Source organism: Pelophylax lessonae, assembly GCF_965119305.1.
Source record: "Pelophylax lessonae genome assembly, chromosome: 9".
Classification (NCBI taxonomy): Eukaryota; Metazoa; Chordata; class Amphibia; order Anura; family Ranidae; genus Pelophylax; species Pelophylax lessonae.
The window spans coordinates 236,252,438-236,356,161 of NC_138776.1; the positions used below are offsets into that span (position 1 = coordinate 236,252,438).

At 44.8% G+C, this 103,724-nt stretch overlaps 4 protein-coding genes and 1 long non-coding RNA gene across 5 annotated transcripts in view; 3 read left to right on the forward strand and 2 right to left on the reverse strand.

Annotated features, from left to right (window-relative positions):
• Nucleotides 1–306: 306 nt before the first annotated feature.
• LOC309564523 (fructose-bisphosphate aldolase B-like) lies at nucleotides 307–39,758 on the forward strand. The gene is made up of 9 exons (XM_082269155.1): nucleotides 307–389; nucleotides 10,818–10,936; nucleotides 12,049–12,260; nucleotides 12,348–12,402; nucleotides 16,248–16,408; nucleotides 23,313–23,396; nucleotides 34,770–34,944; nucleotides 37,196–37,395; nucleotides 39,352–39,758. Exons 2-9 carry the CDS (start codon nucleotides 10,828–10,830, stop codon nucleotides 39,445–39,447), a joined length of 1,092 nt encoding a protein of 363 aa, XP_082125281.1. The 5' UTR covers nucleotides 307–389; nucleotides 10,818–10,827; the 3' UTR covers nucleotides 39,448–39,758.
• Nucleotides 39,759–41,092: 1,334 nt separating this feature from the next.
• Nucleotides 41,093–41,513, forward strand: LOC309564694. Its single transcript, XR_014225756.1, has 2 exons — nucleotides 41,093–41,204; nucleotides 41,235–41,513. It is a non-coding gene; the product is annotated as an uncharacterized lncRNA (long non-coding RNA).
• A 109-nt stretch (nucleotides 41,514–41,622) lies between these two features.
• Nucleotides 41,623–60,507, reverse strand: LOC309563335 (uncharacterized protein; the record flags this gene model as incomplete). The annotated part of the gene is made up of 2 exons (XM_082267730.1): nucleotides 41,623–41,692; nucleotides 59,561–60,507. The coding sequence occupies 2 exons, from the start codon at nucleotides 60,505–60,507 to the stop codon at nucleotides 41,623–41,625; spliced, it is 1,017 nt and encodes a 338-aa protein (XP_082123856.1).
• Nucleotides 60,508–70,219: 9,712 nt separating this feature from the next.
• Nucleotides 70,220–71,632, reverse strand: PGAP4 (post-GPI attachment to proteins GalNAc transferase 4). The gene has a single exon (XM_082269156.1). The coding sequence runs from the start codon at nucleotides 71,447–71,449 to the stop codon at nucleotides 70,235–70,237; it is 1,215 nt and encodes a 404-aa protein (XP_082125282.1). The 5' UTR covers nucleotides 71,450–71,632; the 3' UTR covers nucleotides 70,220–70,234.
• Nucleotides 71,633–89,899: 18,267 nt separating this feature from the next.
• The window catches only part of RNF20 (ring finger protein 20), a 61,966-nt gene continuing 48,141 nt past the window's right edge, over nucleotides 89,900–103,724 (forward strand). The window contains 6 exon segments of the mRNA XM_082269183.1: nucleotides 89,900–90,070; nucleotides 94,922–95,089; nucleotides 96,786–96,930; nucleotides 99,169–99,350; nucleotides 99,352–99,354; nucleotides 103,542–103,661. Of these exon segments, the coding sequence (XP_082125309.1) occupies nucleotides 89,945–90,070; nucleotides 94,922–95,089; nucleotides 96,786–96,930; nucleotides 99,169–99,350; nucleotides 99,352–99,354; nucleotides 103,542–103,661 (744 nt within the window). The 5' untranslated portion in view covers nucleotides 89,900–89,944.

Sequence of the window (103,724 nt, forward strand, 5' to 3'; positions counted from 1 at the left end):
CAGTTTTATTAGCATGTCCTACATGTGATGGGGCTGTTTTTCCAGCTTTAGGTACACTTTTGTACAGAGTAATGATGTGTCCCAGCTCTCCCCCCCCCCCCCCCCCCCAGGGCACAGGGAGGGGGAGGGTGAACTTTGCCCAGATAAAGGACTTCATTTCTTCCACCCAGTCCTGCCTATATTCCAGCTTGGCTGTCACTTACTGGCTGCCTTTGGAGGGGTGTGCTGATATAGTAGCCTATGGGTGATGGAAGAACATAGTCCACACCCACATCCTGGAAGTTTGAAGCACACACACATATATATATATATATATATATACAGTAATGTGATCACCTCTTCCCTGCCACTCACAGGATCCTGACTGCCAGCTCAGTGCCAACACACCAGTAAGTGCAATCTAAGGGGGTTCAAAGTTCTCTGCAGATCATTCATTGGGCGATTTTCCACCAGCAATCGGGGGCAACCCACACCAGTATTAAGAATTACAAACTTTGTATAGGCTTGGCCATACACGATACAATTTTCTGTACAATTGTCTTGAAACTGACCTTTAACTATGTAGTACAAAGGTCTGCCTAATTAGATACAAGTGAAAGTGTTGTTTAGCTTTGATCTCCTATTATGTGGTTTGTGGTAAATCTAACAAGAAAATTGTACAACAAAAATTGAACATGTATGGCTGGCCTTAGGAATTCAAAGTTTCCTTATGTTACCCAGCTGTCCTATGACCAGATCTGACCTGATACAGCAAAATGCCATCTGAGCTTTAGGAGAATGGAGGGTTTGTGAGGCTGCTGTGTGTTTGTATGACTTTAGATTGTAAGCTCCTTGGAGCAGGGATGGATGTGAATGTATCTGCATATGCAAAGCGCCAAAGACTTTGCCAGCACAATATAAATTAATGTTCTGCAGCATTTTGGAAGGCTGTATCAATGCATTACAGAGCTTTATGGGGCTGGAGCAATGCTCTGCACATTTCGTAAGGCTGCATAAATACATTACAGAGCTTTATGAGGCTGGAGCAATGCTCTGCACATTTTGGAAGGCTGTGTCAATGCATTACAGAGCTTTATGGGGCTGGAGCAATGTTCTGCACCTTTTGGGAGGTTGTATCAATGTACTACGGAGCTTTATGGGGCTGGAGCAATGCTCTGCATTATTTTGGAAGGCTGTATCAATGCATTACAGAGCTTTATGGGGCTGGAGCAATGCTCTGCACATTTCGTAAGGCTGTATCAATACATTACAGAGCTTTATGAGGCTGGAGCAATGCTCTGCAGTATTTCGTAAGGCTGTATCAATGCATTACAGAGCTTTATGAGGCTGGAGCAATGCTCTGCAGCATTTTGGAAGGCTGTGTCAATGCATTACAGAACTTTATGGGGCTGGAGCAATGTTCTGCACCTTTTGGGAGGTTGTATCAATGTACTACAGAGCTTTATGGGGCTGGAGCAATGCTCTGCAGTATTTTGGAAAGCTGTATCAATGCATTACAGAGCTTTATGGGGCTGGAGCAATGCTCTGCAGAATTTTGGAAGGCTGTATCAATGCATTACAGAGCTTTATGGGGCTGGAGCATAGTTCTGCACCTTTTGGGAGGATGTATCCATGCACTACTGAGCTTTAAGGGGCTGGAGCAATGTTCTGCAGCATTTTGCAAGGCTGTGTCAATGCTTTATGGGGCTGGAGCAATGCTCTGCACATGCATTACATTTCAGGGCTTTCCAACCTTTGCTGTTCTGAAATGTTGGCTTATTTGGGTCCAGGTTTGTTACACTTCAAACTACCAAATCTACATACATTAAGGAAAATGAGAGTGATGCTCTGCATCCTTTTCAGAGAAGACTGCAATCCTCTGCGCTGTATCTCTGTGGGCAATGCTCTGCAGCTGTTGGAAATCTGAGGAATGCTCTTTGAAGAAGGGAGTAGTACATGCTTATCTCATTGGCAGGCTGGAGAGATGCCCTGCAGCTGTTACAACCTGGAACCCGCTCTGCAGCTCTTTGGAATATCTGGGCAATGCCCTGTTGCTTTTAGAGATGAAAGGAATGCTCTGCAGACGTTGAAAACTTGGAACATTGCTCTGCAGCTAAAGGTTGCTGCTATCCTCCTTAGCTTATTGGTAGAAGGGACAGGGGAGCAATGCCCTGCAACAGATGCAGGTGAGAGTATTGTATTTGCATCTGTTCCAAGCTGTAGCATTGCTCTGAGTTCTATTGAAGGGTGCAATGGTCTGCAGATGTTAGTAGTGCTCCAAGTAAAGGAGTAGTGCCACTTTTTTTTTTTTTTTTTTTTTTTTTTAAGCAATGCTCTGCAGCTCTTTGGAAACAGCTCTGCAAACGCTGTATAATTTGCATCTGTCGGGGGGTGGTAGCAATGCTTTGCAGCTCATTGGAAGAAGGGTGCAATGATCTGCAGTACTTTGGAAGATAGCAGTGATTGTTTTACATTAGTTCTTCAGTTGTTTGCAACAAGGTTTGGAAGTTTTGCAGACATTGCTATGCAGAGCATTGTGTACAGTGCATGGTTGAGATGTTCTGCAGAGATCACACACTGGGATGGAGGGGGTGGGGGGGGGGGGGTGACACAGACCTGCTGATCAGAGGATGTACAGACCATTAAGTGGCAGTTATGGGCATTACTTCAGATGGTTATGTGATAGTATCCTGTTGTGAAATGGACTTATTCATGGAGTGTGGACTTGTCTTTGTCCAGGTATGCTGTAGGAAACATTCAGCATAAAGTCCACAAAGTACTTCTTCTTTTTCTATGCACAATATAAAAAAAAAAAATATATATATAATATATATATATATCACAAAAGTGAGTACACCCCTCACATTTGTGTAAATATTTTATTATATCTTTTCATGTGCTAACACTGAAGAAATGACACTTTGCTACAATGTAAAGTAGTGAGTGTACAGCTTGTATAACAGTGTAAATTTCCTGTCCCCTTAAAATAACTCAACACACAGCCATTAATGTCTAAACCGCTGGCAACAAAAGTGAGTACACCCCCTAAGTGGAAATGTCCAAATTGGGCCCAATTAGCCATTTTCCCTGCCCAGTGTCATGTGACTCGTTAGTTACAAGGTCTCAGGTCTGAATGGGGAGTCGTTGTGTTACGCTTGGTGTTATCGCTCTCACTCTCTCATACTGGTCACTGGAAGTTCAACATGGCAAAGAACTCTCTGAGGATCTGAAAAAAAGAATTGTTGCTCTACATAAAGATGGCCCAGGCTATAAGAAGATTGCCAATACCCTGAAACTGAGCTGCATCACTATGGCCAAGACCATACAGCGGTTTAACAGGACAGGTTCCACTTAGAACATAGTTACATAGTAGGTGAGGTTGAATAAAGACAATAGTCCATCCAGTTCAACCTGTGTAGGTGTGTGTGGCCGTAATCATCTCACATACCCCTGAATGTTCTGATCCTTGAGATGAATAGTCTTTTGAAAGCCACCATACTTCCCGCAGAAACCACCTCTTGTGGTAGAGAATTCCACAATCTTGTAACAGTAAAGAACCCCCCACGTTGCCTGAGGTTAAAACGCTTCTCCTCTAATCCCATTGTATGCCCTCGAGTCCTCCTGCAATCCCTTCGACTGAACCGCTTTTTTTCTATGCTGAGATCCCCATTGAGATATTTATAAATTGCTATCATGTCCCCTCTCAGGCGTCTCTTCTCCAGGGAGAATAAATCAAGCGATTGCAGACGCTCTTCATAATTAAGGTCCTCCAATCCCCTAATCAGTTTAGTTGCCCTTCTCTGGACTTTCTCCAGCTCCAACACATCCCACCTGAGGACTGGCGACCAGAACTGGACAGAATACTCCAGATGCGGTCGGACCAGAGTTTATGCATGCTAATATTCTGCTGGCTTTGGCAGCTGCCGCTTGACATTGCATGCTATTACCTAGTCTATCCTCAACCAAGACTCCCAGATCCTTCTCAAGAACAGACCTTGCCATGATCAACCAAAGAAGTTGAGTGCACGTACTCCGCGTCATATCCAGAGGTTGTCTTTGGGAAATAGATGTATGAGTGCTGCCAGAATTGCTGCAAAGGTTGAAGGTGTGGGGGGTCAGCCTGTCAGTGCTCAGACCATACGCCGCACACTGCATCAAATTGGCCTGCATGGCTGTCGTCCCAGAAGAAAGTCTCTTCCGAAGATGATGCACAAGAAAGCCTGCAAACAGTCTGCTGAAGACAAGCAGACTAAGGACATGAATTACTGGAACCATGTCCTGTGATCTGATGAGACCAAGATAAATGTATTTGGTTCAGATGATGTCAAGCGTGTGTGGCAGCAACCAGGTGAGGAGTACAAAGACAAGTGTGTCTTGCCTACAGTCAAGCATGGTGGTGGGGGTGTCATGGTCTGGGGCTGTATGAGTGCTGCCAGCACTGGGGAGCTACAGTTCATTGAGGGAACCATGAATGCCAACATGTACTGTGACATACTGAAGCAGAGCATCATCCCCTCCCTTCGGAGACTGGGCTGCAGGGCAGTATTCCAACATAACAACGCCAAACACACCTCCAAGATGATCACTGCCTTACTAAAGCAGCTGAGGGTAAAGGTGATGGACTGGCTAAGCATGTCTCCAGACCTAAACCCTATTGAGCATCTGTGGGGCATCCTCAAACAGAAGGTGGAGGAGGGCTCTAACATCCACCAGCTCTGTGATGTCATCATGGAGGAGTGGAAGAGGACTCCAGTGTCAACCTGTGAAGCTCTGGTGAACTCCATGACCAAGAGGGTTAAGGCAGTGCTGGAAAATAATGGTGGCCAGGGCCGCTGATAGGGCAGTACAACCGGCCCTATTGTACCGGGCCCGGCCCCCATCAGCTAAACAGTGGGGCCCGGCCACATGACAGTTCGTTACTGCATTATTAAAAAAAATTGCTTTCTAAACTCCTCTCCTGCTTCTTCTTGCCTATGGAGTGTGTTATATAATTTTCCTGGGCCCCATCAGGTCTTCAGAGGGGCCCAGGAGGTGAGCGCAGTGGAGGGACTATTTCTTTATTTTCGGGGCGCATGTACATCATGCCGCCCCACTATTCAATTAGTCCCGGCCGGCGGAGTGATACTACTGTTCTCCGTTCGGCTCTAGGCTGCTGTCCTGCCAAGATGTGAATAAGTTGAGCGGCTGACAGGGAGAAGCAGGAAGAGAGTGCAGCTGAAATGGACACATGGACACAGTGAGTGAAGAATAGTGCATAGAATCCTCACTGTGTCCTATTATATCACAGCATAGCAGGTTATCATTAGCAGCACAAAAAGCAGGGGCTCTATCCTGTCTCTGTGTCACACAGCTGTTGGGTGCTGACTTTGTCAACTTATGGCTGTACTGAGTTTTACAGACTGTAACAGAGCACAGCCATAACAAAGTCAGCACCTAACAGTCATGTGACACAGAGCCATGATAGAGCCCCTGCTTTTTGTGATGCCTGTGTGATTATCATAATGCTCATGATCATAGGACACAGTGAGATGCTACTTTACACTTCAGTTGGGGGAGCAGTAAACATGTGCAGTGGAGCTGCATTTTTACTGCCCCCCAAACCAATCCCCTTTAACTGCTTCCCTTCCAGCTACATACTGTACCAGTACGTCACTGGATTGGAAGGGTGATATCTTGGTCATTGCTACAGCAATGATCGACATATCATTTTTTTCAGCCTCAGTGATTCTGCACACAGTAAAATTAATCCTAGTGGCTAAGAAGTCACTGGATTAATTTTACAGGCAGTGACATCCCTGCCTTTACTGCCTTTAGGATGCAAATGGTAGCATCCAGTTCCTGAGACACAGTGAGAGTGTCATTCCTCCCACTGTGTGGCATCAGAAACCAGAAGCGATAAGGATTTTATCACTTCCAGTTACGGACTCATGTAGCCATTACCGGTTTGAACAAGCATCTGATCAAACTGATCTTGATTTGATCAGATGCTTTGGAGGCCAGAGGACAGATATGGGGTCTAAAAGACCCCGGATAGCTCCATAAAGAGGACCTGTCATGGCTCATGCTATCACAAGGGATGTTGTTCATCCCTTGTGAAAGCAAAAAATAAAGATACAGTGTATGATTTTTTTTCTTTGTAAATAAATTAATAAAAATACAATTTAAAATAAATTTAAAATGCCCCCACTACTTTATGCTTATGCGCAATTGCGAACGCACACGTTGGCTGCGCAAGCATTTATATAAACGGCAACAAACCTGCATTTTGTTTCAAGACGGGGTCAGGGGCGGGGCCATGGGTGTCATTAGCGGTTTGGTTAAAGGGGGCCCCGTCAGGTGGACTGTATGGGGCCCCATGATTTCTAACAGCGGCCCTGATGGTGGCCACTCAAAATATTGACATTTGGGACCCAATTTGGACATTTTGACTTAGGGGTGTACTCACTTTTGTTGCCAGTGGTTTAGACATTAATGGCTGTGTGTTGAGTTATTTTGAGGGGACAGCAAATTTACACCGTTAGAGCCAGTTCACATTATCGCGACTTGTCAGCCTGACAAGTCGCGCTCCCTCGCGGTCCATTGACTGCTACAGGACCCGTTCTAATAGGAGTGACACAAGACGCTCCGACTTAGAAAAAGGGTCCTGTACTATTTCGGGGCGACCTCGGAGCGACTTGCATAGACTTCCATTATGTGAAGTCTGTGCAAGTCGCTCCGAAGTCGTGGTGCAATGTAATGCACAAGTCTCCCCCGAAGTAGTCGTGTCGCCTCAGTGTGAACCGGCTCTTATACAAGCTGTACACTCACTACTTTACATTGTAGCAAAGTGTCATTTATCCAGTGTTGTCAGATGAAAAGATACAATAATCCACAACACATCCACTACTCAAAAACCCTGTAATCTATTATTTATTAACCAGTTACTGACCGCCAGCCGATACATATACTGTACATGTACTGCAAGTCGACTCTGTCCCACGAAACGACGTAACTGCACGTCAATTCACTGGACCGCTAGTGGGGGCTCACGCACACACCGATTGGCTGCAGGGAGAGCCAATCAGCAGGTCCGGCAGCCGCGATTGACGCCAGGCACCCATGATCGCTCTCCGTGGAGACAAAACGGCGGTCTGCTATTCTGTCAGTAATGAACACAGGGATCCTGTGTTCCTCCTTTTTTGGGACACAGGTCTGTGTTCATGCAGCAAGCCAATCCCCCCCCCCCCCCCTAGTTAGAAAGCACCCCCTAGGGCAGCGATGGCAAACCTTGGCACCCCAGATGTTTTAGAACTACATTTCCCATGATGCTCATGCAGTTTGCAGTGTATTTGAGCATTATGGGAAATGTAGTTCCAAAACATCTGGGGTGCCAAGGTTCGTCATTACTGCCCTAGGGACACATTTAACCCTTTGATCGCCCCTGGTGTTAAGCCCTTTCCTGCCAGTATCATTAGTACAGTAACAGTGCATATTTTTAGCACTGATTACTGTAGTAATGTCACTGGTCCCCCCAAAAGTGTCAAAAAATTTCAGTCGGGTGTCCGATCTGTCCGCTGCAATGTCGCAGTCCAACTAAAAATCGCAGATCGCTGCCATTACTAGTAAAAACATAAATAAATAAAAATGACCTAAATCTTTCCCCTAGTTTGTAGATGTGATAACTTTTGCGCAAACCAATCAATATACACTTATCCACCATGGATGTAAGAAAAGGAAATCACTAGCTATCCCCATCAACAAAGTTAAAGTGGATCTTTAGTGCATCTGAACACCACAAACCAAAAACGCTTTCTAATCCTAATGTAATATTCAAAACACAACCCCCCCCCCCCCCCCCCATGCTTTATTTATCTCCATGCTTTTATTTTGTTGAGAAATCACTTTGAAAAACATCCCCTAGCATTTCTGGTCATGGCCATCTTGAGTAAGGGCAGATGATTAATTTACTTCCTGGAATCTATCTGCCCTTAGCTCAAACATGCATGCAGGAGACTTGGCTTGGCTGAGAAAAATCCCTCCTCCTCTCCTCCCCTTCTGAAGACTCCTGGGATGTATGACATCATTTGCCTAGGCAAGAAACCAGAAAGTAACTGAGGAAATGTAAAAAAAAAAAAAGGTTTTAGACCAGTAAATATATCTTTTGCTATCTACCAATATATTTTGTTATCTACCAATGTTAGCAGCATGAGGATTAAAAATAATCAATGTTGATTGGGAGAGTGAAGTTCCACTTTAGGTGTTGATGGGGAAATGCCTCTCGCTGCGCTATTGTATTCTGCCAGCAGGGGGTGCAGGGAGCAGCCCTGGCGGCCCGAAATACAATGTAGAAAAATCCAACATGTCAGTTGTACCCAAATTGATCGATTGATTGACTAATCAGCCTGCAATGGTTCGAATCTCAGCCAGTCCCTGGGAAATCAGGCAAGGTTCAAACCATCCATGGCTGGCTTTATTCACATGGTGAAAGTGAGGGAAAACCTTAAGTCCCCCTTCACATTAGGTCGCTCCGACTTCGGGGGAGACCTGTGAAGTCGCGTGCACCGCGACTTTGGCGCGACTTGCACGGACTTCATCTAATGAATGTCTATGCAAGTTGCCTCCAGGTCGCCCCGAAGTAGTACAGGACCCTATTTCTAAGTCGGAGCGACTTGTGTCGCTCCTATTAGAACCGGTCCTGTACTACTCAATGGACCCGACGGTGCGCGACTTGCCAGGCTGACCAAGTCGTAATAGTGTGAACCGGCTCTTAAGATGGACATGCATGTTTCTCTAATCTGTGCCCAGGTCCAGTGCCAGATCTTTCCCTCCATGTGAAGCCGCCCACGCTCTGCCAATTAGACCTCGACTGCTTTCAGTCTGTGTACTCCTAGTGAGCTTTCAGAATTTCTGCACCCTGTGTTTCCAAAGATGCTCACCCCTGTGTTCCTATGATCGAATCACCCCAATGTTCCCAGAGACTCTCAGTCATGTGTTCCTGCAATCCCAGAGGTTTTAATTCCTATGTTCCTGTGATCTCAGGACCCCATTGCTGCCAGAGACTTTCTGCACTCTGTGACCATATTGATTTTTTTCTACTGTACTCTGCACTCCTAAAATATTAGTGCTTACCGTTTAAATGCTGCCTATTCAGCAAAGGCCATCACCCCTGGCTCAGTGCTCTGTCAAATAACAGGCAACTGCTTAGACTTCACTCTTCTTAGGGCTTTCACCTCCGCTGGGCACACAGGCACTCTGAGACAAGTTCCTAATGAATTCCTGGAGTATGTTGTCTTCCCAGTATCCATTGTCACTATTTTCACTTCACTTCAGCTTCTGCTATCACTTAGTGTCTCCACAAGTCCCCAGAGTCTTATCAGGTTTCCAGATGGTTGTCCACCACTCTGTGGCCTAAGCTTTCAGTGTCCCCTTGCTGCCCTTGGGATACTTCTCTTATCCAAGAGTCCCCAGTGTCTCATCGGATTTCCAGATTGTTGTCCACCACTCTGACCAAAGCTTCCAGTGTTCCTTGGCAGATCTCTCTTCCACAATAGTCCCTAGTGTCTCATCCGGTTTCAAGATTGTTGTCCACCACTCTATGACCAAAGCTTCCAGTGTTCCTTGGGAGACCTCTATTCTATAAGAGTTCCCAGTGTCTCATTGGGTTTCCAGATTGTTGTCCACCACTCTATGACCAAAGCTTCCAGTGTTCCTTGGGGTACCTCTCTTGTACAAGAGTCCCCAGTGTCTCATCAGGTTTCCAGATTGTTGTCCACCACTCTAACCAAAGCTTCCAGTATTCCTTGGGAGACCTCTCTTCTACAAGAATCCCTAGTGTCATCGGGTTTCCAGATTGCTGTCCACCACTCTATGACCAAAGCTTCCAGTGTTCCTTAGGAGACCTCTATTCTAGAAGAGTGCCCAGTGTCTCATTGGTTTCCAGATTGTTGTCCACCACTCTATGACCAAAACTTCCAGTGTTCCTTGGGGTACCTCTCTTCTACAAGAGTCCTCAGTGTCTCATCGGGTTTCCAGATTGTTGTCCACCACTCTATGACCAAAGCTTCCAGTGTTCCCTGGGAGACCTCTATTCTATAAAAGTGCTCAGTGTCTCATTGGGTTTCAAGATTGTTGTCCACCACTCTATGACCAAAACTTCCAGTGTTCCTTGGGGTACCTCTCTTCTACAAGAGTCCCTAGTGTCTCATCGGGTTTCCAGATTGTTGTCCACCACTCCATGACCCAAGCCTCCAGTGTCCCCTGGTGCCCTTGGCATAACTCTTGGTATCTCTTCTGAGCCCGGAGCCTTGCACTGTCCTGATTCCTCGTCGGCCCAGTTCTTTGCAGATATGCACTCCCTTCCATGACCCAAATAGCAATTTAATGATTTGACTAAACAAACCTTTGATTCCATTTTTTGTTGCAGTCACAAAGCAATCAAAAAAGTTGGTTTAGATCAAGTGCAGGGTGATAGGATATGAATTGTCTCAATTGTATCCAGCAGTAAAATCCAATCACTTTTCATAAAATTGCTGTTTTATTTTTCTGTTTTTGATAAACTATATTGAACCTGTCAATTTAATGCCCCCTTTCCAACTTTACAATTGATTGTAACAACTTACTTTAAACTTTTAATATTCTAACTAAAACAACCTAAAATAGGTTCTTATCTTTCCTAGTTTGGTCCAAAAATAGCAATAAATGTTCTGGCTGAATTTGGGCTTGTACGGCATAAAATAACCTGATGGGACGGTGTAGTCATACTGTATATTGGAGCACTGCAAAATTCCTATTGATTAACCTATTGGATGTAATTGCTAGAACTGCCTTTTTTAAATGTTTCTTTTTTTCTATTTACGTAGATCAGCCATAATGTCTCAATTCCCAGCACTCTCCACTGAACAGAAAAAGGAACTCGCAGAGATTGCCCAGCGTATAGTTAAAGATGGCAAGGGAATTCTGGCGGCAGATGAATCTGTGGGTAAGAACCTTTTTTAAAGAGAATGTTTAGTGTTGTGTACCATCTAGACCTGCTATGCTGAGGAAGATCCTGTTTACAGAACTCAGTAGCTGAAGCTCGGAATACACACAAAGTGAATAAGTCCTTTTCTTCCTTCTCTGTATAGCTGTGTACAGATTTTTATTAGCAAGTAACAGACTAATGCCTCGTACACACGCAATGATAGTTGGCCGTGAATTTTCGGCCAACGTCCGATCGGCCGATTTTCGGCTTGTTAGAATGATGCTTCCGACAACCGACTGCGACTTTTCGGCCAAACAAAATCTGGTGTGCAGGCTATAAAATTTTTGTTGGCCGTCAACAGAACGGCCGATTTTTCCGTCAGTTAGTACAGATTTTGGCAGACAAAAATGTGATGAGCAAGACTGGGCATGCTCAGAGAAGAAAAAACACACAAAAAGTAAACCAGCACATGACATCACTTCTGAAGTTGGTTTTTGTTGGCCGAGAAAATTTGTGTGCAGTCTACGCACATTTCAACCAACACAACAACACTGGACAAAAGACGGCCGATCGGTCGGCCGATAATCGTTGCGTGTGTACGAGGCATTAGTGTCCATACACACTACCTGACAAGTCGCGGTCCATTCTGTGCTACCGGAACCGTTCTAATAGGAGCGACTCAAGTCGCTCCGACTTAGAAAAAGGTTCCTGTACTACTTTGGGGCGACATTGGAGCGACTTGCATAGACATTCATTATATAAAATCTGTGCAAGTCGCGCCGAAGTCGCGGTGCACGCGACGTCACAGGTCGCCCCCCGAAGTCGTGCCGCGTTAGTGTGAACCGGCACTTAAAAGAATAAAAAAGTTGCTGATGTAGTAAAAAAACATAATGCTGTATGGAACGGATTGGTGTATACTGTATCAAATGTTTAATTTTCATATTAGTAATGGTAAAGTTAAGCATCACTGCGACAGACTTAAACTTAACCCAGATAATTGACTGCCAAAGGCCCGCCTTTGAGATTTCACCTGCTTAGTCCTGATACCCCTCATTCCTAAAGACTCCTATGTTATTGTGTTTTTATGGGAAACTATCGTAACCATTCTCTATCCAACCTTGCCATTTAAGGGACTATGGGGAGTCGCCTGAAACGCATTAATGTGGAGAACACAGAGGAGAACCGTCGCTTCTTCCGAAACCTTCTCTTCACATCCGATTCCAACCTCAACAAGAGCATAGGAGGGGTCATCCTTTTCCATGAGACCCTATATCAAAAGGGCAATGATGGCACCCCTTTCTCCAAAATCTTGAAGGATCAGGGAATCGTTGTAGGAATCAAGGTCTGGTCTTCTTCGATTTTAGTGGTGTCATTGTGTGATCAATAATGCACAGTCTTTTGAATATTAAATCGAGGCTTTCTTTTGCAGGTAGACAAAGGCACTGCTACCCTGGCAGGAACCGATGGAGAAACCACCACACAAGGTCAGATACTACTGGTAACAATGCCTACTTGACTTGTAATGCCAATACCTACCTGCTTCTCTAAAAGCCTAACCAGCCATTTTTTATATTTGAGGTGAGAAACGGGTTAACATTCCTGTCAGGTTTTTGTTCCTGTCTGTGATCCCATTGGGGATTAGGGAGATTTTGCCTCGCTGTCCCTGTAGCACCCATACAAAAAATGAGGAGTGTGGTCCTTACCAAAACAGATACCCATGGATAACAATTAAAACATTTTCAGAAGTTCTAAGCCTTTGCCACTCTATTAACCACTAAAGCCCCGGAGGATTTGGCTGCTAAACGACCAGGGGGTATTTTGCGATTCGGCACTGCGTGACTTTAACGGTCAATTGCGCGGTCGTGCGACGCTGTACCTAAACTAATTTGACGTCCTTTTTTTCCCACAAACAGAGCTTTCTTTTGGTGGTATTTGATCACCTGTGCGCTTTTTACTTTTTGCGCTATAAACAAAAAAAGAGCGTAAATTTTGCAAAAATAACAATATTTTTCAAATTTTTTTATATGAAATTCCTCAAAAAAAAATGTAAAAATCAAAATTTTTTAACATTTTCGGCCAATTTGTTTTATGCTACATATGTTTGGTAAAAAAAATCGCAAAAAGCGTATTTTGATTGGTTTGCGCAAAAGTTATCGCATTTACTAACAAAGGGAAAGATTTTTGTCATTTTTGTTGTTTTTTTTTTTTTTTTACGCGTAATGGCGGCGATCTGCGATTTTTTTTTTTTTTTTTTGCGGTACTGCGACATTGCGGCGGACAGATCGGACCCTTGACTGACATTTTTTACACTTTTGGGGTTACCAGTGACATTTCTACAGTAATCAGTGCTATACATATGCACTGTTACTGTAAAAATACACTGGTAGTGAAGGGGTTAACTTTATTTGGGAGGGAGGGGCTGTGTGTGTCCCTAGGGGCGTGCTTTCTACTGTGATTGGCTGTGGCTTGAGGTGTAAGGACACTGATCAACGGTTCTACATAGTAGATCCGTCTGATCAGTGTTTTTACACCGAGGAGAATGACAGGTGGCTTGTTTACACAAGCTTCCTGACTTTCTCCCTCTCCCCCGACGATCGCCGAGTGACCGGCGGACATTGGGTCCGCCAGTCACACGCGCGGGGGGGTCCGTGACCGCGTGGGAGCGCGCTCGCTCCCCAGACCCTCCCAGGCTAGTCGGCCTGGCCGGGGCTGACCGCCGCAGTAAATCTACTTGCGGCGGTCGGCAAGCGGTTAAAATGTGTTTGTCTGTTTCCATTAGAGAGAGTTGCAATCACTGTCTGAATAGGAAGTATCAGAAGTGTCCCTAATGAGAAAAACAGCACTAAAAACCTGACAGAGGGTCTCAACCCTTACCCACTCCATCCAACACAAGAATTTTTTTTTTTTTTTTCGTATTAAAAGGCTTAGTTGACCTTTACAAAAAAATAAAAAATGCCTGTGCAGATTATGGACTTTTATAGATAAAAACTAACTGTGCAGCTTTGACCAAAGCTAAATAATGCCTTTGCTGGAGGTGTAGACCACTTGCATACCTCCTGAAAAGTTCCCAGAGATAGCATCATCCCATCCTGCCTTGTTGCTAAAAAGTTCGGTTCGACCAGAACACCCGAATTTCCCAAAAGTTTGGTTTGGATTCCAGAACCCCATTGAAATCATTGGGACCCGAACTTCTGGAATCAATAAACCATTTTGAAGCCCTAAAACCCAATAAATGCCCCTAAAAAGTGCCTAGGGTTCTGGGTCATGCCCCAGGGACTGTGAATCAGGCAAAAAAAAAGTTCTTAAAAATTGTCGTTTTTGAGAGATATATATATGTATACCCCTAACCCAGAATCTGCATAGTGGGGTCACCCTGACATGGCAGAGTCAATTCACCCTGAACTACACTACGTTCACCCTGACACTTAAAGCTATCCCTACAAAAATTAGATTTTTTGAATCTAACTATAGTGGTATATAGTACCCTAACTACACTGCATATCCCTTTCCTCACACTAATAATTGCAAAATGACACTGGAGCAACACAAATGCTTCCACTCTCTTCCACAGCCCCTGTATTACAGTGCTAGAGTTTTGGCGGGGCTATGTTATATACTGGGGGGCATATTCACTCCTCATTGGGCTCTGGACCCCGTAGTCACTCCAATCACATTTTACTGATGTTTCTGGGCCAATCATGGGCTTTTAAAGCCCAGTTCCTGTCCCATTGCATTTTGGGCGGTTCTGGTGGCTGAATTCCGAACTTTTTTACCACAAAAAGTTCGGAATTCGGCCGAATTTCGAACACCCAATGTTTGGGTCGAACCGATGGTCGACCCGAACTGTTCGATCATCCCTAATTGCTAATCCCATCCTGCCTTGTTGCCAGAACATTGCTAAGACACTCCCAGCTTTTACTGTTCACTTCGACCAGTACATGAGTGTGAGCTCCTTCTCTCATTCAAACCCCCTCACATGTACTTTCTCTCCAATGATACTGTAGCTCTCAGCTTGGCATTTGAGAGCTCACTCCTGTGATGGTGGAGGTGAACAATAACAGCTGGGCGCGTCTTATCAATGTTCTAGCCACAAAGCCGGGTGGGATGATTTAGTTTCTAGGAGTTTTTCAGTTTCAGGAGGTACTTAAGTAGCTCACACCTATGGCAAGGGCATTATTCAACTTTGGTCAAAGCTGCACATCTACAGATGACCCTTACCTGCATTGGAAGTTTCTTGGTAAAGGTGGACTATGCCTTTCAAGCTGATAGAGTAGGTCTCCACATAACATATTTTTCAGAAGCTTAAAGGACATTGTCTAGAGATTCTAAAATCGAATTATTAATAAGTATGGCCAGCTTTAGAAGGTCAGTGTACCAAAAAATAAAAATTCAGAGCCAGTTGTTAGTGTGGTGTCCCTGGGAAGTTTTTGATGGCAGTGATAAATCCTTGAAAGTGAAGAAAAGGTCCCTGGGGCACGTTGGGGATTTTGGGAGGTTGTGCTAGAATGAGTGATTTGGAGGGTGGGATGTGTACTAGGAAAGTGGATTTTGGTTAGGAAGAGGTATTTGAGCGGGATTTGTGCTAGTAGGGGTGATGGAAGGGATTTGTTTTAGGAGGGTAAATTTGCGGGGGGAGAATTAGTGCTAGGAGAGGGGATTGGGGGGGGGGGGGGGGTTGTGCTGGGAGAGGGAGATTTGGAGGGGGAGGATTTATGCTCAGAGGGGAAATTTGAGGGGTAGAGGAATTGTGCTAGGAGGGGGGAGTTGGGGAGGGAGAGGATTTGAGCTGGGAGGAGGAATTTGTATTGTAAGAGGGGAATTTTTTTTTTTTTTTTTTTTGGGGGGGAGGGGGAGAAATTTGGCTTGCAAAGGGAATTTATGCTTAGGGTATTAGTGTGAAGATTAGTGCTTGAATTTTTTGGGGGAGGAGGGAGAGGTTTTTTGCTGACACATAATGCTTATATATTTTGAGTGGGTGGCATTTGGCCTCTTCGCCCTGAGCACTAGATGACCTTGTCCTGGCACTGGCTGCCCTCACTCACCCTAATATTTCTGTTTCTAAAGGGTAATCGCTTCATGTAGATATATGAAAGAGAATTTGGGGGGAAAAAAATGAAAGGGTGAACACAGAAGGAGCTTTACAGCTCTAACATAGAGTCCATGCAAAATAGGTTTAGTTATGTGTTAATTCTCGGCTTAATAATACATAAGTGACTGACAGGTTCACTTATCCAACAATGCAGCTGCTCCCATCAGCCATTTTGGCAACAGACCTTCTTGTTAAGCTCTCTACTTCTCCTTTGCAAACCTCTAACTGTTACAATTACAGGTCTGGACGGACTGTCTGAGCGTTGTGCTCAATACAAGAAGGACGGTGTTGACTTTGCCAAGTGGCGCTGTGTGCTAAAGATCTCAGACAACGCACCCTCAAGTCTTGCAATCTACGAAAATGCCAACGTGTTGGCGCGGTACGCCAGCATCTGCCAGCAGGTGACTTCATTTTTTTTATATAACATTCTGGGTAGACCTGATGGTACCAAAGTGCATCTAGTATAGCTTGTGAATGGAAATGTATGGAGAAACTGGACTGGCCTGCACAGAGTCCCGATAGAACTGCTTTGGAATGAATTAGAGAGGAAACTGGGAGCCAGGCCTTCTAGTCCAACATCAGTGCCTGACCTCTCAAATGCGCCTCTGGAAGAATGGTTAAACCTTCCCATAGGCACACTCCTAAACCTTGTGACAATGGCGGCCTGTCCATTAGGGGCGCAGGGACAACACCAGAGGCTCTAATAGGCTTCAAAAAAGGTTAGGCTCACCCAGTGGTATGACAATAGCAAATTATTATTCGCTATTGCCACGCTGATTCTCCTCTCGGGCAATCAGGAAGCGGTCCTGAGACCTGTTTCCCGATTGGCCAAAAGGAGAAGGCATGCTATTGGCCAAGAAGAGGGGAGGAGACGACCCCTGAGAAGGGACATGAAGGAGCCTGAGGGGAAAGCCACCGCCTGTCATTCCGGAGGAACAAGGTAAGTAAACTGGCGGGTGGGGGAGAGATGTGGTGGTGCAGGCTGGAGTGAATGGGGGGGCAGGTCCGTTTGCAGCCCCCCGACTGATGGAGCACCAGCCGCCACTGCCTTGTGGACAGCCTTCCCAGAAAAGTTGAAGCTGTTATAGCTGCAAAGGGTGGCCCAACTCAATATTGAACCCTACGGACTAAGACTGGGATGCCATGTAAGTTCCCGTGCATGTAAATGCAGGCGTCTCAATACTTTTGACATTATAAAGACCCTAGGTCATCATTGTTCAACTTTGCTCGTGACATATCCATAGGAACGAAAATGATTTCCCATATATACAGTCCTTTGTGTATTTTTCTTTTCTATGTTCCTGATTTCCGATCTTTAGATGTGACGTTATATGCTACTTTCTCTGGGGGGGAAAAAAAAATTAAGGATTTTATTTTGCTAAGCCTACAGTAGCTTCACCTAAAAGTAACCCTATTAATATGACCATTCTTCTTTCTTCTTTTCTTTTTCTTTGTCTTCTTTCTTCTTCTTCTTTTTTTTTCTTTCTTTTCTTTTTTTTCTTTTTCTTTCTTCTTTTCTTTTCTTTTCTTTTTTTTTTTCAGTAAATTTATAGATTTCTATTTGTGTAACTAAATTTGATTCCCAAGTTTAATTGCATGTTAGGCAAACAAAGGGAACCTGTCACGACAGAAATATGGGGCTGCCATTGCTTATCCAATCAGATGCAGCTACCGTTCAGGCACAATGGGAAATTCCTCCATCTGCAGGCTGAACAAAAAAATAACTATCAGTGTATGGCCAGCTTAATTCCTCCTCAATCTATTCCATACTAAAAAATAAAAAGAAAGTGTCTAGAGTTTTACTTCTAGAGACTTTTGAGGAGATTTACTAAAACGGGAGCAGTCAGAATCTGGTGCAGCTGCGCATGGTAGCCAATCAGCTTCTAACTTCAGCTTGTTCAATCCAGCTTTGACAATAGAACCTGGAAGCTGATTGGTTTCTATGCAGAGCTGCACCAGATTTTGCACTTTCCAGGTTTAGTAAATAACCCCCCCTCCCCCTGTTACTTTTCCCATTCACGAGTCTGTTGGAGCCCTTGGTAAATGCCAGCTTTTTACAGGTATAGGGGAGCATGTGAACTCTCCCAGGATGTAATTATTATGATTATATAGTATTTATTTAGCGCCGACAGTTTACGCAGCGCTTTACAACTTGAGGGTAGACGGTACAAATACGATACACTACAATACAGCAGGAATCAGAGGGCCCTGCTCGTTAGAGCTTACAATCTAAGAAAGAAATGTAATGCATTTAACATATTTTATACAGGTATACCCCACTTTTAAGTACACAATGGGACCAGAGTATGTATGTAAAACACAAATGTACTTAAAGTGATGCAATACCTTTTTTTTTTTTTTTTTTTTTTTCCAACCTCTCCATGCACGTAAATACACTAGCTCTATAGGAAATCTTGGTTGGCTTGACATGGCACTGCTCCTGAACCATAAGTGACAGGGACACCAAACTTAGGGAACACGTTAAGGGGGCCCAGGACTATGACATGGTAGATCACCTAGGCAAGCTGGTTGGCAACAAAATAGGATATGTTGTAGTCCTGGGTCCCCTCTTGGCCCTCCCATATGTTGGGTGTCCCTGTCACTTATGGTTCGGGAGCAGTGCCGTGTCAAGCCGACCAAGATTTCCCATAGATGCCAATGTTGCACAGGGAGCAGTGCCTTTCCAAGATTTCCCATAGACGCCAATGTTAAAACCAGCAGCAGTGCCATGTCAAGCTGACTAACATTTCCTATAGACGGCAATGTTAAAAACTGGGAGTAGTGCCATGCCAAGGTGACTAAGCTGTGCCCGTACTCGTGAGTAGTGATCGACCAATATCGTTTTTTTTTTTAAAACGGATACCCATATTTTGATCATCGGATATCGGTATCGGCCTATATTTTCGGACATGTAAAAAAATATATATATTTTTTTCTAAAGGTATTCCTGGAGGGATCTGGGGCTAAAAGACTCCAAGCCCCTCCTCGGCACTGAAAAGCATTCAAAATGCCAAGTTTGGCTGTTTTGAATGCTGTTTTTTTAATTCGGCGCTGAGTACCCGGAAGTGATGTCATGACATCACTTCTGGGTTCTTTACATGGAGACCGGTGCATGCGCACTTGCGGCAGGGATACTGTCTTTCACGGGGACACATCTTCATGCTAAAGCAGGTCTTCTCTTCGGCGGTGGAGGTAGGATGCCCGGGTCTCCCGGTGGGAAAGGAGACCCGGGTGAGCCGTGGAAGGCGGCGGGAGGGGGGGGGGGACGTCCTCTCCCGCTCCTTGTAATAACATCTGAGCGGCTTCTCGGCCGCATCGATTGTCATTACATGTCAGCCGACCGTCGGCTATGGACACCGGTACCAGGGTGATGCCTATAGCTGCCGGCATCACCCCAGGACATGCCCTTTCCCTAAATATCGGTAACCTCCGGGGCCGATTCCGATATATCGGGGAAAGTGCATATCGGCCATCGATATATCGGTGTTGCCGATAATCGGTCGCTCTCTACTCGTGAGTGTACGCAAAACGGGGTATGCCTGTACGTGTTATTTACCTGCAAAAGCCTCCCTTATGTAGACATCTAAGAGGCCTCGGATTGCTCCTGGGTGCTGCTATCTTGGATGTGAAGTCAGCAGGCTCACAGCTGTCACTCAAGTGACACTCAGTAGTATTCCCTTTTTCACCTGCCCCAGCAGCTACACCAAAGGTTATGGAGACAGTTGAGGGGAGGGGCAGAGGAGCTGGGTCAGCACAAACAGCAATTCAACACCTCCAGAAAAAAGAGCTGTGACATGCAGACAGAAGAGGGGACTCTTGACAGTGCTAGAGAGCTGACTCCTTATTCTTTATGTTGTCACATGTTCTAGGAAGTTCATAGGCACATTGCAAATAAATTAAAAAAACTATTTACGGAAAGGAAAAACACTGCAAAAAAGCATTTCAAATTCCTAATTTTTTTTATTTCTTTTTCTACCTGCCATTTTTTTTTTTAAGTTGGTGGCAGTCTCTTTAATTTTGGTTGTAGTGTTTTTCAGCACTGGGCTGGTGGTGTGATCTGTATTGTCCCTGGTGAGTTTTATGTCACTCCCTGCCTCTTTGACACACAAAGGTTCTGTACAGAACAAACAGAGCTGATTAAGCTGTTTTTCCATTGCTCTGTAGCTGCCATTAACCCCCATTAGGAATTCCAGTGAGAGCAACAACAGAGGGCTTATCAGAGCCTGGATCATGATATGGTGCAGCTCTGTGCACAGTGCAATGTCTAAAATTCAGCAATAAAGGGACTCTAATCTCACACTTTCTCCTGTTTACTTTTGTCTAGAGCAGTTTATTATAGCATGGGCTGCTTTTTCCAACCAACATTAGCCAGATATCCCCAAAGGGGCCTTGGTGTGAGGCCATTTCCTTCAATTACCCTCTTAAGGGGTAATAGCCTGAGTATATTATTATTATTATTATCAGGGCTTTTTTTCAGTAGGAACATGAGGGAACGCAGTTCCAGCACCTTCAGCACTGAATGTATGTAATGGCAAGGGGTGCTGGAAATCTTATGATGCTGGCTGCTGGGGGATCCATTTTTGCATGGGAGGGGTCTGTTGTGGCTAGGGGGTGTCTTATGTTGCTAAGGGGCCAATTGTTGCTGGGATGGATCTACTGTTGAGGGAGAGGTCTATAGTTGCTGGAGGATCTGTTGTTGCTGCCAGAGGGTCTATTGTTGTTGAGGTGGTATTTTGTAACAGGGGGCCCATTTTTGCTGGGGGTATAATGTTATGTGAGGAAACTATTGTGGGATCTTGTATTGATGGGGGATCTATTGTTTCTGAGTTGGAGTGTTTTGCTGCTAGCTGGATATATTGTTGCTGGGGGTCTATTATTGCTGGAGGGGTCTAATGTTGCTGTGATGGGGTCTGTTGTTGTTGGGGTGGGGTCTATTGTTCTTAAATGGATCTGTTATTGCTGGGGGGTCTAATGTTGCTGTGATGGGGGTCTAATGTTGCTTTGGTGGGGTCTATTGTTCCTAAATAGATCGTTATTGCTAGGGGGATCTAGTGTGGATGGGATGGGGTCTGTTGTTGCTGGGCTTCTATTGTTGCTGGCTGCAGAGGATCTATTTGACTGCTTTTTTTGTTATCAACAAAATGCATACAAATTATTTAAAGCAGAGTTCCACCCAAAAGTGGAACTTCCACTTTAAGGCCTCCTGACCCCCTGACATTCCACATTTGGCTTTTTTTTTTTTGGGGGGGAGCGGGTACCTAGATTTGACAGGTACTCACTTCCGCTCGGGCCACCTAGGTGGCTCGAGCGGAAGTTCTTCTCTCCCTGCAATCTTCTGGGACACATCACAGGTCCCAGAAAATTGCCCGTCCACACAGGACGCGCAGCGCGACTCGCGCATGCACAGTGCACACCCCACTGTGAAGCCGCAGGGTGCCCATACTAGAGATGCCGGCGCCGAAGGGAAGAAGAGGGAGAGAACCAAGGCTCCTGCCGGCCACATTGCTAGATCGTGGGACAGATGAGCGTGTGTTTTATTAAAAGTCAGAAGCTACACTGTTTGTAGCTGCTGACTTTTAATAAACACAAAAATGGGTGGAACTCCGCATAACACCACAAAATAATACTTGGTTCTGTATTCTCTAAGATAGGTGGTACTGGGAGGTGGGTAGGGGGGTGGAACAAAGGGATGGTACTCGGAGGTGGGTAGTGGGGAACCAAGGGATGGTACTCGGAGGTGGGTAGTGGGGAACCAAGGGATGGTACTCGGAGGTGGGTAGGGGGGAACCAAGGGATGGTACTCGGAGGTGGGTAGGGGGGAACCAAGGGATGGTACTCAGAGGTGTGTAGGGGGGTGGAACAAAGGGATGGTACTCGGAGGTGGGTAGTGGGGAACCAAGGGATGGTACTCGGAGGTGGGTAGGGGGGAACCAAGGGATGGTACTCGGAGGTGGGTAGGGGGGAACCAAGGGATGGTACTCGGAGGTGGGTAGGGGGGAACCAAGGGATGGTACTCGGAGGTGGGTAGGGGGGAACCAAGGGATGGTACTCGGAGGTGGGTAGGGGGTGGAACAAAGGGATGGTACTCGGAGGTGGGTAGGGGGTGGAACAAAGGGATGGTACTCGGAGGTGGGTAGGGGGGAACCAAGGGATGGTACTCGGAGGTGGGTAGGGGGGAACCAAGGGATGGTACTCGGAGGTGGGTAGGGGGGAACCAAGGGATGGTACTCGGAGGCAGGTAGATGCAGACCTGTCATCCACCCACTCTGCTCTGCTCAGTGGGGGATTAGCGCACAGATCCAATACTGACCAAATTGGATTCCACCCCATGTGAAAGGGGCCTTAGAGGGATTGTAAAGACAGAAGGTTTTTTTCTATCTTCATGCATTCTTTACATTAGGTTAAAAAACCTTCTGTGTGCCGCAGCTCCCCTAAAACTTACCTGAGCCCATCTCTATCCAGCGATGTTGCAGAAGTTTCTCAGCTGCCTGGGACTCCTCATTGGCTAAGACAGCAGCGAGACGGAATTGGCTCTCGCTGCTGTCAATCAAAGCCAGTCAGCCAATCAGGAGAGAGAGGGGGAAGGGCTGGGTCACGGCTCCATGTCTGAATGGACATAGGGAGCTGTGACTGGGCTCGGGTGCCCCCACAGCAAGCTGCTTGCTGTGGGGGAACTCAGCAGGAAGGGGGGGCAAGAGCACAGAAGAGGGACCCCAAAGAGGAGGATCTGGGCCACTCTGTGCAAAACCAACTGCACAGAGCAGGTAAGTATATAATGTTTGTCTATTTTTGTTTTTAAAAGGAGACTTTACAATCCCTTTAACCTCCATATACATCAAGGCTTCTTTACAGTAAGAGCTGTGAAAATGTGGAATAGACTCCCTCAAGAACTAGTTCTGGCCAGCTCTGTAGAATGTTTTTAAATAAAGAGCTGGATGTATTTCAAAATGCATAAAATATAACTGGATACTAATAGTTATAGGTAATAACACCAGGGGTTGTGAATCCAGAAAATGTCCTATTGCCTTCTGGGGGGATCATAAAGGAATGGTATTTTCCCCACTGGAGCAAATTGGATCATGCTTTATTGGGGTTTTTTTTGCCTTCCTCTAGATCAACTGTGGGTGCAGGTTTGTGTATACAGAGGTTATCTATTCTTTGCTTTTTTCATTTGGTTGAACTAGATAGGCTAGTGTCTTTTTTTTTTTTTTTTTTCAACCCAACATACAACTGATATGAATGATGTGCCTTTGCTATGTAAATGAAGTGCTGTATTAACAAGCTGTCGATCTATATGTCTTGCAGAACGGTCTTGTGCCAATCGTGGAACCTGAAATTCTGTCCGATGGATCACATGACCTCCAAAGATGCCAGTATGAAACAGAAAAGGTGAGAAGGCTTGCAGGTTTACCAAGGCCAAAGTGGTATTTCAGTCATAAGTGAAGGCTGTAAAACATTTACTGCCCTACTTCTATCATCCATGCAGGGCCGGGACAAGGGGTGGGCGATGGTTTATTGCAGGGATGGGCCTTTACCCTAAGGGAAGGGGGGGTGCAGTTTGGCATCCTTGCCCTGGGCGCTGGATGACCTTGTCCCGGTGTAACGTGAGAATTACCTACCCCGTGAGAAAAACCTACCCTCGTCACTTCCGGCCAGGAACAGCTGAGCAGTGCGCATGCCCACAGCCCCGGATACCTGATGTAACAGCTGAGGACCTGACTAGTGCGCATGCGCACTAGTAGGAAATAATCACGGTGTCCGTGAAAAAAACCTACCCACGCCACGCTTACATTAAAACAGCTGGGCTTCTATATAAGTCATCTCCGCTCCTGTCCCTGTCACTCCCCTGCTCTCGGCTAGTAAATATAAAAGCGGCTCTCGGCTCTGTGATTTATGTTCTCATACACCCGCCGCCGCTTTAATATTTAGTAGCCGAGATGAGGGAAGTGACAGGGATAGGAGTGGAGATCAGTAGTATTGCAGCACAGCTGTTTTAATGTAAACGCTGCATTACATACAGTGCCGTGCAACCGGAAGTGACGAGGGTAGGTTTTTCTCACGGGTAGGTAATTCTCACGGAACACCGGCATGGCATCCATGTGTTCACACACTCCTATACTGTGTGGCACAAAAACATACATTAGTTGAAAAAGAAACCCCCTTAGGTTTGTGGGACTTTAAGGGTAACAGTAAAGGCTCTCTTAAGAGAAATTTTTTACGTGTAATAAGTATAAAATTTATTTTGAAAAGGTGTAGTTATAACAAATAATCATCATAAACTGTACATATTTGTAGTCATAGACTCGAAAAAAAGCATGAATGATACAATACAGTTATAGGTACATAGCAGAGTCCAACGCGTTTCAAACTGTTTGTTTAGTACATAAATCTTCCTCAGGGAATCTGCATATGTTCCTGAAATACATAATTGAATATAAATTCCAAGAAAAAGAATATACATAGGCATTTTACAATGAAAGGTTTTTTGTACATGAAAAAAGTATTATTTGCATCTGCCACCACATGTTGCCCTGAAAATGCCCTGGAAAGCCTATTGCTTATCCAGGATACCCCTAGAGAAGAAACCTACTCCCAAAGATTAAGGGGGGAAAAAAGAGAGAAAAAAGAGGGGGGGAAGGAAAGGGGGAAGGGGGAGGGAAGGGGAAGGGGGAAGATAAAGAGACCCCTTGTGTTAAGGAACATACCTGCAAAACAATAGAGCCCAATAGGGTTCCACTTCGGGGGGTAAAACTCCCATGCGTTGAGAGCTAGAGTCAGGTATAAAGTATTGTAAGTATATTTACAAACATACTTACATCAATCCAGGATCTCTGACAGTTTCCTATAAATATACTCGCTGTTTCAGATACAGAATTAATCTTTATACCTGACTCTAGCTCTCAACGCATGGGAGTTTTACCCCCCGAAGGGGAACCCTATTGGGCTCTATTGTTTTGCAGGTATGTTCCTTAACACAAGGGGTCTCTTTATCTTCCCCCTTCCCCTTCCCTCCCCCTTCCCCCTTTCCTTCCCCCCCCCTCTTTTTTCTTTCTTTTTTCCCCCCTTAATCTTTGGGAGTAGGTTTCTTCTCTAGGGGTATCCTGGATAAGCAATAGGCTTTCCAGGGCATTTTCAGGGCAACATGTGGTCGCAGATGCAAATAATACTTTTTTCATGTACAAAAAACCTTTCATTGTAAAATGCCTATGTATATTCTGTTTCTTGGAATTTATATTCAATTATGTATTTCAGGAACATATGCAGATTCCCTGAGGAAGATTTATGTACTAAACAAACAGTTTGAAACGCGTTGGACTCTGCTATGTACCTATAACTGTATTGTATCATTCATGCTTTTTTTCGAGTCTATGACTACAAATATGTACAGTTTATGATGATTATTTGTTATAACTACACCTTTTCAAAATAAATTTTATACTTATTACACGTAAAAAATTTCTCTTAAGAGAGCCTTTACTGTTACCCTTAAAGTCCCACAAACCTAAGGGGGTTTCTTTTTCAATTTATGACGGGATTATGGTAACCAATTACCTGGTAGCTATCTACATTATTCTAAAAACATACATTAGTGCTCCTGGTCCCCAGTGCTAAATGATACTATTTGTCTATTTAAAGGCACCTTGCCCTCTTATTGGTGCCTGCTGGAGTCTGTCTCTTCTAGTTGCAGTCTTTCCCTATTTTCTTGTGGTGATAGCTGACCTTGCCAGGTTCTGGATTTCTGATCCACCTCTACCCGCCATGACCTAGGCTACACCTGAATACCAGTGCTGTATCTTGGCCTAGGCCAACAAGGCCCAGGCCTAGGGCGGCACTTTGCAGGGGGGCAGCAAAAAGCTGCACCCCGTACTGAAAAAAAAACAGCCTCCTCCTGGCTCCAGCACGAAAAGGGTCCCCGCCGGCTTGCGCTACACTTTTAGTATAGTGCCAGTCTTATGGGGCAAATTGGGCCGGAGGGCAGGGTCCAGGAGGCAAATCAATCTGGCACCCCCCATAAAGTGGTCATACCTGCCAGTATGTTAGTCAAATTAGAGGGTGCACAAGTTTATTCAGGCCTAGGGCAGTACAAAACCTAAATACACCACTGCTGAATAAACTTCCTGGTTTCTTTTGGCTCTCATTTTCTGGTTCTGACCACCCAGAGCCTAACTATCCTCTTGCCTATCCAACTATCCTCTTGCCTAATCCTTAAGCACTTTGCTGTGCTTAAATCTACTGATTCACCAGTATCAGAATCAATCCTCCTGGGGGGGTACCTGGGTACCATGTGTATAAAGCATCCTCAACGGGTCAAAAAGTGTTGTAGAGTGTATTGTTTGTGCTTCTGAAGTAGTATGAAGTATTTTTCTTTTTTTTTTTTTTTTATAGCTTTCAGTCTGTTTTTTGCCAATCTCAAAGCATTTTGCCCCTTGCTATAACACGAGCGTTGCCACTCTTCATAGTAATCCTCCAATGAAACCTAAACTAAAACACTCTCTTGCCAATTCAATGCAAAATAAAAGGTTCACCATTCCAGTGCAGTATATATTCACCTCCCATTGCTCCCCCCCACTCTGTTGGACTATCAGGAGTGGAATGAAATACAGAGGAATGGCTAAGCATATGAATTACTGTCCCTCTCTCTTGTGACAGTACTGATGCCTCCTGGTTGGCCAAGTCACAAAGGAGTCCATAGCCCTTTCTGAGCAGCATTGGAGTGAGGAAAGGTGGGCACATGCTGCTTGGGAAGAAGGAGTTAAGTAAACCTTTTACAGTACTTGGTCTTGCATGGGCAAAGGAATGGGCTGCTCTCCAGACCTTTTTATATAAGAAAGTAGACTAAACCTTTAACCACTTTACCACTAGAGGATTTTGCTGTCTTGCGTCTGGGCCACTTTTTTGCGATTCAGCGCTGTGCGACTTTAACGGACAATTGCGCGGTCGTACGACGCCGTACCCAAACAAAATTTACGTCCTTTTTTCCCCAGAAAACCGAGCTTTCTTTTGGTGGTATTTGATCACCTGTGCAATTTTTACTTTTTGCGCTATAAACAAAAAAAGAGCGTTTATTTTGAAAAAATAACAATATTTTTAACTTTTTTTTTTTTTTATATGAAATTCCCCCCCGAAAAAAGGTAAAAAAATTTCTTTTAAATTTTTGGCCAATTTGTTTTCTGCTACCTATGTTTGGTAAAAAAAAATCACAACAAGCGTATTTTGATTGGTTTGCGCAAAAGTTATTGCGTTTACTAACAAAGGGAAAGATTTCTGTCATTTTTGGTGTTTGTTTTTTTTTTTTTTTTTTTTAACGTGTAATGGTGGCGATCTGCGATTTTTTTTTTTTTGCAGGACTGCGACATTGCGGCAGACAGATCGGACCCTTGACTGACATTTTTGACACTTTTGGGGGTACCAGCGACATTACTGCAGTAATCAATGCTATAAATATGCACTGTTACTGTACAAATGACACTGGCAGGGAAGGGGTTAATTTTATTGGAGAGGGAGGGGTTAATGTATGCCTGGTGCTTACTAACATTTGAGGGGGGAGGTGACTGTGTGACACAAGGACAGATCGAGGGTTCAACTATGCTGAACCCTGCAATCTGACCCTGCCTGTCACTTAGGAGATCCGCCCGCTTGTGTTTACACAAGCAGGCGGATCTCCACACTGGATTCCCCGACGATCGGGGAAGAGCAGCGGCGATCGCTGCTGCTCCTCCCCTGGCCCGACTCCCGCTGTGACTGCCGCCGAGAAAGGGGAGTGTCTGGCGACGTAGGTCTACGTCTCCAGACGATAACTAACCACTTTGCCGCAGTAGGCTCAACGTGAGCAGATGGCAAGTGGTTAAAAAAAGAAAAAAAAAAAGGAGAACTTAATGGACAGTAAACACTGAATGAAATCTCAAAAAAAAAAAATTTATGAAGTGGATGGATGTTTTGAAGGGGACATGTCAGGATAGAAAGAAGGACCTGGCTTAGTTTTGAAGATGAAAACATTTTTGATGTCAGCCATATCCTTTGTTCATTACTTATGGGCCATACACACTATAAGATTTTCTGAAGACTTTTTCCTTTTAGATTTACCAAAACCATATAATATGAGGTCAAACCTAAACACTTTCAATTTGTATGCAATCTGGCAGGCCCTTGCACTACATAGAAAAGGTAAGTCTGAAGGAAAAAGTCTTCAGAAAATCTTATAGTGTGTATGGCCCTTTAGTCATTGACCTGGGATAAGTGTATAGTATGTAGTGTCACGTCACTTGATTAAGCACCTTGAAAAGTTGTCAGTAATGGAACATTCCATGTTTCTCTCAACAATTATCTTTAAAAGCTAAAATTTCAAGCAGATAAAAAAACACCAAATTTTTATATACACTAAATTACCAAAAGTATTGGGACTTTAAATGCACATGAACTTTAACCACTTGCCGACCGCCGCACGACTATCTACGTCGGCGGTCAGCCCCTCACAGGCAAACTAACGTAGGGCTACGTTGCTTGCTTGTGAGGGTCTAGGGAGCGAGCGCGCGCCCCCCGGGGCGCGCTCCCGCTCCCGCGTGGTCACGGACCCCCCCGCGCGTGTGACCAGCGGACCCGATGTCCGCCGGTCACTCGGCGATCGGCGGGGGAGAGGGAGAATGTCAGGCAGCTTGTGTAAACAAACTGCCTGTCATTCTCCTCGCTGCAAAGACACTGATAAAACGGATCTTTTATGTAGATCCGTTGATCAGTGTCTTTACAGCTAGAGCCACAGCCAATCACAGTAGAAACCACGCCCCTAGGGACACACACAGCCCCTCCCTTCCAAATAAAGTTAACCCCTTCACTACCAGTGTATTTTTACAGTAACAGTGCATATATATAGCACTGATTACTGTAGAAATGTCACTGGTAACCCCAAAAGTGTCAAAAATGTCAGTCAAGGGTCCGATCTGTCCGCCGCAATGTCGCAGTACCGCAAAAAAAATCGCAGATCGCCGCCATTACGCATTAAAAAAAAAAACAACAAAAATGACAAAAATCTTTCCCTTTGTTAGTAAACGCGATAACTTTTGCGCAAACCAATCAAAATACGCTTTTTGCGATTTTTTTTTTACCAAACATAGGTAGCATAAAATAAATTGGCCGAAAATTTTTAAAAATTTTGATTTTTACATTTTTTTTTGGGGGAATTTCATATAAAAAAATGTGAAAAATATTGCTATTTTTGCAAAATTGACGCTCTTTTTTTGTTTATAGCGCGTGATCAAAAAATCGCACAGGTGATCAAATACCACCAAAAGAAAGCTCTGTTTGTGGGAAAAAAAGGACGTCAAATTCGTTTAGGTACAGCGTCGCACGACCGCGCAATTGTGCGTTAAATTCACGCAGTGCCGAATCGCAAAATACCCCCTGGTCGGAATGGGGGTAAAATCTTCCGGGGCTTAAGTGGTTAATGGCATCCCAGTCTTAGTCCCTAAGGTTCAATATTGAGTTGGCCCACCCTTTGCAGCTATAACAGCTTCAACTTTTTTTTAGGAAGGCTGTCCACAAGGTTTAGGAGTGTGTCAATGGGAATTTTTGACCGTTCTTCGAGAAATGCATTTGTGAGGTCAGGCACTGATGTTGGGACAAGAAGGCCTGGCTCGCCGTCTGCGCTCTAATTCATCCCGAAGGTGTTCTGTTGGGTTGAGGTCACGACTCTGTGCAGGCCAGTCAAGTTCCTCTACCCCAAACTCGCTCATCCATGTCTTTACAGACCTTGGTTTGTGCACTGGTCCATTCATTTGGTGGTGTGAGGTAGTTTTTCTGGGGTTGGTCTTGGCTCCTTAGTTCCAGTGAAGGAAACTCTTACGGTGTCAGCATACCAAGACATTTTGGACAATTTCATGCTTCCCAACTGAGAACAGTTTGGGGATGGCCCCTTCCTGTTCCAACATGACTGCACACCAGTGCACAAAGCAAGGTCCATAAAGACATAGATGAGTGAGTTTGGGATGGAGAAACCTGACTGGCCTGCACAGAGTCCTGACCTCAACCCGATAGAACACCTTTGGGATGAATTAGAGTGAAGACTGCTAGCCAGACCTTCTCGTCGAATATCAGTGCCTGACCTTGCAAATGCACTTCTAGAAGAATGGTAAAACATTCCCATAGACACACTCCTAAACCTTGTGGACAGCCTTCCCAGAAGAGTTGAAGCTGTTATAGCTGCGCAGGGTGGGCCAACTCAACATTGGACTCTACAGACTAAGACTGGGATGCCATTAAAGTTCATGTAAAGGCAGGCATCCCAATACTTTTGACAATATAGTGTGTATTTGTGTGTAGATATCATTAAAAATATTGAAATGTATCTGTAAAGCCTGGTACACATGGGCCGAAAATCGGCCGGTTCCTACTGAATGGTCTGTGTGGACAGGTTTTACAGAAGGTGGTCCAACGATTGGCTTCGGTCTTGTCAGAAAACCAGTTTTCGATCAGCGCTCGTAGTGGATGGCTGCAAGCACTGCTCAGTATATTCTGAGAGTATAGAGCGGGAGCCCCCCTATCAGACTACAATGTCTCAGTGGGAGAGAGATCTGTCCGTGTTGTGTGTGTGTGTGTTTTTTTTTTTTTTTTTTTTTCTTTTTTTCTTTTTTCAACTCGCTGGCTGGACGAAAAAAAAAAAAATGAAAAAAGTGTACCCAGCTCAAATGCAGCTAGTATAAGTACCTAAATTTGACTTGGTAACTGTCTTTTGTAATCCTTTGTAGAGCAGCACTTAGAGAGGGAGGGGCAGAACTAGGAGCCAATAAGGTGTGCTGTATACACATGTGCTGGTAAAGAACATATCAGGAGAAAGAGGAGTATGAGGATAAAGGTGACCTCCTGCTGCTCCTACACTGCCCAATCAGTCTGGGGAGACCAAGGTGATGTAACTTTATTGCTTTACTGTAGCATAGAAAAATCAGGTCAGCAGGCTAGTTGTACAATCTTACAGAGGTGTGTAAATCTCAAGACTGCATGGACAAACATAGTAATACTTTGGAAAATTGCTATTACCAGAAAGAAAAGGCAGAAACGCAAAATATTCCCAGCACTATTTTTCTTTAGTGACCCACATTAAAAATTACAAGTCCTGCTTAAGGCTCCACCAGCTCCTCTTGCATGACAAGGACAGAGCTCATCCCACCTCAAAACATCCAGTAGGGAAATGAAGTCCTAAAAGTTTCACATCACAGCATGATGATCCCCATGATTAAGCCCCGGGGGCGGAGTGAAACACATTGGGGTGGAGTGAAACACATTGGGGCGTGGCCGATGTGGAGCCCAGTCTGAGGCTGTCATACACCTCCCAACAGGGTTTTGCTGTGATGTGCAACTTTTAGGACTTCCTTTCCCTACTCCTTTTTCTTTAGTTCATGCTTGAACTGTGTAGCTTCTTTCCCACACCCTTGTTGAATATTAACCTTTGTTTTTTTGCATTGATATTGGTTATTGGAGAAGTCTGGGAATGTTGCCAGATGGAGTTTGAACCAGGCCCTGCTGACCTGAAGATCCTGGCTAGTTTTGCTCAATCAGCGAATACTGTGTATAGTTTGCACACTATACTTGCCTCCATTTGTTGCTCTAATTTCAATTGCTAGGTTTGCATCTGCTTAACCACTTGCCGACCGCCGCAAGTACATATACTGCAACGGTCAGCCCCTCACAGGCAGAGTGATGTATCGTTGCGTCACTAGCCTGTGAGGCTCTGGGCTCTCTCCCGCGCGGTCACGCCCCCCCCCCGCGCGCGCGTGGACCCGGACACGCCCCCCCCCCGCGCGTGGACCCGATGTCCGCCGGTCACTCAGCGATCGTCGGGGGAGAGGGAGAAAGGCAGGCGGCTAGTGTAAACAAGCCGCCTGTCATTCTCCCCTGTGTAGAAACAATGATCATACGGTTCTACTATGTAGAACCGTTGATCATTGTTCCTACAGCTCAAGCCACAGCCAATCACAGTTTACTGCAGTAATGTCACTGGTAACCCCAAAAGTGTCAAAAATGTCAGTCAAGGGTCCGATCTGTCCGCCGCAATGTCGCAAAAAAATCGCAGATCGCCGCTATTACGCGTAAAAAAAAAAAAACAACAAAACCAACAAAAATGACAAAAATCTTTCCCTTTGTTAGTAAACGCGATAACTTACTTAACCAATCAAAATATGCTTTTTGCAAATTTTTTTTTTTTTTTTACCAAACATATGTAGCATAAAACAAATTGGCCGAAAATGTTAAATTTTTATTATTTTTTTTTGGGGAATTTCATATAAAAAAAATGTGAAAAATATTGTTATTTTTGCAAAATTGACGCTCTTTTTTTGTTTGTAGCGCATGATCAAAAAATCGCACAGGTGATCAAATACCACCAAAAGAAAGCTCTGTTTGTGGGGAAAAAAAGGACGTCAAATTTGTTTGGGTACAGCGTCGTACGACCGCGCAATTGTCCGTTAAAGTCACGCAGTGCCGAATTGCAAAATACCCCCTGGTCTTTCAGCAGCCAAATCCTCTGGGGCTTAAGTGGTTAAAGCAAACCTTCTGGCTGTTTTTACATTATAAAAGTGAAAGTGCTGCTTGCTTCTAACCTTTTTGGCCAAGAAGGCCTTCCTGGTGCAGCTATTCATGATGGTGTTTTTTTTCCGTTAATGTGCCTGACTTCCCTGATCTCAGCATTAAGTCCCACAAGTTTCCATTGTTTGTCACTGATGCATTCTCATTGGTCAGGGGATGACAGTTATACAGTATGAAGTACTTTTTTTTTTTTTTTTAAAGAAGCTTGTCGTAAAAGGCAGTAGCTCTGCTGTTGTGTTGACTTTTTGACGTCAAAACTTTGAGTCACTGACTGAAAATAAAACATGCAGACAAGGTCTTCCAAGGTTTTCACAACTATACTAATTTGTGTTATGTTCTATTTCAGTCACTTATACACAGTCACATTTATGGAGGAAGGTCATCATTGACGGCCTCCAAAAATCACTGAAGTTTATGTTAAGACAAAACCCCACTTTATCTCCATTCACATTGTGACATCACGCAGCTGGCGAAACGTTGGGGGAGAGCGGGTGTAAGTGGTGTGGGAGCGGAGGAAGGATGTGAAGTGCCTTTGCTTTCGGAGCTCCCGAATGAGGGTAGAGAAACCCTACTTGCTTTCATATACTAATAGAAGTGACTGATAAGATTTCCAGTGATTCTGTTGGCTCCAAGACTGTGGTGGTATGGAGGAAAAAGAGAGATGTGGAGAGTATTCCATCATCTAATTAAACATACTTCTTATTTTACAGTGGTAATAAAATACTGCTCATATGTAAATAGAATGTACAGATTTTTTGGTGAATGACAAAAAATGAAACAGTAGGACAAAAGTATTTCAAAATGTGTTTTATTCTTTCACTGGAGTCCACTTACTAGATAGCATTGGAATACAATGTAATAATCATGGTTAATGCTTTATTGTATAAGATTGTTGGTACCTCAAACCAATGTTGAATGGGACTTTTAAGGCAAGTATAGAAAAATTCAACGAAAATGTAAAGAAAATAAAAATTTAATGATAAGAAAACATGTACAAGGTAAGTACAGAAGTGATGGGGTTATAGACCCTTGTGAAGGGGTGAAATAGATAGAAAATTGTGACACATGGTAAAGGTGACTTTAGGATATCTCTCTGTTATTCCAGGCCTCCTGCTTGGACTTTCAGAGAGTGTCTCCTATGTTCCCAACGCGTTTCGGCTCATATATATAGGACCTTTCTCAAGGGTGTCAGTCACCAATTCTGTAGGTTTAATACAGATAGGGTGTTAAATAGCTCATATTTGCACCACCTGATTTTATTCAATGTGGTGAATACTTTAGAAAATTATACATACATATATTTGTTTTAAATCCTTGTGTTGGGGTGGGTCCCTTCTTAGCACAACGAGAATCTATGCGGCTTCCTGAAAACATATATTGTAAGACAAACCCTACTATGAGGGATAGACCCAGGAATATTACCTGACCTACACAACCACCTGGTGAGATTCGCAGCACCCACCTTTTTCCATAGAACCATATGTATATGTATGTACAGTTTGACCAATTTAAAATACACCATCACAAGAAAAATGAAATCTTTATATTTGATATATATTCTTACAATATATGTTTTCAGGAAGCCGCATAGATTCTCGTTGTGCTAAGAAGGGAACCACCCCAACACATAAGGATTTAAAACAAATATATGTATGTATAATTTTCTAAAGTATTCACCACATTGAATAAAATCAGGTGGTGCAAATATGAGCTATTTAACACCCTATCTGTATTAAACCTACAGAATTGGTGACTGACACCCTTGAGAAAGGCCCTATATGAGCCGAAACGCGTTGGGAACATAGGAGACACTCTCTGAAAGTCCAAGCAGGAGGCCTGGAATAACAGAGAGATATCCTAAAGTCACCTTTACCATGTGTCACAATTTTCTATCTATTTCACCCCTTCACAAGGGTCTATAACCCCATCACTTCTGTACTTACCTTGTACATGTTTTCTTATCATTAAATTTTCTTTTCTTTACATTTTCGTTGAATTTTTCTATACTTGCCTTAAAAATCCCATTCAACATTGGTTTGAGGTACCAACAATCTTATACAATATTTATCCAGGGACGACAGCAAAACCCAACTATGAATAGGATAATAGAGATCAAATCTTTTCTATAATCATGGTTAATGCTGCCATATACCTACAGTACATTATATAAATGTATGTCTTTTATTGCAGGTCCTGTCTGCAGTGTACCATGCCCTAATCCAACATCATGTGTATCTTGAGGGCACTCTCTTAAAGCCCAACATGGTGACAGGAGGACAATCATCCCCTCAAAAATTTACACCTGAGCAGGTCGCTATGTCAACTGTTACTGCCCTGAGACGAACGGTCCCTTCTGCAGTCCCAGGTAAATAAGGCTTTTGTCAAAATGAATCTGTTAGGATTGAGATATGAGGCTACAATCACTGGCCCATTTCGAATGGTAGAAGCTCCACGAGTGTTAACCTGATCCTGGCATCACTACCTAGTGGGACACTGATGCCAGATATTAAAGCCAGGATCAGAATGACAGCCCTGGAGTTTGCAACATTAAAAAAGCAGATCAGTAATGGCAATTTTCATAATGAAAGCATTAGGCTCCATTCACACTAGTACGACTTGTCAGGCGACTTGTGTGCCCTCAAGTCGCTTGTCATAACAAATGAAATGTAAATAAATGAGAGCCGTCTTAATATGCACTACTGAAGTCGCTCAGACTTCAGAAAAGGGTCCTGTACTACTTCAAGGCGACTTGTATCCGACTTGTGCCAATAGACCTCAATGGGAGTCGCCTCCAAGTCGGATCCTTATTTTTTGTCAAGCGACTTGTTATCAGACTTTCCAGGAAGAAGAAAGATTAGTCAGGCATTCCCCACATTGCAGCCATGCCTACAGTTCCTATACCATTATCTCTGCCTGGTCTGTGTGAGTGGCACTGGTGGGCAGTGGCGGACACTGATACGTGGCACTGGTGGACACTGATACGTGGCACTGGTGGGCAGTGGCACTGGTGGACACTGATTTGTGGCACTGGTGGACACTGATGCGTGGCACTGGTGGACACTGATGCGTGGCACTGGTGGACACTGATGCGTGGCACTGGTGGGCAAGGAGGAAATGAGTAAAAAAAAACAGAAAAGGGGAATTGGGTCACAACACATCATATTCTGATTGGCCAAATACAATTTGGCCAATCATATAAGTCGCTTTAAATAATTCACAAGTAGCGCTGAAGTCGCGGTAAAGTCGATGTAAAAAGTCGCTCCGTCATGGGTCGACTTATGGTCGCGGTAGTGTGAACCGAGTCTTAAAGCACCAAATTTATAGTTTGGCTTTATATGTACAAATAAAGGTTGAGGTACCTGCCTATAACATCAGATATTCCATTGGTGAAGCTTGTGCCTATAGTTCCAATTTCTGCCAAATTTGGGAAGAAGTACAGATGGTGGATCTAGAAAATCCAGTAGGAAGACCTTGCTCAGCTCTTTCAGGTTCCGTTTGTATAGATAGTTAAATCCGATCCTTGTTGAATCGCTTGTAAACTGCAGAGAGAATTTAAGTTTTCTACTTTTTAAATAAAGTCCTCCTTTGATGGTTTTACGCTATGAGGAGACTTTTTGTTTTCTATGGGTAGCCGAGTTCCTATATGCATAAGTGAAGATTTGATGTGACCGAGGAGACTTTAAAAACCATACGGAGATTAGTGTGTCATCTCGGGTTTTATTACCTCTTGCTTGAATGACTCTCTGCCGCTGGCATTGGAGTCCACTAACCATGGTAAGCGCTCCTGACTCTCCCCTGTGGTGACGGTCACACTTTTTGCCAATCTTCCAGTCTGAACACGGGATGCCCCTTTTGGATATGGACTCTATTCCTTATTTGAACACATTTTATTCACGCTATTGAGGACATTTACTCTTTTTCCATATGCATTTTTTGCACATTTGTCACTTTGCACTTTATTTGGTTTTGCACAGTCATTTACATATTTCACACGGTATGTTTTTTTATGTAGCACTTTACATAGTTACATAGAAGGTGAGGTTGAATAAAGACAATAGTCCATCCAGTTCAACCTGTGTAGGTGTGTGTGGCCGTAATCATCTCTCGTACCCCTGAATGTTCTGATCCTTGAGATGTAAGTCCAAGAGTCTTTTGAAAGCCACCATACTTCCCGCAGAAACCACCTCTTGTGGTAGAGAATTCCACAATCTTGTAGCCCTAACAGTAAAGAACTCCCCATGTTACATGTCAGATTCATTTATGCATTTTTTTTTCACATGTTTGTAGCGTGGCTCTTTTCTAGTTCCATCCAACTGCCATGGATCAAAAACCAAAACTCAAACACTGTGGTATAGACTAAAATCAGCTATATATAAAGAAAAATTTGTAAATACCCAAAACCTACTTCAATGAGACCTGTCATCTAATAAAGACCACAAAATTATCATGCTATAACAAATCCAAAGGATTAACAGTGAGAGGGACCAGAGTTGATGACCATACTAATGAGGGGGTCCGTCCACTACAAGCGCCAAGAGATAAAAAATGCCATTAGGTCACTCAACCTACAAGCATCACAAACTAACTATATCTCTCTCTGCATTGATTTCTTGCAGGTATCTGCTTCCTGTCTGGAGGTCAGAGTGAAGAAGAGGCATCTCTTAACCTGAATGCCATGAACCGCTGCAATCTCCTTCGCCCTTGGCGCCTGTCCTTCTCTTATGGCCGTGCCCTTCAGGCCTCAGCACTCTCTGCCTGGGTTGGGAAAACAGAGAATCAGAAAGCGGCACAGGAAGCTTTTGTTAAGAGAGCAAAGGTCAGAATAACTCCTCAACTCTTTAAGCAGAATAATTCAAACTCATGTCAGGTATTTCATTTCTGTTGGTGTTCCCTAGCCGAGAATTCCCTTTACTTCCTGTCCCAGGTGTCTTGATTGAAATATTTCCCCTCATCATTTGTTTCAAAAACTGTAAAATTTTAGATTTCTCATCACTTTCTGTAACATTGGCCACCAAGACAAAAAGACAGTGGATCTTCCCAAGGGGAACATGGACAGCAATAAAAACCGGACCCTTGCGCTAACATCTTCCTACTCCATCCAAAACTACAGATACTGTATACTGTAAAGCTAGCCACAAAACTTGGTCAGTTCAGCAGGGACTGGCTGAATTTGAATCCATCCTTGGCTAGTCCCGTTAGAAAGAAGCCAATCTAATGATTATCTCCTCCCAAACTAGACTGTTGTTATATTTTCGTTGTATCAGTGCATGCAGCCAATCATCTACAGCTCTGATCAATGTATTCTGACAGCAGAGAAGTCCCACTGTGAGAATACAATAGCACAGTGGTGAGTATTCCTCCATCCATACGGATTATGTTGGAGGAATCCATTCATTCCTTCCATCCATGTAGAGTTTACTCTACAGTTCAGCCACAAGACTATATAACCATAATACAGTAGACAGACCCTCAGTTTTACAATATAAGATATTTTTGACTATCTAATATGCAAAATGCTGTGGATACTTCACTGCTTTTGGAAAATCCCAGATTAAAACAGCACCAGGCATGGACAGGTAAGTGACTGCTTGTGCTGTAACTACATTTCCCAGAGGTCATTGCCTGCCTTCATTCTTTAGGTCTGAGCTGGGTGGTGATGAAGGTGGTATTCCTGCATCTACATAAGCAAGTTGGATGCAGGAATATCCACCCCCCATTGCTACTGTGTTCTGATAGCCCGAGTTCCCTGCTGTCAGAAAACACAGATCAGTGCTACAGCTGGCTTGGTTGCACAGGTGATCAAAGGAGGTTTTGCAGCAGGGCCATTTGGCAGAAGCTGATCTAATGATCGGCTTTTGTCCAACTGGGAGGGCTACACACAGATCGGAAGGTGGCCGGTTCCTGCTGAACTAGCTTACCTTAAGTCTGGGTGTATGCAGCTTTCCAGCCTTAAGTCCCGTACACACGCACAGATTGTTGGCCAACTGATCGGCCAACTTTTGTCCAGTGGTGTTTGTTGGTTGAAATGTGCTCTAGACTTGCACTGGACTTTTGTTGGCCAACAAAAACCAACTTCAGAAGTGATGTCCTGTTCTGGTTTACTTTCAGTGTGTTTTTTTCTTCTCTGAGCATGCCCAGTCTTGCTCATCTGATTTTTGTCTGCCGAAATCTGTACTGACTGAGGAACAATCGGCCGTTCTTTGTTGGCCAACAAAAATTTTATAGCATGCACACCAGATTTTTTTTTTTGGCCAAAAATTCGCAGTTGGTTGTCGGAAGCATCATACTAACAAGCCTACAATCGGCAGATCGGATGTTGGCCAACAATTTACGGCCAACAATCTGTGCGTGTGTACGGGGCTTTAGTAAATACCTTGTTGATCCTGCCATTTCAAAAGGCATCACTGTTCAGAGTGGCAACCAAAAAACGCATGCGATCCTAGTTATTCTCTTTTGCCACTTGGTGGCACACCCATTGTGGTTGGACTCAAGATGACTTCTTATGAACCAAAATTGTTTTTGTTGTCTGTAGCAACCAGTAAGCTTTTCCTTTTTATGTGTTTATTCTATAGAATAGTCTGATCAGTTCTTATGTCTAGTAACACTAGATTTTCCTTCAACTTCTTCTTCCACTGATGAAGCCGACAGTAACTAAAATAATAGACCTAAGTATAGAAGATCTACATGGAGCCTGTTCTGGTTGTGCATTGTGGGATGAGAAGTCTTTAACAAGGTTAATTAACTGTCTGCTAATTGCCATTGTATATTGCAGATTAACGGTTTGGCATCCCTTGGGAAGTATGAACCCTCTGGATCTTCAGACTCCGCCTCCTCCGAATCCCTCTTCCAGCCCAGCTACACCTATTAAATGCGGCCATCCACTGCCCCTTGTTACATCTTTACATTCCTTCTGTGGTTACCTGAATGTTATTAATGCCCCATTCCTCACACACTGAGCCAGTCGTAACAGTTGCTTCCAGGGCAACTATGCAGAGAGCAATATGCAATGTGCAGTAACTCATAACAACCAATCAGATGACATCTTTCACCGTTGTGATTGCAACAGACAGAAAACAGTTTGCTGTGGGTTGCTGTACTTTGCATGGCCTTAACAAGTAATTTTGTAGTAAAAGCACATTTGTGGAAGAGACAACTGGAATTTTATTATCTGTAGGGAACATCATCATTTTCCCCACATTTTAGCTAGACTAATGGCGCTTTTCCACTGCATAGAACCGTACCGGTTTGGCACGCTTTTGTGCTTTTCCACTGCTGGTACCGCATGGTATAGGGTCGGAACGGTTCGGTACGGTACGGTATAGGTTTGCTTTTCCACTGCATGGAACCGAACGGTACAGTACGGTACGGCTCTGAAAAAACAGTACCTACTCGATTGTGGTTCCAACAGGTACCAAACTGGTACCATATCCCACAATCCTTTGCATGCAGTCACTACTAGCCACTGATTGATCAGAGAATCACACCCACCCCGTTGTTATCCCACCCACTTAACTTTAGTACTACTTTAGTGGAAAAGCAAACCTATACTGTACCGTACCGAACCGTTCCGACACTATACCATGCGGTACCAGCAGTGGAAAAGCAAGCAGGGCCGAGTAGAGCTGAGCCGGTACTTGCAGTGGAAAAGTGCCATAACTATACCAGGACCAAAATCCATCTCATTTATTGTGTTAATGCCTCACCCTACCCAGGACTAAAAATTCATTTTAGGAGCCGTATGAGTTTGGAAGTTTTTGAATTACATGTACCTCACCGTTCCACATCCAAATGTGGATTTCTGATCTCTCGTTATCCGTTCCTAAATTATCCTTTGATTGGTTAGTTTAATTCAGGTTAGGAACATCTGCTGTAGTTTAGATTTCTGACCATTTTCAGAGCTACCAGATTTCACTGACTTGACTGTTAAAGCTGACCATAGATAGAGTCAATCATTAGATTGAGACTGCTGGTAAATTTTCATTTGATCAGGGCATGCGACTAATCGGCCCGCTGGTAGAATACAATAGCTCAGTGGGTAGGATTCCTTCATAGGTGTGGATGGGGGAATCCACTCTCGTAGGCTGATTGGAAAAATTATCCATGTATGGCCAGCATACGGTTCTGTGTTTAAGTTAACATATTCATCCTACATACTTGCTCAGCCTCTCCTCCCCTGCCCACTAAGATACAGCTCAGCCTCTCCTGTCCTCCATAGCTTGCCACAACAGCTAAGCCTTTCCTTCCAACTAATCCAGTCTCTCCTTCCCAACGTAACAGTTGCTTAAGACCCCGTTCACACTGGGGCGACGCTACGAAGTCAATGCAGGTCGCTCCAGGTCGCCCCAAAGAAGCTCCGGACCCTTTTTCTAAGTCGGAGCGACTTGTGTCGCTCCTATTAGAACGGGTCCACAGCTACTCTATGGCAGGTGACCTACGGCGACCTGTCAGGCGACCAGGTCGCCTGACAGGTCGCCCCAGTGTGAACGGAGTCTAAGACTTGGAGAAATAAAATAAAAAATTGAGCAAGATCAGACAGAAGCCATGAAATGAAAAGAGGTATATAGGGACGCTATAGGCCAAAAGGTAAAACAATCACTTCTATTCAAAGGGGTAACACAGAAAATTGTTTTTTTCTCACATAAAATACAGAAAAAGGTAAACAATTCACAACTTGCATCAAACTGAATGAATAATTCAATATTTTACAAGTGACCATCCTGAAAAAGTAAAGCACCTTTGACTTGTCTATTCCACAAAAGGTGCCAGAACAACCCTACAGAATTCAATTTTACTAAGCATACTTGTCCGAAAATGGCATTTTAGTTCTGGGTGGGGCTTCCCTTTTTAATTTGTGAAATATTTTTGCAATGCTGCTATATGACGTGTGACCAAAACACACCAGGAACATCATTCCAATAAAACATTTTAAAATAACTTGTGTGTCCTTTGTACTTATTTAAAATGGAGCCAGTCTGTAGGCCCAGGCTTGGAACACAGACTATGTAGTTCTGGGCTTAGAACAACCCAGTCCCCAAGGGAGGATCTAGCCAACTGATATTCTGCTGACATAGCAGGTGGCTTCCATGGCTGAACCTCTATAAAGAAAGCTGATCCTGTGAAATAAAGTGCAGCTATTATGTCTAGAATACACTACTACACAGGAAAAAAAGGAATAGGTCTGAATACCATAGCAGCTCATGATTACCACTTCCAGGTATTACCATTAAATTGTTAGTATGCAACCCCACCTACTGGTTAAGTGATGTAGGCATCAGTGCCACAAAGAAACCAGAGAAGAATAAATTAATAACTCCAACCATAAAGCTAAACACATTGAAATAGAAGTGACTTTTAACAAAGTTGTCCTGTGATCTATGCCAAACGATGGCAGCACTATTGAGAGCTTGCAGATCTGCAATTTCCAGTGTTACTTACCCATCTCTATCCTGGGCAATAGCTTATACACCGATCAGTAACATTTTTGCAGGTTGGGGCCCTTTTACACTTGTGCGACTTAGGACTGCAAAGTTGCATGACAAGTCGTATCCCATGATTTCCATTGAGTACCATTCATATCTGTGCAGATTCAAGTTGCAGCAACTTCAAAGTAGTACCTGCACTACTTTGGTCTGACGATGCGATTTGAGGTCCATAGACTTCAAGATTACACAGGCATTGCTTCAAGTCACGTCAACACAGCGCGGAGACGGAGCTGTCATCCGCCTGATCGGCGGATCGATCTCCCCCCGCTGAGCAGAATGGACCTTGTCGGACAGTGCACATTGTGAAAGGACCCTAAATGACACTTTGATACAATGTAAAGTAGTGAATGTACAGCTTGTATAATAGTTTAAATTTGCTGTCCCCTCAAAATAACTCAGCACAAGCCAATAATGATTAAACTGCTGGCAACAAAAGTGAGTACACCCCTAAGTGGAAATGTCCAAATTGAGCCCAAAGTGTCAATATTTTGTGTGGCCACCATTATTTATCAGCACTGCCTTATAACCCTCTTGGTCATGGGGTTCACTAGAGCTTCACAGGTTGCCACTGGAGTCCTCTTCCACTACTCCATGACGACATCGCAAAGCTGGTGGATGTTAGAGACCTTGCTCTTCTCCACCTTCTGTTTGAAGATGCCCCACAGATGCTCAATAGGGTTTAGGACTGGAGACATGGTTGGCCAGTCCATCATCTTTACCCTCAGCTTCTTTAACATGGCAGTGGTCATCTTGGAGGTGTGTTTGGGGTCGTTAGCATGTTGGAATACTGCTCTGTGGCACACTTTCTGAAGGGAGGTGATCATGCTCTGCTTCAGTATGTCACAGTACATGTTGGCATTCATGGTTCCCTCAATGAACTGTAGCTCCCCAGTGGTGGCAGCACTCATGCAGCCCCGGCCCGTGACACTCCCACCACCATGCTTGACTGTAGGCAAGACACACTTGTCTTTGTACTCCTCAACTGGTTGCCGCCACACACGCTTTACACCATCTGAACCAAATAAGTTTATCTTGGTCTCATCAGACCAAAGGACATGGTTCCAGTAGTCCGTGTCCTTAGTCTGCTTGTCTTCAGCAAACTATTTGCGAGATTTCTTGTGCATCATCTTTAGAAGAGGCTTCCTTTTGGAACAACAGCCATGCAGACCAATTTGATGCAGTGTCCAGCGTATGGTCTGAGTACTGACAGGCTGACCCCCCCCCACCCCTTTAACCTCTGCAGCAATGCTGGCAGCACTAATATGTCTATTTTCCAAAGACAACCTCTGGATACGACGGTGAGCATGTGCAAGCAACTTGTTTGGTCGACCATGGCGAGGCCTGTTCTGAGAGGAACCTGTCCTGTTAAACCACTAGTAAATACAATAGGGACCGCGCTCAATTATTAAATACATATATATAAAAATTATAAGTAAAATTATGTGATAGTGATAAATAATATCTAACTTCTATAAATCACCAGTGTGTGACATGATAGGATAAATTAATTCATGTGTGAAACCTCAATAAAAAGATATGATCATTAAATAAAAATGAATAGATTTTAAATAATAATAAATAGCCAATAAATATATTCAAACAATTCTAAGGATAGTAACATTTTTTTTTGGAAGTGATTGCCAATAGTGATATATTAGAAAAGAGTCCAATTTTGCTGTAAAGTGTTCTTAGTGCTAATCTAAAATGTGAACAGGTAGTGCTAAGAAAATAGTGTTTCAAAAAAGACCAATCACTTTGAAAAAAAATGTTACTATCCTTTATAATTGTTTGAATATATTTATTGGCTATTATTATTTAAAATCTATTTATTTTTATAAAATGATCATATCTATTTATTGATGTTTCACACATGAATTATTTTATCCTATAATGTCACACACTGGTGATTTATAGAAGTTCGATATTATTTATCACTATCACATAATTTTTATATATATTTATTTAATAATTGAGCACAGTCCCTAATGTATTTACTATCATTTTAACTCTATTGTTGTCCAGACAAGCAGCTCATAAAATTATTGTTGAATTTTCCACAGTGTTAACCCCATATAAGCTCATATATATATATATATATTTTTTTTTCTTTATTCACACATTTAATTTATTAATCTATATTTTCACGTGGACACTAATTACATCAATTGATCAAAATGTATCCTGTGCGCATCCGCCCAAGTGTTAATCACACTTTTTTCTATACTGGTAAACCACTGCATGATCTTGGCCACTGTGCTGCAGCTCAGTTTCAGGGTCTTGGCAATCTTCTTATAGCCTAGGCCATCTTCATGTAGAGCAACAATTCTTTTTTTCAGATCCTCAGAGTTCTTTGCCATGAGGTGCCATGTTGAACTTCTTTCAGTGACCAGTATGAGAGAGTGAGAGTGATAACACCAAATCTAACACACCTGCTCCCCATTCACACCTGAGACCTTGTAACACTGAGTCACATGACTGATTGGGCCCAATTTGGATATTTTCGCTTAGGGGTGTACTCACATTTGTTGCCAGCGGTTTAGACATTGTGTTGAGTTATTTTGAGGGGACACTCACTGCTTCACATTGTTGCAGTGTCATTTCTTCAGTGATGTCAGATGAAAAGATATAATAAAAAAAAATTACAAAAATGTGAGGGGTGTACTTACTTTTGTGAAATACTGTATACTTTGTCTCTATACTTCCTCCAGACTACATTGCCTGAATCATGGGAAGATGGCAACACTGGGCTATGCACTTGTACTTGATTGATACAAAGCTCTGGAACTCCAAATATACGTCCAAATCAGCCTGACTTCTTGCAGTTCTAGAAATCCATGTTGGTAGTTTTACTTAACGCAATTCTATGCAAACGCCAAAATATTTTAGTTTGTTTTGGATAAAACAGGGAAGCACTGGAGCTTCTGCTGGCTTCCTATTGCTGTACACATACACATGGTTACGGCACTGTCAAACAAACTGACACAGACAAACCGTGCAAAAGCATTCTCCTGTGCTCGAGGGTGGCGTAATGGTAATGGATGTCTCAAAGGTTCTTGGTGGCTCAAAAGAGAGCACAGATTTTGCTGCCCTCTAAGGGTCGGAGGAAAGACCCAATGGAGAAACTGTAAAACAAAGAAAAGAGGGCACCCCAACCTTACGCATTACCCAAGTAGTATCTTTAATAATGTATAAAAAAAATATATATATACTCACAAGCATATTAATGATAAAGCATATCAAAGTCCATAGTAGACACAAAGTGACCGGGTCAGTGAGACTGTTCCCAGCAGGTTAAAGGACCTTCCAGAAGAAGGCTGATGCATTTCGAGGGGCGATCCCCTCTTCCTCAGAGCCATTGGCCATTGTGAACCAATGTCCATAATGTAAACAAGAAGTTTGCATTATGGACATTGGTCCTTGTGTGCAAATTGCCCTAAATGTTATTACCATTCACTGCACTGTCCAGTCCCTCTCAGCCTCAATTAGAGTTTTAGAGGCTGCCGGCAGCAGGGTTGGCCAGTGTGCCCCATCCCTGCCACCTACATATAAACACTGCAATCTCATAGGGGCTAAATGCCCAGAGTGTGTAAAAAGTACGCTTTCTGACCCCCGTGCTCTTTCAAAATGAAATGACTAGATTTTTTATTTATCAATTAGCAACCTACAAAATGCATTGACCCCTTGCCGACTGCCGCACGACTATATACGGCGGCAGTCAGCCCCTCACAGGCAAAGTGATGTAGGGGTACGTCACTAGCCTGTGAGGCTCTGGGGAGCGGGCGCGTGCCACCAGATGCGCGCTCCCGCTCGGTCACGGACCCCCCCCCCCGCGTGTGTGCCCGGCGGACCCGATGTCCGCCGGGCACTCGCGATCGTCCGTTACACCGGGAGAAAGTCAGGCGGGTAATGTAAACAAAGCCGCCTGTCATTCTCCCCTGTGTAAGAATAGTGATCATACGATCCTGCTATGTAGGACCATTGATCACTGTTCCTACACCTCAAGCCACAACCAATCACAGTTAGAAGCACGCCCCTAGGGACACACTTAACCCCTCCCTCACAAAAAAGTTAACCCCTTCACTGCCAGTGTCATTTTTACAGTAACAGTGCATATGTATAGCACTGATTACTGTAGTAATGTCAATGGTAACCCCAAAAGTGTCAAAAATATCAGTCAAGGGTCCGATCTGCTAGCCCCAATGTCGCAGTCCCGCCAAAAAAAATCGCAGATCGCCGCCATTACGCGTTAAAAAAAAAAACAACAAAAATTACAAAAATCTTTCCCTTAGTTAGTAAACGCAATAACTTTTGCGCAAACCAATCAAAATACGCTTTTTGTGATTTTTTTTTACCAAAAATATGTAGCATAAAACAAATTGGTCTAAAATGTTAAAAAATTTTGATTTTTACATTTTTTTTTTGGGAATTTCATATAAAAAAATGTGAAAAATATTGTTATTTTTGCAAAATTGACGCTCTTTTTTTGTTTATAGCGCATGATCAAAAAATCACACAGGTGATCAAATACCACCAAAAGAAATCTCTGTTTGTGGGAAAAAAAGGATGTCAAATTAGTTTAGGTACGGCGTCGCACAACCGCGCAATTGTCAGTTAAATTCGCACAGCGCCGAATCGCAAAAAGTGGCCTGGACGTAAGACAGCAAAATCCTCCGGTGGTAAAGTGGTTAAAATACAATTATTAAACTGAATTAGCTGTGCAGGAGGAAGGAAACTGGGCGAGGGAAAAACAACCAACAAGTTCAGATGGCCAAAGGCAGTTCACCTTTTAGAATTCCATTAGGCCACTGCACTGAATTTATCAGGGCTTGTGGCTGATTTATGTACTTGTCACAGACTGGACACTTCTTCTGTCATATACCTGTCACCATATTAGACACTCCTGCAGTGCGCTTCCTCCCTCCCACATGCCTGATGGAGGAGTCCTGCGAGGCTCCGAAATGTTACTTTACGCTGAATTAAGCTTTGGTCCTGTTCTGGAAATCCTTTGTGTGCTGGTGACATACTGTACTTCTCTCTTTGAATGTGTTTGGTTTCTAGCCATTAGTCGCTGCAGCACCCACTTACATTTGCAGCCACTTTTGTGAATGTGTGCATTGGAAATATTGACTGTCATAGACTGGACAATCCTTTTGTCAAGTACCTGCCCCCATACTGGACACTCCTTCGGTGTGCTTCCTTCCTCCCTAGCCACTGTGCCTGTTACACTAACAGGCACATGGCCATAGATTTTTTTTTTAGCAGGAGAGGAAGAAGGCTGGTGGGGATCCAAGAGACTCCTTCCCCATCAGGTGTGCCTTGCTGTGGATTGGCAGTGTACTGAAATGGGCGCATCCACAGCTGCTAATCAGTCCAATAGAGGCTTTCAAATTGCCTTGTGCTGTCAATCAAAAGTGAAGTGGACCTGATGGGAAACAAGTCTCCAAGTTCCCCATCAAGCTACACCCACCCAGTGCCAAAAAAACATTTCCCAAAAATGGACATCACCACTATCTCCAGCCCCTTCATATACACTTTTCTTTCAGCCAATGAATCTCCAAGTTGAATGGAGCAGTGATAGATCCCTATGCAGTAATCGTCACATTTATGACAGCTTCCCAGCACAGCCATGCCCCAGCACTGGTGTACCACTTGTATGCCAACTCATAGATGGTCTTAGATACCACCAGTTTCCTAATCTGCTAACTGACGGGGATTCTTAAGAATCTGTCGCTGCCAAAGCAACAGCTTCGTGAAGTGGCAGTAGTTAGAACTACCTGAATTAGTCACATGTGTCGGTAGTGTTAGTGGGCGCCTGGATGTTTGGAACAACATACCTACTGAGTTCCTTAACCACTTGCCGACTGCCGCACGGTTATTTACTTCGGCAGTCAGCCCCTCACAGGCAGAGTGACGTAGATCTACGTCGCTAGCCTGTGAGGGTCTAAGGAGCGAGCGCGCGCCCCCGGAGGCGCGCTCCCGCGTGGTCACGGACCCCCCCCGCGCGTGTGACCGGCGGACCCCCCCGCGCGTGTGACCAGCGGACAACAAAAATGACAAAAATCTTTCCCTTTGTTAGTAAACGCGATAACTTTTGCGCAAACCAATCAAAATACGCTTTTTTTTCGATTTTTTTAACAAACATAGGTAGCATAAAACAAATTGGCCGAAAATGTTAAAAAATTTTGATTTTTACATTTTTTGGGGGAATTTCATATAAAAAAAATATGAAAAATATTGCTATTTTTGCAAAATTGACGCTATTTTTTTGTTTATAGCGCATGATCAAAAAATCGCACAGGTGATCAAATACCACCAAAAGAAAGCTCTGTTTGTGGGAAAAAAAGGACGTCAAATTCGTTTAGGTACAGCGTCGCATGACCGCGCAATTGTCCGTTAAAGTAACGCAGTGCAGAATCGCAAAATAGGCCCTGGTCAGGAAGGGGGTAAAATGTTCCGGGGCTTAAGTGGTTAAAGGCAAAGGGTGGTCTGATATAGGTTTTTTTTTGTCTGTTCATGCACTTTGTAGGATGTTAGTTGATCATTATAAAACCTATCAATTGCATTATTTCAGAAAGCATCTGTATCGTGCAGTGTTTTTTCACAAGCCCCTGCACAGTACAGGCGGTCCCCGGGTTACAAACAAGATAGGGACTGTAGGTTTGTTCTTAAGTCAAAGCTGGAACAGGTACATTTTGTAGGCATAGCTCCAGCCAAATGAATAATTTTTACGTTTTTTTGGATAGCATAGGGAAGGGTTTTTGTCTGTACCCCTGTTCAGAAGATTTCCCCTCACTTTCTGTCCTTATGACAACTGTATTTTGAAAATTTTGGTTTGTTCTGGAAACAAAGATTAGGGATAAAGCTTCAGTGGAGACACCTTTTTTCCCATGAGAACTCTTACAGGAGTAAATTTCCCTTCCTAGGGCTAGATTTCTCCTCACTTCCTGTTGTCTCCCTCCATTTGTAAGTAGGAGTCATTTGTAAGTCGGATGTCTGTAACCTGGGGACCGCCTGCACTGTATAATGCTCCAACTGGCATAAATATTTCAAGATTGTTATTAGAACCCCAATCCAATCGCTGTCACAAACTGCCAAGCTGCTCATTCACTCCCTTGTCATCTCTAGTCTTAACTATTGCAACTCCCATCTCATAGGCTATCCCCTCTTTAGTCTATCATTAATGAGGCTGCCATTCTCATCTACCTTACCAACCGCCCAGTATCGGCCACCCCTTTCTGCCAATCCCTCCATTGATTTCCAATTGCCCAGCGAATTGAATTCAAAATACTAACATATAAAGCCATTTACAAATCTGCCCTGAGCTACATCACCAATCTTGTTTCCAAAATTCACCCAAACAGTCCTCTCCGCTCCTCCCAAGACCTTCTGCTCTCAAGCCCTCTTGTCTTCTCCTCCCATGCTGGTCTCCAGAATCTCTCTCATTTTCTGGAACACTCTACCTCAATCTGTACAGCTATCTTCTACTCTGGATGCCTTTTGGTGATCCCTGAAAACGTTTCTTCAGGGAAGCCCATCACACCTCCAAGTAACTATACTTTTATCTCTTCCATCAGTTCATCCCCCACAATTATACCCTTTTGTACTACTTGCCCCACTCTATTAGATTGTAAGCTCTTATGAGCAGGGCCCTCTTAACTCTCTTTTTTTTTTTGTATTGCAACTGCACTGTCTCTGATTAGATTGCAACATACCGCAAAAACTTTTGGCACTATATATTAGTGATCGACCGATATCGGTTTTTTGTTGCCGATACTGATATTTTGGCCAATGCATATCGGTATCGGCCGATATGCACCGATATTTTGAACATTTAAAGTTTTGCAAAATAAACAGAAATTTCAACACAAATCTGTTACATGTTAATGTTTATTTATTAACATTTTTAACATTAAAGGCTCGTTCTTCACACCTGCATGAAAACTGGTAGAAAAACTGCACTTGCAGGGACATCAGTTTAATATCATCTGATTGTGAATGATACATAAACTGCTGCAGTAGTGCACTCACTCACTGCAATAATTTTAAATCACTACTGCAATGCAGTCAGTGCAAAACTGCTAGAAAGAAAGCTAGACAGTGGATTGGAGTCAGTGGACTACCGCTGCAGTAGTGCACTCACTGCAATGATTTTAAATCACTACTGCAGTCAGTGCAAAACTGCTAGAAAAAAAGCTAGACAGTGGATTGGACTGGAGTAAGTGGACTACTGCTGCAGTAGTGCACTCACTGCAATGATTTACATTGAGAAAAACTGCTAGAAAAAAAGCTAGACAAAAGCTAGACAGTGGATTGGACTTGTCAGAATTAATTAATAATAAATTATTAATAATAATTAATAATATCTCGCTGTGCCTCCATTATATCAGAATGTTTACACTGTTCTGACTATAACAGTGTCTATTTATGGTTAATAATAAGCAAAGATCTGTGCGAAAGGAGAATCTCAACTTATTCCATAAATCAATATGTAGCGAATTCTTTTTATTGATTAATTTATTTTTAAAAGCATATACCAATCCTAGTGAAAACAGTCTACAGTATGGAATATATAAAAGTTTTATTCACGAGACATGTAATCACGATAAATGATCAAGCTTGAGATTACACAAAAAGATAACTTTACAAAAATACAAACTTCAAACAATAAATGCAATGTGATTTGTAGCTCAATAATGAAAGTGAAACTGAAACAAAGTTAAAGTGAAACGAAAGCAAGATTACCATTTCCCCAGATGTAGTAGAAACCATATTTAAGTATACTATACAATCAGACCACAATTGTCTGCGCAATCACACGGCCGAAAATCATTCCACTGCAGATGGAGTGAGAATAAGCCATGCAAAACGGAAGACTAAATTCGCAATTAATGCGTTAAATCTGATATTAATAAAAATGTATAAAAAGCAAAAATCATCTCTTTAGAGAAAAATCTACATATGGTTTATACGGCTGGGATTGAACTCTCGTTACCCTTGAATATGAAATGTAAAACATTTAAGGAAGTACATAAACAATATTGAATAATAATCAAATAAACAGCAAGGCATATTTACCATATTTAAAATGGCCGCTAGCTTAGAATAGTAGTTACCAGGTTCCTTAAGATGGCTGCATTTCCAAGATGGTGGCCAATTAGGGAGGAGCTTCGTTTGGCGTCCCTCAAAGGTTCAGATACATGGCAGATTGAAATGTAGTCTGTGTAGATGAGTCTGTGCATGGTTGTAATAGCGTGTATGTTGTAAGTGTGATGTATATTGGGCAAAATGTGATGTGTCATGTGTCTCTCTCATCTGGGCTTTTATATGGTATAGAACAAAGGATTATTAAAATTACCATAAATTAAACCCAGTGGGAGTAACATGATCATCATTGGTTGGAACATTTTATTCATTAACTGGTGATGTCATAGGGTGACACCTCTTGGTCAACCAGTATATTAAAATTAAATAAAGATTTCTCCATATAAGACTATTATAAAAGAACATAATAATGTATCCATGCTTTCATCTATGACATGTCCATTTCATATCCACCAGGCATCTGAATAAAGAATTAATCTTGGTAACACCATTCTAATATTTAATATATCTTATTTAAAATATATTGGATTTTACTTTTGAAATCTAAGACTTCAATTACCGTAGTAGTCAGCAAAAATGGCAGTATTGCATTGCTCTTAGGTTCAGTATGACAGCATTATTTGCCTACAAATAAACTTCGAACCTTTATATTGACCCAGAGCTTACAATCCAGACCTTCTAAATTAAACACCTGGCAAGGCCAGAAAAGTTTTTATGATTCTTTACCACTTACAAGGATTAACATGAAGTCTTTCTCGACATACAGAGATGAGTCATCAAAATCAGTAAAGTTAGTTTTTAGCAAAATATGAAACAATTGTAATATATAACAATTTTCTACATATCTATGTATGCTAGTTATATATTTCATTGTTAATATTATGTTACATATAAGATTATAACATATTTGTAAATTTTAGTTTTAAATGGTTTAAGCATAGAAAATAGTGACTAAGGTTTTTATGATTCCGCACAAACAAGATTACCTTGGAATAGTGTCTTAGTCCTTATCTTAAAGAAAGTCAACAGACTATTTATTACTTTAGCTTAGGTCAACACAGCCTGTTTGGGGTAAAACCTGTTGAATATGCACTTTTAAAGGAGGCTTGACCTTTCAACAACCTTTAACAAAATGGATGTCATTGCTAATTCTATACAGATCAAAATATGACATTTCATTTCTATTTGTGAAATTAACCTCCCCAAATAACCCTGACAGACTGGAGTCAGTGGACTACTGCTGCAGTAATGCACTCACTGCAATGACTTACTGCAGTTAGTGCAAAACTGCTAGAAAAAAAGCTAGAGAGTGGATTGGACTGCAGTAGTGCACTCAATGCAATGATTTAATCACTACTGCAGTCAGTGCAAAACTGCTAGAAAAAAGCTAGACAACAGCTAGACAGTGGATTGGAGTGGACACTAGTACTGCTACACTTGTCAATACTCCCAGTTAAGTAGAACAATATTATACTGCAGAAAGCAGAACATTTCAGCATGTTCATGTTCACCTGTTAAACAGCTTATGTTTTTTTCATATAATGCTGCCACTTCATTAACATGCTCACTTGGTACAGGAGGAGGGGAGGACAGAGGAGCAGAGAGAGAAAGAGGTATCTTCTAGCATGAGAAGGAAGTCTTTTGTACCGTGCCTCATTTTCTTTCCACCACTGAAGAGGATCACCACTTCTTCTGTCATTTACTGGTTCCTTCAAATAGAGATGAAGTTCATCATCCATGCTCATTTTTGCAGATTCAGAAGAATCCTCCGCATGAGGTCCCAATAAAACACTGAAAATATCATGATCAATTTGACCACGATGAAGAAGATTCTCTTTGGTTCGTTGTCTTTTTGGACATTTTTCTGTTTTTGTAGCATGCTGCTCTTTCAGATTATAAAAATGCTGTTCTGGACTTGTCTTTTCGGCAGGAACCTCCTGCCCCTCCTGTTGAATATCTTCTGTCGGCTATTGTTTTGCCTTGGCCAATACATCAACAGAAGAGAAAGCATGGTTCTTGTATCGAGGATTCAAAAGACTTGCCAGCACAACATTTTTAATCTCTTCATGCTTCTCAAAACATATAAATCAAAGCTCTCTGGCTTGACAGACCATTATTTGAAAGTTGGAGGGTGTTGTGTGCCATGACACTGAGGTCTGACATATCAGCAAGCCTCATTCCTTTCCGCATGTTTACTCCACTGTCTCGAAGGAGCATAAGCATCACTCGGTCTTTCTTGAGTCCCCAGTCTTCAAGCATGCCTTGAAACATTTCTCTACTGTACTCAGTGTGGGATCCTTGCGTCACTTTTGTATTCAACACCAATTGCCTTTTTGTCCATCCGCTGTCAATGAAGTGGCATGTAAGAATCATTAGTGACTCCGTTTGTCCTGACCAGCAGTCAGTCGTGAATGAGAGTGAGTTGCCAGCATTCTCTGGTTGCAGCATAGCCTTTACTTTCTGAACGACCTTTTCGTGAATCTTTCCCAGCATTTCTGTTCGATAATACTTCTTACACTTCAGTGTGTACCTTGGCTCAAGTATGGACATCAACCGCTTAAATCCTGAGTCAGACACCATTGTAAATTGCTGGTTATCAGTGTCCATCATCTCTGTGATTACTCTGTCCAGCAGTTGGGATCTTCCATCTGAATCTAGACAGTGACACATGTTTTTTTTCTGAAACATATCTGTTGTCTCGGATAGTGGAGGAGGTATTTCAAAATCACATTGATATTCATTTTGTTTTTTTCTGTGCTGCATCATATAATTCAATATGATGAACTCTTAGATGGGCCCAAAGATTTGACGTATTTTTGTTTTTTGCAATTACTGATCCCATGCTTACTGTATATATACACACAGTGCCTTGCGAAAGTATTCGGCCCCCTTGAACTTTGCGACCTTTTGCCACATTTCAGGCTTCAAACATAAAGATATAAAACTGTAATTTTTTGTTAAGAATCAACATCAAGTGGGACACAATCATGAAGCGGAATAAAATTTATTGGATATTTCAAACTTTTTTAACAAATAAAAAACTTAAAAATTGGGCGTGCAAAATTATTCAGCCCCCTCAAGTTAATACTTTGTAGTGCCACCTTTTGCTGCGATTACAGCTGTAAGTCGCTTGGGGTATGTCTCTATCAGTTTTACACATCGAAAGACTGAAATTTTTGCCCATTCCTCCTTGCAAAACAGCTCGAGCTCAGTGAGGTTGGATGGAGAGCGTTTGTGAACAGCAGTTTTCAGTTCTTTCCACAGATTCTTGATTGGATTCAGGTCTGGACTTTGACTTGGCCATTCTAACACCTGGATATGTTTATTTGTTAACCATTCCACTGTAGATTTTGCTTTATGTTTTGGATCATTGTCTTGTTGGAAGACAAATCTCCGTCCCAGTCTCAGTTCTTTTGCAGACTCCATCAGGTTTTCTTCCAGAATGGTCCTGTATTTGGCTCCATCCATTTTTCCATTAATTTTAACCATCTTCCCTGTCCCTGCTGAAGAAAAGCAGGCCCAAACCATGATGCTGCCACCACCATGTTTGACAGTGGGGATGGTGTGTTCAGGGTGATGAGCTGTGTTGCTTTTACGCCAAACATAACGTTTTGCATTGTTGCCAAAAAGTTTGATTTTGGTTTCATCTGACCAGAGCACCTTCTTCCACAAACTACACTTTTTTATGGATATCTTTAAGAAATGGCTTTCTTCTTGCCACTCTTCCATAAAGGGCAGATTTGTGCAGTATACGACTGATTGTTGTCCTATGGACAGAGTCTCCCACCTCAGCTGTAGATCTCTGCAGTTCCTCCAGAGTGACCAACCTCTTGGCTGCATCTCTGATCAGTCTTCTCCTTGTATGAGCTGAAAGTTTAGAGGGATGGCCAGGTCTTCGTAGATTTGCAGTGGTCCGATACTCCTTCCATTTCAATATTATCGCTTGCACAGTGCTACTTGGGATGTTTAAAGCTTGGGAAATCTTTTTGTATCCAAATCCGGCTTTAAACTTTTCCACAACAGTATCTCGGACCTGCCTGGTGTGTTCCTTGTTCTTCATGATGCTCTCTGCGCTTTAAACGGACCTCTGAGACTATCACAGTGCAGGTGCATTTATACGGAGACTTGATTACACACAGGTGGTTTCTATTTATCATCATTAGTCATTTAGGTCAACATTGGATCATTCAGAGATCCTCACTGAACTTCTGGAGAGAGTTTGCTGCACTGAAAGTAAAGGGGCTGAATAATTTTGCACGCCCAATTTTTCAGTTTTTTATTTGTTAACAAAGTTTGAAATATCCAATAAATTTCGTTCCACTTCATGATTGTGTCCCACTTGTTGTTGATTCTTCACAAAAAATTACAGTTTTATATCTTTATGTTTGAAGCCTGAAATGTGGCAAAAGAGTCTTCCAGGACAGCCCATGAGACCTAGGGCACCTCCTACCAGGACAGGAAACACATTAAATTCAATTAGATAAAAGGTGGCCCTCTGGTCCTCACCTTCAGTATTCTCGAGAACCGTAGGACATTCCTGTAAAAAACACACACACACACACACACACTATATATATATATATATATATATATATATATATATATATTGTGGGAGATTAGCTCACAGGGATCACCTTTCACAGGAACTTAAGGCCAGCACGCAGGTAGTTTCTTTAAAGTCTGGTGGATTGCCAGCTTTATTTCAGCAGAGGTTTGCAAAGATACAAAAACAACAAAACAATAAAATAAATCCTTGCCGTCCGGCACTAAACTAAACAACGGTTATCCTCACTATACAGTGTGGGGCTGGTCCCCATCACCCACAAAAACACATAGTAAAGCAAACCTGTTCTTTTGAAAGTCCACACACAGCTCCTCTCTCAGATTCCCTCCTGAGACTCAGGCAGGCCAGAGCATTTCTGTGCTCTTTTCCTGTTAATTTAAAGTCCACCTGAGCATGGACTCAGGTAACTCACAATCTCTGGACCGGAACCTAGCCTGTCACAGAGGCTGGAAAAACCCGGGCCGGATTCCGGTTCAGTCTCTCACCACAGAACGTATGCGAGGTGAAATATAGCGATTATCCACTATCTCACCTCGCATACCGTCACATATCCTCCCCCTCTGCTCAAGCGCCGGCGATTGAGCAATAGACCCAATCATACAGTGCATGCGGGAGAGGGCATCCGCATTGTTTTGGAGCTTGCCCGGCCTATGCTCTACTGTAAATTTGAACGGCTGTAGAGCCAGGAACCATCTTGTCACGCGGCCATTTTTCTCCCTGTTGTCACACATCCACTTTAGGGGAGCATGGTCAGTGACCAACTTAAACGACCTCCCCAACAAGTAATACTTCAGGGAGTCCAAAGCCCACTTAACAGCAAGACATTCCTTCTCAACAATAGCATAGTTTTTTTCATGCTTGTTTAGTTTTCGGCTCAGGTATACAACCGGGTGCTCCTCACCACCTCTGTTCTGGGATAGCACAGCACCTAGGCCCACCTCGGAGGCGTCAGTCTGTACCACAAACTCCTTTGTGAAGTCCGGAGTCACCAGCACTGGCAGTCCACAAAGGGCCTGCTTTAACCTCTGAAACGCCTCCTCCGCTTCAGGATTCCATTTGACCATGACCGACCCTCTACCCTTCGTTAGGTCAGTCAGAGGGGCGGCGATGGTGGCAAAGTTAGGTATAAACCGCCGGTAATACCCCGTAATGCCTAGGAAGGCCCGAACTTGTTTTTTGTTTACCGGTTGGGGCCACTTTTGAATTGCCTCAATCTTATTGGTCTGAGGCTTGACCAGTCCCCGACCAATAACATACCCAAGGTATTTGGCCTCCTCCAAGCCTATGGCACACTTTTTTGGGTTGGCCGTGAGACCTGCTTCCCTAAGGGAATCTACCACTGCTTGTACTCGGGGCAGATGCGAGTCCCAATCTAGGCTATGGATGACCACATCGTCCAAATAAGCAGCTGCGTATGAGCGATGTGGTCTCAAAGTTTTGTCCATCATTCTCTGGAAGGATGCAGGGGCCCCATGCAGACCGAAAGGCATCCGCTTGTTTTGAAACGAGCCCTCAGGAGTGGAAAAGGCAGTCTTCTCTTTGGCTGATTCAGTTAGGGGTATTTGCCAATAGCCTTTCGTTAGATCTAGGGTTGTTATGTAGCGGGCCTGTCCCAACCTGTCCACGAGTTCGTCGACCCGAGGCATCGGGTATGCATCGAACTTGGATACACTGTTGAGTTTCCTAAAATCGTTACAAAACCTGATAGTGCCATCAGGTTTTGGGACCAATACTATGGGACTCGACCACTCACTGTGGGACTCTTCTATTACATCCAACTCTAACATATTTTTTATTTCCTTTGCGACTGCCTCTCGCCTGGCCTCTGGGATTCTATATGGCTTTAAATTTACGCGAACCCCTGGTTCTGTCACTATATCATGCTGGATCACATTGGTCAGTCCAGGTAAGGGGGAGAAAAAGTCTCTATTTTTGTACACAAACCCCCTAACATCATTTTGTTGTGCCACCGACAGGGAATCTGTTATGGGGACGGCAGGTGTCACCGGCACCCGGTCTGCTGGGGCCGGAGATGCAGCCAATAAAGTCTCTCTGTCCTTCCAGGGCTTTAAGAGATTCACATGATAAATTTGTTGTGGTTTCCTTTTCCCTGGTTGGTAGACTTTATAGTTGACCTCTCCTATCCTCTCGATAATTTCAAAGGGACCCTGCCACTTGGCTAGAAACTTACTTTCAACCGTGGGAACCAGTACCAACACTCTGTCCCTGGGGCTGAAAGTACGGACTCTGGCACCCCGATCATAGACCCTCCTCTGGGCCTCCTGCGCTCACTCCATATGTTCTCGTACCAGTGGCAGGACAGCAGCGATTCTATCTTGCATCAGGGAGATATGCTCTATGACGCTTCTATATGGGGTGGCCTCACCTTCCCATGTTTCTTTGGCAACATCCAGCAGCCCCCTGGGATGTCTACCATACAAGAGCTCAAAGGGAGAATAGCCTGTGGATGCTTGCGGAACCTCTCGTATGGAAAACATAAGATATGGGAGCAAAAAATCCCAATTTCTCCCATCTTTGTCAACCACCTTTTTTAGCATACTTTTCAAGGTTTTATTAAATCTTTCGACCAAACCATCCGTTTGGGGGTGGTAGACAGAGGTACGGAGATGGGAGATTTTATATAATCTACACAGTTCCTTGGTAACCCTGGACATAAATGGGGTGCCCTGATCGGTTAAGATCTCTTTTGGGATTCCCACTCGACTAAACACCTGGACTAACTTCTTGGCGATAGTCTTAGCGGAAGTATTACGCAAGGTTATGGCCTCAGGATAGCGTGTCGCATAGTCTAGGATTACCAGAATATGCTGGTGACCCCGGGCAGACTTCACTACCGGCCCCACCAGGTCCATGCCGATCCTCTCAAAAGGAACCTCGATGATTGGTAGAGGGACCAGGGGACTGCGAAAATGGGGCGATGGTGCCGACATTTGGCATTCAGGGCATGATTCACAGTACCCCCTGACATCTGCATGCAACCCGGGCCAGAAAAATCTTTGGGTGATTCTCTCCCTGGTCTTTTCGATACCGAGATGTCCCCCCATTACATGACCATGGGCCAGGTCTAGGACCAACCTGCGGAAGGGTTTGGGAACCAGCAGCTGTTCAACCTCATCCTCTCCCCGTTTTATCACTTGATACAGTAAATTGTTTTTAATGGCCATGTAGGGAAAGACACCACCCAGTGAGGATCTACTGGTTCCCCATCCACCATCTTAGCGTTTTCTCTGGCTCTAAGGAGGGTGACATCTCCTAATTGCTCGGTACAGAAATCCTCTCTCCTGACTTCTAAGTCGGGTACCACATTCTGGCTACTCTCATTGTCAGGTCCAGAAATGTCCTCCTGTTCATTACCCTCTGGCTGGGAGCTAGCTTCCAGGTCCTCCGGCTCCCCAGCCATGACAGGGAAAGGAAGAGGATCTCCAGCTCCCTCGATTCCCCCAACAGGGTTTCCTTCCCTTTGGCAAAAAGGGTCTGGTGAGAGTTCCTGTGCTTCCGGAGCAGGTGGAGCTCTCTCCACCAGCCTCCCCTTGTTCTCCCACAACCTCCAAAAGTGGGGGAAATCCCTCCCCACTAAAGCTTCATGAAGTAGCGAAGGCACCACCCCCACTGAATGGGTCACACTGCCCCAAGGGGTATCAACCTCAACCACTGCTGTCTGGTAGTCCCGAGTGTCCCCATGGATGCAAATGACCCCAATAGTGCTGGGGTGTAATTTTGTGGGATTTACACAATCAGTTCTGACTAGGGTCACTACACTTCCAGAGTCTAGCAGGGCTGTGAGCAGCTTTCCATCCACTGCAATAACACACATTTGCTTTTCAATGCGACTCTGACATGAAGCAGTATATGCAACCTGTGCAAACAAAGATATGCGTCTTTTCCTATAAGCAAAATCGCATTGCATAGGTTCATCATTTATAGGACAGTTTGCAGCAATATGCCCAAATGCATGGCAGCGAAAACACTGTATGTGCTCTATCCCCAGTCCTCTTAGTGGTCCCAAAGACCTTCCTGGCTTCTTTGGCCAGTCTCCAGGCCTAGGACCAACAGTCTCATTAGCGGTAACAGCAGTCTTATCTAGTTTCCCCATGCACTTTAACCCTGGAACAGTCTTACCAGAACCGCTGGGCGATCTTGCACCCCTAGACACACTGAAGTGGGGCGTAGACGGGTTCACCAAGTCCTCCGTAGCACTGTACCTCTCCACTAGGTCCACCAATTCGGTTGCAGTTTTGGGGTCCCCCTGTCCGACCCACTTCCTCAGAGCAGCAGGGAGCGCGCGCAGGTACTGGTCCATTAGGACACGCTCCACGATCTGGGGGCCCGTCAAGGTCTCTGGTTGCAACCACTTTTTGGTGAGGTGGACCAGGTCAAACATTTGAGAACGGGGTGGCTTGCTGCTGGAATAGGTCCACTGATGCACGCGCTGGGCCCGGACTGCCATGGTGACACCCAAGCGCGCGAGTATCTCCACTTTCAGAGTCTCATAGTCCTGGGCCTTATCTGGGTCCAGGTCAAAATACGCTTTTTGCGATTCTCCTGTCAGAAATGGGGCTAACAGACCCGCCCACTGTTCGTTTGGCCAACCTTCACGGACAGCGACTCTCTCAAAAGTCGCCAGGTATGCTTCCACATCATCGGCCGGTGTCATCTTTTGCAGGTGGTACGAGGCACGTACCAATTTTGGTTCAGCTGGCACAGGAGATGCAACTTCTTTCTTTAACTCTAGCAGAGCCTCTGCAAACTGCCGGTTCATCTCCTGCTGGGCTGCATGTTGTGCTGCAGCAACCTCCTGTTGTGCTGCCTGTTGTGCTGCAGTAGCCTCCTGTTGTGCTGCCAGCTGTGCTGCAGTAGCCTCCTGTTGTGCTCTAGCAGCCTCTGCGATTTGGCGGTTTGTTTCTCGCTGAGCTGCATTGGCCTGTAGCAGGGCCTTTAGCATTTCCTCCATCTTTAGAAAGTGCCCGCTGAGTCCACCACGTGTGGGAGATTAGCTCACAGGGATCACCTTTCACAGGAACTTAAGGCCAGCACGCAGGTAGTTTCTTTAAAGTCTGGTGGATTGCCAGCTTTATTTCAGCAGAGGTTTGCAAAGATACAAAAATAACAAAACAATAAAATAAATCCTTGCCGTCCGGCACTAAACTAAACAACGGTTATCCTCACTATACAGTGTGGGGCTGGTCCCCATCACCCACAAAAACACATAGTAAAGCAAACCTGTTCTTTTGAAAGTCCACACACAGCTCCTCTCTCAGATTCCCTCCTGAGACTCAGGCAGGCCAGAGCATTTCTGTGCTCTTTTCCTGTTAATTTAAAGTCCACCTGAGCATGGACTCAGGTAACTCACAATCTCTGGACCGGAACCTAGCCTGTCACAGAGGCTGGAAAAACCCGGGCCGGATTCCGGTTCAGTCTCTCACCACAGAACGTATGCGAGGTGAAATATAGCGATTATCCACTATCTCACCTCGCATACCGTCACAATATATATAAATAAAATACATAATACAAGACAACACCGAGTGGGAATGCGGCTGTCCTGGATGACTCTCAGAAAAGGAGTTACCGGTAAGTCTAACTCAGCTTTTCTCAAGTCGTCTTCCAGGACAGCCCATGAGACGATGAGCCAGAAACTTACCAGTCTAGGGAGGGACTACTGCCTGGAGTACCTTTCGACCAAATGCCTGTTCCTGAGAAGAGAGGAGGTCCAGGCGATAATGTCTAACAAAGGTCGAAAAGTTAGACCAGGTAGCTGCCTTACAGATTTGTTCTGCTGAGGCACCAGACCTTTTGGCCCAAGAGGTGGACAAGGCCCTTGTTGAATGTGCGTTGATGAAGGGTGGATCAACATTTTTTGTTTTATAAGCTTCTGTAATAGCCTGCTTTATCCACCTAGCTATGGTGGCTTTAGAAGCTCTATTACCCCTATGTGTACCAGAAAAAAGTACAAATAAGGTATCACACTTCCTAAAAGGTTTTGTTTACCTCTTGGTAAGCCAGAAGAGCTCTTCTGACATCCAAAAAACTAAAATTCTTCTTCTTGTAATTTTTTGGAGAACTACAAAAAGGTAGGTAGTACAATATCCTGTGCTCTATGGAAGGAAGTAGCTACCTTAGGTAAAACCCTGGATCGGTTTTTAACACTATTCTATCCTCAAAAATCATAAGAAAAGGCTCCCTAATTGAGAGGGCCTGCAACTCACTGACTCTTCGAGCTGACGTCACTGCAATCAGGAATGCAGCTTTTAGAGTGAGTAGTTTTTCTGTTAAATCCTTCAAGGGTTTCAAAAGAGACTGTTACTAAGGCTTGAAGGACCAGAGAGTCGGACATGTTCTGACAACTATAGGCTTCGCCCGGGCGATTGCCTTAAAGAACCTAGCTATAATGGGATTTTCCCGAAGGGAATACTGGAGAAAAATACTAATGGCAGAAGCCTGCACATTCAAAGTACTAAGGGAGAGTCCCTTATCAACGCCTTCTTGAAAAAAATTCCAAAATAGACGGTACATGCGGGGATGGTCTGTTTTTCAGTCAGCCAAGAGTTAAATCTTCTCCACACTTTGGAATATATTGCTCTAGTGACAGGCTTTCGACAATTGATCAAGGTCTTCACCACCTTGTCTGAGAATACTTGGGATCTTAGTATCTGCTCCTCAGATACCAAGCTGTCAGTTTCAAGGACGTGATGTGCGGATGGGATACCGGACCCTGAGTCAACAGGTCCTGTCTCAAAGGCAAAGTTATTGGAGGTTTTGAGGTTAAGGCCTGTAGGTGTGAAAACCACTGCCTTTTGGGCCAAAAGGGAGCTATTAAAATCAGATCAGTATCCTCCTGGAGAAATTTCCGGAGGACTTCCGAGATTAGCCTGACTGGAGGGAAGGCATAGCAGAGTTTGAAAGACCAGGGGTTCGCAAAGGCGTTGATCCCTAGGGATTGATCCCATTGGTTCAGGGAAAAAAAACTCTTTGTTTTGCTGTTTGAGCTGCAAAGAGGTTCACTTCTGGTAAACCCCACTTGGCCGCAACTTCTGCAAAGTCCTTTGGGTTGAGGGACCAATTGTCCCGACACACCTGGTGGCGGCTGAGGTGGTCTGCTAAGACATTCCGAGACCCCTTCAGATGAATAGCTGAAATGAAGGCAAGATTCATCTCGGCCCAAGAGAATATTTTCTGGGCTATGAACTGCAATCCCCGACTCCGTGTATCTCCCTGTTTGTTGAGGTGCACCACCGTTGCTATGTTGTCGGATCGAATCTGCAGATGACTTCCCTTTATATCTATCTGAAAGACCTCTAAGGCTTTTTGTACTGCCATGAGCTCTTTCTGATTTGACGAAGTCTGCTCTTCTAGCGGGGACCATTCTCCCTGTGCTAATTGGCTCTGGAGATGTGCACCCCACCTGGAAGAGCTCGCGTCTGTGGTTATTCTTTGTGATACTTGAATAACCCAGTTCAACCCCCTCGTAAGGTGAAGTGGCGATGATCACCACCATAGGGTTCTTTTTACCCTGGGGGGAACTTTCACCTTCAGTTCCAAGGAATCTGGAAATCCGTCCCAGTTTTTTAACAGGAACCATTGGAGGGGACGCTGTTGATAACATGCCCAAGGGACAGCTGGAAAACAGGAGGTCGTGAGGCCTATGACTCTTGTGATGTCCTCGAGTGAGACCCACTGGTTGGTTTGTAAAGAAGCCACCATTTGAAACATCTTTAAAACCTTCATTTTCGGGAGGAAAATCTTCTGATCCAGAGAGGAGATCTCGTATCCGAGATATGTCACTCTCTGGGAGGGTGTTAGGCAAGATTTCTGTTTGTTGATCATCCATCCCAGTGACCCAAGGAACTCCTGAACTGTCTGGAGGTCCTTTTCCAGTTTCTGACCTGAATCCGCCACTACTAGGAGGTCATCCAGGTAGGGGATGATCAGAATGGACTTCTGTCTCAGCGGGGCTAAAGCTTCCCCCAGGGCTTTGGTGAAGATACGTGGGGCGGAGGATAACCCCAAGGGCAGCACCTGAAATTGATAGTGTCTGACTTCCGGCCCTAGCTTCACTGCTATTCGTAAGAACTTCTGGTAAGCCAGGTGGATGGGGATGTGAAAATAAACATCCTTTAAGTCCAGTGTTGCCATGAAACATTTCAGATACAGCAGGCTTCCTATGGAATGCACCGATTCCATGCGAAAATGCTTGTACCTTATCAAGAGATTTAAAGTGCGTAGATTTAAAATCAATCGATAACTCCCCGAGGGTTTTCTTATCACAAAAATGTGGGAGTAAAACCCTTTTTCCTGTTCCTCCTTTGGAACAGGTATCAATACCTTTTGATCTCCTAAGTCTCCGATCTGGAGACTTAGAGCAGCTGCTTTGGCTCAATCCCTGGGTAGACTGGTAATTAATAGCCTCTCTGAGGGTTGGGAATTGAATTCCAGTCTGTACACTGTGGACACTAGGTCCAAAATAAAAGGGCTTGATGTAATTCCCTTCCACTGTGGGAGGAAGGCCCTTAATCTTTTGACCACTCTGTGAAGAGTCATTGTGGTTTGGCAGGGTGTTGAGGAGGGTTAAACAAGATGCTCCCCCTACCCTTACCTTTGTGGCCAGTCCAGTGTTTCTTGGGCCCGGCCTGAACCTAACGCGGCCCTTGCCGTCTGCCCTGAAAAAACTTCCGGGTATATGGGGATTTTTTATTTTCTGGAAATGACTTCTTTCTATCAGCAGTACGTTCCAAAGCTTCTATCAGCCCCGGGCCGAAAAGATGGTCACCTGTAAAGGGGAGACTACAGAGGCGCAGTTTGGAAGCACAGTCACCCGACCATGATTTGAGCCAGAGACTTTTCCTGGCCGAATTTGCCAAAGCTGATATTCTGGCTGTCATTCTAACTGACTCAACGGATGAATCAGCCAAAAAACCCACTGCCTAAAATAGAAGGGGGAAAGATTTAATATTCTGATCCCTAGGCGTCCCAGCCGATAGCTGTGATTGAATCTGTGAAAGCCATAATTCAAGATGTCTGGCTACACAGGTGGATGCTAAAGCTGGTTTCAGACTCATAACCAAGGCTTCCCAAGCCCTGCGTAACATAATGTAGTCCTTTTGTATATTGGGTCCTTAAGTGAACCCATGTCCTCAAATGCCAGATCGGCACTCTCTGAAATTTTTGAGAGAGGGGCATCTTTTGGAATCAAAAGGGAAACCTCCTTTTTAAGTTATTGGAAAAAAATGTTTTCCTTTCAGGATTTTCCCATTCCAGCTTGATTGTATCTAGCAAGGAGCTGTGTACAGGGAAAACTCTAGCCTTTTTTCTTATGTGTTGCATACAAAAGATCATGCTTAGATAATTGCACCTTTTCCTCCTCAATTTCCAGTGTAACATACACTGCTTTAAGAAATTCATCCACATCTTCAAGTGATAATTTGTACCCCCACCGGATCCCCTCTCCCTGGGTTCCTCCCCTGATCCAGACTCCTCAAATGAGGAATGAGGGGACTCAGATTCCTCCCTTGTGTCGTCACCATATGCTCTCTGTGTTGGTTTAGACACAGATGTAGGGGCCTGAGATTGTACAGGGGCCTGTACTAGAGTCTGTAATCTATCCATGAGGGTCCTAAAAGAGCTAAAAGTTGAAGTTAGCTCATCCCTGACCGAAGTCAGCATCCTCTGGGTGGATACAGCAGGGTCATCCTTAACCAGATTATCAATACATGTGCGGCACACTGTTTTGCTCCATGTGGAACTTAGCTTAGTCCCGCAAACAGCACATTTCTTTTTGGGGGGCTGCACCTGGACCTTGTCCTGAGCCCTGGTCTAGAACTTAAAACATGATTATCAATTGAGTTATGACCCCCAAAATTATACCTCCAACACACCATGTATAGGGTAGAGAATTAGTGCCCCCTTCACCAGCCCCTATTTAGCTAAAGGGAAGGGAAAGGAAAATACCCCCAAACAGGTATCTGCAGAGAGGGAAGACTCCCATCACTTACCTGGGAGGTGCCTGTGCCAGAGCCTGCTTCTGCCGCCTGAGGGGATGCTGCCGTGGAATCCATCCTGCTCTGTCTGGTGGTCCGCAGCGTCTGCTGGGTCTTCACCTCACACCGGCCGCCCAGAGTCTCCTGTTCGCGCCAAGGAAATTGGAACCGCTGTTTCCAGCGCCCGCGGATGTGAGTCACTGCACCGGAAGGGACCTCGTCACTTCCTAGGGCCAGGGTGGAACGCAAGAGTTTCACCCTCTCTGTTCGTGGCGCCAGATTCAAATCTGCAGGTTGCTCTCCCTGCTCTGAACCGGTGGAGTCACGGGCACACAGCTGGTAGGAGGAGCCCTAGGTTTTATGGGCTATCCTGGAAGACGACTTGAGAAAAAACCTAGACGAACAGATAAACAGTGGATCGGAGGAGTCAGTGGACTCCTGCTGCAGTAGTGCACTCACTGCAATGATTTTAAATCACTACTGCAGTCAGTGCAAATTAAACTGCTAGAAAAAAAGCTCAACAACTAGACAGTGGATTGGAGGAGTCAGTGGACTACTGCTGCGGTAATGCACTCTCTGCAATGATTTTAAATCACTAACTGCAGTCAGTGCAAAACTGCTAGAAAAAAAGCTAGACAGTGGAATGAAGTGGAGTGGACACTAGTACTATACTACTACACTTTCAATACTCCCAGTTAAGTAGAACAATATTATAGTGCAGAAAGCATAACATTTCACAATATCGTTAACCTCCAGGGCCGATACCGATATATCGGGGAAAGTGCATATTGGCCCTCGATATAATTCGGCTGTTGATTGTAGTTCACACTGGAACAAAAATAATAAAGGAGTAAAAAATTCCATTTAAATAGGAAAAATGCCAGGACCGCAGATCCCAGCAGAGAGCCAGGTCCTTACTCCTAACTAGGCAGAAAAAAAACTGGAGTCCTGCAGCAGGAAGTGATGGTATACCTTCTGGGACTGCCCCAGGGGCGTAACCAAAAAGGTTTCCGTCTAGTCCTACTCCTGAAGAGAGACAGCATAATACCCAATGGTCTAAAGAATTGATGCTGTGTATGTCAGTGAATGAAAGAGAATTACTTATTTTTACTAGTAAACAAATGTCAGAAAAGGGCTAGGTCCTTAAAGCGGTTGTAAACCCTATAAAAAAAAAAAAACCTGCAAGACAAAGGCATAATGAGCTAGTATGCATCGCATACTAGCCCATTATGTGTAACTTACCTTAAAACGAAGCCCCGACACGGACCCCCGGACATTGCTGCGGGCGCTGCCATGATCCCTCGTCGTCTCTTCCGGGTTCGGCAGCTCCGGCGCGCTGATTGGCCGGAAGAGACGGCTCCAGCACGATGATTGGCCGGAGCCGCGATGACGTCACTCCCGCGCATGCGCGCGGGAGTGATTTTTCCGGCAAGCTCCCGGCAACTTAATTGAAGGTCCCCCCGGACCTTCAGAGCGCATGCGCCGCTCGCGCGAGCGGCTGCATGCACTGTAAATATCTCCTAAACCGTGCCGGTTTAGGAGATATTATTTGTACCTACAGGTAAGCCTTATTATAGGCTTACCTGTAGGTAAAAGTGTCAAAAAGCGGGATACTACCGCTTTAAGTGGTTAAAGGAGGAGGAGCAATTTTTAGGCTTCATTCACATGTCAGCGTAGCGATCGCAGGGAGAATCACCACAATTCTGCCCGGGATCCGGAAATCATTGCAAATCGCGGGACGCATGTGCGTTGCCCGTGATTTGCAATAGCACCCCAAACGCTGTGCGATGTTGCAGCGATTTGCGCCTGCCAAATCGCGGTAACATCGCGGAAAAAAAAATTGCGGGACGCATGACGCTCCAAAGAAGCTCTTGTACCTTTTTTGGGCGTCATGCGTCCCGCGATTTGCAATGATTTCCGGATCGCGGGCAGAATCGCGCGGGATTCTGCCCGCGATCGCTACGCTGACATGTGAATGAAACCTTATGGTTAGGGTTGCTTTGCAGTAGAAAGTGGAAAGTAGTACTTTATCTCTTATGTTTAAAGGAAAATAATATATATATATTTATTATTAATAATAATAATGTAAGGTCTGGGAGCAGGTTTCATAAGTCTTTATTTATTTTGGCTGCAGTTCTGCTTTATCCCTTCCATAATTCCAAATTAATGCTATGTGCATGGGTTATAACATACAGCCTTTAATCCAGTGTACATATTTAAATAAAAAAAACAAGATCCTATATAAGTAACCATTTTATACAATTCCTAAAAATAAATACAAAAGTTGAGATAAGACATTGACCGTTAACCATTATGAAACTAGAGACTTTAAAGAACACTTCTGTTCTGTACAGTAAGGCACATCAATATTCAAATTTGGTGTCTGAAAGTAGAGTACATTCCTACTAATAAATATTAAAGCTTTGTTGCCATTCATAGGAAAGCCGTATCCAAGTGATTTACATTCCAATGATCAATACAGCAGGCTTACAATTAAAAAGGGACTACCAGTGAACCCCAACTTTTTTTTTCATAAGCTAGTAGCTGAATTTAAAAAGGAACTTATCATAAAGCAAGACACCTGTGTAAATCATGTACTGCATTACTGATCTTAATGCCTAATACACATGATGAGGAAATACGCTTTCGGAGCAATTGTCCCATAATCTGATCGTTCGTACACAGCTTTCGAGAGCCGATCCCAAGAGTTCATGCAAAATTATCCAAAACGGACAAGCACATAATTTTTTCTCTCATACAATAAAAAGGAAAAACAATTTGTAATTAGTATAGTATTTGTACCAAAAAGACTGTGTGACCACGCATGCTCAGGAAAACGAAAGAATACATTACAATTAGGGATGCACTGAAATGAAAATTCTGGGCCGAAACCGAAACTGCAGGATGCCCATGGCTGAAAACCGAAATCGAAAAGGACTTTTCCCCCCAAAAAAAATTTAAAATAGATAGAAGAGGGGCATACACCAAAAACAGGCAGCGACGTACACCTGTCGCTGCCACCCTGTCACAGTATATGTACTGTGATGGGTTAGCAAGAGGTTAATTTAATAACCAATGGTATTTCTATTATGCAGCATGAGGGGGTTAATGTATTGCCACTGCGGGTCACTAATCTATTAGTGACCGACCAGTGGCAGTTAATTAACCCCTTTGTGCTGCATTAGTGCAACCAGTATCAGTGCAACCAGTGTTAATTATCACTGATACTGGTCGCACTAATGCAGCACAAAGGGGTTAATTAACTGCCACTGGTCGGTCACTAATAGATGAGTGACGAGCAGTGACAATACATTAACCCCTCATGCTTCATAATACAAAATACCATTGGTAAGCTGCCTCGGCTCCCCGCCCCCCCCCCACTGCCTCAGCGTGCCCCTCGGCAGTACACCCCCCCCCTCTGGCTCAGCGTCCCTCCTCGGGTGTCCTGCATTCAAAAGAAGCGCCTCTGGCCGTAGTCACTACTACTACGATCTGTGTATGAATGAAGTGTCACACCGGGCGGGAGGGCGGGGCGAGCGGCCGCTAATAGATATAACTATGTGAGCCTTCACTTCCCTGTCAGCGGGACTGTGTGTGAATGAACTGACCTGACACCGGGCGGGGGGAGCAGCCGCTAATAACTATAACTATGTGAGCGCTTCACCTCCCTGTCAGAGGAGATACATGCCTGACAGGGAAGTGAAGGCTCACATAGTTATAGTTATTAGCGGCGGCCAAACCCCCCCCCCCCCCACCCACCGCCCGGTGTCAGGTCAGTTCATTCACACACGGTCCCGCTGACAGGGAAGGACACACATCGTAGTAGGGACATCATTGAGAGGCTGAGAGGTGGCAGCCGACCAGAGGCGGGACTTTTAAAACCTGCCCTGCGCCCTCCTCCTTCCTCACGGCGGCCATATTCATTTCGGCAATGTTAACCCATTATCGGCCGAAATGGGATAGGATTTTCAGACGTTAATTTCGGTGTATCCCTAATTACAATACATGACATCACTTCCGAAGTTGTATTCTGTCGTATGAGAATTTTCATAACTTTAGTAACTTTTTGGTTTTCGATACGAGACTAGCTTACAAAAAAAAAACGGACGATCATTCATCTGATATTCTTATCGTGTGTACGATGCATTAGGCAGCTGTGTTGTAAATCCGTTTAGCTTCGCTGCATCATATACAGTAGGCAGAACAACTTTGGGAATAGCTGCTTTCATTCATAGCCTTATCTCACACATGTTTTGCTTCACATATATTCTTCATCACTTCAAGTTGCATATCACAGCAGGTTATATCCCTTTTTTCTAGATATATATATAGAAAACCTCCTGAACATAAGTGCATATTACAAGTGCAAAACATGAAAAAGAAAATCTATTTGTAATGTAGATAACTGTTCTGTTCAATAAATCTTTATGTAAAAAAAATAAAAAATAAAGTTTGTATAGTCTACATATTTGTACAGTTTTATTTCACTCCTGGTCAAGAATTATAGAAATGTTATAGCAACTGCGGCTCTTCTCCTTCAAAAGGCCCTCTAAGTGTTGAAAACATTCCAACATGTGTCACCATGTTGGGCTCCAGTGCCCAAGCCCATTCCCCCCTTTTCCAGAGCTCTTGGTACAGGGCGATATCCTTGGCATAACCTGGCTTACACACTATTTCCTTCAAGTAGGAAAGAGTCCTTCGGGCAGACGTCTCTGAGAACAGCATTGCCGGCGTGCAGCATTCTGTGACAGGCACAACATTGTAAAGGGCTGGCGAAAATCTTCGCAGTTCCAGCAGGTAGTGGCGTCCTACTAGCTCGGCTAGCATCATGGCAAAAATAGTAAATGCCACAAACACCCACCAGCTAAACTGCTGCTGGCGCAAGGTGAGAGTATACACCCAGGTAAGGACCAGTCCTGCTAGCCCTCCTAGGCCGACCCACTCCAAAATTCGCATAGGCTCTGGGTTGATGTAGCCCTGTAGTCTTTCTGGGTGGTAGAATTTTACATACAGGCCGCCCCCTAGCGGCTCCTGAGGAAAGCGTATCTGCACTAAATGGAAGAATGCATTAAAAATATCATTTAAAGGAACGGCATCATCCTCTACAAGCAATACATATTCTGGGTTGTAGGCCTCCAACGTGTGGGAAAGGCAGAAGGCATAGTCCTGCTTCTCCTGTTCAAATCGGTTCGTGGCTTCACCCACATGCTCAGTCCAGTGCCGCGCCACCATTGGCAACAGGTGGGAGAGGAGGCAGGCATCAGAGTGGTCCTCAGGAAATGAATCAACGTTACAAATTAAAATCTGAAACATGGAGCAGTCTTGGCCACACTCGGACATCCGGTCAAGAAAACCACGTACTACCTGAAGAAGGTAATGATATTCAGACCGACGTCTTGTTGTAATTATGGTGACAGCCAAAGTGGTGGTGCCTCGAACACGAGATGGGCGAAGGCTCCCAGCAGGCCTGTGGACACATGGAACAGATGTATTAGGAGGAACTGTGCTGGATGTAGAGACAATTTGATGGAAATGTTGCAAGGCATTAGAACCATCCTGCAGGCTTCTGTGTAGGAACTCATGACTCAAACGCCTGAGGTTGAGTTGTCGTGAAAACAAAGGAGAGTAGAGGAGGTCGCGAAAACAGATGGGGGCAAGGAGTAGAGTGAGCACAATGAGGATCAAGAAACGGAAGCAAAAAGACCTGAAAATGGCTGACAGACGCATGACTGATGAACGACGCTTCTCTCTCAAGCCATCAAACTCCTCCTTTCCTTTTTATCATGTTCCAGTTTGCGTCTCCATTCTGCTTAAAACTGCAAGCCAGTAAAATGATCATCTTCTACTAATTCTAGGCTTCTGTTTTCCTGGAGACAGCCACAGCATCCTACAGCCGAGTCTCTGGAGAATTCTGAAATTTAAAAATCACAAAAATCAACATAGAGAATATGGAAACAATATTTATCAGCTAGACAAATTGTGAACATAAATTCAGGAGAGTCGCTGTTGCTTGAAAGGCTAAACGTGAGGAAATCATTTCATTGAAATTCCACTGCTGGCTATTGTGTTCATGCAGCCACAATACCCATGCAACACCAATTGGTAAGCTGGCTATACATGGATCCTAATTTGGCTGGTTCACCAGTAACCAGACACATTTCAATCCACGTGTGGCCACTGCCATTGCACAGAAGTCAATCAATCGACTTCTGTCCAACTAACCTGTCAAGTAAAAGCCGCTCAACCAATGCCACAGGGAATAGGGTGCAGTGCTTATCTCTGTATTTTGACAGCGGGAGAGTCTCCCCGCTGACAGAATACAATAGCGCAGCAGGGAGGATTTCTCTATCCACCTCGAATGTGTGGATGGGGGAATCAGTCCAGAAAGCTAACTTTATTGAGACATGTATAACAGCTTTAAAGTTCAACTCTGGAAAAACTTTAAATGATCCCTACCTGCACTTTCACTGCAGGGGTTACTAGCTAATTTTGTCGAGGGAAGAGGAGAAACAGTTGTACTTACCTGATCCTAGACTCTCCCAGAGGCTGTGCTCCCCCGCGCTCCAGCAGTGGTCTGTTCCTCAGTGTCAACACGCCCAATGCAAGGCTATGGACCCGGTTTTGGTTTAGATGAAGTTCTGATCCTGGATCATTAGGGTGTAGGGAAGAAGAGGCTGTGGGGACCAGTCTAGCAGCGGGGAGATTCTGAGGACCAGGTAAGTAAGAAAATAGGAAAGATAAAAGTTCACCTAACCTTGCAGAGATGTTCCCAACAGGACACCGACAGTAAAATAATAGGGTTTTAAGCAATTCCCTAGAGTAGGCATCACTAAATGGCAGACCGCGGGCCAAATGCGGACCGCATCACCCTCCCTTTCGGACCAACACGGTCCCGCCATTTAGGAGCCTTTTCTTCCCCCTGTCGTCACTCTGTAATCCTCACAGAGCTGAAAGCGGGACAGTTCTGGATGGAGGGCAGAGCTGCCCGAAGTTAAGAAGCAGGTGATTGGCTGCTAGGATGAAGGACAGTCCTAGCAGCCAATCAGTATCCTTCAACGCCCACCCCCATCTAGACAGCGCAGCATGTCTCCCTCCGATCTGTCTGTGTAAGGTAGGACAGTGAGGGGGATGAAGTTAAACAGTGCTAATGACTGAATGTGGGGGGGGGGATGCCCAGGACTGAAATGTGGCGGGAGTTGAGGACTGGAACGTGGGGAGGGGGGGGGGGGACTGGAACGTGGGGAGGGGGAGCTAAGAAGTGGAATGTGGCGGGGGGGGCAGGAATGTGGGGGGGACTGAGGACTGGAACGTAGTGGAGGGACTGAGGACTGGAATGTGGGGGGGGGGGGTTACTGAGGACTGGAATGTGGGGGGGGGACCGAGGACTGGAATGTGGGGGAGGGGGGGGACTGAGGACTGGAATGTGGGATAAGCTGAGGAGTGGAATGTGGGGGGGACTGAGGACAATGTTCCACTTTTAGCACAAAAATTCTGACATAATCAGACCGCTAGGGAGGTTAAAATCCTTGTAATGTACATAGATCACCCAAAGGTGGAGTTATGCTTTAAATCAGGATTTAAATCAAATCCACCCTGACGTGCACGAAACGTGCCTTTCCCGCACAGCGTTACGTTGTGAACCAATAATGTATAAAAATTGCACTGCACTCCTAGATGTTACCTCCTCTTAAGTGTGTAGGTCTATATTTTAGATAGAGTAAAAGGTGTTGGGTACAGGCTTAAAATTTTAAATATGCCTCAATCGCATTGGTTGTAAATTCAATATTTGGATCAGAAGTTTATCTATGAAATCAAACATTTAGTGTACTAAACCAAAATAAATAAATATTTTCCTTATTTCAAATTCTTATGAATCGCATCCGGAATTCAATTTATATGTATATATATGTATATATATATATATATATATATATATATATATATATATATATACATACATACATACATACATACATACATACATATATATATATATATACACACATATATACATATATACATACACACACACATACATATACATACACACACATACATATACACATACTTAATCACATATGCTATATAACAAACACATCTATTCGGTAGAAGTGATGCTGTGCTAGGACAAAAGGTGCAAATGTGCAATATAATCCCTAAGTGCATAAATAAAGTGCTAAAAAAATATATATTTTTATATTGTGCAGTTCAGCAATTGTGTGCAATTTATTGCAGATAAAGTGCCTAGATATGTGCAAAATTAATGGATATTTAACTTAATAACTTAAATATTCCCTGTGCAAAAGAAAAGTTTTCAATAGTGCAGTGCTGTGCAACAAATTATTTCTCCAAGGTTGCTCTGCAATTGTATAAACACCACCTCCACCTTCAGTATTGTGCTCCAATCCGCGTGTGCTCTTCAGTGCAGACACTTATATGCGTGCTAGCAACCTCTAGCCACATATGTGAACATATGGGTATTATGTGTCAGGGTCTCCTCCGGTCCTTTCCCTGTCTTTATCCTCCTGTGTGTATTATGAATACCTCCGGTGGTCTCCTTATCCCAGGTTGGGGGGGGGGGGGTGGACTCTCCTATACACTCTCCTCAGCAGGACTGTATCCCAAAATCCCCTCGCTCGTGTTATATATAAAGAAGGGGCATCATAGTGTAGTAGTTTTCATAGTATTTATTAATAAAATCAATAGCCACTCACAGTTTTAAAAGCAGCATAAACAATTGCTGTACAAGTGATGGGGACACTTCATCCGTGTCCCGCCGCGTCACTTCCGGTCCATGACCCTACACGTTGCGTCACGTCACTTCTTCAAGAGCACACGCGGATTGGAGCACAATACTGAAGGTGGAGGTGGTGTTTTTACAACTGCAGAGCAACCTTGGAGAAATTATTTGTTGCACGGCACTGCACTATTAAAGACTTTTCTTTTGCACAGGGAATATTTAAGTTTTTATGGTTAAATATCCATTCATTTTGCACATATCTAGGCACTTTATCTGCAATAAATTGCATATAATTGCTGAATTGCACAATATAAAAATATATATATTTTTAGTACTTTATTTATGCACTTATGGATTATATTGCACAATTGCACCTTTTAACCTCGCACAGCATCACTTATACCGAATAGATGGGTTTGTTATATATAAGCACATGTGATTAAGTATATAATACAGCCCTCAAAAATTCCACTCGCCCGCTCGCATTTTGCGAGAGAAATTTAATTGAGGGCGAGTGTTCTAGCTTGGCTTAGATGAATGGCTCGGCTCGGGCTGGGGCGGGTGGATCGGATGGCTCGGCTCGGGCTGGGGGCGGGTGGATTGGATGGCTCGGCTCGGGCTGGGGGCAGGTGGATTGGATGGCTCGGCTCGGGCTGGGGGCGGGTGGATCAGATGGCTCGGCTCGGGCTGGGGGCAGGTGGATTGGATGGCTCGGCTCGGGCTGGGGGCAGGTGGATTGGATGGCTCGGCTCGGGCTGGGGGCAGGTGGATTGGATGGCTCGGCTCGGGCTGGGGGCGGGTGGATCAGATGGCTCGGCTCGGGCTGGGGGCAGGTGGATTGGATGGCTCGGCTCGGGCTGGGGGCGGGTGGATCAGATGGCTCGGCTCGGGCTGGGGGCGGGTCTGCTCGGCTTTAGACAAGCCGCCTCCCCAGTCATCTCTATGGAGGGCTCTGTGAGCCGCACTGCACACTGGGAAATGTAGTTTCCAGCACAGCACAGCACCGCGGATTTTCTCCTCACTTACATGCTGGACTTGAGGTGGCAGAGAAGATGCGCGTCCCAGGACAGTGAGGAGGAGGAAGAAGAGTCAGCAGTGAGAACTCAAACTTCAGGTAACAGCCTACTGGGGAGAAGTGAGAACCGAGACATTGGGGAGACCATCAGAGAGACAGAGAGAGACAAGTCCGAGTGTGTAAGTTTGCACAAGCAGGCAATGTACAGGGATGATGGGTGCAGGCTGTTAACTTATCATATCAACTGTACTGGCTTCTGAATGGTTGCTATTAGGCCCCATTTACACCTAGTGTTTTATGCACAACATGCATAGGGCAGCCCATTCATTTAAATGGGGATACACTACATAAGGCAAAGTAGTTCATTGAGCTTTTTCTGCATTCATTTTTTTTTTTTTTTTTTTTTACACCACTTATTTTACAGTGCTTTCACATTTTTGCATGCAGAAAAACACATGTCAGCTTGTGGTGTTTGGGATGCCATTAACAACGAATGGCACAGCAAACCTGACGTGGTTTTAGCATGTTTTATAAATGTGTGCACATGCAATTTTGCATGCGTTTACAAAACACATATGAACACAAGTATGAGTGGAGCTTTAAGGATGGGGTCGGTGAGAACCCAGAAAGAAGGTGTCACTCCTGCACAATAATTTAGCGTAGTGCACCTCTCAACCCTGCACTCTGTATGTAGTGTATAGTTACTTAGGAAGGCAGTAATGATGTTTACAGTGCCTGTGCCCATATTATTAAAGTTGTTGTTGATAAATATTTCTGTAACCTAATTTAGCATACAACATTTAACAGTGTTATTTAATGAGATAACTAGGAGGGCGTGTTTAGGGGCGGAATTAGGGGCGGGGCAGGGTAGGAGTTGGGTGGGGCAACTGGTGGCGAGTAACTCTTAAGGCCTGGCTAGTAGCTCAGGACTTGAAATTTTGAGCCCTGATATAATATATATATATAAAAAATTGAATTTTGGATGGGATTCATAAGAATTTGAAATAGATAAAATATCTATTTATTTATTTTGGTTTAGTACACTAAATGTTTGATTTCATAGATACACTTCTGATCCAAATATTGAATTTACAGCAACATTTGATTTGAGGCATATTTAAAATTTTAAGCCTGTACCCAACACCTTTTAATTGATCTAAAATATAGAAAACACACTTAAAGCGGTAGTATACTCCGCTATTTGACTTTTACCTACAGGTAAGCCTAACCTGTAGGTACAATTAATATCTCCTAAACCTGCACGGTTTAGGAGATATTCGCCCTGAATGCAGCCGCTGACGTCAGGTCCGGCGGACCTTCAGAGCTCCTTGCCGGAAATTGAAACTTGACGTCATCGCGGCTCCGGCCACTCACAGCGCCGAAACCGACGAACCCGGAAAATAAGTTGAGGGAACATGATGGCGCCCTCGGCGTTCTCCAGACCGTGTCGGGGCTTTGTTCTAAGGGAAGTATGTCATAATGTGTAAGTATGTGATGCATACTAGCTCATTATGCGATGCATACTAGCTCATTATGCCTTTGTCCTGCAGGTTTTGTTTTTCTCAAGGATACATCCGCTTTAAGAGGAGGTAACATCTAGGAGCGCAGTACAATTTTTATACATTATTAGCCAATTATCTCTGTTAAAGTGGAGTTCCGGCCTCGGAAACCTTTTTTAGATATATAGGGATGCACCGATCTGATATTAGGTTTGGATATCGGCGCCGATACTGACAAAATAGCTGGATCGGTAAAATTAACCGATCCACGGCCGATCCGGTTTTGCTGAGTCCCGGCTCAGCTGTCACTTACTTGCACGTAGCCGCTACTTCCTGTATAGGTCCGGCTCACAGGCGGAGTGATATCAGACGCACTCCGCCTGTGAATGGAGAAGCCGTACACAGGAAGCAGTGGCTTTGCTCTGTACTGAAGCCGCATGCATATTGTGTATGTGTGTAGTTCTGAATCAGTATCGGCAGATACACAAAGCCAGGGTATCGGGACTAGAAAAGTCAGATCGGTGCATCCCTAAAAAATACCCCCGGGACAGTCAGGGCTAGTGCATTTCATAAAGGATAGCCTCTGAACTGTCGGATGCCGGGACAGAAATGGCTAGTGCATTTCACAATAAATAGCCTCTGAACTGTTTTAGAAGAAATACTTACCTTGAAAATGTATTCTCCAGCGCTGCCATCTCAGGTGTGGACAGCTGAAGCCAGAGTGTCCTCTTCGGTCCCAGAATGCCCTGCACCGGCCCCGCTCGTCATTTCTGGGGCAGGCGCGTCATCCCTCCACAGCTTCTGGGCATGCCCAGAAGCTGTTTAGCAGGGAATGACGCGCCTGCGCCGGAACGGACAAGCGGGGCCGATGCAGGCGCATTGATTCCTGGGAGCGATGACGTTCAGCTCCCAGGAGTCAATGCAAGCAGGAAGTGACGGCGCGGGCCACGGCCGCAGAGGGAGGAAGTGGAAGAAAGATAAGTAGATTTTCTTCAATATCAAGGTAACAAAAAAAAAAAAAAAAAAAATCAAGACTATCCATTTCTTTTTCAGGTGACCTAGAGCAAGCTGATGGCCCAAAGTATTTTTTGAGGCCCGAACTCCGCTTTAAAGCGGAGTTCCACCCTAAAATTAAACTTACCTCCATCTTCATGCCCGGGGTCACCTGAAAAACAAATGGATAATCGCAATTTTTTTTTTTTTTACTTACCTTATTTTAGAAGAAAATATACTCACCTTACTTCCTCTTCCTCCCCTCGGCGGCCACGGCGATTCGTCACTTCCTGGCTTGCAATGATTCCTGGGAGCTGAACGTCATCACTCCCAGGAATCAATGCGCCTGCACCGGCCCCGACATCAGTTCCGGTGCAGGCGCCGTCATACCTTGCTAAACAGCTTCTGGGCATGCCCAGAAGCTGTGCAGGGATGACGCTGCGGCACCGGAAGTGACGGCGGGGCCGGTGCAGTGCATCGTGGGACCGAAGAAGACGGAAGAGGACGCAGAAGAGGATCGCGCTGGCTTCAAGCTGCCCACACCTGAGATGGCAGCGCTGGAGAATACATTTTCAAGGTAAGTATTTCTCCTAAAAGGTAAGTGCAACCCGGGACAGATCAGAAGCTATCCATTGTGGAATGTGCTAGCCCTGACTGTCCCGGGGGTATTTTTATGAAAAAAAGCTTTCCCAGGATGGAACTCCACTTTAAGGTGACAGTTCGGTACTAGCGGCACCTGGATTTATATTACCTTGCTGTAGTAGCGCAAGGATCAATCTAACGTTGTGAACCAGCGTTTAGGCTGCATTCACTCCTCCGTATTTCAGAAAAAAAAAACACGCAAAAAATGTGTATTGTGCTCGCAGCGCCATTATTTCCTAATGATATTGCAAACACGGGCAGTGATTGCATGCCAAAATACACATTGCAAGGAAAAAAAAAAAAAGCTGCTGGAGTTACGTTGGCGTATTTGTTGCGCACAGATCAGCGCGTTCCAAGTGAAAAATACAAATCGCGACATGCTGCGCAAATGTGAATGGGGCCTTATGGTGTAAAACTATTTCTAGTCAGACCGGTCTGTGAACAATGCCTGTGCTAGGGGCCTCCTTGTACAACTTACCATTATATCCCAGTTCTCCTGTCTGCAGTATAACCCATTCCCACACCTTCTAATCCCTACACTGTGCCAGGGCACCAAGAGAATGTCTTACCTCAAGGAACCTCGCCTCTTGCAAATGACAGGCGCTACCCACGTCAACCCAAGTCTGGTTGTCACCCTAATTTACTTCCTGATACTACCTGTGACTTTCCCTTCCCCTACCAACATGGCCGCCTGCTCCAGCCCAGCGAAGAAGCGGAGCTTCCGCCAGTACTACAGGGACAATCCAATAGGCGCGCTCAGGGGACGTCTCGTCATTTCCGGTTCGGATCAGCTGTGGTTTCCTCACGCCGTCATGACGTCATCGACGTCAGTCCCAGAGAGGAAGCAGAGATACAACATTAGTACACTACGGGGATTATCCAACATGGCCGCGGAGGCTTCAGTCGCGCGCAGCTATCGCAGTAAGGCTCCTCTATGCCATTTACAAACATGGCGCCGATTGCCCCGCCCCGGTGTTCTTGCAGTGACGTCTTTTCCGCCTCCGGAGTGGGCTTTGGTGAGCTGATTGGGGTTTGCAGGTAATTATAATGGGGTGAATGAAATCCCTTTAAGAGTAGGGGAGGGTATGTGAGGTGCCTGTGGTGATGGACAGTGTAGAGGTAGGTGTGTACAGGGTGCAAGGCCTGAGCTACCTCCTTCTCACATTCATCTATACTAGCTGTCAGCTGAGGCTGTGCACATAGCCCGGCCATAACTAGTCATGTGAGCACGGTGACAAATGGCTTAAAGCTGCACAAATGTTCTGTTCTGGATGCAATGGGGAAGAGAGAACATTTCTGTCTGTGACTACACTGAAGAGATTCTCCCTACTTCCTGTTCTCATGACACCTGTATGAGAATTGAGCACAGCGGTTGTCACTTGGACATTCATTAAGGGCATGCTTGGTTGTAGCTGGCAGTAGGCTGCACAGCACTGTTTACTTTTTTCTTTTTAAAACTTTATTTGCAGTGTCTCAAAGTGATGCTTCATTCATAACTCCTGCATAGCAGTGTGGTGACATGCAGTGCCGCCCAGTGCGCTGCGGTTCAATGCTGTGTGTCTGCCTTTTACCTCCTGGCACAGCCAGCCATAGACGGATTGAAATCCGGCCGCTTCAGCAGGAACTGGATGGATTTCAATCCATCTATGGGCACCCTGGTTGTACTATAGTTGATCTGTTGATCGATCGATCTCAGGACAACCAGCCTGTCAGTTTTTTTTCTTTCTACGTTCGCTGCTGTAGCCACCAGCGATCGTTGTGTTCTGATGGCGGGGAAACCATTTATCCTCTGAACACAATGGCTCCATGGGAGGGATTCCCCCAGCTATCCTCTGAACAGAATGGCTCCACGGGAGGGATTCCCCCAACTATCCTCTGAACACAATGGCTCCACGGGAGGGATTCCCCCAGCTATCCTCTGAACACAATGGCTCCATGGGAGGGATTCCCCCAACTATCCTCTGAACACAATGGCTCCACGGGAGGGATTCCCCCAGCTATCCTCTGAACACAATGGCTCCATGGGAGGGATTCCCCCAACTATCCTCTGAACACAATGGCTCCATGGGAGGGATTCCCCCAGCTATCCTCTGAACACAATGGCTCCATGGGAGGGATTCCCCCAGCTATCCTCTGAACACAATGGCTCCATGGGAGGGGTTCCCCCAACTATCCTCTGAACAGAATGGCTCCACGGGAGGGATTCCCCCAGCTATCCTCTGAACAGAATGGCTCCATGGGAGGGATTCCCCCAGCTATCCTCTGAACACAATGGCCCCACGGGAGGGATTCCCCCAGCTATCCTCTGAACAGATTGGCTCCATGGGAGGGATTCCCCCAGCTATCCTCTGAACAGACTGGCTCCACGGGAGGGATTCCCCCAGCTATACTCTGAACACAATGGCTCCATGGGAGGGATTCCCCCAGCTATCCTCTGAACACAATGGCTCCATGGGAGGGATTCCCCCAGCTATCCTCTGAACAGATTGGCTCCATGGGAGGGATTCCCCCAGCTATCCTCTGAACAGACTGGCTCCACGGGAGGGATTCCCCCAGCTATACTCTGAACACAATGGCTCCATGGGAGGGGTTCCCCCAGCTATCCTCTGAACACAATGGCTCCACGGGAGGGATTCCCCCAGCTATCCTCTGAACACAATGGCTCCATGGGAGGGATTCCCCCAGCTATCCTCTGAACACAATGGCTCCATGGGAGGGATTCCCCCAGCTATCCTCTGAACACAATGGCTCCATGGGAGGGATTCCCCCAGCTATCCTCTGAACACAGTTGCTCCATGGGAGGGATTCCCCCAGCTATCCTCTGAACAGAATGGCTCCATGGGAGGGATTCCCCCAGCTATCCTCTGAACCCAATGGCTCCATGGGAGGGATTCCCCCAGCTATCCTCTGAACCAGGGGCGTAACTACAGGGGTTGCAGGGGTTGCAATCGCTACCAGGCCCCATGCTCCAGGGGGCCCGGTAGCAAACCAGTGGGTGAACTTCCAGGATCGCAAAGGTCACACTTGCGACCGGACCCTGGCATTGCACCACTCTGGGGAGGCCCCAAGATTGCAGGAAGGGGGCCCACAAGATTGCAGGAAGGGGGCCCACTGCAGAACCTGTGAAAGAATCCTGCTGCGGGACCGTAATAAAAGGCCATGCAACGAGTGTAAAGAGCCCCAGGATTAGTGGGAAGAGCCCTGGGCTTGAAGGTTAGGGCCCCGGCCAGGGGTCTGGGGGGCCCTTCATGGTTTCTTGCATCAGGGCCCTGAAGGTTCTAGTTACGCCTCTGCTCTGAACACAATGGCTCCATGGGAGGGATTCCCCCAGCTATACTCCGAACCCAATGGATCCATTGGAGGGATTCCCCCAGCTATCCTCTGAACATAAAGGCTCCATTGGAGGGGTTCCCCCAGCTAACCTCTGAACACAATGGCTCCATGGGAGGGGTTCCCCCAGCTATCCTCTGAACACAATGGCTCCATGGGAGGGATTCCCCCAGCTATACTCTGAACACAATGGCTCCATGGGAGGGGTTCCCCCAGCTCTCCTCTGAACACAATGGCTCCATTGGAGGGGTTCCCCCAGCTAACCTCTGAACACAATGGCTCCATGGGAGGGGTTCCCCCAGCTATCCTCTGAACACAATGGCTCCATTGGAGGGGTTCCCCCAGCTATCCTCTGAACACAATGGCTCCATTGGAGGGGTTCCCCCAGCTATCCTCTGAACACAATGGCTCCATGGGAGTGATTCCCCCAGCTATCCTCTGAACACAATAGCTCCATGGGAGGGATTCCCCCAGCTATCCTCTGAACACAATAGCTCCATGGGAGGGATTCCCCCAGCTATCCTCTGAACACAATGGCTCCATTGGAGGGGTTCCCCCAGCTATCCTCTGAACACAATGGCTCCATTGGAGGGGTTCCCCCAGCTATCCTCTGAACACAATGGCTCCATGGGAGGGATTCCCCCAGCTATCCTCTGAACACAATGGCTCCATGGGAGGGATTCCCCCAGCTATCCTATGAACACAATGGCTCCATGGGAGGGATTCCCCCAGCTATCCTCTGAACACAATGGCTCCATTGGAGGGGTTCCCCCAGCTATCCTCTGAACACAATGGCTCCATTGGAGGGGTTCCCCCAGCTATCCTCTGAACACAATGGCTCCATGGGAGGGATTCCCCCAGCTATCCTCTGAACACAATGGCTCCACGGGAGGGATTCCCCCAGCTATCCTCTGAACACAATGGCTCCACGGGAGGGATTCCCCCAGCTATCCTCTGAACAGAATGGCTCCACGGGAGGGATTCCCCCAGCTATCCTCTGAACAGAATGGCTCCACGGGAGGGATTCCCCCAGCTATCCTCTGAACAGAATGGCTCCACGGGAGGGATTCCCCCAGCTATCCTCTGAACAGAATGGCTCCACGGGAGGGATTCCCCCAGCTATCCTCTGAACACAATGGCTCCACGGGAGGGATTCCCCCAGCTATCCTCTGAACACAATGGCTCCACGGGAGGGATTCCCCCAGCTATCCTCTGAACACAATGGCTCCACGGGAGGGATTCCCCCAGCTATCCTCTGAACACAATGGCTCCATGGGAGGGATTCCCCCAGCTATCCTCTGAACACAATGGCTCCATGGGAGGGATTCCCCCAGCTATCCTCTGAACACAATGGCTCCATGGGAGGGATTCCCCTTGCTACACTGACTGTGTTGATTGGGGAATCAAGCAGTTTTTTCTCCTTCAGCCCGTGGTTACAGGAAATAAAATTGCATAATGTATGGGCAGTCTTCGGCAGACCATAGACTATGCATTTGTTTTCCTGTAACCACGTTCTGAAGCAAAGAAAACTGCTTGATTCCCCCATAAACACAGTCAGTGTAGCTGGGGGAATCCCTCCCGTGGAGCCATTGTGTTCTCCTGGTGGGGGGAGCCATCCCTGCGGGATCATTTCTAGAGCCCATAGCCGCTGGCAATAATCGCATGCTAGAAATCCAACATGCTAGTTGTACCCAAGTTTATCGATGGGGTACAATTAGTCTGCCCATGCAAGGTTTTTTGAATCTCAGCTGGTCCCTGCTGAACCTCCGAAATTCGAACTGTCTATGGCCAGCCTTACACTGTGAACATGCATGTGGGTTTCCTCTTTACCCCAGCAGTGATCCAGGGTGTAAAGTCGCAGGTCCCTGCACTGCATGATAACCAGCTCTGCCAGTTCCCTGTCGGTGCTCTGTCTGCTACAGCCACTTTTTCAGGCTCACTGTCTCCTCTTATTGAGTATTGAGTGACCCCTAATGGTGTAACTCCTGCACACAGGTGCTGGAATTGAAGAAGTTTGAGCTATATATATATATATATAATTAGTGATCAACCGATATTGTTTTTTTACTGCCGATACCGAAATTTTGGTCATCAGGTATCGGTATCGGCCGATATCTGCCGATATTTTCGGACATTAATTTTTTTTTAATGTCTTCAGGTACTGTGGTGGACGGATCTGGGGGTCTAAAAGACCCCAAACCCCTCCGCTGCACCTAAAAGCATTCAAAATGCCAAGTTTGGCTGTTTTGAATGCTGTACGTTTTTGAATTCGGCGCCGCCAGTACCTGGAAGTGATGTCATGACATCACATCCGGGTACGCGGCGGCGCCAAATTCAAAGGAATGGAGACCCGGGTCAGACGGTAGTGAAGGTAGGATTCCCGGGTCTCCCGGTGGGACGAGAGACCCGGGCGAGCTGCGGAAGGTTGTCATTACAAGACAGCCGACCGTCGGCTATGGACACCGGTACCGGGGTGATGCCTCTAGCTGCAGGCATCACTTCAGTACAAGCACTTTCCTGAAATATCAGCAATATCGCTAACCTCAGGGGCCGATTCCGATATATCGGGGGAAAGTCCATATAGGCCCTCTATATATCGGCTTTGCAGATAATCGGTCGATCTCTAATATATATATTTTCTTTCATAGTTACCGCTATCCCATTTTGGCTTTAAGCCTGAGAACTGAGCAATCACAGGACTGCTGATTGGTCTGCTCTGAGCAGAGAGCAGTGACCGTCAATCCTCGCTCTCTGTTCTGCTCTCCCAGCGCTCAACTGGGCTGGAGAGGAGGTGGGAGCAGCTGGCCCAGGCCAGCGTCTTTAGGGAAGGGGAGGGAACACCGCCAACGAATGGTCCATAGCTAGTAAGCCCATGGGTGACGTTACCATGCATGAACTCCAGCAGTTGTTGAGCGTGTTCTTCTCTCCTTTGTAGCCAGTGCTGACTGACACAGGGGCGATCACATGACTGGACCATAGCGGCTTTAAAATGGAGATCTTTCTTCCACGGGTTATTATAGGTGTTAGGATGGTGGTGGGAGCAATTTTAAAGTGGCTCTTCAGTCATTTTTTTTATCTTTCCATCTATTAAATTCTTTGCTCTTGTTGTTTTGACTTTGGGTAGTAAAACCTTTTTTTTTTTCCTGCCAGTAAATACCTTGTATATCTCACTTCCTCTTTCTTGTCTGGTCATTAGCCTAGGCCAGTGATGGCGAACCTTGGCACCCAAGATGTTTTGGAACTACATTGCCCATGATGCTCATGCGCTCTACTGTGTAGCTGAGCATCATAGGAAATGTAGTTTGAAAACATCTGGTGTGCCAAGGTTTGCCATCACTGGTAGGCTAATCACATTATGCACAGCTCACTCTTGTGAGAGTTTTCCAATAAGGGAGGGAGGGATGAGTCATAGGGAAGCTAAGGAGAGCTGCGGAGCTGGATGAGTGCAGAGATTCATGTGTATTCATCCAGAGAGGAGAAATGTGCAGGGAAGCAGTGATGTGAGTGTGTCTGTCTGTAAATAAATGTGTGTGTGTGTGTGTGTGTGTGTGTGTGTAAATCCAGGAAGTGAACAGGCAGCAGCTTCAGCTGCCCACAGTTAAAATGGCTGCAGCCAGACTTGGTGGAGGGAGATTTCTGCAGCATATTTGGCAAGTATAGAATCACGGTATGTATAAAATAATATGCAAAGTGGTTGGAGGGAAGCTTCAGAATGGCCAAGATGTTTTTAATACAAATTATGTGAGCAGACTGCAGTTTCTCTTTAAGATTATTTAACTAGCCTGAAATTGCTTTTTTTAAACCTAACTTTGTGGCTAAGCTTTACCAAATGTAATTCCTGTCCAGTGGAATGGCAGCCGGTGGGGCTGAAGCTGGCCAGAGACTGTTAGATTTCTCCCATTCAGTCCTTCAGGCTGATTAACCACTTTACCACCGGAGGATTTTGCTGTCTTACGTCTGGGCCACTTTTTGCGATTCGGCACTGTGCGAATTTAACTGACAATTGCGCGGTCATGCAACGCCGTACCCAAACAAAATTTACGTCCTTTTTTTCCCACAAACAGAGCTTTCTTTTGCTGGTGTTTGATCACCTGTGCGATTTTTACTTTTTGCGCTATAAACAAAAAAAAGAGCGAAAATTTTGAAAAAATAACAATATTTTTCACTTTTTTTACATGAAATTCCCCCCAAAAAAATGTAAAAATCAAAATTTTTTATAATTTTTGGCCAATTTGTTTTCTGCTACACGTTTTTGGTAAAAAAAAAATTGCAATAAGTGGTTTGCGCAAAAGTTATTGCGTTTACTAACTAAGGGAAAGATTTCTGTAATTTTTGGTGTTTTTTTTTTTTTTTTTTTGCGAGACTTCGACATTGCGGCGGACAGATCGGACCCCTTATGCCCCATACACACGTGCAGATTATCTGCAGACTTTTGTCTGCAGACTTACCAAAACCATATAATATGAGGTCAAACCTAAACACTTTCAATTTGTATGCAATCCGGCAGGCCCTTGCACTACATAGAAAAGGTAAGTCTGCAGACAAAAGTCTGCAGATAATCTGCACGTGTGTATGGGGCATGACTGACATTTTTGACACTTTTGGGGGTACCAGTGACATTACTGCAGTAATTAGTGCTATACATATGCACTGTTACTGTAAAAATGGCAGGGAAGGGGTTAATTTTATTGGAGAGGGAGGGGTTAATGTATGCCTGGTGCTTACTGACGTGTGTGGGGGGAGGTGACTGAGTGACACAAGGACAGATCGCAGGTTCACCGATGCTGAACCCTGCAATCTGACCCTGCCTGTCACTTAGGAGATCCGCCCGCTTTGTTTACACAAGCGGGCGGATCTCCACACTCGATTCCCCGACGATCGCCGCTGCTCCTCCCCTGGCCCGACTCCCGCTGTGACTGAACACAGCGGTAGTGAGCTTCCGGCGGTGCCCACAAGGGGAGGAGTCCAGCGACGTAGGTCTACGTCGCTGGACGATAACGAGCCACATTGCCGCAGTAGCAGTAATGTGAGCGGTCGTTATGTGGTTAAAGCTGGCCATAGATGTAGGATGCAACCAAGGGTAGCAGGAAAGAAAATCGATCAATTTCCCCCATCAATACGGACAGTGTTGATGAGGGAATCCCTCCAGCGGCGTTATTGTGTTCTCCCAGCGGAGGGGCATGGGGAGCCATTCCTGCCGGCTGAACACACAGCTATTATTGCTAGCGGCTATTGCAGCTGGAAATAATCGTATGAAAAATCCGACATTCTGGTTGTACTCAAGGTGAACAATGGATTGACTTAGGTACAATCAGCCTGCCCATACATGGTTTGGGTCTTGGCCAGTCCCTGCTGAACCGAACGAGATTCAAACCACCTATGGCTGTCAAATCTGTCAATTTCCCCCATCCAACTATGCTAAACCGCGTGGATGGATGAATCTCCACTGCCAGCTATTTAGTATTCTGACCCACAGCTGTCAGAATGCCTGAACAGTGGCTGCATCTGACTGTCGAAATCTTCTGGGAAGGATGGGTGATGCTGGAAGCTTCAATACTAGTGTAAGTACATCAAAGGGGTGTCACCCTCCTGGCTGATCTGTCACAATGATTGCAAAACTGGTTGGATAGAATTACAAAATCCCTGGCAGATATTATGACTGTTCACATGTGTATTTAAATCATGTACTTTGTTTAAAGTGGTTATAAACCCTTACGTATACCTATAGAAGTTTCTGGCCTTCGATGATACACAGAGATGAAACAAATCCTCCTACAGAAGTTGTACCTGTTTATTTGAACTCTTCTCTTGATCAGTTCAAATTAGAGATCGACCGATTATCGGCAACACCAATATATCTGGGGCCAATATGCACTTTCCCCGATGTATCAGAATCGGCCCCTGAGGTTACCGATATTTAGGGAAAGTGCATGTCCTGGGGTGATGCCTGCAGCTAGAGGCATCACCCAGGTACCGGTGTTAATAGCCGACGGTCGGCTGTCTTGTAATGACAACCGATGCGGCTGAGAAGCCGCTCGGCTGTCATTATAAGGAGCAGGAGGTGACGCCCGCCCCCTCCCGCGGCTCACCCGGGTCTCCCATCCAACCAGGAGACCCTGGCATCCTAACTCCACCGCCACAGCCGAAGAGAAGACCCGGTGTAGCATGAAAATGTGGCCGGTATCCCTGCCGCAAGTGCCCATGTGCCGGTGTCCATGTAAAAAACCCGGAAGTGAAGTCATGACATCACTTCCGGGTAGTGGCACCGAATTAAAAAAACTGACAGCATTCAAAACAGCCAAACTTGAATGCTTTTCAGTGCCGAGGAGGGGTTTGGGGTCTTTCAGACCCCCTAGATCCCTCCACAAGGAGTACCTTTAGAAAAAAAAAAAATTATCGGCTGATATAAGATGACCAAAATATCGGCATCGGCATTAAAAAAAAAACTATATCGGTCGATCTCTAGTTCAAATATATAGGGGGCGGAGAGCTGTAGTTGCATTGGTGAGGATAGGTCTGAAAGCGCGTTGGAGTGAAGGGACGGGACATACCCCCTTCACACAACACTCAGAAACAGAGCTGAGACTGTGGTTGTCAATCAGCTGGAGGTCCCTCCCCTCCCGTCACCTTTTTTCTCTTGGTGTCAGAAGTGACACTTACACATAGCAGAGGAACGAAGCAGCAGACAGAAATGACACTTAGTGCTCTTAATACAAGCACACACTATAGAGCCGTGATAGCGAATCTTGGCACCCCAGATCTTTTGGACCTACATTTCCCATGATGCTCTACTAGACTGCAGAGTGCATGAGCATCATGGGAAATGTAGTTCCAAAACATTTGGGGTGCCAAGGTTCACCATGACTGCTATAGAGGGATATGCTTTGTTCATAATTCATGTCTAAGGTTTACAACTGCTTTTAGGCGCCTTTCGCAACCCATGGAAAACAATGAGTACCGTTCATATCTATGCGAATTCAAAGTAGTTTGTGCACTACTTTGGTCCAACTTTCATGTGACTTGAGGACCATAAACGTTGATGTTAATGCAGAAAAGAGTAACTAAAAACCGGTAGAGAACAATTCCTCCTCAGTGGGTGACCCTCTGAGGAGAATTCATCCCACTTTACCTTACGGCTATGTTTGAAGTCGGGAGCCTTAGGCAACCACTGTAAATAATTGAGTAAACAGAAAAAGCAGGGGAGAGGGGTGTCGAAGACGTTGATGTTAACCCTCAAAAGTCACATGAAAGTCGCACCGGAATGATTTACATGCAACAGTTGTGCAACCGTTGTCCATTATCAGTGGTCAAAGCCAAAGTTGCATCCAAGTCGTACCCATCCTAAGTTGCGCAGGAGTGAATGGAACCTTACTGTGTGAAAGTCAATTTTTTTTTAAGTTGTCATTTTACCCAATGATTTTAGATGAGTATGTGTTATATAAAGTACCACTGGACCATATTTATCCACATACCTAAAATATTTTTTGTTCTGGAAAAAAAGAATTGCTGTGGTCGTATAAAATGTTAGACTAACAGAGACTGGTCTGTGTGTGTCCCTAGGGGCGTGATTCTTACTGTGATTGGCTGTGGCTTGAAGTGTAGGAACACTGATCAACGGTCCTACATTGTAGAACCGTGTGATCAGTGTTTCTACAAGAGGGAGAATGACAGGCGGCTTGTTTACATTAGCCGCCTGACTTTCTCCCTCTCCCCTGACGATCGCCGAGTGACCGGCGGACATCGGGTCCGCCGGTCACACGCGCGGGGGGGTCCGTGACCACGCGGGAGCGCGCCTGCTCCCCAGAGCCTCACGGGCTTGCGACGTAGACCTACGTCGCTCTGCCTGTGAGGGGCTGACTGCCGCAGTAAATATACTGTGAGCAGTCGGCAAGCGGTTAGACTGGAAATTTATAATTGCATAATGATCACCTGTTGCTTTTTTTTCTCCATACAGCTGGGATAGACCCCCCAAGCCACTGATCTGTCCCACTGGAGGCTCCAGGATGTCGGGCCCAGGCAGTAAACGGTCAGCGGGGGACACCTCCTCGGGTCCACCAGAAAAGAAGGCTGCAGTAGAGGATTCTGGGACCACAGTAGAGACCATAAAGCTTGGCGGTGTCTCCTCTACGGTAACTATATTTGTTTGTTCATGGTTTAGTATGCCAATAATTTCCACTTCCCTTTTGATGATAGCAAACTATTTATTGCAGTTACAGATGCATACTGTATATGGTTAGTACAAAGAGAGAGGATGTTACAATAATGAACGTTGTAAAAAATTGATTGGTAGGAAGACAATCAATTAAAAGAATGTTGGGACTTTAAATGAAGCACTGTCCACTAGGGAAAAAATGCTTCCATCCCTATTATTTGAGAAAAAAAAGGGGGGGGGGGGGGAATAACAATAATGAACGTACTTAAAATATCAGTTATACTTCATACAGACCAATAACAGCCCATCTGTGAACAAATATACCTTGGGTAAGAAGCACAACACAAGTGTAAGTCTACCCTAATACTAAAATCTCTGCATCTACAGACATCCTCGATCTAACACTAACTATCTAGCCCTGTAAAGAAGAAATCCATATACATAGCTTTTTTGAGGCCGATCCGACCCGGTCTCCAGCGGCAGGAGCTCTGCAGAGGACACGGCTGACCACGTCTGTGAAATGAATGGGAAGTGATGTCACCTATAGACTAACTATGGGGCTTCTGTTGTCCGCTGTATCATAGTTACAAAGGTTGAAAAAAGACACAAGTCCATCTGGCTCAACCAATAAAAAACAGTAAAGAAAACCCAACCATGCAATCCCATATACACAATCCTATACCCGCTGTTGATCCAGAGGAAGGCAAAAAAAAAAACCCCAGCAAAGCATGATCCAATTTACTACAGCAGGGGAAAAAATTCCTTCCTGATCCCCCGAGAGGCAATCAGATATTCCCTGGATCAACTTTACCTATAAATATTAGTACTCACTTATATTATGTACACCCAGGAAAGAATCCAGGCCTTTTTTTAAAGAAATCAAGTGAGCAAGCAAGAACCACCTCTGGAGGGAGTCTATTCCACATTTTCACAGCTCTTACGGTGAAGAAACCTTTCTGTATTTGGAGATGAAATCTGTTTTCCTCTAGATGTAAAGACGTGTCCTCTGTGTTGACCTTAAAGTGAACAACTCAACACCAATTTCACTATATGGACCCCTTATGTATATATCCATGTTGATCATATCCCCCCTTAATCTCCTCTTCTCGAGAGAATAAATTCAGTTCCTCTAATCTTTCCTCATAGCTGAGCTCCTCCATGCCTCTTATGAGTTTGGTTGCCCTTCTCTGCACTTTCTCCAATTCCCTGATATCCTTTTTGAGAACTGGTGCCCAAAACTGAACTGCATATTCCAGATGAGGTCTTACTAATGATTTGTACAGGGGCAAAATGACATCACTCTCTCTGGAGTCCATGCCTCTGTATCCTCTGCACCCGCCTCCAAAGCAAAGCTGCAGATGACAGCTCATTGTAGGATCGGGTCAGATCGATCGGCTAAAAAAAAAAAAGCTATCTATAATGATTTCTTCTTTACAGGGCTAGATCAGTTAGTGTTAGATCGTGGATGTCTGTAGATGCATGGATTTTAGTGTTAGGGTGGACTTCTACTTTAAGATTTTACAAAACATATACTGTATAATCTCAAAGAGTGAATTTTACTTTGCAGTTATAGCAGCTGGAACTCCAAACAGGATTGATACAACCAGCGATAGGAAAAAATTAACCGAGAAAATAAAATAACCTAAGAAAGTACTTGTCTATGTAGTCACACACAGCCCAACACCAAGGACCATCACTGTTTTCCTCCTATTATGGATGGGGTGCAGAACAAGTAGCTTAATACTGATGAAGTAGAGGAAATGAGTGTGAGTTGGGCATCAGATCTATCCCATATAGAAATGGTAGGGACAGCTACTCTGGAGCATTGCAGGCGAGGCCCTCGGCTAATAATCTGTCCCAAACTTTATGGAACTTGGCAAGACAGCCTCTATGAATGTATAGACATTTCTTATACTGGAATTTAGCATCGATGCCATCCATCCAGCATACTGTTGTTGAGGGTAATGCAGACATTCATTAATATCTTATACTGGAATTTAGCATTGATTTCATCCATCCAGCGTACGGTTGTTGAGGGTAATACAGACCATTCATTTCTCATACTGGAATTTAGCATTGATGCCATCCATCCAGTGTACGGTTGTTGAGGGTAACTCAGACATGCATTGTTTGGCTATCACCTTTCAAGCAATTTAATACTTCTTGAAGGAGGATAGAATCACTCGTTTAGCTCTAGATTTCCCACTATACCTAAAGCTCACCACACAGATTAAAATTGGATTGTACAATCTTCTTCAGATCTACCAACAGGTATGTAGTTACAAGGGCCTGCCTGAATGGATACAGATTGATTGGATAATCTAGGTAGGTCCTCGTATAACATAGTTTTGGTAGATCTAAAGTTGAGTGTACAGAGATTGTATGGTGAGCCTAATTGCGGACACGGCCTGACTTGTCGGACAGTCCCTTAGCATATGCCAGAGGGTACCTATGGATCGCTGACATTTTAGGCATAGAGAACAAGTGGGCTCATATTTAGATAGAACATACTGTACCCAATGCCAGTATTACTATGAAGGATGTATATATGTGTAAATTAATCAAACATTTTGGTAGAGATTACTTTTGTGAGCCTCCTGCGCTTCCTCCCACTTCTCAACTGGACCCAGTTCCCTTTTCCAGGTTGATTTCTTGGAGTATGCAAGAGCCTTTGGGGTGATCAACAAGGGTCAAATTTGGGGAAATAGTTCTGTGAGGAGGTAGTACTGACAATAGGAATCGCTGGGTGATCAGGAAGGTCACCCAGGTTTGACTCAAATTGGGGGTTGACCTCCTGCCTTACATAAAAGCAACAAAATGTATAGTTGTTGGAAAAATTTCAACTGTCCCTCATTTATAATGTGACAAAGATAAGTAATCCCAGGATCAGGATTCCATCGGAATTCAGCAAGATTTTCAATGTGCCAGAGGTGTGTAATTATTATCAACTTGGTGAATGCCAAATCCTATACCATAATAGCTTGCTTTAGGACAGTGATGCGAACCCTGGCACCCCAGATGTTTTGGAACTACATTTCCCATGATGCTCATGCGTGCTAGGGCTGCAACTAACGATTATTTTGTCTGTCGACTAATCTAGCGATTATTTTTATTTTATTTATTTTTTGCTTAATTGAGTGTTTTTTTTGATTAGCTAATTAATCCTTTGAATAACAAAAAGTACAGACCCCTCAGTAAGCCCCCTCCCAGTACAGACCCCTCAGTAAGCCCTCCCACCTAGTACAGACCCCTCAGTAGGCCCCCTCCCAGTACAGACCCCTCAGTAAGCCCCCCCCTCCTAGTACAGACCCCTCAGTAGGCCCCCTCCTAGTACAGACCCCTCAGTAAGCCCCCCCCTTCCAGCACAGTCCCCTCAGTAAGCCCCCCCCTTCCAGCACAGTCCCCTCAGTAAGCCCCCTCCCCTTCCAGTACAGACCCCTCCCACCTAGTACAGACCCCTCAGTAAGCCCTCCCACCTAGTACAGACCCCTCAGTAAGCCCCCCCCTTCCAGTACAGACCCCTCAGTAAGCCCCCACCTTCCAGTACAGAGCCCCTCCCACCTAGTACAGACCCCTCAGTAAGCCCTCCCACCTAGTACAGACCACTTAGTAAGCCCCCCTCCCAGTGCAGACCAGGGGGCGTGGGACGTGACGCGTCAACGCCTTTCACGCACGCCGACGTAATCGATTACGTTGACGCATCGTTGCAGCACTAGTGCATGCTACTGCATAGTTGAGCATCATGGGAAATGTAGTTCCAAAACATCTGGGGTGCCAGGGTTCGCCATCACTGCCTTAGGAGATAGGTATGCTTTTTAAGAGAGGTTGGGATATTTATGGCACCCCCAATAAGAGTCTATAAATGAAAAATCAAAACCTTGCACACAGGGACCACATCACGTGTGTTGCCATGATGTGGGGGCATTCCCTGCAGCATTTTCCTGAGAGTTCAGGATTCGCCTGATTCCTGTTCTACCCTCACCCTGTTTACATTTTACCAGATTAGTGTTTGAAAGTTAGATTGGATATTGCAGACCCTGATTTTAGTCTCAGAAGACATCTCTGCAGAGAAGGGAAGAGAGAGAAGGTAATCTACGCCTTGTCACGTTTTAATCTTTTTGGCCATTTTTCTGTTACCTTGCATTATCTCCAAGTTACAGCCAGCAATCCTTCAACCTAAACGTCCAGGCCTGCTATTGTGAGCATTAGAGAGTGTGATGTAAGACGGGTCATCGCATGTTTATTTTTCAAATTTTCTACTCTTAAGCTTTACCACTTTCTTGCTTCCCTTTATTCTCCTCCGTGTACCTAACACCTTGCACTTACAACCTGACATGGTGCTAATGAGAATGACTGACTGACTGACTGACTGACTGACTGACTGACTGGTGGGAGGGGGGGGGGGGGCAGTGACTGGTGGGAGGGGGGGGGGGATGCCAGTGATTGGTGGGAGGGGCGGGGGAAGGCCAGTGATTGGTGGGAGGGGAGGGGGGAAGGCCAGTGACTGGTGGGAGGGGGGGGGGGGAAGGCCAGTGACTGGTGGGAGGGGAGGGGGGAAGGCCAGTGACTGGTGGGAGGGGGGGGGGGGAAGGCCAGTGACTGGTGGGAGGGGGGGGGGGAAGGCCAGTGACTGGTGGGAGGGGGGGGGGGAAGGCCAGTGACTGGTGGGAGGGGGGGGGGAAGGCCAGTGACTGGTGGGAGGGGGGGGGAAGGCCAGTGACTGGTGGGAGGGGGGGGGGGAAGGCCAGTGCCCATTTCATTATCCAGCTACGCCTTCTTTCACAGAATGACAAGTGTCCTCTATATGTCACATTGTTGTCTTCCTCAGGAGGAGCAGGACCTACGTACCCTGCAGGTGAAGAATAAGAAGTTGGCTGGCATGCTGGACCAGAGGCAGGCCATAGAGGATGAACTTCGAGACCGCATTGAGACCCTGGAGAAGCGGCAGGCCACAGACGATGCGTCACTTCTTATTATCAATCGTTACTGGAGCCAGGTCTGTGTCTTTTTTTATGTTCAAAATAATTCACAATCCTTGAATTGACAACATAGTGAACTTGTAAGTCACTTTTACATGTTTACTGTTACATATTGTATTAATGAGATCCTGCTGCTAAATGAAATAGTTATATTTACTTTAATTATAAAAAAAAAATTATAATAAAAAAAAAAAAAAAAAAAATATATATATATATATATATATATATATATATATATATATATATATATATAATCACACACATATATGTGGCCTCCATCGAGTGGGTCTTTTCCCTGAGGAAGTACATATGTTTGTGCTGAGAGGGCACTGCTCTCCGTGGTTCTAGCACAGAGACCGGGTTCTCGGGTCTTGTGCTAACAGTTGGGAACCAGGAGGGATAGTTCTTGATTACCTGATCACTGTGATAGCCTCTGATTGGCTAGCACTGTGATTAGTTACAGTACAACCCTCCCCTGTATTTTTTATTTTTTTTTTCTGCTCTGAATAGAGACAAACATTGTATCTTTTTTCCCTGCCAAAGAAAAATAATGTAAACAAGGTGTAAAAAATAAAAAGGGCTTGCAGATGTAAACACTACCATTTTTTTGGTGGGGGAACATCAGATCAATTTTTTTTTTTTTAAAAGAGAAGGAAATTTGTTTCTATTTTAAAAAAACAAATATAGTGATTTAATTCTAACTAGTGGAATGCCTTAAACTAAAACACTCAAATACTTCTGCACTGATGGAACTGGCATCATATGATCCATTAAATATCAGTCCCAATAGACTCAAGCTATATTACTGTATTGCAGGGTAAGCATACAGGATCATCAGTACCAATACACACTTGTGTACTTTTTTCTGAACATGTAAAACTATCTATGAATGTTTGTGTGTTATTTACAGTGTATTTTGTATTCATTAGAAGGCTGTTTTTCTAAGCAGATAGCGTCCCCTGAGGAAGGCCAATTACAGGGCGAAACTTGTCGGGATCTACAAAAAATGCTGCTAGGAACATAAGGACCATATTATATGGGTTATACCTGTAGATGTTTTATGTGAACATAATATTTTAGCTCTTTGTTAATATTGAATTTTAATGAAATAAGATCCTCTAGTTCAGCTTTGTGTCGCACCTATAAAGTCCCATACAAATTTGTTGCTGTTTTACACTACATTTAAATAACTCAATAGTTAAGCAAGTGATATAGTTATTTTCATCAGAATAGGTTTTTGATTATCCTTAATCTGAGTTTTATGTAATCCCAGAGTCAGATTTAGCAGATTGGGCAGATCAACCTCCCTGCATGGGAGACTGCAGTTAGAGCTCCTCAGAGGTGTGTGTTGTTTCCCTTTTAAAATAATCATTGGCATTAATATCAAAAGGATCATCATCATTATTTTTTGACCACCCAATTTTTCTCAATATTGGTTGGTCCTCAGTCCTGTTGGTATTGACTTTGGTAGATGGTTGTGGTTGGGAAATAAGATGCAAGTATCCCTCTACAAGAATGTAGAATAAATGTATGAAACGTAGTTGACTGGCATCTATACAAAATTGGTGTGTGTGATATATATGTATATATATATATATATATATATATATATATATAAATATAATTTTTTTTTTTTTTTTTGATAGACTGCCTCCAGTTTGGTCTCTACTGTCAAAGCTGTATAGCTCATGTATGTTCTTTGTGCTCTTTCAGTTTGATGAGAATATTCGTATCCTCTTGGGACGTTACGACTTGGACCAGGACCTGGGGGAATTTCTCTCCGAACGCAAAGCTTTAATTATTCCAGAACCAGAACCAGACTCTGACAGTAACTCGGAACGCAAGGACAGTGAGAGAGGTGATTGTTTACATCCTATATAAGCCTGCAGCTGCAGTCATAAGAAAAGTTCCTTTCTTTATCCTTCTTGAAGTGGAACTTTAGTTAGAAAATGAAGTCCTGCTAGATGACTTCAGGCTTTCCGCTTTTGCAGCTATAGCTATGTAAAACAATAAAAATAATTGCCTATACTTTTTAAAATCCAGTAATGCGGTTTCCCCCTGCACTGCACATGCTCAGTTGCTCTCCTTTTTTTAGGCACTGCTGAATTTGTAGAGGCCGATCTGCTGACAGTCTTAAAGTGGATGTAAACCCTTCTATTGCTTTTAGCCAAGGAAGTTGCTATCTTGGCTTCTATTTAAAGCGGAGTTCCACCCTGGAGTGCTCCCCCCCCATCTGGTGCCATATTTGGCACCTTTCTGTTTTTGACAGGTACCCTTCCCCACTTCCGAGAGACGGCGCCGCAGCGCCATCCCTCTAAAGTTTGGCCCCCCCTTCTCCTTCCCTCGCTGCCGAACCAATCCGAATGCGCAGCGGGCTTTGCACATGTGCAGTAGGGACCCGCCTGTGAAGCTGAAAGGCTTCACTGCCGGGTTCTCTTATCGGCAATGGCGGCAGCAGCACCCGACAGCTGATGGAAACATCGGCTGCGGTGCCAACATCGCTGGACTCCAGGACAGGTAAGTGTCCTAATATTAAAAGTCAGCAGCTACAGTGTGTGTAGCTGCTGACTTTTAATTTTTGGAGGGGGAGGCTGAAACACCGCTTTAATTTTCAACTGCAATGTTGCTGCACATGTGATCAGCTTTGTTGAAAGCACAACCATTTCCGGCATTTATTTTTTTTAAACTGTTAAATCGATGGGTTTACCACCGCTTTAAAGCTGAACTAAACCCTACTATCCTTTACAGCCAAGGAAGCTGCTTGTATTTGATCTGCAACTGCCACGGTGCTTGCACATTTATGATGTCAGCCGTCCTGTTTCCTGCATCGCGTCCTCCGGCCATCTGATTGGCCAAAGGTGCGATTTACATCACTACCGCTCATGCGTGCGGGAGCCGCCGTTCACGGCACAGGGCTCTGAAGGAACGGCACGGGTGGCCGTTCCTTCAGAGCGCATGCGCGAATGACGTCATCGGCTGCATGCACTGTAAATATCTCCTAAACAGTGCAAGTTTAGGAGATATTTATAGCACCTATAAGTAAGCCTTAATATAGGCTTACCTATAGGTAAAAGTCTTTTAAAGTGGGTTTACTACCGCTTTAAAGAGGAACGTCACTCTCCTATCATTTTTCTTTTGCTGGGCTGTCCTCCATTCTGATACTTATCCACCTGGTAGATCCAGCTTTATCCTGCTGCATTTCGCTTTTATGCTGCAGCTGTTACAGGTTCTGCACTGCCATCTTCCTCTGTGATGTCATCGTGAGGAGGCGGTCTCTTCCACGTTTAGGCAGCCGCCTCCCAATGATGAGTCACCAGGCCCACCCCGCTGCTCCTTTCATGAATGGGGCAGTGGATAGAATTCCCCTTTATTAAAGCGGAGTTCCAGCCTAACCGCACACTCACCTGTCCCACGGTCCAGCGATGCGCGGTCTTCTCCCTCTCTGCTCTGCGGCGCCGGCATCACTGATGTTGGCACCTGGCTGTGACAGTTTGCGGCTTCACAGCCGGGTACGCACTGCGCATGTGCGAGTTGCGCTATGCGTCGTGATTGGCTGGCAATCTTCTGGGACCTCTGACATGTCCCAGAAGATTGCAGGGAGGGAAGGAGAGAGGAGAACTTCCGCTCAGGGCGCCGCGGCGCTCCGAGCGGAAGTGGGTGCAGGTACCTGTCAAAACTAGATACCCGCTCCCCCCCCCCCCCGCAAAAAAAAATGACATGCCAAATGTGGCATGTCAGGCGGTTAGGACTATTTTAAGCGGAAGTTCCACTTTTGGGTGGAACTCCGCTTTAAACACTTTCCAGTCAAAGATCCGTTGTTATTAAAAAAAAAAAAAAAAAAAAGTTCCGAAAAGTCTATGAATTGATATCTCCACTATCTGTACTGACACGCCAACTGATGAGTTATCTTGCATTCGGTTTTTTCCCCTCATTGATATCCCATTTTATTCTTCATGGGGTCCAAGAATGACCTAAAGTAAATTTGGTTGCCATCAAAGTGGCACTTTGATATTTGGGTATTACGGATTTCTCACAAATCTTCTCTATGCTTGTCCTGTGCCACTTACCTCTTGTTCTTGGTTCCTTCTCTATGTAGGTGAAGGGCTTCCAGACCAGCCCCTCTCTTTCCTGGCTACTCTGGCCAGCAGCAGCAGCGAAGAGATCGAGTCTCAGCTGCAGGAACGCGTGGAGTCATCGCGCCGTGCCGTTGCCCGCATAGTGTCGGTGTATGACCGGCTGCACACACGGTTAGACCAGCTCTCCTCCAAACTGGACAGTCCAGGTAAGAATCTACACAGATAACTGCTGAAGCAAAAAACAATTGGAAATCGGCTGGCATTTTTTCCAGTGGGGGTTAGAAATTTAATAGGGGAAATCTGTACCATGTGGTTTTTCAGCCGGGTTTTTCTTTTTATTTGACATTTCCTTCCTTCCTTCCTTCCTTCATGCTTTCAGGGGGACAGGAAATGAGGGCGAAAAAAGAAGGGGGGAATTTTCTCACTTCCTGTCCCTGTTGGGGGCGTTTATCACTGGGCAGAAGGGGAAAAATTAAGAAAAACAAAAAAGTTGTCAGAATTTTAATCCTTCCTTTTACAGTTTTTTTTTTTGTCTGTATCTTGTCTTGCACACAGGTTGGAGAATACTCATCACTTCCTGTCCTGACAGGAGATGAGGGAAAATTCCCCCCAATACAAAAATATGTGTTGACATTGAAGCACCCTCCTAGACAGGTGCTAGGTAAAGCATTGTTTTGCTCCATCTGCTTATCAGGGGAGCCTGATCTGTTGTTCTATATGTGTCCAGGTGTGAGTCACTTGGTCTGAGGGAGTGTCCCCACTGTATCCTATAGGGGAGACTGTTGGACAGTGGAGGAAACCCAGCCAGTAACACACAGGCTTTTGTGGCAGTCCCAGTGGGAGGGCACCACCGCAGTGCATCCTGTGATTGACCATTAAGGCTGAGGGCACATGTGACAGGGCGTCTTTGGCGGGAAGCAGAGTCCCAGGAGGAGGGTGACGGCTGTCTCTCCTCCGATCTGCAAGGGAAAGTGGTCACAGGCAGTCGACCTGGTGAGTTTAGGAAATTATATAAACACATGAGTAGCGCTAGTTAACACAGGAACATTAAAGTCCATATAATGTACAATAATGCAGGTTGCAAGGGATGCAAATCAGTAGATTAGTAGATTCTTCACCCAGATGCTTGATGAGATAGAAACGTGACAGGCCCAGCCACCACACACTGACTCTTACCAACTGGCCAGAGATGAACAGCAGTAAGCAGATAAGGGACTGCTAAACCCCCTCCACAGGCACCAGGCAACCTAGGGACTTCGAAAAAAGCATAAAAATGTGCAGCGCTAAAACCAATAAAGTATAATTGAACAAATGACACATGTGAAATAAATTACTAAATGTCCAATCATATGAGCCAAATAGAAATCAATAAAAAGTCCATCTGGAATGAAAGTCCCAAGTGGATAATGTGATGAAAAAAATCCAACATAAGTGACGTGATCACAATGTGCAGCAAATCCCAACACCGATAAGGACTAATAGATTGCGCTCACCAGATAAGTTGGACCCAGATACCATATAGCAGGGGTCTTCAAACTATGGCCCTCCAGTTGTTGAGGAACTACAATTCTCATCATGCCTAGTCATGTCTGTGAATGTCAGAATTTTACAATGCCTCATGGGATGTGTAGTTCCCCAACAGCTGGAGGGCCGTAGTTTGAGGATCCCTGCCATATAGCATGTGGGTCATACAAGCTGTTGGAATATAGGGTGGATGTCCCAGATGGATGTAGAGACCTCAGAAGTGTCCATATGGATCAGCAGTAGGCATGGATGAACCAAATTCCAGCTCCTCTGCTTTCAAGAACTCCAGCTTCACACGTGCTGGAGAGTGACATCCACTGTATGTGATCACCTCCTCCAACCTCCAAACGTGATTATGGAAATCTCAAACAGACCCGATCCTCCTATGGTATCTTGGTTGATCATCAGCCTGGATCTCTTCTGAAGGAATCGTGGATTGTTGGCCTGGTGAGCCAGGTGTGGAGCTGAGCCATAAAGGTCCTGGAGAAACTGACAGTGGAGCTGAAGGCTGAGCTACCTGAGAAAAAGGGTGTCCGTGAGTACCAGGGGGCTTGCCAGGGGTCTGCCCAGTGAGGTCAGTGGACAGGTCAGCTCACAGTCAGTGAGAAAGGGGGTGCCAAGTAGAACCCTGAAGAGTAATCTACCAAATAGTTTGCTATTCAATACTTCACTTCAGTGGCAGGGTGAAGCAGTCGCCTTGCCGCATACAACATAGATAGAAGTCCTCAAGATTGTACATAGTTTGCTAAGTTGGAGTATCCCACTCATCCCTTCTCCCATCCAAGTTCTAATCAACTACAAAAAAACAAATCCCCTGGACTGTTTACTGACTGAGCCAAGTACTTAAAGTGTTAAGAAACTAGAAGTTGTTGCTGTGGGTAACCCAGGGGAATCCGCTTTAAGCAGATCCCATGGGAGTAGTGCTCTAACATAATAGTGTTGACATTTTAAGATGTAATACACACCAGGGAAATTTTTATGTTGTTGGCAGCTTGACAACAGCACTTGGGTATGGCCAGCCCGTGACATTGTCATTCCGCCCTTCTTATGAATGAGATGTTCTAAGGCTATGAACGTTTTTTTCTAGCTAGTACATAGATTGCTGCTCTTTAGGAGATATTATTAAAGATCAGTGCTGTGCCTCTCTTTCCAGGTGGGTGCAGGCAGAAAAAGCACTAGGTACTGATATTTTTATCCAATTGAAGGAAACCATTATAGAAAGAAACATGGAATACAATAAGACACGTGGCCACTCCCTAAAACTAGAGGAAAGGCGGTTTAACCTTGAAGTACGTAAGGGGTCACTTAGTTACATAGTAGGTGAGGTTGAATAAAGACAATAGTCCTTCCAGTTCAACCTGTGTAGGTGTGTGTGGCTGCAATCATCTCTCATACCCCTGAATGTTCTGATCCTTGAGATGTACGTCTAAGAGTCTTTTGAAAGCCACCATACTTCCCGCAGTTACCACCTCTTGTGGTAGAGAATTCCACAATCCTGTAACAGTAAAGAACCCCCTGCGTTGCCTAAAAAAACGCTTCTCCTCTAAGCGCATTGTATGCCCTCGAGTCCTCATGCAATCCCTTCGACTGAACAGCTTTTTTTCTAAGCTGAGATCCCCGTTGAGATATTTAAAAATTTGCTATCGTGTCCCCTCTCAGGCGTCTCTTCTCCAGGGAGAATAAATCAAGCGATTGCAGACGCTCTTCATAATTAAGGTCCTCCAATCCCCTAATTAGTTTAGTTGCCCTTCTCTGGACTCTCTCCAGCTCCAACACATCCCTCCTGAGGACTGGCGACCAGAACTGGACAGAATACTCCAGGTGCGGTCGGACCAGAGTTTTATAAAGTGGAAGGATTATAGACTTATCTCTGGAATACATCCCTTCACTGTAAGAGCGGTAAGGATGTGGAATTCTCTTCCACAAGCAGTGGTATCAGCAGGGAGCATTGATAGTTTCAAAAAACTATTAGATGGGCACCTTTAAAGATCACAACATACAGGGTATACAATGTACGGTTAACAGCAAACACACACCATAGGTTGAACTGGATGGACTGATGTCCTTTTTTTTCAACCTTACTAACTATGTAACTATGTAATTGAAACTACCAGTGCTGATTTCTCACAATATAAATTGTAAGTTCTTGGATCCCTTTTGGCTTCAAAGCTAAACTTCATTCAAACGTCTAAATATACAGATAAACTACATATCTGGGGGCTGTTTAACCTGACAAAGAATTGAATTTCTATCCCTCCAGTCCTGAATTGAATACAGCTTGTCACATAGCCCAGCCTGGTCTTGCAGGGCAGATACCTGAATTTTTCTCTGCTGGAGTTGGGTAACACAGGTTTTGCAAGCTCTTGTCCCTCACTAAGCTTGTGACTGGACAGTAAAAAGAGAAACCACAGACTGATGAGCTACATTTTTTTTTTTTATCACTCAGATATATATCTCCTTATCCACATGGCCCTTGGTGGCACATAAGAACTACAGCACAACGGATTATTGTGGTGTATTGTGCAAAGGCTGCAGGATGCTGATGCCAAATCTAATGCAGGTGTTTGCATGGTTTACAAAGATCATTTACATCAAGCCCTGGCTAAAGGTTACTACACACTGTCATTATTACACTCATACTAGGGTCCATTTGGGTGGAAGCCGTTTAACCCACCATAATATTTTTGCGTTGCGGTAGGAAGCCAAAGCATGAGACAAACACACACATTGTAAGAGGTAGTCTGGTGGGGATTGAACCCTTGGTAAGGCGGTTTTAATGCTTGAGTAATCTGTATTTCACTGGAGTAGTAGAATTGCTGGTTTTTTTATTTTTTTTCTATGGAGTAATGTTTTCTTCCATTATTTGCAGAGCCCATCTCAGATAGAAGAAGCTGTCAAGGAGATAAGCTCTCTGTTGTCTAACGAAAATGTGCGTTTGCAGGAAGTGTGCAGCCGCTTACAGGAGAAGCACCAAAATATGACTCAAGAGGTCAGCAGGGAAGTTTTGTTGTTGGAAAAAAAAACATATTATTGATATTTGTATTAAATTGAA

Excerpts from the sequence above, each read along its gene's own strand:
- LOC309564523 (XM_082269155.1), top strand. The coding sequence starts at position 10,828 with ATGTCTCAATTCCCAGCACTCTCCACTGAACAGAAAAAGGAACTCGCA. Across the intron at positions 10,937-12,048 it reads GGCGGCAGATGAATCTGTGG|GGACTATGGGGAGTCGCCTG; the intron begins GTAAGAACCTTT and ends TTGCCATTTAAG. Across the intron at positions 23,397-34,769 it reads GCCAGTATGAAACAGAAAAG|GTCCTGTCTGCAGTGTACCA; the intron begins GTGAGAAGGCTT and ends CTTTTATTGCAG.
- PGAP4 (XM_082269156.1), bottom strand. The coding sequence starts at position 71,449 with ATGCGTCTGTCAGCCATTTTCAGGTCTTTTTGCTTCCGTTTCTTGATC.